This window comes from Lycium ferocissimum, chromosome 5, assembly GCF_029784015.1.
Source record: "Lycium ferocissimum isolate CSIRO_LF1 chromosome 5, AGI_CSIRO_Lferr_CH_V1, whole genome shotgun sequence".
NCBI lineage: Eukaryota > Viridiplantae > Streptophyta > Magnoliopsida > Solanales > Solanaceae > Lycium > Lycium ferocissimum.
In genome coordinates, this window is record NC_081346.1 from 6,697,409 (window position 1) to 6,820,345 (window position 122,937).

General features: G+C 34.4%; 6 protein-coding genes, 3 long non-coding RNA genes and 1 pseudogene across 13 annotated transcripts; 7 read left to right on the top strand and 3 right to left on the bottom strand.

The window, feature by feature from the left end:
• Positions 1-358: 358 nt before the first annotated feature.
• Positions 359-8,684, bottom strand: LOC132055679 (malate dehydrogenase, chloroplastic-like). The gene is made up of 2 exons (XM_059447630.1): positions 8,499-8,684; positions 359-1,835 (listed from the first exon to the last, which is right to left on the bottom strand). The coding sequence occupies exon 2, from the start codon at positions 1,825-1,827 to the stop codon at positions 589-591; it is 1,239 nt and encodes a 412-aa protein (XP_059303613.1). The 5' UTR covers positions 1,828-1,835; positions 8,499-8,684; the 3' UTR covers positions 359-588.
• A 22,555-nt stretch (positions 8,685-31,239) lies between these two features.
• LOC132055680 (geranylgeranyl diphosphate reductase, chloroplastic) lies at positions 31,240-32,796 on the bottom strand. Its single transcript, XM_059447631.1, has one exon. It carries the CDS (start codon positions 32,736-32,738, stop codon positions 31,344-31,346), a length of 1,395 nt encoding a protein of 464 aa, XP_059303614.1. The 5' UTR covers positions 32,739-32,796; the 3' UTR covers positions 31,240-31,343.
• An 873-nt stretch (positions 32,797-33,669) lies between these two features.
• LOC132058147 (uncharacterized) lies at positions 33,670-34,455 on the bottom strand. The gene is made up of 2 exons (XR_009415195.1): positions 34,328-34,455; positions 33,670-33,943 (listed from the first exon to the last, which is right to left on the bottom strand). It is a non-coding gene; the product is annotated as an uncharacterized LOC132058147 (long non-coding RNA).
• On the top strand, positions 33,776-34,738 carry LOC132058145 (uncharacterized). Its single transcript, XR_009415194.1, has 2 exons — positions 33,776-33,915; positions 34,320-34,738. It is a non-coding gene; the product is annotated as an uncharacterized LOC132058145 (long non-coding RNA).
• A 6,153-nt stretch (positions 34,739-40,891) lies between these two features.
• On the top strand, positions 40,892-42,829 carry LOC132058148 (GDSL esterase/lipase At1g74460). The gene is made up of 5 exons (XM_059450702.1): positions 40,892-41,183; positions 41,404-41,534; positions 41,645-41,884; positions 42,000-42,249; positions 42,565-42,829. Exons 1-5 carry the CDS (start codon positions 40,946-40,948, stop codon positions 42,816-42,818), a joined length of 1,113 nt encoding a protein of 370 aa, XP_059306685.1. The 5' UTR covers positions 40,892-40,945; the 3' UTR covers positions 42,819-42,829.
• Positions 42,830-66,123: 23,294 nt separating this feature from the next.
• Positions 66,124-82,186, top strand: LOC132055220 (uncharacterized; annotated as a pseudogene).
• On the top strand, positions 76,639-80,869 carry LOC132055681 (uncharacterized). Of its 5 annotated transcripts, none has more exons than XR_009414627.1 (5): positions 76,639-77,167; positions 77,968-78,106; positions 78,221-78,350; positions 79,416-80,354; positions 80,538-80,869. It is a non-coding gene; the product is annotated as an uncharacterized LOC132055681 (long non-coding RNA). The 5 variants fall into 5 exon arrangements; XR_009414626.1 differs by having other exon boundaries at positions 78,024-78,106; XR_009414624.1 differs by having other exon boundaries at positions 76,639-78,106.
• Positions 82,187-90,607: 8,421 nt separating the features above from the next.
• On the top strand, positions 90,608-94,420 carry LOC132055682 (cyclic dof factor 1). The gene is made up of 2 exons (XM_059447632.1): positions 90,608-90,983; positions 92,749-94,420. Exons 1-2 carry the CDS (start codon positions 90,738-90,740, stop codon positions 93,994-93,996), a joined length of 1,494 nt encoding a protein of 497 aa, XP_059303615.1. The 5' UTR covers positions 90,608-90,737; the 3' UTR covers positions 93,997-94,420.
• Positions 94,421-104,860: 10,440 nt separating this feature from the next.
• LOC132058149 (probable calcium-binding protein CML45) lies at positions 104,861-105,763 on the top strand. Its single transcript, XM_059450703.1, has one exon. It carries the CDS (start codon positions 104,954-104,956, stop codon positions 105,611-105,613), a length of 660 nt encoding a protein of 219 aa, XP_059306686.1. The 5' UTR covers positions 104,861-104,953; the 3' UTR covers positions 105,614-105,763.
• Positions 105,764-116,484: 10,721 nt separating this feature from the next.
• Positions 116,485-117,853, top strand: LOC132055684 (E3 ubiquitin-protein ligase RSL1-like). Its single transcript, XM_059447633.1, has 2 exons — positions 116,485-117,330; positions 117,414-117,853. The coding sequence occupies exons 1-2, from the start codon at positions 116,612-116,614 to the stop codon at positions 117,484-117,486; spliced, it is 792 nt and encodes a 263-aa protein (XP_059303616.1). The 5' UTR covers positions 116,485-116,611; the 3' UTR covers positions 117,487-117,853.
• Positions 117,854-122,937: the final 5,084 nt, after the last annotated feature.

Genomic DNA, 122,937 nt, shown 5'->3' on the forward strand with positions numbered 1-122,937 from the left:
GACACAGAGTATCTTGTTCTGGTTGGAAGATTCGTTCTTGAAGTTTTGAGAGAATTGGCTTCCTATTTAGAGAATTTTATTTTGTTCATGTTTTGTGCATCATGTTTATTTTGGACATCACCACAATCTAATCAATCAAATATGCCTCAATACCAATCAGTTATTTTCCAAAAAATACTCAAACTCTTACAAGTACAGACATTGAGATGAAGCTTCGCCATGAAATTCACTGTAAGAAGCCAAAAATGGGGGGAAGCAAAGTGAATAGAATACTCACTTTTAGCATAATTAAATTTCAGAATGAATCAAAGCACTTCCTGCATTTTCATCACACAAAAACCACAAAGACACGCTCAGATTATAGAAAGATAGAAAGACTTGATTTAACAAGAAAGAAGGAACATGACAAGAGGGCCTCAACGTCGTCACTTAGTTTTACATACCACAAAGGAGACAATTCTACAACACTATTGTTTTCTCCGTAACAGAAGCAATTTCAACTCAACTGCAAAACTGGAATTGTCGATCATTATGAATTTTGCAAAATTACTTTATTCCTGTCATCATTTCTTCAGCATGTATTATAATCTAAGCAGCTACAGGTTCCTTCTGAACAAAACCTACACCCTTCTCAATGCTAGCCTTCAATTCTGGCTTTAAAGCATCCAGAGCTTTCTGTTCGTACTCTGTCAATCCTTGAAGGTCAGATGAAATCAAAGCCTCAACCCCGTCTTTTCCTATTTTAATCCTTGAAGCAAAGAATGGAAGCTCTGATAGGTCAGACTGCACAAAAGCACACTCATAGACATCACTATCTCCATCAAGAGCACGGAGTGTGGACTCAACAAATCTTGCAGCTGCGTAAGCCATGGAAAGTGTAGCAGACCCTGCACCAGCCTTTGCCTCCACAACTTCTGTGCCAGCATTTTGAATCCTCACAGTTAGCTCCTGAACTTCTTCATCAGTGAAAGTAGTTGATGGTTTTGTCTTTGATAACAAAGGCAAGATGGTAATACCAGCATGGCCACCCACAACTGGGACATCTACGTCAATAAGCCTCAAATCTTTCTTCTGAGCAACAAATGTGTTTGCCCTGACTACATCAAGGGTGGTAACACCAAAAAGTTTTTTAGGATCATAAACACCCTTTTGCTTCAACACCTCTGCTGCAATTGGCACTGTGGAGTTGACTGGATTGCTAATGATGTGGATAAATGCATCAGGGCAGTGATCAGCAACAGCCTCAACCAATGTCTTCACAATGTTTGCATTAATGTTAAACAGGTCATCACGTGTCATACCTGGCTTTCTTGGAACGCCAGCAGGTATGACCACCACGTTTACACCTTTCAAGCAGTTTGCCAATTCAGCAGCACCAGTGAAATCTGAAACTTGGGAGGGAGTGTTGCAGTGACTGAGATCAGCCGCAACTCCTTTAACATTAGCTATATCATAAAGGTTCAGCTCTGAAACTAATGGTGACATCTTGACAAGAAGAGCCAAAGGCTGGCCAATACCACCACTGGCTCCAAGAATAGCCACTTTGTAAGATGCTTGAGGCTGAACACAGTTACCATATCCCTTGTTTTCTTTGTGGGCCTTTGGAGTAATAGATTGTTTAAGGACTGCAACACTTTCGTTCCCAAGAAAGGACGATTCTGATTCACAGCTTACAGTTGTTGCAGCCTTCAAGCCACTGAAACTCCTAAGGTTGTTTTTGGCGTTGAATTTCACACCAAAGGCTTTTGATTGTGATACTGAGCTCCCTTTGCAGCCAAGAGATTTGGTTGAGCCAACTGAGAAAGTAGTTGCTGATGTTGCTGCCATTTCAGACCCTGCAAAGCAGAAACTTGATATTAATTTTCTATCGAGAATTTTTGACATTATATACCACATCTGATGCATGAGGAATCTGCCCTATCTGATACATAAAAGCAAGCGACATTGCATGAATAAAGAATCAGTAATATGTACATGCCACTGGGTGCTTCATTCAGTTTCCCATAATAGATAAACTTAGCATCTAAAGGTGCACATCAAGTTAAATGAAACAGGCTTCTCTTTCCACCAGGAATCCAGGTTATAACCGTCTCCCTCTAGATTACCACTTGAGGGATCTTACTTCTAGTTTCCAAAATAATAATCAAGTACTAACATCTCTACCATTTTACTGTTTGTTAGCTGTATTAACCCTGAGTATCACTTTACCACTGTTCTCCTAACACTTCATATTAACATCATTACTAAAATAATGCAAGAATTTGGAAGTAGCATTTCTCAGAAAAATATAATGCACTAAAAAGGATAGCCTTGTAAAAGTAAAAGTAGGAAGGAGAAAATTCCTCTTTTTATAATCGAGAAATCACCGAGCGCCAGTAGCGCACAGTTTGAAACTATCTCCACTTACTTGACAAAGTTTGAAGCCATGAGGTACTGCACTCTTACCACTTAGCAATTAGGGGACCTTAAATTCTTAATAAAAATTATAAAGTTGATGTTTTCCTTCCTAAATGATAGGTATAGCACATGTCACTTGATTATGAAAACAAAACAAGTAAATATTTGTTTTGTGCTGTAGAAAAGAAAACAAATGAACTGGGGGATGCATTTTTGGGATTAAGGAATTGTAGGTTGTTACACCTCGAATATTTTTGCGTCGTAAGTAAACTGACGTAATAAGCCCGGAGAGGTTATGGAACCCTTATAAGGTTAAGGAAGATTTCTAATAAGTGTCTAAAGGTTTCGGGATCAAGCGAATTGAAGAAATTAAGTTTGTCGAAATTTTGAAAAAACTTGGCAGAAATTCTAATCCAACTTGAGAGAGATATATCTCCTAGAATATGCGGAGTTATGGAATGCAACAAACAGTTCGTCGATACGACATCAGAGCAGAAAGTTATGGGCGTTTCAAGATAGGCTGCCAGAGGCAAGTTATGGGCGTTTCAAGATAGGCTGCCAGAGGCTTCTCAGCGGGCCCCATTTGGAAGGCGGTGGAACCGACCTTCAAGGGGTATAAATACCCTATTCCCCTCATTTTATCATCATTCTACACTCCCTTGAGCTCTAGAAACCTCCACAAATATTTCTTAAACACTTACGTACCCCTTAGATCAAGAATTCAACAAGATTACACAAAACTAGTTCATGAAAAGTGATTGTTCGTGCTTCTACTTGATGTTGTGGTGAGTTTGGTCTTGAAGCAAGTTCTTCAAGTATAAGGTATGTTCTTCATCTTGACTTTGATATTGAGCTGTTTTTGGAGGATTTTAATGGTTTGAAGTGAAGGAAAACATAGTATAAAGGTCGTAGTTTGATAAGTTGATGTTGTTGGCTTATGGGCTGATTTTCGAAGGAAGTCTTGGACGGATTTGTATATGTTTGTCATGTAGTATCTTGATTATGTTATTGATGTTTGGGAGCTGTTTTGGAATTGGTTGGAGTGGATAATATAGGGGAAATGCCGTCCGAATTCTGTTAACTTATTAACCTAAGTTTGAGTGTGAAAGTGTTCCTATGGCCTAATTGTTGTATGAATCATCTTGGATGTAGATTTGCAGGCTTGGAAGGTAGACTTGAGTGGCTAAGTAAGCAGCGAGGCATGTTAAGGCTGTTTCTTTCTTTCTTAAGGCATGATCCTATTGTTATGAACTTTCACAAATGATGTCCATAATGATTCCTCTCATATAAATGCCAGAGCTTATATTCTCAATGTTCTCTTATGATATCATTGAGGTTGGTCTCATCTTATGATTATTGTTCCTTCAAGGTGAGATATGTTCATGACATTAGCTCCATAATGGTAATCGCAGGTATAACGACCTTACGTCACTCCGATGAATTCAGAAATGTGTTCTCAAGGAATGTTTTGTAAGACATGAATAGTATACTAGTTATAGGATTCTCTAATACGACCTTACGTCACTCCGATGAATTCAGAAATGTGTTCTCAAGGAATGTTTTGTAAGGCATGAATAGTATACTAGTTATAGGATTCTCTAATGAAGTACTTAATGTTAGAAGGAAGGCTTATGATGCAGCCAGGAATTGACTAAGGTTTAGGTAATCGGGAAGAAGTCCTGATGGCCCGAAAATGTGTTTATAAGTCTTATGTGATCATGTAGGCATCAACAGATAAGTAGTGACCATCACGGGTGTATAAGAGTTACTATGTTAGTTATATGATCCCTAACAGGGCATATGATATTAGAAAGTAAAGCTTATAACGTATTCGCGAGGTAGTCAAGGTGGGGTCAATTCAGAAGGTGTTCCAACAATTTAGAAGTACGTTTATAAGACTAAGGGTGACATAGAAGCTAATAGATAAAGAACGAACACTCAAAGTGTATAAAGGGTACCTATAGGGGATATTTGGATAGGGTTGCACGTTACGCAACACATGTATTCATATTTGGATCGGGTTGTACGTTCCGCAACACATGCATTCATATTTGGATCGGGTTACACGTTCCGCAAAGACATGCATTCATATTTACCACTAGTCTACGGCCAGTTGGGCAGATTATGTATATGTATTTACCACTATGCTACGGCTGGTTGGGCAGTTATTACCACTGAGCTATGGCCGGTTGGACAGTTACCATTGATCAGTTGGGCAGTGCGCTCTACCATCGGGCGATAACTAGATGGGCAGTTACCACTGATCAGTTGGGCAGATAGTACCAGGATGATAAGTAGGCCAGAGCCAAAGTATTGTACATAGATATAGCTAAGCACAGGAGAGTATAGAGAGACATAGATGCTAAATCCTCATTGATAAGTCAGAAGCGCCAGGTTGATTCTTATCCTTCCTCCTTTCAGTATATGTTTATAATGTTATAATGTTATATTTCCGCCTTACATACACGGTACATTATTCGTACTGACATCCCTTTGTTGGGGGGGTTGCGTTTCATGCCCGCAGGTCTTGAGATATAGGTTGACGGATCTCTCAGTAGGATACAGCTCAGCAGGCAGTGTCGTGGCACTCCACTTGCTAGGAGTTGCTCTGTGAGTCAGCATGGTTGCATATGCATTTGCATGGGTATGGCAAGGCCCTGTCCCAACCACATTATGTCATGTACTCCAGTAGAGGCTCGTAGACAGATATGCACAGTTAGATGTCCTAAGGCCATCTCGGTCTATATTTTGTTGTATCATTACTATGGATAGTCTTGCCAGCATATGTACTTGAGATTAGCTTGATGACATATGTATATTATGTTTTGGGGTTGTGTCCCATACAGCTGATGGTATCTACGAGTTAGCATTATGGCCCACTCAGGTATGACTAAGAGATGCATGTATGTGGTGCTCGGTAGGTTAGCTCCGGGTGCCCGTTATGGCCCTCCGGTTGGGTCGTGACAGAAGGAAGCTAACATCATTGGCATATCTCACCTTGAAGGAACAATAATCATAAGATGAGACCAACCTCAATGATATCATAAGAGAACATCGAGATTATAAGCTTCTAGCATTTCTATGAAAGGAATCATTATGGGCATCATTTGCGAAAGTTCATAACCATAGGATCCTGCCTTAAGAAAGAAAGGGACAGCCTTAACATGCCTTGCTGCTTACTTAGCCACTCAAAGTCTACCTTCCGAGCCTGCAAATCTACATCCAAGATGATTCATTCAACAATCAGGCCATAGGAACACTTTCAGACTCAAACTTAGCTACTTAATAAGTTAACGGAATTCAGACAGCATTTCCCTATTATCCACTCCAACCAATTCCAAAACAACTCCCAAACATCAATAACAACATCAACAATAACATAATCAAGACACTACATGACAAACATATACAAATCCGTCCAAGACTTCCTTCGAAAATCAGCCCATAAGCTAACAGCATCAACATATCAAACTACGACCTTTATACTATGTTTTCCTTCCCTTTAAACCATTAAAATCCTCCAAAAACAACTCAATATCAAAGTCAAGATGAAGAACATGCCTTATACTTGAAGAACTTCAACTCACACAACTTGCTTCAAGACCAAACTCACCACAACATCAAGTAGAAACAACGGGCTGTAAGTGTTTAAGAAATATATATGGGTTTCAAGAGTTCAAGGGAGTGTAGAATGATGATAAAATGAGGGGAATGGGGTATTTATACCCCTTGAAGGTCAGTTTCACCGCCTTCCAAATGAGGCCCGCAGAGAAGCCATCTGACAACCTATCTTGAAACGCCTATAACTTCCTATTCCGATGTCGTATCGACGAACGGTTTGTTGCACTGGAAACAAGACTCAATGAACTTCAATTTACAAAGGTTATGCATTCCATAACTCCTCATATTCTAGGAGATATACCTCTCTCAAGTTGGATCAGAATCCTGTCTAAAATTCTGCCAAGTTTTTCCAAAATTTCGACAAACTTAATTTCTTCGATTCGCTTGATCCGGAAACCTTTAGACACTTGCTTAGCACTTGTTAGAAGTCTTCCTTAACTTTATAAGGGTTCCATAACCTCTCCGGCTTACATTAGTTTACTTACGACGCAAACGACGCGAATATTTTTGAGGTGTAACATAGGTCAACATGCAGCTTGCTTAAAATAGGGGTGTGGATGCTTATATACAATAGAACAGTACAAGGTGGCTCGGAAAATTTATCTGAATATTAATTGGATGAAAAATGTTTCCGTGCTAAAGGATCAGATCACAACATGTGAAAGTGGGTTAAAAGAGTGTAGAACTGCAATAGTGCCAAATGTTTTCGACTTAGAATAAGATGCAAAGATGAACGGGGGGGCTATCTGTTTTGAAAAGAGTGCAATTGCATAGATGAAACCAAAATCTGAAAACCCCTATACCTAATCACAAGGAATCAACTGAAGAAGAAGCCCAAACTATTCCAAAAACAAGAGTGCAGATATTAACGAGTTGAGTATTCTCCGTTAAGAAAGTTGACAATGTATAGACACAGCCAAAAACTGAATTCCACAACATATATCTGGAACAGGGTTACTAACGGAAGAAACTAGGGGGTAGACTGAACGGTATCAAAAACAAAAGGGCAGGTATTGATATGAAGATTAGACAAGATAAATCGTGATCCACACTGCTATGGTGCTGCCAACAGCTAAAGTTGGTTTTCAGTACTAAAAAGAAGAAGAAAAAGAAGGGATTAATGGTAAAAGTATAGCACAGTGCTCCTAATAGAAAGTTTTGTATAGCAACAACAGTAAAGCACATCTGACCAGCTTCGAATGGCATTGAAAACACATTTGCTTGTCAGCTTAGCTAATCAGACAAATCAAACCAATTATTCTGCCACAGCAGTTTCTATAACAAACCTTTCCACAAAAAAGAAAAAAAACTAGCAACATGGACCAAATAATAACCATTTTATCCCAAAAGAGATACAGAATCCAGGATGTGGTCCACACCACTAATAAAATCTTCACTTAAGACACTCCAGAAAATTGTTTCAATTCTAATAGTAACTCATATTAATAACAATTGGTACAAAGCACAATAAAGGCGACCGCGGACATATCTTTGATGCCACCCTGTCACCACTAAAACGGAGGACTCGGTAGCTCCAACAAGATGACAGACGCATCTACGTTGTACACATGGGCACTACTCTAGTCTTCAGAGAATAAGGACTACGAACGGTGATATAGAAATAGATATTGGAGAAAGATGGACCCTGATTGCAAAAGATACAGAAGGACGAAGTAGTATAATGATACAGGGGCATTCCATCACAAAAAGGCACATAAACAGGACTTAAAACCAAAATATTTTCCTTCCAAAACTAGACATACTATTTTCAACCAAGGAATTTATCCACATTTGAATCTCAAATGTGAGAAAATTGGTGATGCTGATTGTGCAAAAATAGACAATATTTGGAATAGAAGAAATAAGAAAGTTAAAATCAGTATGTAAAAGTGTATTTCTAGAATATAACATGCATCAGGCACCTGTAACTACTAGATCAGATCCTTGTTTCACTCTCTGTTTCTGTGAGAGATAGCAAATGGATGGTAATAATCGATGAGCTAATTAAAATGGATAACTGGACGCACAGACATATAAAATTCGTCAAATAGAACTGATTAAGTACGAAATTGTATATGACAAGAATATCATAGTAGAAAACAGAAAAAGCACAATAGCTCCCTTAGAATTCACCTCACAAGTTTACATGACTTCAAACATGCATGTTCACATAATTATCCTTTCATCATAGCGATTTGCAAAATAGATAGAAGCAAGGTGGAGAGACCGGACATTCGGATTACTCCTACTTTGATTTCAAACTCATAATCATATCAAAGGAATAAATATAGCAAAGGTTTAACAGATCTAAAGCTGCAACAAACAAAACACACACGTAAAAAGGTTGATTCACATCACACATTTTATTAAATTCAACAGATCCAAAAAATCAAAAAGAAATAAAGGAATTTGGGGAAAAAGTAATACAAAATTGACGAAATTGAAGACGTAAATCTAAGAGCGGATACGGAATTAATTACCTTAGGGGGGAAATTCGGCGGAACTGGAAAGTGAAATGGAAGAAAGGAGAGAGGAAAGAGAAAATTTGGAGTTAGGCCTGAAAGAAATATATCAGTAGTAGGAGGGGTTAGGCAAGTGACTTAAAAAGGGTAGGTTTTTTCATGTAGAGACGCGCTGAGTTGGTGTACTAGTGGCACAAGTACTTTTCATACTATATGGCTTTCCGTCAAAAGGCCCCTCGATCACATCGACTGATGACGCTTGCAATACTTCTACATTTCATAATAAATGACTTTTTATTCGCATTCCTTAAAAAAATATTCACTTATAAAAAATTTAAAATATTTTTATTAATTTATCCCTAATTAAATATCTAAGAAAAAAAGTAAAAAAAAAATTAAATTTTTTTTAATGATTCTTAATTATGTAAATAAAAAAAATTTAAAAAAAATTATTTTTTTTATTACAAAAGGCTAGGGGAAGGCGAAATGGGGGAGAAAATTACAACGTAGGAATTCAAATCCCCACTAATAAGGTGAAAGTTCAGGTAGCCAACCAACTGAGTTATTAATAAGAATCATTTTAGAAGAAGAAAATTAATTTCTTCTTAAAATTCTGAAGCATCATTTATTTTTTTGAAATAAAATAAAAAATCTAAAAAGTCATTTATTATTATGAAATTAAGGGAGTAATATTCAACGGTGGGACGCTAAGCACAAACGGAATCTGCCCTTCTTTGATTCCTTTTCGTCTCGTTCTTTGCTTCATTTACATCCGTCCAATATAAAATCATTTTCTTTTTTCTTTTTTCTTTTTAATTTTACAACGCCAAACATTTCTCATGCTCTCTCCTTTTTAATACTAGACGGCCTATGCCCGTGCTGCGCACGGGCCCAACACTTTAGATTATAGTGCATCTATGTGTATGTAGTTGTATTTGGATAGTGATTTTATATATATATCTATGTGTATGTAGTTGTATTTGGATAGTGATTTATATATATATATATATATATATATATATATATATATATATATATATGTTCAAAACACTATTAATATAACATTGTAGTTTGTGTTCCGTATCTAAAACTTTATTATATTAATGTTTGCTACGAATACAAAATCGGCAAATTTATTAATAGTTTTTAAAAGAGAAGACTTGTTTAAAAAGAAACTATTTTTTCTCTTTGAGATAAAACAATAGCAATATTTAAGATCGATGATACTTTCAATTTTAATTCGATTAATTTAAAGGTGTAAAATACTTATTATTTTTTATCAAATTTTGATTTGGATAATTCTAATTCAAATTATTACATTAATTTTTCATGTTTAAAACGAAACAAAGTAGAAATTGATTTTCTATGTAAACGAAGAAATGCTATTTTTTAATTTTTGGTAAATATTCTCGGTTTAGCTCATTACTTGTCATGTTGTCTTTTGCATGGTTTTTTAAGAAAACGTCGATCAGAATTATAATTTGACATTTACCTTATTCATTATTTGATCTCCATTTGATATATATATTTTTTTACGACATTAATCTCTTTTCACATTTATTAGAGTAAGAATAAAAATAAAAAAGTAATTAAATTCTATCTTATTTTAAAATATAAATATTTTAAGAATATTTATTTTAATAAACATAACAAATATATGACATGGCGGAATAGCAAAAAAAAAAAAATTGTATGGTTTGACTACTTAACCTTTTGAAGAAAAACAATTTCATTTGCTCCCACTAATGGATTGATACACACGTGGCAATGAATCCATCATTATTGACTTAATGAGATACTTTGAAAATTATATGAATATTATTTGATTTTTTAATATGAGGTGCACTTTTTTTTTTTGGACATATATATATATATATATACTCTATGTTTAAAACACGATTAATATAACATTGTAGTTTGTGCTTCGCATCTAAAACTTTATTATATTAGTGTTTGCTACAAATACAAAGTCTGCACTTTTTTTTTTAACATTATATTTTTTCTAATATGGGGTTCACTTTTTTTTTTATATTACTTGATTTTGTTAATATGGGATCCACCTTTTTTTTCCCATGAGTTCGGAGATGGTGAGTTACTTTTTTTCTTCCTTTTTTTTTGTTTTTTTTTTTTTTTTTTTGTATTGCTCGGTGTTATTTAGTATGGGGCCCACACCTTTTTTTTTTTTAAGGGACAAAGGACGACGAAGCATGGGTCTAAACCCATGCTTTATATGGTTTCTTCTTTTTTTTTTTTTTTTTTTAATTTTTTATATTCTTGGTGTTGTTTAGTATGAGGCCCACCCTTTTGGACATTATTAGTTTGCACTATTTTTATGCATATAATAATATATATATATATATATATATATATATATATTCAAAACACGATTAATATAACATTGTAGTTTGTGCTCCGTCTCTAAAACTTTATTATATTAGTGTTTGCTACGAATATAAAGTTTACACTTTTTTTTACATTGTTTGTTTTTTTAATATGAGATTCACTTTTTTTTTATATTGCTTGATTTTGTTAATACGAGATCCACTTTTTTTTTCTGTGAGTTTGGAGATGGTGGGTTCCACTTTTTTTACTTTTTTTTTTTTTAATATTGGTTGGTGGTTATATATATATATATATATATATATATACCTTCAAAACACGATTAATATAACATTGTAGTTTGTGCTCCGTATCTAAAACTTTATTATATTAGTGTTTGCTACGAATACAAAGTTTACACTTTTCTTTTACATTGTTTGTTTTTTTAATATGAGATTCACTTTTTTTTATATTGCTTGATTTTGTTAATACGGGATTCACTTTTTTTTCCGTGAGTTTGGAGATGGTGGGTTCCACTTTTTTTACTTCTTCTTCTTCTTTTTTTTTTTTTTTTTAAATGCTGGACGACGAAGCATGGGTTTTAACCCATGCTTCTATATAGTAGTATTTTAAATGCTGGACGACGAAGCATGGGTTTTAACCCATGCTTCTATATAGTAGTATAGTATTTTAAATGCTATATAGTAGTAATGATTAAGGTAAGTGTGATAATTTAATTTATTTTCGAAGATAACTTATTCTTAAGCTTTTTACTACTCTTTATGATACATTTTTACAGTCACATAAGTATGATATTTTAAGACTATAACCTCCAATTATATGAGACACTTTTTTGAAAAAAAAAAATTGTCACAAAAACAATGTTACATTTTTATATATAAAAATAATTTAAAATTAAAATTTTATTTTATCTTTAATAAAATGATTTATAGTTATACAAATACCAAAAATTTGTTTTAGATCAAAAGTTTTAAAATATTATTTTATTTAAAATTTGTGCTCAGTGAACTATGACACAATGGGAACACATAAAATATTTTTTTCTAAGTTCGTGTTCAATCAAATAATCTTACAACAAATAAATGGAGGGAGTACTATTCTTCTGGTAATATTATTGTTAGAACGCTTAAGATTTCCGAAAATCAAATTTAGATTTTACCAATTGAAGTTATAAATTTAATAACTATAAATTCTCGTTTTAACTAAATAAAGTCAAAACTATATTTTAGAGTTCGTGCCTAATCAAGAGTGTTGGCATGTTTTACGATCTCACTTCACTTTGTATACGGTAAAAACAGGGTAAAGTTTGTCCGGTGAAACTCGGGATCGGTAAATGGAAGAGAACGAACGGTAGTGTCTGATCCGAAGAAGCTTTGCATGAATTCATTGTATCCGGAGATAACTCCTTATCGTGGTTGGTCCTGTCCGATCCTTATATGGTCGAGTTGATTGTGGTACATTTGCCCGGTTCGAATATAGTGAAATCAGTCGTGGCCGTTAGCCCGGTTTCTTCGTGACCATTCTGATCGTGGCCGTTGGTCCGGATAATCGGTTATTCGCCCGCCACGTGTGGGAATCGCCACCACTTGCTCGACAAATGGGTGTGGACCGTATGACCTAACCTTATCCATATTAGGTTTTCTTTATCCTAAAAGGGGCCCATGATGTATAGAAGGCCCATAGAGGAAAACTATAAATAAGAGGGCATTCTCTCATTTTGGAGGGTTGGCTTTTCAGATCCAAGAACTTTGTACTTTAAATATCTATATATAAAAATCTCCTCTCTTTAGTTTCCCGAGACTTTGGTCCAGTTTTACAGCTTGAACAATCCATCGAACCACTTCGTTCAAACATTGCTTGGAATATACATAAGATCTTAACATAAAACATATAATTCCCAATATCATTATCCAGTTTTTAGCATACGAACTCATATTTAGGCCATTTCATAAGCAAAATATACATATACATCTTTGTTTATCAAAAAATAGATTAAAGTGCCACATATCCTATACCTCATTTACAAATTCAACTTATTATCCGATTTCGGGGTAAAATAGTTTGGCGCCCACCGTGGGGCAGGGATTATTGTGGTCTTTGATCTCGCTCACACAAAGATTTCATTCTCTTTGTTCGTCGGCTGCGAAACGAACGAAATGGCTAACGACGGAGAATCCGGTCACGTCAACAACGAAATCAGGCCGAAAATGATAACATCGGGTCGCGGGGGTTGCCGGTGAATCCCGTTGTTCCGACTCGTCGATTCGAGGAGGGCCTCAACCGACAAAATACCGTGAACCAGGAGAACGCCGCTCGGCCGACCGAATCCTTTAAATACTTTTAATTTTCGTCATTTTTGACCCGGCACATGGCGAAAGCGCCAAATGCCCGGATGATATTAATTTGCGTCTTATTTTTGAAATGTTGCGGGAACAAAGAGCGCCTATTGCCGAGCAAGGAGTTGCGATAGCCCAATTGCAAAGCGAGGAAGGAAGATTCGGCTCGGGAAGGGGTGAGGTGCTTGCCGAACCCCGAGAAGAAGCTCAAATGGTTGAAAGTAATGGGTCCGCAGTCGGTTCGTCCACCGAGGTGTTGAGGATCTTTGGAGACGTTGGCAAAGCGGGTGGACTCAACCGAGAAAGGGTCGAGACCCACAACTCTCGAGTGGACCGATTCCGGGCTCCTCCCATTCTGAAGGGGCCGGATTCGAAGAGATATATTCAGAGGCCTTTTCCTCCGAGCGCGGCACCTAAGATGATCCCGAAGAGGTTCAAGATGCCGGACATCCAAAAATATGACGGCACGACGGATCCTCAGGAACACGTAACCTCATACACCTGTGCTATAAAGGGTAACGATCTCGAAGAAGACGAAATTGAGTCGGTGTTGCTGAAAAAGTTCGGAGAGACGTTGTCAAAGGGGGCATTAACATGGTATGACCATCTGCCCGAGCATTCGATCACTTCATTTGAAATGCTCGCGGATTCGTTCATAAAGGCTCATGCCGAGCCGAAAGGTCCGTGCCCGAAAGGCGGATATTTTTCGGATAGCCCGAAAGGGACGATGAGTTACTACGGGAGTTCGTCAATCGTTTCCCGGAGGGAACGGATGGAACTCCTCCGGTTCCGAGGAATGGCGGCACGCGTTCACTAAAGGGCTTAATCCCCGAAGTTCGACGACTTCATTCAAACTCAAGGAAAATTTGCTGGAATACGAGGCTGTGACCTGGGCAGATGTGCACAACCGATACGATTCCAAGATTCGGGTGGAGGATGATCGCCGAACTTCCTCGGTCCAGAAATCTAAGTAAGGGACCTGAGAGGTCTAGAAGAAACTTTGACCCGGAGATGCGACCATCAAGGGAAAGATATCGGCCGTATCCTCAGTTGGAGAAAATAAACTTTAGACCGAAAAAATCGAGGTCCGGTCCCGGTCAACACTCCGGCAGAGGAGATAGAAGAACCGAACGTCCGTCAAATAGCCGGGGGTTGTCGTTTAGAAGCGAAGCCGGAAGTTCGGCAACCAACAGGGATCCGCTGACAATATCAGAATATAACTTTAGTGTCAACACCTCGGATCTTGTATCGGCCATAGGGCGCATTCCGGAGGCAAGGTGGCCGAGGCCATTGAGATGGGTGTCACACCCTATTTTGACCCGGGCTAAAGTAAAGTATGACATTTTGGTGATTCCTATTTGTTTGTTTATTTTAAGGAGTCGCCACCTAATTATTTACGGTGAATTAGGACACCTAAAGTTTATTAAAGTTATTTTATAAAGTTAGCTTTGTTTAAGGTCTGCGAAACTTAAGATTCTAGGTAAGGGTTCAATTAGTCTAAAGGGAAGGTATTAGGCACCCTTTAAGACCCATTAACAATGGTTAACCGACCGGACTTATGATTAGTTAGGCTAAGTGTAAATATAGTATTTTAAATACTTAAGAAAATGTCTTGAAAGTATTGCTAAAATTTTAGATAGAAGTAGAATGTTGTTTAAAGTAAAACTTGTAGAAAAGTAGTGATTGCATGAAAAGAGTTTAGTATAAATAAACTAAAAGAAACGGAATGTTTAATGTTCATATGTATTTGGAAAGTGAGTTATGCCGATTGGCAAATTAAATTGTATTTGCAAGATTTATACTAATGTTTTAACAAATATTGTATTTCGAGTGTCCCAAGATAATAAGAGAAAATCTTGATTCTTTTAGCTTTAAAACATATAGTCATGCTAATATATAAAAAAAATCAATTGTTCTAGGAGTAAATATTGTAAGTATTATAAATGACTTGGATGTAAAAGAATAAAAAAAAAACTTATAGAGTTAATTAATGGTTCAACTAATAACCCATTACTAAAACTAAACCCCAATAACTTGCTAAGGTTCAACTAGGCATTGGAAAATCTACTAACTAAAAACAAACAAAAAAAGTGTTAGTTACATAAATACAAATTAAATGCACAAAAAAAGGAGCAAATGAAATCAAATGCACACAAACATTTTCCCGAAAATAGCTGTGGATAAGTTGTTGGGCTTTGGCCCACTTAATATATTGCTCGGATCTGGTTCACTGCCTATTGGTTTGGTCCAGTTTTCTCTTTGTACTGTTGCGGATAGAGCTGGACAGAGGGGGAAGTGATGTTTCGTTGGGCCTTGGCCCGACGCCACATGCGGGAGATGACGAGTCGCTTGGACTCGTGTGCGAGATATCATGCAAAAAATGAAAAGAAAAGGATTAGTATACGGTTGATGAATAAGACCAAACACGTAAAATATACACTCAAAACAAACCAGTAGATTATGTATATGTTGTGTATATCTAGGTATGTCTTACGTGTATACATTCGTAAGGATGTATGGACTAAAGTATATATGTCATATGCATACGTATACATAACAAGGAATATTTGCTCACACGATAACATACGAGACTCAAACAAAAAATGCATTCCATAACACCCAGCATAGGTAAAATTCAGGCAGATCATAAGATATGTATTGTTTGAGACCTCAAAGAAGTCGAGACTGAATAAAAATTCAGAAACCATGGCTTTAACAGAAAGTGATTCATCCCTTTAGCTGGAGAATAATAGAAGCACAGCTGGATTGATCCATATAAGACTTAAGCATATAAACATGGTCGATATATTTTATTTGTATTGCGCATACGACCAGCCACATAATCAAACAAGAACATATAAATAAGGTCTGCCACTAACTTAACATTGTATGGAGAAAAACAGTACGGATTAAGACAGAAACAGAAGCCACAGACCACATTATGAATCCGGCTAACTTCTTGACATGTTCCATTTATGTTGAAGTTAACAGATGGTATTCAGACATTTGAGCACAAACAGACAGCGCTGAGCTATCATACAAGTTAAAATCAGACTCAGAATCAACAATGCACTGAACCTATCAATAAGCATGCTTGACCCCTTTAATTTTGTGGGCTATAAATCCATCCTATATGATTTGCAACCAACATAAAAAAAAAACTAGTGCAAGACTGATCCGCAGCTCCCACAGTATTATTCAGATAAAATATGGATCCTAATTGGAATAAGACAAGACTGGGCTGTATGATCCCAATCATATCAGGCCAGATCAGATGCAAACTGAATCATATGAACAAAATGGCATGGACTGAGACAAACAGACAAAGAGGCACAAAAAGGTAAATATGCTTATGCTAAGATGATATGAAAGAGACATCAATCAAACTGAAACAACATTCAATTTTACATTAGATTACTAAATATCTGAATAGGCATAGTTGTATCTGTATGAGAAAAACAATAAGGACAAAAGAGATTAATAATAAACCTGAAACATATGATATCACACTAAAGGTAAATCTAAGACTTAAGAGTGCAGCATCTAGGCTAGGTTGGACATAAGCAAAGCAGGGGACAATATAGGGGTTCAAACCATAGTGTTTGGAATTAAACTAAATACATATGGTTGACTAGCTAAGACACAAAAAAAAACAATACAAAACAAACTAAAAAGTTAAGACCTTCTCATGGTTTTATGCAGCACAAACTAATACATAGAACTAATCAAATGAAGAATGAATAAACAATGACACTAGTTTATAGAGACTCACAGATGTTAGCAGGCACTCAACATAGTTCGCCAAGTCTTTTTACAACACACACTAGAATCTTAAATTTAAACTACCATACTCAAATGAAAACAAAATAGCTTTCTTGGACTTGAGGGTTGGGCAAACCTATCACACTGTAATATCTATTCTTTTTTTTTTTTTATGGGAAGAACCAGTAAGCAGCTAATCCTTCCTTCAAGGCATAGCATTTGTTTTATCAAAATAGGAACATTTCGTAGCACACAAACAGATAGCCACAATGCATAGTAGACTGACTGAAATCTTATCAAACATGACTGAATTAAGGTCCTAGACCTAACAAATTCCTGGCTAATTAGTTTTAATCACACAAATCACATTTTCAAGGCAAGGAAGATCACAACTTGACAAGACGATTCAAACACTGATAAAGATACAAATCTGCATAACTAGCAGGTTGCTGCTATAAAACTGGCTTATAACTTAATCAAAAATACACGAAAGGTTTAAAATCTACATAATCATTCATCCAAATGCACCTAAAGCTAAACAACTACAGAACTCAACAAGACAAGATTAAGTTAAACCAAATTAATACATGAACTTATAAATGTTACTAACTAACAAACCGAAAGTAAACTGATTAACAGGAACATACATAATATTATTCAACTATTGAACAGAAATTAAACCGAACTAAGACCCGAATATATAAACATCATTCATTACTAAACCGAAATTAGACTAACTAAAACTTGAACATACGTAATACTACTAAGCTGCTAAACTGAAATTCAACCAAACTGAAGCGACAACATAAACGAACATATCGCAGACTTTAGATTCGAAATGAAAAGAACACACTGACCTTTTGTGGGTGCAGTGAAGTGGGTGTCGACGTCTCGAATCTACTCGAACTCGAACGAACCTGATTAAAGTAGTCTAAAGTTTCAAACCAAAATGAAAAATAGAGTGATATGTTGGCTGTTATTTTTCGAGTAAGGCTATCTTTTATGATTAAAACTTGTGTTTTGTAAGGAATTTTGTGGTTTCAGATCCTTGTTCTTCTTTTTCATTCCCCCTTTTTCGATCTCCTCTCCTCTGTCTTTATAGAGTGGGGAGAGAGAGGAGCGGGGAAGCGGCGATGATGATGATGAAAGGGAGAAAGAGTAGGGTAGAGAGGGAGCGGCGGCGTTGAGTGGGGAGGAGCGGAGGAGTGGGGTAGAGTGGAGAAATGGAGGGGAGCGTGAGAGATGAAAGGAGAAGAGAAGAGAGAAAGAGAAAGGGGCGGGTGAGAGATGAAAGGAGAGGAGAAGAGATTAGGGTAAAAGAATGAGGGAGAAATAAGGTGGTTGGGCCGGACCGGGTCGGGTAAAAATGGGATTGGGCTGGTCTGATTTAAAGAAATGTGGGCTGGTCCAATTAATTAAAGTGTGGGCTGATAGAGTTGAAAAATATTGTGTTTGTATTTTGGGCCATTAATTTGGCTGAAAATTGTGGATTCTTCCTCCGCTATTTAATTATTCTTGGGCTTCTAATTTGATAAATAGTACAATATATGATATGTGAAGACAATTAATAATTAATATGTACAAAATAAGGATTTAGCAAAGTGTTGTCTTGTGATTAATTTGACGGGTTAGACCCCGAAAAATGAAACGATGACTAACATTTAAAATTTGTGATAAAGTAATGCTCATAATGTTGAAAATAACAAGTAGGGATATTAATAGTAGTAGAAATAAAAATATGAAAAATAAAGTATTTTGGGTGTCAACAATCCCGGTCAACGGGACCCGAACATGATTTGTGAATACCATGGTACTCATGGTCACGGAACGAAGATCGTTGCCGATTCTGAAGAGGTGGCTCGGTGCGAAAAACGGGCACCTTCGTGAATTCCTGAGTGAGCGAGCCAAAACCCATTACAAGGAAAGGGAGTCGAACAAGCGGGGTGAACCGGTAGAGCCATAGCATATAATCAAAATGATAATCGGGGGTACAGATGTCCCTAGAGGACCGGTAATGAAGCGCGCCAAATTTTTCATTGTTCGTGAAAAGCGCAACCGGGATCATACATCCGAAGGCTCCATCACTTTCAGCAACGAAGATGCGGAAGGCATCATTCAACCACACAATGATGCATTGGTAATTTCTATTCTTGTTTTTAAATCTCATATTAAACGTATTCTAATCGACTCAGGTAGCTCGACCAACATCATCCGGTGGAGAGTGGTTGAACAGTTAAGGCTACTCGACCAGATCGTACTGGTGGCTCGGGTGCTTAGTGGATTCAATATGGCGAGTGAAACTACGAAGGGTGAGATTTCCTTGTCGGTCAACATCGACGGTACCATCCAGCAGACTGTGTTCTATGTAATCGAAGGGGATATGAAATACAACGCATTGCTGGGTAGGCCGTGGATACATAGCATGAGCCGCGCTACGTCTACCTTACATCGGCCGAAGTTCCCGACTTCGGGAGGGGATAAAAACTATCCGGGGAGAACAACCTGCAGCAAGAGAGATGTTCGCAGTCGAAGAATCATCACCCCTACTCAAAAAGTCAGATCAAAAGGAAGGAGCATCCGGGGACAAGGATTCCAAATAGCAATTACCGTTAACGGGTCCAGCAATGGAGCAAAAAAGATTGGATCCGGGGCACGAAGAAGACGACTTCAACATACCTAGATCCCTTCGTCTTCTTGGGATGAGTCGACGCGATAAAATCTACAATAGAGGAGGTGGAGCAAGTCATCTTGTTTGAATATCTACCGGACGAAAAGGTATACCTGGGCACGGGTTAACCTCGGAGCTCGGGGAACAAGTTGATTAAATTTCTTCAAGATAATGCCGATTGTTTTGCTGGTCGCATATAGATATGACGGTGTGTGTCGGAAGTGAGAACTCGTAAGCTTAGTCTCGATGGGAGATTTCCCCCCGAGGCAAAAACGGAGGAGGTATGGCAGAGGCAAAGCATGCCTTCGTGAAGGATGAGGTAACAAAGCTTTTAAAAATAGGCTCCATTCGGGAAGTAAAATACCCGGATTGGCTGGCCAACGTAGTGGTGGTCCCGAAAAAAGGTAATAAATTTCGAATGTACGTTGATTATAAGGATCTAAACAAAGCACGCCCCGGATTCGTTTCAAGTTGCCCCACATCGATAGAATGATCGATGCGACGGCGGGCATGAGATGTTAAGCTTTCGATGCTTACTCCGGGTACAACCAAATTGGATGCACGTAAGATCAAGAGAAAACATCTTTCATTACCCGATACGAACTTATTGCTACAATGTAATGCCATTCGGATTAAAAAATGCCGGGGCAACCTACCAACGCCTAGTTAACGGAATGTTTGAAGAACAAATAGGAAAAACGATGGAAGTCTACATTGATGACATGGTTGTTAAGTCCCTGGAAACAGAGGACCATTTAAAACATTTGCAGGAAACCTTTGACGTACTCCGAAGATATAATATGAAGCTCAATCCGAGTGCGCTTTCGGTGTCCGGGTCGGACAAATTTCGGTTTCATGGTGTCAAATCGGGGAATCGAGATTAACCCGGACAAGATCAAGGCAATCGAGGATATCGAGGTGATGAACAACATCAAAGGAGCACGAGAGGCTTACCGGAGGATAAGCGCACCGAGCCGGTTTATATCAAGATCTTCGGACAGAGCCACCGTTGTTCTTCTCCTTGCTCGGGAAGAACGACTTCGTACGGACACCGGAATGCCGTAAAGCCTCGCAAGAACTAAAAGAGTACTTATCCAGCCCTCCCTTTTTGCATACGCCGAAAGCGGACGAACAGCTTTTTCTCTACCTTGCCGTATCCGAGGTAGCGGTAAGTGGAGTTTTGGTCCGAGAAGAATCAGGTACCCAATTTCCCATTTATTATGTGAGTAGGACCTTAGGGGATGCGGAGACCCGTTATCCCCACCTTGAAAAATTGGCATTAGCACCGGTAAGTCACTTCTAAAAGCTCAAGCCTTACTTTCAATGCCACCCGATATGTGTAGTGACCACTTATCCTTTGAAGAACATCTTCGCATAAAACCGGAATTATCGGGGCGGGCTAACTAAATGGGCCGTAGAGATAAAAAGGTATGACATTGAATATAGGCCTCGGACGGCCATCAAGTCATAAATCTTAGCCGACTTTGTGGCGATTTCACCCGACCATGATCCCCGAGGTTGAGAGAACTCATAGCGCTAACCCCGGGAACGCCTCGGGGTTTGGGTCATTACACACGGACGGAGCCTCGAACCTTGTAGGTTCCCGGTTTTGGGATCGATCCTTAAAACACCCGTCGGGACGCAATCCAGGCAATCCATTAGGACCGTTAAATTAACTAACAATGAAGCCGAGTATGAGGCTATGATTGTAGGGCTGGAATTAGCTCGGAGTATGAGGGCTGAAGTAATCGAAGCAAAATGCAATTCTCTCCACAGTTGTCAACCGTGCGAATGGCGTCTTCGAAGTCGGCGGATGAACGAATGCAAAGATATCTTGAAAGGTCCAGTCATACTTCATCGGTTCAAAGAATGGACCATGGCGGCATGTACCGAGGGGAGGAATTGCGAGGCCGACGTTAGTCGGTTTGGGATCTTCGGGTCAAATGGGAAGAAATTAACCCCGGAGCTCAGGCGCACTTAATGAACTCGGCAATAGATAAAGGACATGCTGAGATAAACACTATGGGTTTAACTTGGGATTAGCGCAACAAATACATCGACTATTTGCAAGATGGAAAGCTCCCCAATGACCCGAAGGAATCACGATCGCTAAGGACGAAAGGAAGACGATTTTGCACAGTAGGACGGCCGATTCATACGGGCGTCTTTCTTTGTCCTTTGGCCAAATGTTTAGGTCCCGTGGAAACCGAGTACGTGATGAGAGAGTACATGAGGGGACACGCGGTAATCACTCCGGCGCGGAAGCCTTAGTCCGAAAAATCATTGAGCGGTTATTATTGAAACCGGATGGAGGAAGATGCAAAGAATTTTGTCCCGGAAGTGCGACGGTGTCAAAGACATGCTCCGATGATTCATCGGCCGGCAGCCGCTCGTACTGGTTGTATCACACCCCGCCTTCATGAAATGGGGAATGGACATTGTCGTCCATTGCCATGGCACTAGTAAGGCCCGCTTTATTTTGTTTATGACCGGCTATTTCTCAAAATGGGTTGAAGCACGGGCCTTCGAGAAAATACGAGAGAAAGAAGTTATTGACTTCATTTGGGACCACATTATTTGCCGATTCGCATTCCGGCCGAGATCACCTGTGACAACGGCCCCCAGTTCGTTGGTGGCAAAGTTAATGATTTCCTCGAAGGTCTGAAGATCAAGAAAATTGTGTCGACTCCGTATCACCCATGTGCGAACGGACAAGTGGAATCCACGAACAAAACGATAATTCGGGAATCCGAGAAAGAGACTTGAAACGTCGAAGCACCACCGGAGGGAAATACACGAGGTACGCGGGCTTACGGAACCACATCAAAGTCGGCACGGGGGAAGCACCCTTCTCGTCGGTCTACGGACCGAAGCCCTCATACCTGTAGAAGTGGAGAGCCTGGGCTCCGGCTTAATTACACCACCAAGAATCAAACAAGGAGGCTACGGCCGTAAAACTCGATCTCACGGACGAGCTACGCGAGAACGCACTCATCCGTATCGCGGCTCGGTAAACAGAGAGGGGACGGAAAGGTACTATAACCGGAGAGCTAACTTCCGACATTTCCAAATCGGAGACTTGGTGCTTCGAAAAGTTACCTTGAATACCAAGAATCCCAACGAGGGAAAAACTTGGGCCCAAAGGGCCATACAAGGTGACCGAGATAACGGGTAAAGGGTCCTATCAGCTGGAATCCATGGACGGGCAACGGTTGCGCAACAACTGGAATGTGGCTCATTTGAAAATATACTACTGTTAAGGTATGAACCCTTTTATTTTTTATTCACTTACCTTTTCTTTTTGCAGGGAGCCGAGTGCCCGACGTAGCCAACTTGCTAGGTCTGAAAACACGTGTTGCACTCTTTTCCTTGGCTCGGTTTTGTCCCAAATGGGTTTTCCGACAAGGTTTTTAATGAGGCGACAAGTACAACGTGTTACTAAAGTAGAGTATGAATATCGGGCTTCGGGGTAACTCCCTACTGACCGGGCTCGATAGTAGCTTACCCGACTTCACGCTCAAATAAGCACTATGGCTATGAGAATACATTCCGATGTAAGGACCAAACGATCAAAGTGAGTCGTGTCCCCTAATATTCACTATGATCTAACCAATGTCGACCCTTCCGTATTAGGTTTTGATGTAAGGACCAAACGATCAAAGCGAATCGTGTCCACTTAGAATTTGCCACGACAAAAAAACAGAAGTAAACGGATAAAGTCCTCATATGATATACAAGTACTCGAAGTTTATTGAAAAATCAAATTATTACATTTCGGATTTATCTTTCTAAGTAAAGTACTTTGCCCCGAAAATCGGGCACCGCTTTATCCGTATATCCGATTCCGGACATTACAAACGAAATACTTCAGAAAGGCACAAGGTTATACCAAATCGAGCCTAAATCTCGAATACCCTCGAATGGGGACCGGTACACGAGAATTTGTTTAAGCAGATTCGTGTGTCCAAACCTAATCGAAATAAAAGAATACCACAAATATCACCTTAAAATGCCTAACGATTCGTAGACGTTCGAATTCACAAAGCATAAATAAGTCCCGCGGACAAACTTCTTTATTCGACTCCCGGATAAATCATGTCGGATGAGACTAAAACTCTAATCGTACAAGTCCGAAAGCGACTCCGATGTTCACTATCCCTGAAAGACCGACAGTTTGAACAAGAATTATAACGAACATGCAAACAGGAATGGTCAACAAAAAAGGTACGCTTTTTATATATACAAATTTTTTACACTTGAAATTTGGGAAAGTTCAAAGTGCTATAAAGATAAAACAAAAGTTTTAGTACAAGCCCTAGCTTATCCGGTGACCGGAACCGTAACGTCGACTTCCGTCCGTTCGTAATCATCGAGTCGAGTCAAGCAGCCCTCGCTTCTTCCTGCTCTTCTAGCCTCCCGAATAAGAGCCGGGAGATCGGTAAAGCCACGCTCGGCTTCTCCAGGTGATTCTCCGAAATCTCCACCGTTCATGTTCCACCGCAACCGTGGAGTAGGCTTCGACGGCCCACACTCTTTAAGGCTTCTCGCCAACCTTGCCACTCGGGCCGCCCTTAACCAACAACTCATTCCTCTCTACGTCGAGGACACTCGATATTGATCGGCCGAGTCAAGCTCGCCTTTGAGTATATCATTTGCCTCTTGGCCACCTCCCCGAGTTTGGTTCTTAGCTCATCGCACATTCGAGCCCGATCCTCAGCTTTTTGCTTAAAAACCTTAATTCTCTCTGCATAGTTAGCACTCTCGGATTCGAGCCGTCGGTGCCTCTCGGCCATGCTGACGGCATCCGATTTAACCGAATCGAGCCTCTCCCGGAGTCGAGATATCGAGGTTTCGAGCTCGCTAAGTCTGTAAGAAAACCGAGCATTATCTTGGTTAAGGCCGAGTTTTTTCTTCTCCGTGCCCTGTTCCAATCCACAAATCTGGCTAGCTCACCCTTTAATCGAAGGTTCTCAGCCTTCGTAGCATCCAGCTCGGGTCGAAGATTTGTGAGGGCCATTGCTCGGCTTAGCTCCTCCTCCTTTACTTGCAAAATATGCTGGAACTTCTCCGTTTCTCGACCTTGGGCATCCAGCTGGCCCTTAAGGTCGTCAACCTCTTGTCAGTCTTGATGAAGGCTTCGTTAACAAGCACCACACTCGCAAAGGAAGCAAAGATGCTAGACAAGAAACCAAAACTAACATCGAATTATACAAGACATGGGCCGAAAGGCTTACCCGTTGCCCGCATGCATGCTTCGTTAATCGGTGCTCGTGGGATTCCAGCCATTTTCCTTTTGTCCGACTCCGATACGAGGGGCCTTAAGTAGCTTGCTACTCCCACCGGACGAGATAGGAAACTGTAATCTTCAGGAATAGTAATTACTACCGACCTGGTTCTCCTAGGTTCCACGCTAGAAGCCGAAAAGATGCTCACCAGGATTTCCCTCGCACCAGTTTCGATAGATCGATTAGCTGCCCTCGTGACCCGAGGGATGGGAAGATGACCAAAACCAGCAGCCTCCCTGGTCGCAGGAGGAGTGTCCAAGAACATTTCATCCGTACTATCCGACCTAGGAGCGAGTGGGTGTAGTCCAACGGCACCGGCCAGCCTCGTGGAAGTAGAGGCTTCAAGCCCGATAGTCGAATCCTCGGCAGGCAATGAGCCGGTTCCCGGTCCCTCCGTGCCCGGTGCGGCCTCTGTTCTTATCCCGTTTCGAGCGGACTCGGACTGGACCGGATCTCCGTGGTCTTTGCAGGGGAATCTCCTCGGAAGAGGCTTCACCTGTAATATCAATAAACTCAATAGACCTAAGAGGTGTTGGATAAAGTATTTCTTCTCCACCTGGTAGCTGAGTCGAAGCAGAGGGTCCTTCCTCGGTTGAAGGGGTGAAACTGCAATTTTCTCCTCCGGGACCGACTCGAAGGTAGGGGCCACGCCGACCCTACGAATGATCACATCGGACTCTTCTTCATCTCTCAGAGACCGAACGACGTGCCTTGCCCTTTTTCTTGGTCTGTCTCCTTTATCGGAGGGTTTCCTTCGTTTTTGGGCGGCACAGCAATAATTGATGACCCGGCGAATCGAATGCCGGTATTAGCGCACAACTTGCTCGCTTGCTCGTCTCGGTCCGGTTGCACCGAACCTTTTGGCAAACCTAAAATCGAAGGGTTAGGAATGAGTTCAAAGTGAAAAAAGACAAGACATAATGCTCGAACTCAAGGTGGCGTTACCGTGATTTCGAGCTACCCATCCGCCCCGAGCCAAGATTCCCCATGTCAACTCTTCGTGTGTACGGTCAAGGAGCGCTCGACCCACTCGTTCATATGTGGGATGACCGGGTATCCATGCCATGGCTATTGAGAAGGAAAGGGGGAATGTAAGCGCAAAGGACTAAATGAAGGAATATAAGCATAAAATAATGAAGTTGGGATTGAGACACTTACGATTGTCATTCCATTTTTCCGGAAAAGTCATGTATTCCTCCGGGATAATATCCGAGGTCCTCACTCGAACGAAGCGTTCTAACCAGCCTCGGTCTCTATCTTCGTCCATTTTTTAAGATCGGATTCCGACCTCTCTTGGCTAATTTTATTACGCCTCCCCGAATCGTCTTGGGAATAAAGGCGGATCAAATGTTCCATCGTGAATGGTTTCTTGGCGTTGTTGGCCAACAACCGGAGGCAAGCTACCGTCATCCGGACATTATTGGTCCAATTTGCGCGAGGTCACATCAGTAGGTCCGCACATCTCCAAGCACGACCGGATCAATTGCGGTGTTCCGGCTTCGGCGTGAAAGGGTAAGTGTAAACATATAAGAAACCCTCTCGGTGGTCGATGATAGATTCATCCGGCCAGAGCAAATACTTGCACGGACGGTTATCCCATCCACACACCGGTCCGGTCAAGCTTATCCTCGGTGATGGAAGAGGGATATCGCCTTACGTCATATCCTCTATCCAAAACTAATGAAGGTTTCTCTGCTTCAAACTCTTTGTTGAAGTTAGGTTTGATCGGTACGATATCCAAAGCCGTAGGCTCGACCACATTCTTTCCCTTCGGCCGAGACACACCTGGCCTCCTCGGAGGAAAAACCGAGGGAATATCCCGGGAGGTGGTTTCCGCATTGGCGTACATTTGTGATGGGTGAGAGTTTGAAAATTTGATAAAGGGATGAAGGTAAGAGGATGAAAACTGTGAAGAAAAGAAAACGAAGCACAAATGGAAAAAACGATCAGCAAAGCAACACTAGAGTGGAACGGGTTCCTTGCAAGCAAATTTAAGTGGCAAATATGGGTGGTAAGATAACAGAATCAACGATGAAAAAGAAGATGGTAAAATGAAATGAAAAACAGAAGTGGAGTGAAGAAGTTTGAAGTGAAGATGGTGAAAATGGAGAAAGTAAAATGAAGAAGGAAGCACATAGAAGGTTATTTATACACGCATGGGACTGGGCGGTTAAAAATCCCAACCAATTGGCTAGCGCCACGTGTCCCGTAATAAATGAGGACGTGATTTGAAGGGACGTGCGTAACGGCGGTTGCAGAGCTTGGACCAGTCGGGGTACGACATGTGGCAGATGGTAGAAGAAGGTGACAATTGTTCCCGCCAAAACGAAACGATAAGAACGAGCCAATGTGATCCCCGGTTGCACGATTCATCCACTTCCCGTTACTCCGATATGATCTCGTCGGAAAGTGTGGGGACTATCTGTATACGGTAAAAATCGGGTAAAGTTTGTCCGGTGAAATTCGGGATCGGTAAATGGAAGAGAACGAACGGTAGTGTCTGATCCGAAGAAGCTTTGCATGAATTCGTTGTATCCGGAGATAACTCCTTATCGTGGTTGGTCGGGTGTCCGATCCTTATATGGCCGAGTTAATTGTGGCCGTTTGCCCGGTTCGAATATAGTGAAATCAGTCGTGGCCGTTAGCCCGGTTTCTTCGTGACCATTTTGATCGTGACCGTTGGTCCGGATAATCGGTTATTCGCCCGTCACGTGTGGGAATCTGCCACCTGCTTCTGACAGTCGTACGGATGTCAGATCGTACGACCTAACCTTATCCATATTAGGTTTTCTTTATCCTAAAAGGGGCCCATGATGTATAGAAGGCCCATAGAAGAAAACTATAAATAGGGGGCATTCTCTCATTTTGGAGGGTTGACTTTTCAGATCCAAGAACTTTGTACTTTAAATATCTATATATAAAAATCTCCTCTCTTTAGTTTCCTGAGACTTTGGTCCGGTTTTACAGCTTGAACAATCCATCGAACCACTTCGTTCAGACATTGCTTGGAATATACATAAGATCTTAACATAAAACATATAATTCCCAATATCATTATCCAGTTTTTAGCATACGAACTCATATTTAGGCCATTTCATAAGCAAAATATACATATACATCTTTGTTTATCAAAAAATAGATTAAAGTGCCACATATCCTATACCTCATTTACAAATTCAACTTATTATCCGATTTCGGGGTAAAACACACTTGGTCCACAAACCTAACATTGGAAACATGGACCGGATTGGGTTTCAGTTTTCTTCTCTAGACTCCAACCTAAGGCCTCATTTATTGGTCAGAGAGATTCAGAAAATGAATCTCAATATATATATATATATAAAAAAATATAATATGTGGCGGGATGAATTAGAAACAATAATATAAAAATAATTTATGTATGTCTAATATAACGTTTGATTATCGAGGCTAAACGTGTATCTGTGGCGTACATTAGGGTGATCAAGGACATGTATGAGGGAGCCAAGACCAGAGTAAGGATAGTAGGAGGAAACTCGCTCACTTAAGGATGGGGTTGCACCAAGGATCAGCTCTTAGTCCGTTTTTATTTGCCTTGGTGATGGATGGATTGACGCGGCAAATTCAAGGCGAGGTGCCATGGTGTATGCTTTTCGATGACATAGTCACGATCGACGAGACTCATAGCGGAGTTAACGCTAAGCCGAGGGTTGAGACGACTCTCTAAAGGGTTCAAGTCGAGTAGACCAAGACGAAGTACTTGGAGTGCAAGTTCATGAAGCACCTCGGGGAGGCCATGGAAGTGGGGCTTGGTACCCATCTGTCATCCAAGAAAAGTAGTTTCAAGTATCTTGGGTCTATTATACAAGGCAACGGAGAGATTGACGATGATGTCACACATCGTATTGGGGCAGGGTGGATGAAATAGAGGCTCGTTTCTGGAGTGCTATGCAATAAGAAGGTGCCACCACAACTTAAGGGCAAGTTCTACAAAGTGGTGGTTAGACCGACAATGTTGTATGGGGCGGAGTGTTAGCCAGTTAAGATCTCTCACGTTCAAAAGATGAAAGTTGTCGAGATGAGAATGTTGAGATGGATGTGTGGGCACACCAGGAGTGACAAGATTAGGAATGAGGCTATCCGGGATAAGGTGGGAGTGGCCTCGGTGGAAGACAAGATGCGGGAAGCGAGACTGAGATGGTTTGGGCATGTGAAGAGGAGAGACACAGATGCCCCCGCCGCGGAAGTGTGAGAGGTTGGCCATGGATGGTTTCGAAGAGGTAGGGGTAGGCGGGGGGAAGTATTGGGGAGAGGTGATTAGACAGACATGGCGCGATTCTGACTACCGAGGACATGACCTTAGATTAAGGGTATGGAGGACTCGATTAGGTTAGAAGGTTAGTAGATAGTACTGTTTTTTCCTTTCATATTAGTAGTCACATTATCACGATATAAGTTCTTGTGCTTTGATTTTATACTATCCGTTATTTCCCGTACTTTGATTATCTTATTTTATCTCGTGATAGCTACGCCTTTGCAAATCGTTTCATCATGGCTTAGTCGCTTTCATTATTTTCATTTCCATATCGCTTTGAATTTCTTGGCCTTATCCGACCTCTTTTTATGCTTTCTATTGAGTGGAGGTCTTTCGAAATGTACCGTCCTACCTTGGTAGTAAGTAAGGTCTGCGTACACTCTACCCTCCCTAGAACCCATGTTGTGGGATTTCACTGGGTTGTTGTTGTTGTACCGATATTAGGTAATACTCATATTAGATTATGTAGTAATCTATGTATCCTTTTATACCGGATAAATTGTGAAGTATAAAATGAGTATAATATAGAGATTAAAGTATTTATAGAAAAAATATTTTTAAAATGATAAGCTCTAGATAGCATTTCCAGCATAAGAATTCCCTCTACATTATCATTATTGGTATATCAATCTCCATTATTCACATTATAAATAATTATTGTTCCATAGTAGGTCTGTGCACAAATCGGTTCAACCCGAATTTCTAAACCGATTCGAAACAATTCGGATAATTTAATTTGGATAATACAATTCGATTTCGATTTACAAATGCAATTTTAAAATATTACGGTTTAACGATTTGAATACGGTTGGCTTCAATTATCAACCAAACTGAACCGAACAAACCGAATTTATATGCCACTAATGACTGGTATGACTAATACTCTAATGGTCTAAATATATATAGCTTAATACTTAATGGTAAAGTAATATCTATTTAACTTCAGAAGTGGTGCAAATGAATGTCTGCATGCACACCTTACACTGGATATTCATGGCCTTCTTGTTGGCCTCAAGCCGACTTCCCTTTTGGTCTTTCATCCTTTCAGTGTTCTTCTCATGAGCCATCTTTGCCTCCACCCATGACTTTGTTTGTTCTTTGATCTTAGCCTGTACGAATTAGAGTTTTTTTTTTTTTTTAGGATGCAAACTGAGTTATTATGCTTGTCTGGTTGCAGTTGCAAGATGCTGGATTATTAATTTGATATATGTAATGTGGTGTTGGCGGATTTGTATGCTTGCACAAGTTGTCAAGCTCTTGTTTTGCAATTTATAAGCTATTATGCTTGCAAGTTTATGATTTTTTCTTAGTTAATGTCTTGGTTATAAGGCTGCAAATTCAGAATCTCATTATTTTTGGTCATGTTTACTCTAAAACTGAAATGAAAATAGTTGCTTGTTTAAATTTCAAACAAACCGAACAAATCGATTTGTGTAACCGAACCAAAATAATAAAAAACGAATCGAATTGAACCTAGAATGGACCGAGTTTGATTGAGAATTTTAGAAAGTCGAAATTCAAAATTTCAACTCGATGATAGCTAAAACCGAACCAAACTGATTCGTGCACAGGCCTATTCCATAGTCTCGCATAGCGCATAAGAGCCAAAGGTCATTTGCTTTGAAGTATAAGAAAATAATCTTGTAGCTTTTGGTTTTAAAATTCTGTATTTAATATACTTTTTTTGGCAAAGTAAAGGTCCATATACTTTGAATTATGCTAAAGGTCATTTGGTATTAAATAAATATGTGAAATCATGCATAACTAATATCTCCATACAACTAATACTCCTATAATGTTTCTTTTCTGTATTAAGCTATGCACAAGTCACAGCCCTTTGTTTGAAATTAAAAAAATTAATCTCTTTACAAAGTGTCACATAAGTACAATCTCATTATTTACTTATTCTAGCTTAACACAGTTTAGTTATTATACTAACATAGCCCATAAGTCCAAATTCAAAGTTTAAACTAACTTCGATATTGCTTTAACTCAAGCCTGTTTCCTTCAAAGTTCAAATTGACAGTAATGCTTAATTAGTACATAAGGTTTAGGAAAAAGTTTCTAGACCATATTAAAAACTTAAGAAGTAACATAAAATCCGATTAAAGGCATAAATACTTCAATTACAAAATCAAGTTTACAAAATATAATTAGTGTGACATTCATTTCATCCTCTTAAACACTGAGCTTGTCCATTTCCCTTCTCAGTGCGTTAGCCCTCACCAAACTACCAATGGTATTCACAGCAAGCTTCAAATCTTCAATGGGGTTCCCTGGTGCCACCTTCTTGTACAAATAGCTATCAAAAGTCATCTTCTGCACATACTCATCAGCACACATCTCCACAAAAGCCTCCCTAGCTGGATTCGACCTGTAAAATACCTTCTGCAATATATCAAGAACCTTATATGTTGGCCAATAAGTCTTATCCCATTTCTCCAAATACTTCCTCAAATCACTCTCATCCACCATTCTCTTCCCATTTTCTGACCCTTCAACAATTGCCTCAGCACACATACGTCCACTCTTTGCTGCAAAATAAATCCCTTCACCTGAACATTTGGTCACGTAACCTGCTGCATCACCAACTAATGCAACTCTGTCTTGTAACCTTCTTGGTCTAGGATGTTCTGGAATCGGATGAGCTTCAACTCGAATAATTTTTCCACCAGTAATTTTTGAATCAGCTCTCAATCTCGTTGCTAGCTGGAATTTCTTGATATCAGCTTTGTGTGTAACTGTGCCAGTACCAACAGCAACATGGTCACTTTTAGGGAAAACCCACCCATAAAAATCAGGAGACACGTCATCACCAACATACATCTCAGCTAAATTCTCATAATACTTCATTTTATCATCAGAAATCTTAATACGTTCTTGAAACGCAATAGCATACTCATAATCACCAGCATTTATGGATTTAGCCACACGTGAATTTGCACCGTCAGCACCAATAACAGCGTCAACTTCAAGTGTACGTTTCTCACCAGCACCGTTAGTTTTAGAATCATAAGCAGTGTAGTGTAACACGTAAGGTGAATTTGCCTCTTTTGGCATGTCCATTTTTAGAAACAACCCGTTAAGAACTGAAGCTCCAGCTTCAGCTGCACGTTCACGGAGATAAGCATCAAGTACTTCGCGGCGCACCATACCAATATACTCGTGAGGCTTTAACGTCTGTCCGATGTCAACAGCAACGTTGGATGGTGAAATCATTTTCATTTTTGTGACTTTACGGTCAATGATATCTAAAGGGAGGTCAAATTCACCAACCATACAAAGTGGAATGGCCCCACCACATGGTTTGCAATTGTCCATCTTACGTTCGATTAAGAATGTTTCAATGCCTCCCTTAGCGAGTGTCTCAGCGGCGGCGCCACCAGCAGGACCACCACCAACCACCGCAACACGGAGGTTACGTCCGGTAACTCTTGGGCTGGATTTGGAAGCATTGATACGGAGTTTACGGTGTGTTTGGGTTAAAGGAAGGGATTTAGAGAGAGTAACGGAGTTGTTTTCAGGGGAGGTTTGACGGAGGCCTGTGAAAGTTTTGAGAGCAATGGAAGCCATGGTTTAGTTTAATGTGTGTGTGGACAGTGAAAGTGTGGAGTTTTTATGAAATTTTTTGTACATTTTGATGGATATGGTTGGAGATATTGAAGGGGATGAGTGCCGTTGATGAGAAGGGATGGAGGGTTAAGATTGGATTTGGATAATGGGGATAGATTCTTGATTTGTTCCTTGTTTTCATCGTATGGGTTTTTTAATTTTGCATGATGTCCAAGTGGCTCATATTTTGCCACGTTGGTACTTTTTGAGATTGTGGCTCGCCTTGCTCGGATGTACCGTCGTAGTCAGTTACTCATCTAAATATCTCTTTGGAGAAACGTACTTGGGCAAATTTGTTGAAGAAATAATGGCGCCATTGTGTGCTACAGATTTATTCATATATTATGATGAGAATTTGGCATATTATAATGACAATTTTGATGCAGACTATCAATTCTGACAGTCAAGTATTAATAAATTAGCTATTGCATATAAGTTTTCTTCATACATTCTCGAACATTATATTCTGAGGTACTAATTATGTCCTAATTGACATCAAGGAAACTTGGATTAACTAAAGAACGTATATGATTTTCAGGAAGAGAAAAGTATGAAATTGAACTTCTATTAGCTTGCCCTTGGTGGGAAAAACAAATTGTTTAGCAACTACATTTGCAATTTCTGTTGACAGTGTCAATTGTCTAACAGTTTGTTTAAAGGAGCAAGCTGGGCCTGACGTTAATATTGTTTGGATCAGCCCTATCCGCCAAAATTTGTTGCAACGCTTGGCCAATTTTAAGATCTTTGGTTTGCACCTTCACTGAACTTTTGACTGGATTGAGAACTCTTGAGCCTCATTTCGAATAAGGGAAAATAACCTAATAATACTTACTTAAAACTATATATTACAAAATATAAGGATACTTTTTCTTATTTACAAAACATACCAAACTATTTACAAAACATAACGGATTTAAAAAAATAAAAGCTTACCCTTCCATTCCCCTTTTCTCAGCCACCCACCTTCCCCTTCCCCTTTCCTTCCCCTTAGATGCAGCCCCCACCCTTCCCTTAGGGTTTTCTCCCTAGAATAATATCCTGTACTGTTTTGTAATCTCGTTCGAATATCCACACCACATACAGACCCACCATAGCCGATCCCCAGAGAAGAAGAGACACACCATAAGTGTTTCAATGGGTAAACTTCTCACCATGTCGAAAACTTACTTCCCTTTGTGGGTCTTTGTATTTCAATGGGTGAATTTCTAATTATTGGATAATGCGTCGTTCTTTAATAGTTATGTAAAACATCTGGTGGTTTTCCTTAAAGAAATGATTTTTTTCGTTTAGAACTTGTTTAATTGTGTATGTTTCATGTGGGTTTCTGCTTTATTTACATAAATGTTTATCTTTATGAGTGAATGAGGCATTTTATGGGTATATGATTATTTGTTTAGTGTTTGAGGAGACTGAAAGTTGTCAATTAATGGGTATTGGTACTATTGTGAAAATGCTTATTTTTTAGGGTATGCTTATTTGTTTTGTGTGTTGTGGAGAGTGGAATGTTTGATTAATGGGTATGTATTGTTTTCAATGGTGCAGGTGCTTACACTTATGTGTAATCTCGTTCGAATATAACTTCAAATGAAAATGATTGCCAGAGAAGATGAACGGAAAATATATATTTCGTGCGAAAATGTGTCATCTCAAAATTCTAACTTCAAGCTGATTTGCACAAATAACCAATTTTGCGACGATGATGATGACTGCAACGATGACGACGACCACAAATTCTTTCCCTTTTGCCCTTATTTTAATTTCCTGTTTTACCTCATGTATAACAAAAGAAAATCTATATTTTCTTATTTTGTTAGAAAATGAAGAGATTTGTATTAATATTGTATGAAAGTTGTATACAATGTTATTGTAGTTGTATTAAATTTCAGCCGAATTTTGAAGCGAGATTAGAAATTGCATTAAATTTCTATGAATATTGTATGAAAGTTGTACACAATGTTGTTGTAGTTGTATTAAATTTCCAAAAACCTAACATGAACTTTTTTTTTCAAATTTTATACAGTTATATACATATTTCATATCGTTTCTATACAGTTTTCAAACACGAAAAATATGAGAATTCTAAGCCTTGCCCGAGATATACATATTTCATACAAGTCTCATACACAAAAAATTGAGTGAAATTTAAGCCTGGAACGAGAGATATACATATTTCATACGGTTTTCATACACAAAATTTTGGGCGAAAATTTTAAGCTTTGAGTGAGATATACACATTTCATACACAAATTTTCGAACATATTTTGTAAGAAATTGTTATATCCCGTATTTTAAGTAACGGGACAACTTGAGTGAATTATGAGAAGTTAGGGACAAGGCTATCCCAAGAGACTTTCGTTTGTTTTAACGGCTTAAATTGTGTATGATTTTAATGTCTTGAAAAGGGTAAGGAAACACTTGGAGGAATTTTCCATTTTTAGTAAGTATGCTATTTTGGGAAAGTTGAAAATTCAAAAAAAAAAAAAAATGAGGGGCAAGGTGGCCGGCCACTTGGTAGTGGGCCATGGCCACATGGACTTAAGTTGTGGGTTTATAAAAGATGACTTAGTCATCTTCCACACTTAGCCAAATTCTAGAGAAATCAAGAAACCAAAGAGAAGAGAGAAGAGAGGGCCTATTCGGCCAAGAAGAAGAAAAAGGAAGACCAAGATTTTGCCCTCAAAAAAATTATTTCTTCAAGCAAACTTGCTAATTCAAGGGTGCTAAGTAACGTGGTGTTGTTGTTTCGGCGATAGTTTACTCGTTTTCTCTAACCACCAACTTTGGGCAAGTTGAGAAGTGGAAGAAGAAAGGTGAGCTTAATCTTGTTTTCTTGTGTTATAGATGGTTTATATGTGTTGTTGTATGCTAAAAAGGAAGAAATTCATGGTAGGAATGATGTTGAAGTTGGCCGTGCATAGTAGGTTTGGCGTGTATGTGTGTTGAAGTATAAGCCATGTATTAATGTTAGTTAGCATGTTTTAATTGTTGTGGTGTGAAGAAAAGAATGAAAATCGTCCCTAGGTGTGGAAATGGGGTTGGCCGAATGGCCTTCTTTGTGTGTTGAAAAATGAACAAATTGTCGTTAGTGTTTTCGTTATCGTCGTTATGGATTTTATGAGGAAAAATGTAAGTTTGATGACTTAAAGACATGTTATGTTAGTTATGGGAGGATTTGGAAGTTTATGTGAATTTTATGTGATTTTTGTATTTATAAGAATTGCCTTGTTAATGTGTGGATTATTAGTGTAATTCATGAATTTGGAAGAAAAGAATGTGTTTAGTGTTGTTCTCGGGTTGGAGACAATTTCGGGTAAGTTGGGACATTATTTGGGTTGGTTGAAATATTGTATGATTTGTTTAAAGTGGACTTGTATATGGTTTGAATGGGTTTGGATTGGTAGTTGAATGTATAAACGTTAATATTGGTTTGAATGTAAGCGGTTGAGGTAGTAACATGGAAATAATGAATGTTGTTGAAGTCATGTAAAAAGAACTATTTATGTTGAAATGTGATTGCAGTGCTTGTTGATGTTGTTGGAATTGTCATTGGGTTGGTTGTTGATATTCTGAGCCGAGTCATATTCTCGGGGGGCAAACTTATAGGAGATCTTTTTCGAATTTCGTAGCCAATATTGAGTTAAGATTGCATTCCAAAAAGGCCTATAGTAATGTTTGGTAACTAGACCATTTGTAGATTTTGAGCAAATCGGGACTTGAGTTTGGACGAGCGAGGAAGGCGAATAAGGTATGTAAGGCTTACCTCTTCTTTCTTTGGCATGTCTTAGATATAATAGGCTTGAATACGTGTCTCGGGATCACTCTAATTTTAGAAATCCGAGCTTGAATTTGACTACTATTCATTCAAAGAGAATTGAATCAAATGCTTATGAATGGTTGAAAGAATTGTCTCGAACACCTAGAACTTGCATGAATAGGATCCGATTACCCTAAAACTCTCATAGGTAATGTCATGAAACGTATTATACGTAAATGGTGTATGCCGCCTCATTTGACCGAGGTGGGCCCCTAGTTTCCGAGATTTCTCCACGTTGGCTTAATTGACTTATTTTAAGCGATATGCAAGTACGATTTTTGACTAAGTTTCGACTATTAAAAAGTGATCGTTTTGACTATTCCATTGAGTCCTAGGATATACTTTGCCATGTACTAGCGATCCCAAAGGTTTTGTCTTTGATATAATTCGTTGCAACTCTGAAAGGTATGATCTATGGCTATTGTCTGATTTCTTTTAAATGATCTATCACCCGAATTGTTCTTTCGAGTCTTGCAAACATGTGTATGTTTTATATTGCATATGGTTTTCTCACTACTCGCTCGTGCGAACCGTTATGACATCTTTCACCGCGTCCCGGCCAGTGTACGTATTCGTGCAACTTCACTGCATTGTTCACCGCATCCCTCACTAGTAGGGCGGGCATGTATATATATATATATATATATATATATATGTACATGATGATGATGTGATGACGGGGAGGTGGCCGATGGCATATGATGATTCCTTTTTTACCGCGCCCTCACTAGAGGGCCGGCATGTTACATGTATAGGCATGATGATTTTACTTACCGCGTCCCTCATTGGAGGGCCGGGGCATGTTATGTAAGCACATGTTCATGATGATTTCTTTAATTATAACACTCAGTCCATTAGTGATTTTGAAAAACCTGATTTACGTTCAAGGTAAGTTTTATGAGGTCCGGTTACTGTGCTACTTTTCTGTCCTCTTTATTTCCGTATGATTCAGTTATTGTGTTTACTGCTTTACATACTCGCACATATTTCGCATCGACCCCCCGTCTTCCGGGGCCGCGTTTCATGCCGCGTGTACGTACACACGTTTGAGCGAGCCGCCACCTTAGGGTCCCCGTTCATCTATCTTGAAGAGCTCCCTTGTCCCGAGCCCGCATTTTGCGCGCCTTTTTGTTACATTCGTGTATATTTGTTCGGGGCACGGCGGGGCCCGTCCCGTCATATGACTTTGTTACTCGTATGGAGGTCCGTAGATATGTCCGTGCGGGCGTGGCGATACCTCGTACGCCTATATGCACGTATTGTATGTTTGGGCGGTTTATTCACCGCGCGCGCCCCCGCCCCGCCGCCTATATATGTATATATGGATATGTTGGCCGGTGTGGCCTTTGTTGGTATCTTCCGTGTGCAGTAAATTTTGGCTAGTACGAAAAACGAAACTCGCCCAAATTTTTCTAAATGCCCGAGTTACTATTTTTTTGGCTTTTTGTACGTACGGTGCCCGGCCGGCGCTAGTCATGCGTACGGGTCGGGTTTTGACGTAAATCTATTGGTATGTTTTGTAAACTGAAAAGTAGGTATGTTTTGTAAACTGAAAAGTATGTTTTGTAAATATACTATGTTCTTATGTATATAGGTTATTCTCCCTGAATAAAAGGATTATATCACAACTAGGGGTGTACATGGACGGGTAATTCACAGTAATGCCCTTATTTTGGGGTGATCTTTAATTTTGCCCATCAAAATAAAAGTATTTAACTTTTGCCCTTCGCCTAAAATCTCATGGTTCCGGATTCGAACCCCTGCTCAGCAAAAATTAAAAAAAAAAAATCAGTAGGCAAATTATGCCTGAGGGGGCAGAGTTTGCCTGCAAACCATGCCTTAAGGTAGAGTTTTGCGGGCAAACTTATTTTTTTTTGGTAATTGAACTTTCCATTAATCACCAAAAGTGTAATATTTACAAAACAATAGCTTAGCTAATCTCAGCTTCGCTACTCTCAAACAGAAAAACTCCAGTAGCCTAGCTATCCTAAATGAGCTATAAGTAGAAATGTTAGCGTACATCGAAAAATTAGCCTTTGCAGCCTCTTCAAATCACCCTCCCTCTTGTGTTGCAAACACAAGCTACTTCTCTTGCAATGCTATTCAAGTCTCTAGCCTTGCCTTCAAATATCCTGCAATTTCTCTCTCTCCAGGTTGCATGGATGAATTCTGCATACACTATTTTCACCAGCCTTAGCAAACTCTATCTTAAGATAGAGTTTTGGGCTTCAAGATTATGCCTTAAGGCAGAATTTTACCTTCAGGCAGAACTCTGCCTTGCGAATCCAAATTCTACCTAGCGAATTTTTTTAAAATTTTTGACTGAGCGGGGGTTCAAACCCGGAACCTAGGAGTTTTAGGCGAAGGGCAAAAATTAAAGACCAGTGCATTTGAAGGGCGCTCCGCAGAAAAAAATTTACAAAGACCGGGTTGGTTCGGGTTTTTCAAATACCAAACCAAATCAATTTTATCGGGTTTTTAAATCTATAAACCAAACCAAACCAACAAAAGTCGCATTTTTCAACATCGGGTTTTCTCGGTTTTTTTCGGATTGCTAGGGTTTTTTGGATTTCTCGAATTTTTTGTGGTTCGATGTGACTCATCTTACAATAAACCTAACAAAATCTGAGTTATACACATCAGTTCCTTGGAATAAGGTTTTTGAGAGAATACTTCCAAAGGAAATACTATAACAACTCTTAAAAAATAGCTATTGTTAAAAGATAATCATGTATTATGCGAATTCTTCGGCAACTTTTGAATAACACTTTCTCAGGAATGTATAACTAACCCCTTTTGAAACTTACTGATTAACGCAAAACCACATTCATATCACTGGACATAAAAGAAACCACGGGATCAAGTTGGTAAGCTTCTCCATTTGAAAAAAAAATTTGGTATGATTCACCACTTAAATCCAAGGGTAATTGCTAAAAGATATGGCAAGGGTAATTGCTAAAAAATAACCTCAACAAGGAAACGATCGCCAAAGAAATTCAACACTTAAACCCAACCGCTTCCAATAGCATTAGAGACAAAACGGAATATAACAAAACTACAAACTACATTAGAGTTGATGGAGTAATACTGTAAGATCATTTAGACTATTACTTACATGAGCTTCATAACTTCTGGACCATTTCACAAATTAAGTCCAAACCTGAATGTAAAAATATAGAAATCGTGAAAAATTTAAGAAAATATTTATAAAATACATTCTAATAAATATTTTTATTTATAAAATAATTTAAAAGTTGTATACATATAATCGGGTCAGTTTGGTTTCGGTTTGACGTTTTTTAGTTAAAACCAAACCAAACCTATTATGGTCGGGTTTGATTACAATTTGTCGATTTGGTGCGGTTTATCGGTTCCTTTGTACAACCCTAATCACAACTCTCTATTTCTCGGTGGAAATTTGTACAAGTTCAACAATAAGGCATGACAAATATTTGTACTTTTGAACATTTTCTTTAAGTGGAGTACTAACATTGTCATCCAAGTATGCTTACCTATATATGGATTTGACTTCTAATAACCCTGTGAAAATGGTAGCACAGGCGAAGAAGTTAAAACTCAAATTGGTGTTAGAATTTCATGCACTTATATATATGTTCGCCTAGATGAAAAGGTTAGATTTCACCACCTCTATCTACCCAACTAGTACTATTTGATCTAAAAAAATCCAATCTGGAAGCTTTCTCTCCCCCAGAAAACCCTCTATCCCCAAGCCCCTTTACTAGGTTGGGCAAGCTTTGATGCCAACGTAGGAAGAGTTTTAACTTTTATACACCTAAATTGTAAAGAAAATATACACTAACAGGTCATCTTATAGATAACTATATGTAACTATCAATTGCAAGTGAAATTAGTTACATTGAAAATAAAACAAGTTATCTGTTATAAAATGTTAAGTTACATTAATAGTGTGAAAATTATTTGCAAATTCAAACTCACGTAAGTTAACCAGAATGGTGGGTCAACTCACCGCTTTACTCCCCCCACAGCCCTTGTACGTATGATGCACATATGAGAAAAGTAAATCTAATTACTATATATATAATACGCAACTTATATGTTTGTTAGAGTTGAATCGTTGTAACAGAACTGAAGGTAGATATAGTAGGTTTGAATTTCTTAGACAGTTGGTTTATCAAACTCTTGCTACCATCTTTATCTCCATATTTCTCTCCAAAAATCCCAACTCCCCCAGCTGATGCTTTGGATTGTCCCCACAGATCTTGTACTTTCCTTTTCTTTGTGGACATTTAAAAGGTAAGAATTAAGGTCTCATTATTCCTAGGATAAAATTTCAAAGACTTCTTAAAACAGAGTACCTACAAGTACTTTTAACATGAAGTTGACTCTGACCTTACCAATTTTTGTAACAATTTTATTAGGTGTAGTAATTGGAGGTTGCAATTGCAAGATTGTGCAATTCATCTTCGGAGACTCTCTTTCAGATGTTGGGAACAACAACTTCCTCTCCAAAAGCCTTGCTCGTGCAAACTTGCCATGGTATGGTATTGATTTTGGGAGTGGATTGCCTAATGGAAGATTTTGCAATGGCCGCACAGTTGCCGATATAATAGGTGACATTTTCAACCTAGTATTGTGGATTTATCAAAGTTTAGTATCCTAAGCTAAAGAAATTCTTAACATGGTGCATGTGATATATTAGTTGGGGTCAAGCCTGCACGGTTTCCCCAAAGGTCTCACAAAATTAAGTATTCATACAACTTATATGTAGATTTGCGATCTTTTCAACTATTATAGTGAAACTTTGTTCGGTTAACTATACCTATTGTGCAGGTGATGAAATGGGGCTTCCAAGGCCACCAGCGTATCTGGATCAATCGTTAACAGAAGATGTTATACTGAATAATGGAGTTAATTTTGCCTCTGGAGGTGGTGGCATTCTAAACGAGACAGGCGGTTTGTTCGTAAGTAATTCTCCTGTCAATTTGTCTAATGTTATTCCTGCAATTTCCTTTTAACTATATGTATTTTATGTCTAGATGTTGAAGTTTAATTTGATGAATTGTAAGTACAGATACAGAGGTTTTCCTTATACAAGCAAATAGAGTTGTTTCAAGGGACACAAGAATTAATTAGAGAGAAAATAGGAAGCAAAGAAGCTGAGAATTTCTTCCAACAAGCACAATACGTGGTAGCTCTGGGAAGCAATGATTTCATCAACAATTACTTAATGCCAGTTTACAAAGATTCATGGACATACAATGATAAATCTTTCATCCAGTACTTAATGGACACTCAGAGAGCACAACTTACAGTAAGCCATATCCTTTTCTCCATACCAATTTGCTTAATAAATTTAAGTAATTTTTTAACCAATAACGTTATTTCTTTCTTCTTCTTCTTCTTTTTTCAATTTTTTTTTTTATTAGTTGTTGCATAGTTTGGGGGCAAGGCAGTTGATGGTGTTTGGGCTAGGTCCAATGGGGTGTATTCCACTTCAAAGGGTTCTAAGTACAGATGGTAAGTGTCAAGACAAGACTAACCAGCTGGCACTTGCCTTCAACAAAGCAACAAACGAACTTGTCGTGGAATTGTCTAACACCCTTCCAAATGCTAGCTACAAGTTTGGAGATGCTTATGATGTTGTCAACGATGTCATTACCAATCCCGGCAATTACGGTACAAACATGCTCTGAACAACAATGATTGTATTAGCTTGATACCGACAATGTGAACAAGTTCACACATGCGGAGTTTCAAGAGCTAATGAAGCTAAAAATTATTTCAAGAGTTACATACACCAATGTTAGGCTAAGACACACATATTTGGTATTTGATAAAAGTTTAAATTTTACGTATTGACAGTGCACTTAATTAGATTAATTATAAGATAATTATCGATAAAATTTGTATCATAAACATTAATCAGTAACCAGATAAATTTGATCTTTCTTACCGTGTAAAAAACTTAAATCCATCTAATAAATATTGCAGGTTTTAGTAACTCAGATTCACCATGCTGCTCGTTCGGAAGAATTAGGCCAGCGTTGACGTGTATTCCAGCATCAACATTATGCAGCGACAGAAGCAAATATGTGTTTTGGGATGAATACCACCCTTCTGATAGTGCTAACCAGTTAATTGCTAAAGAGCTCATTAAAAAACTCGGTTTTTTGAAGGCTAATCGGACCGATGCTTCTCCCCCTACACCAGCCTTGGGTCCTTCATCAGATGATGATGGGCAGTAGATTTTCTTGTAATTTCTGTAATTCATTACAGTATTCTACTGGCAAAACAGAAACTATTTGTTGCTGCTTATAGACAGAACACACCGGCGTTATTTGTGTTGTTTAAATTTTTTTTCTATTTTACCCATAGTATTACTTACTCACTTCAAATTATTTTTTAAATCCAATAAAAATATGCACTAATTAATATGAATACATTGATAAATTATGCACTTCATTTATTATTTCTTAAACAGCGTGAAAAATGAACGGAGGGAGTAGTAAAGTACACCATACATTCAGAACAAGCCAAAAAGAATAAATATTGTTGTCCCGTCTTGTCGATATGTGTCTATGCACTCAAGATTTCAACTCCGTAATTGGTAGAATATTCTATTTTCTAAAACTAAGGCATGCTTCCGGCAAGCCTTTAAAATACGGGATAATCTGATCATTTACCAATTTTCGTGGGACCAGGCATGGAAGTGAATGGTTACCACCTCAAAACCCACCTCTCCATCTAACATATGTACTGTAATGTTGATGTGACTAATTGCTCAAAGATATTTAAATGTTGCATGAGATTAGTTTACCTAATAGCCATATTTTAACATCGTTAAATCTTTGGTTGTCTAGCACCAGCCCTTTTGAAAGGGATATATATATATATATATATATATATATATACACACACTAGACGGGGGTATGCCGCGCGCGCGGGCTCAACACTGCGCTTATAGTGTATCACTGTGTATGTAGTTGTGATAGCCATATTTTAACATCGTTAAATCTTTGGTTGTCTAGCACCAGCCCTTTTGAAAGGGATATATATATATATATATATACACACACTAGACGGGGTATGCCCGCGCGCGCACGGGCTCAACACTGCGTGAAACTTATATAGTGTATCAATGTGTATGTAGTTGTGTTTGGATTGTGATAATATATATATATATATATATATATATATATATATATATATATATATGCTAATAAACATACATAAGTTTGTGATGTTTATATATATATATATATATATATATATATATGCTCAAAACACGATTAATATAACATTTTAGTTTGTGCTCCGTATCTAAAACTTTATTATATTAGTGTTTGATGTGAATACAAAGTCAGCAAAAAATTATTAATACTTTTTAAAAGAGAAGACTTATTTAAAAGGAAACTATTTTTCCCTCTTTGAGATAAAAATATAGCAATATTTAAGCATCAGTTGATACTTTAAATTTTAATTCGATTAATTTAAAGGTGTAAAATACTTATTATTTTTTATCAAATTTTGATTTGGATAATTCTAATTCAAATTATTAAATTAATTTTACATATTTAAAACGAAATAAAGTAGAAATTTAAATGAAATAAAGTAGAAATTTGATTTTCTATGTAACCGAAGAAGTATTATTTTTTTATTTTTGGTAAATATTCTCGGTTTAGCTCATTTTACTTGTCATGTTGTCTTTTGCATGATTTTTTAAGAAAACGTCAATTAAAATTAAAATTTGACTAATTTACCTTATTCATTATTTGATCTTCATTTGATATTATTTTTTCTTTGACGACATTAATCTCTTTTCACATTTATTAGAGTAAGAATAAAAATGAAAAAGTAATTAAATTCTATCTTATTTTAAAATATAAATATTTTAAGTATATTTATTTTAGTAAAAATAACAAATAAATGACATGGCGGAATAGTAAATACAACAGTTCAATATCTAGATTAGATCTCAGGCTAATATAAAAAAAGAAAGAAAATTGTATTGTTTGGCTACTTAACGTTTTGAAGAAAAGCAATAATATGGGATCCATGTGGCAATGAATTCATCATTATTGACTTAATGGGATACTTTAGAAATTACACGAATATTATTTGATTTTTTAATATGGGGTACACTTTTTTTTTTTGACATTATTAGTTTGCATTGTTTTTATGCATATATATATATATATATATATATATATATATATATATGTTCAAAACACGATTAATATAACATTGTAGTTTGTGCTCCGTATCCAAAACTTTATTATATTAGTGTTTGCTACGAATACAAAGTCTGCAAAAATTTATTAATACTTTTTAAAAGAGAAGACTTGTTTAAAAGGAAACTATTTTCCTCTCTTTAAGATAAAACAATAGTAATATTTAAGTATCAATTGATACTTTCAATTTTAACTCGATTAATTTAAAGGTGTAAAATATTGATTATTTTTTATCAAATTTTGATTTGGATAATTCTAATTCAAATTGTTAAATTAATTTTACATGTTTAAAACGAAATAAAGTAGAAATTTGATTTTCTATTTAACCGAAGAAGTACTATTTTTTTATTTTTGGTAAATATTCTCGGTTTAGCTCATTTTACTTGTCATGTTGTCTTTTGCATGATTTTTTAAGGAAACGTCAATTAGAATTAGAATTTGACTAATTTACCTTATTCATTATTTGATCTCCATTTGATATTATTTTTTCTTTTACGACATTAATCTCTTTTCACATTTATTAGAGTAAGAATAAACATGAAAAATTAATTAAATTCTATCTTATTTTAAAATATAAATATTTTAAAACAATAATATGGGGTCCATGTTTTTTGTTGTACAATAATTTCATTTGCTCCCATTAATGGGTTGATAAGCATGTGGCAATGAATCCATCATTATTGACTTAATGGGATACTTGGGAAATTACATGAATATTTTGATTTTTTAATATGGGGTGCACTTTTTTTTTTTTAATTGCTTGGTGTTTAGTATGGGGCCCACCTTTTTTTTTTTTTTTGAACGGACGACGATCCAATTTTACTACTGTATAGAAACTCACGTTTCTATATATTAGTAATATATATATAAGGGCGGAGCTAGCCGCCGGGTGTGGGTTCGGCCGAACCCAGTAGCTTTTCTCCGAACCATATATTTGTATTAAATTTTTTGTCAAATATGTACAAATTATTAATTAAGAACCCAGTAACTTTAAAGAATTAAAACCCCGAACTCACGAGCTTCGAATCCTGATTCCGCCTCTATAATAATAATATATATATATCGTTAATTTGCTGCTTGCACCACATTCATAGAAGTTGCATAAAGGGTGACATTAGCAGAAAGTGCCATGCACTAGAAAAAGATAGGTAATTTTAAGGGCTGTCAAGCTTTAACTTTTGCTCCTGAAACATCCTCCCACCAATCTCCTTCACACATGTATTAAAACTGAAATTTAATAGTGGTAATTAAAATTCATTAATAATTTTATACCATAAATTGATTATTTTTATATTACATAGTAGTACTATGAAAGTAGCAAATCTTAATTGAAAAATAAAATATAATAGAATAATGTTTGACTTAACATATCTGAAAAGAAGTTCAAGCTTCAGATTTGTTCTTCCTCTTTTTTTTCTTCCCAATAAAACCGCAACATCATATCTTGGCATGTGCATGGAAACTTCCATAGAGACAGATCTAGCAGATAAACATATTTAAATTCATCTGCTTGGCATTTTTATTTCATAGAATTCATGAGCACCAGTTAAAAGATCTCTATATGGATATAAATTCATATGATTAATGATTTATTATTCGTCTTTGAAGAAAAATACATAATCAGGAACACACGGTTCTTCCGAGATCCCTTTATATTTATCTCACTAATCGTCAACATAATCACATGTTAAATAAACATGAACCACATTGAAAAGACCACAATCTAAGCCGTACATGATGAGTTATGCAGAAGATTGTTCCAATTTCGCTTAAGATCACTTTGTTCTTCACATGAATCTTCCACCTAAATTCTTAGTCACAAGAATTAGAGAGTTTTACGGAGAGAAGGAAAGAGAATTTTTGTTCTACATCTCAAAAGAACGCACACTTAGAAAAGTGAAAAGTTGTTAATATTAAGACTTCTTTTAATGGCAACAGAAAATTTAATATTTAGCAACAACTTGATTTTATTGTTGGCAAATAAACTTTTTTGTTGCCAAACAATTTAATTTTGTTGCTATAGTATTGATTATTGTTGCAAAAAGTACTTTTGGTAACAACAAAAAAAAAAAAAGTTGTTGCACGTCGTTGCAATAACAGCCGTTGGGAAAAATTTATGCAACAATTTTTTCTTTTTTGTTGCCAAAAGTACTTTTTGCAACAATAATCAATCTATGACAAAAAAAAAAAATTGTTGCCAAATATCTTTTTTCTTGTATTGTTAGTTTCATCAACATGAATCTGGATTGTCCACATGAGTGATCCAAATTCAATTTCTAATCATCTCACAATCAGTAGATTTAGGATGATACATGATTTTTAACTAGTGATGCCCGTATATACAATTTAATTTAACCAAACAAAGTTCATATACTCCCTCCGTCACAATTTATGTGATGTTGTTTGACTAAGCAAGTAATAAAAGAAGATTTTGAATCTTGTGGTCTAAAATAAGTCAAAAATATTTATGTGGTTATAGATCATCTCATTAAACGTAAAAGATAAAGTTTAAAGTTAACTTGCTGCCAAATAAGGAAATGTCTCATTTTTTTGGGAATGACTAAAAAGAAAGTATTTCATATAAATTGGGACGGAGGAGTAATATATAACTTCATAAGTAAGGTATCAAATTAACTTAATTTTATACCTTACTTATGAACTAGCCTTGGTGAATTTTGCAAAGTAGGGAAATAACTTTGCCCCTTCCGTATTTTTTCTTTCTCTTCCTTCTTTCTGATGTGGTCGATCGTGAGTATACATCAATGCAGTTGATCGAGTTTTCTGATTGGCATCGGAAAGCAATGAAAGCGACCATTAATTACAAAAAAGAGAGCAAATTTGAATTGTACATGCACCACTGGCCACAACTCATCTTCTAACATAGATAAGGTCCATAAATTAATATTCCATAGAACATACTGCTAATTAGTCCTCAACAATTCAGCTACTCCTCTCTCAGTCTCAGAGATATACATCACCATGCAGATCATTAACTCTCTTAATTAGCTAATCAAAATATATATGAGCCAATAAGGATTAAAATGATGCTTCGATACTTAACACATGTACTATGTGACTCCTAATTATCTTAGACATATATAAGCATGATATATCTAGCATTGGAGACAGCCTCTCCCTAGTTGAGGCCTTGGAGTGTGGCGATTATTGGCCCCAGAACCTGGATAATCGTTGATCTCTTCAGCCTCCAGTACTCTTCTTATTGTTGTTTCTTCTACTTCCAAGCTCTGATCCATATATTTAGCCTAACAAATCCAAATTAAAAATTTCCATCAGACTAATTCATAAAATCTGAAAGGCAAAAATATAAGCTTAATAGGCAAAAGAAGAAGTACCGTATGAGTATTCTCTAACACCTTATGCTCTTGAGACATGTCCATTACCAGACTTATGCTTCCTGTACGTGTCAATAAAAATCACGGTAAGTGTACATACATAACATTGATCAATAAACCCCCTACTAAATAAATATACTAATTTCAATTATCCCCTCTTACTTTAGCAAATCATCTCGTATTTGAGTATGTAGCATTCATATTCAAAATATGTTGAAGGGTAAAATTAAGATATTTAACATAAAAGAGGGTGTTTTTGATCCTTTTCCTGCGCAAGAAAGAAGTTATGTTAAGCAACAAGAGTTGAAAGATAAACTTACTTGTACTTGGGACGGCATTAATCAAGCACATAGTATGAGAAAACCAAAGAAAAACTAGAAATAAACGAAAGGAAGTGTTAGCCATGGCCACAAGAAGTTTCCCAATTCTAATTAATAACCTGCTCTTTTCTGCAACAAGACTCTTGTTACAAGAGAGCTGGCTAGTGCTCCATTTTATACATGCTTATTACGGACATGTGGGCCACAAACACATTATGGCAATAAAAGGCAGTTAATTCTGTGAGCTTCTTTTGGTTGCGGCAATCAAATTACACAAAGTCAAAAAGTATAACAAAATGAATTTCATGGAAGACATGCAACACTACTTAATTAGCTAAATAGTACACATAACGCGGTTGGAAACTTTACCCAAATCTTCCTTCCAATTTCCTTTTTGCATGTGAACCGCTGATATGAAACCAAAAAGCCAAAAAACGAGGGCACTTGACTTTTGGGGTATGAGTGGAAAGTATAAAGAGGGAAATTTATTAAGTCAATATGGAAAACAAAATATTATTAGCACACTCCGTGCTAGTGGAAGGTGACAAATTAAAATAATGATGTTTCTCAACAAGTCCTCTTGCTTCTATATGGAGTACTCGAATATTTAGTGCGTGAGGTAGGGCTGCGTATCGGGTGGTTCGGTTCGGATTTGAAAGTTATCATTGAAACTTATCTGTTATCGGTTTATAGACATGTTAAACCGTTAAAGAACCATTGAGATATCGGTTAATGGGTTATTGGTTAATCGGTTTTTTATCGTTATCGGTTCGGTTGTCAGTTTAAACGTTAAGATATCACACGAAATTTTTTCAAGAACAAAGAAGCCATCTTCAAAGAAGAATCAGAAACGAATTAACGAGATGCAAAATGAATAAAGTAGCTACAAAAGAAAGTGCCTGCAACAGTTATCTATAAATGGAGTTTGAAAGCTGGAAGGTACATGTGGCATCTTGAAGACGTTAAAAACTTCAAACCTTTTCTTCATATTTACATGAATCCTAGTTCCCGGACACAGCTCGTGTGACTTTCCAATTTGACAATGTTATCTTTTTTATGCTTCTTCAACGAGTCCTCAACAACTCTCCTCATTTTTGCTCTCTTTACCCGTTATCGTGGCACAAAATTGTAGAGAGGAGGCATTGTTACCGCCCGCAAGTTATTTCCACAAGCATTTGGTACTTGATGCTTGGTAAAGTTTGTTTCACACCTTTGGAAGCAATTAGAAGCTTTGACATTCGGGCTAAGTTCTTGTAAAACCTTACTGACTAACTTCGCTGAACAGAAATAAATTGACTTAGGATTTACTAAGGAATTATATATGGAAGGGTAATAATGGAATGAATTCACTGGGCTGGACTCCACAAATTATATATGAAAGGTTATATATGGAAGGATATAATTGTAATTAAATAAATGGTTATCGGGTTATCGGTTCACCCGTTAACAAAAGTGGTGAACCCGAGACCCGAACCGATACCCCTATAACTATAGAACACCACCCGATACCCGAACCATTAACCCACTAACCCGAACCATTAACCCAATAACCCAATTATCGATCGGTTTGGGTTATTGATTTAACCGTTAACATGCACAGCCCTAGCTTGAGGTCTTTGTGGAACATGTCATGAGGAGTTTCATGGATATAGGCGTGTGGATTAATAGTGAATGATATATGTTTGAAAATTATGAGATCTCATGTTTAAATTTTGGCCAAACCTATCGGGGGTCTTTTGTTGTCGCCAAAATTTTTCACTTAAACATCTCAACTAAGCTTGTTTTATTTAAACACATATGGTAGGGCTCGATTGTGTCATTTAGATACTTTTTGTTGACTTGGCATGGTGAGTGTGATACACTCATTAATAGCGCGTGAACGGCTTTATATAGTCAATTTTTATTTTATTTTTGCTCTTCTTCTTCCCCTTTTTTTCCCACCCATTTCCCCAAGCTTAAACTCCTTCAATGGAGGTTCTAAAATCATATGTTTTATCTTCTTTCCTTACCTTCGTTGTTGCCACTATTCTTAATTTTTGATATGATCTTTACCATAAACAAACCCAATTTCTTGATCTTTCCTAATAAAAAGAAAAAGAAAATCAAAGGAGCTCACCGAAACACTGTTAATGGGTTCTTTGGAAAGCTTAGAGATTTAAAATGGGTTACTTTATTTGATGAAAATTTTGAGAAATTAATGTTGGGGTTGTCTTCGAGTTTTCGGGGGAAATCTTTAGATGAAGTTATAACAAATTTGGAGAAATATTTCCTGAAATTTTGGATTGGAATCATGGTTGGAACAAGAACACACATGAAGATGGTGAAGAACACCAAGAACATGATTTTCAGATTTTTCTTTTCTTAGTAAATGCATTTTTTGTGTTAATAATGTGTAGGTTTTAGAAAATAGATTTTTCTTTCTTTTTTGAAAGTTTTTTCTCAAAATTTATTTTTTATATTAAATTGTTTTTTCTTTTCGTTTTTCATATAATTTATTTTAAAATTATTATTTTGCACTAAATGCCACATGTCCTCTTTTAGTTAGTCATTATGCCACGTCAGCTGCTAGTGTATTACACACATTTTGTAATTTTAACTAATTGTCAAAAAAGTGTCTAATCGGAAATAAATTCAAGGTAGTCTGAGTGCTCAATAGGTACAAAGCTTAGTTGAGGTGTTTAAGTAAAAGATTTTGGCGACCACAAGCTAAGGGGTCCCCAATGAGTTTGGCCTTAAATTTTAGTGAAGGTAAAAATATTAGGTGATTTCTTCTGTTTATTTAAATCTTCATGGATAGAGTTATTTTGTACATGTGCTCTCGTAAAACTAATCAAGATGCCCACAAACTGACTTAAATACCACGGTTATTAAAAAAAATTCATGGATATATTGAATATGATCCTTGTGATATACAGAATCGAAAGAAAAGATTCACACCATCAGCAAAAATGTACACAAGTTTTAGTACTGTATTATTTATGAATATTTGGGACTTTCACTACAGAGCGCATGCATCATGCACGAACATTATATACCATCTAACAATAGGTACAACTTTCCAGGCTTTCATTATTTTATTCATTCCTTGTTAAAAAATGCAGTATTTGTTATAACTCCACTAGCCAGATGTTAGGCTTATAAATTGACCAAATATTATGTACTTTGATGGTTTGTCAATATATTGCTGGTAAGAATCCACTATTCCTGATAACGCTAACTTTCTAAAAATTGTCCTTTTACTTTTATAGACATTACCTCCTTCATGGTTAACAAGCATATTCGAACTGATTTAGTTTTAGCTTATAAAGACTGAGCTTTTGGGAAACAAAATCATATTTTATCCGAGGTCCTTACCTGGTAAAAACTAAAAAGTTACTCAACTAGTTATTTATGCCTTTACGTCTTTTCATATATTTGAGGGGTCAAAATCCTCTCCAAATTCTGAACCTTTTGAGTTTGCAAAGTCAAAATTCAAACTCACACGGACTAACATTTTGTAAACCTTTCAAACGAAGGACTGAATTTGGGCTGTTGAAGTCTATACCGAGTCATTCACACAAATGCCCTTATTCGGGAGTGGTCTTTAATATCTGCCCCTGAAATTGCTGGTCTTTAATTTTTACCCTTCGACAATTTAAGTAGCCGAAAATACCCACAGATTCTGGGTTCGAACCCCAGTAGAGTATAAAAATAAATCGCAAGGCAAAATTTCGTAGCAAATTAGGCTTACTCAGACAAAAGTTAGGTCTTCAAGCCTAACTTTTGTAAAATCCCTAAAAAAAAAACAAAAAAAAATAAATAAATAAAAAAAAACCTTAAGGCATAACTTTTGCCTTAGGAATAACTTAAAACTACAGAAGTTAGGGAAAACATCATTAATTGCCCCCCCAACCCAAACTAATTACCCGCCCATGCCCCCTCCCAAACTATTTTCGCTTCTGTCCAGCCCAACCCAAAACTAATTACCCGACATCCCCCTCGCCCAAACCCTTTCTCTATGATATCATCGCAGTATATTTATATATCATGATGGTATCATGCAGGACTAAGAGAATAACTGAAGCAGTCCTCCATGATACCATCTCAATATATTTATATGTCACGATGGTACCGTGATCCTAAGGAGCATCTCATTGAAGGACTGAAGTAGTCCTCCATGATACCATCACAGTATATGTATATAAGAGGATGGTATCATAGAGATTTTTTTTTCGAGAAAAGTGGGTCTTTTTAAATAAATGAACATGATCATCCATAATACCATCTTAGTATATTTATATACCATGATGGTATCATGGCAGACTAAGAGAAGGACCGAAGCAGCTTTCGATGATACCATCTCAGTATATTTATACCATGATGGTATCATGGAGGACTAAGAGAAGGACTGAAGCAGTCTTCGATGATACCATCTCAGTATATTTATATACCATGTTGGTATCATAATTTGGAGGCATCTCGGGTAAATAGTTTTAACTTTTTTGGGGGTACGAAAGTAATAAGGGTATGGACGGATAATTATTTTTGTTTGAGGGGGCACACACATTCTTTTCCCTGGAAGTTATGCCTTATAAGGCCTAATTTGGAACTACAACATAACTAAGTTAGACCTCATAACTCATAAGGCCTAACTTTCGCGAAACATTTTCCTTTGCGAAATTCATGAATTAGCTTGCTAGTAAATTGTGCTTGAGCTTTTTTAGGTAAGCAATTATTGTGTTTTTATATGCATTTAATTATGTTATCACTAATATTGGAAATCTCCTTATTTTTAGCTTTTATTGATAACAATAATCTCCTTGTTTTTAGCTTTAAGTTGCACAACTTGTAATATCAAAATTAGTTGTAGATTATATAATTAACTCTTATATGTTTTGTATTTATGAAAGTTCCCAAAAATTTTACTAACAAATCTTATACTTTTGGGTCCACAAATTATGATTTTATTTTTTGTCGGGCATATAATTAGTACTCCATTAGTTATGTGAGACACATAATAATTTATCATTTATAACAATGTGTTTGAAATATACAGATAATACTCCTTCCATTTACTTTATGTTACACATTTGTTTTCATGATTCATTTAAAAAAGAATGACGTAGTTTTAAAATTTAGAAATAATTAACATTATATTTCTTATTTTATCTTTAATTAGAAACCTTTATAATAATACAATTGTTATGGCAATGATTAGTGCCACAAGTTTCAAAAGTTTTATAACAACACATAAATGATCTCTTTTTATCCAAATTTATATATTATACTTTTTTTATTATTTCTTTAAAAAAGAATCTCATCTTTCTATTTTAAAAATAACTTTATTTTATCCTTAATGGGATCAATAACCACACGAATATTTAAAATTTGTATTAAACCAAAAAAAATTATTTTTTTTTTGAAAATTTTGTATTCATTCAAATGCCGTCTCATAAATTGAGATTAAACGAATATTGTCCAAATAGAAATCCTTTGATCGAATAACCATTGTACAACTTGTTTGGAATGGATGTCGGACAGGTAGAATTTCGGCAATGAACAGATCTAATCTTGAAAGCTTCATTAAAAAAATATGAGCTTGTATAGTACTCCGTACTACTTAGTATTCGTTTGTCTCATGTTACTTGTCCACTTTCTTTTTTTAAAACTCAAAATATATAAATTTTGATTAATATTTTGAGATATATTTTTTGATCATATTAATATGAAAAAAATTGCAATATGTAGTATTTTTTGTGTAGTATTTGAATAACTAAATTGTAATTTTAAATCATTAAATTAATTTAATCAAATTTAATTTTAAAAATTAATTAACTTAACTCTCGAAAAGCGAAATAGCACAACTAAATTAGAAGGAGTATATAGTTCTCGTATAATGGCGGGTCGTCAAAGAGAAAAAGGGCCTGCCTTTGATGCAATTATACAATAGCACCAGACTAAAAGGCTGCAGCATATATAAAGTAATCCTATGCTTATTTTAAGTAATACTCCCTCCGTCCTATAATAAGTATCATCTTAGTTAAAAATATGCATATTAAAAAATCAATAATGTAATATGAAGTTTACTAAATTACCCTTATATAATAAAAATAAATTATTTTTTTCTCTTGATTAGAGCATATACAAGTAGTAATCCTTTTGATATTGTGAATCCAACAATACCAACTTACTATGTGATTTTTCCAATTATCATTTAGATGTTACTTTAACTTGTCATTTTTTGTTTTAAGGATAGAGTTGGAAAAAACGAATTAATTTATGTCTTGATTTTCTAAAGTGATACTTATTATTGGATAATTTTTTTTGGCGAGAATGACATTTATTATGGAATGGAGGGAGTATATACTAGTACTATTGTTAGTCTATATATTACCGTAACTTTTAATTCTTATGTTAAACTTAATGATGTAATTTTATGTTCACATAAACATCATTACTTTAAGCTCTGTGTGGAGCTAAGACCTAAGTTAATGCAGTCAAATATAAGTCTTTCTTTAGGGATTAAGTTGGAAATTTGGAATTAATGTTCATGTCTTATCTGCTGAGAAAATGATCAAAATGATCCTTAATGTATGGGGGTTTGACCACTTTAGTCATTCACATATATCACATAGCCAAATGGTCCTTAACGTATGAAAAAAGTGATCATTTTAGTCCTTCATATATATCACGTAGCCAAAATGGTCCTTAACGTATTAAAAAAGTGATCATTTTAGTTATTCATATATACCACATAATCGAAATAGTCCTTAATGTATAAAAAAATGAATTTTAGTCCTAAATCTTAAAAAATGGGGGTGAAACCTTTCGACCATAACCAAATCTTATATGATGAGAAGAAATGTCAATTTTTGTTACCTTTAATGGAAACTCTTGTACCAATAATCAACGTATGTTTTTACCTTTGAAATCATAACTCAACTGTGTCTCTTTCTGCAAGAACGAAAACTATGTTATAAGGAAAACAAGAAAAATATATACTCTATTGCGATGGTAGCGGGAGGAAAAAGATAGTTTTGCTTCCCTCACGTAAGTACCTAGTTAAACTTAGCATATTTTTTTTATTTGTACAGTCACTTTTAAGGTTTAGGACTAAAATGAACTATGTTTCATATATTAAAGACTATTTCAGTTATGTTATATGTATAACGAATTAAAATGATCACTTTTTTTAAAAATTAAGGATTGTTTTGATTACGTGATGTATATGAAGGGCCAAAATATTTTTTCTAAGGATCATTTCGACTACATGATGTATATGAAGAATTAAAGTGGTCTAAACAATAAGAATCATTTTGATCATTTTCTCCCTAGGAGAACTCGTAGTGGTAAAATAATTAAAATGATAGAAGAAGATTGAGAATGATAGAAGAAGATTGAGAAGTCAGTAATTGCAGGAGACCGTACCATAATGATAGCTAAACAACAATATGTGCACCTAACAGATGCACAGTTCAGTTTACAGCAAAATCGCAGACCTCTGTATCTCTGACATTAATGCTTCTGCTTTTCTTGTATGGTACGCTAGGCTTGGCGTTCTTTTTACCATTCCTCACGTGCCTTCTTTAATTTTTCTGAATATTGATCCATCTCTTTTTTTTTTTCTTCTCAATAAAATATAAGGAAAATTTCAAAGAACTCTCTTCACGTTTTGCTTCGTTTCATTGATCTTTCCTAACATTTGTAGCATTACGGCTACCTCCCCTATTTTAACTTTTTTGTAGCGACTATTTTATTCTATTTATTTATTAATGAAAAAATAATATATATCGCCTGATTTGCGTTCGCTAAGATCATGCTCTTTTGATTAAATTTCATTGTATCATTAATATCTCCTTAAAAGTTATTACCTAGGAATATTAAAATGGAATAGCATGGGTTATTCACCGTTTCCCAATATTTTACCTTCTTTTTTTTTCTCTTCAGTAACCATGTTTTAACTTTTTGAAACTAAATTTTGTATATTAAAAATGTAAATGACTTATCGCAGTCAATTTATGTCATTCTTCATCCCTTGTTCATCCGCTTCATTTTTTATCCAAAAAAAGAAAAGAAGGTAAAGCTCCATTATGATTCTCTTTCTCCATTGTGATAGCTCAACTATTTGTTTGAGAAAATAAGACAAATTAAAGTGCAAAAATCTAAAAGACTTTATCATCATAGATTTGTGTAATTAACGATATGAGCATGAATTAGTTTTCAGCTAGCTTGTGTACTAGTTGTTGTGTCAAGAAATAGCTTTAAATATAGTTCACGCAAATCGAGTTCCTTATCGATTAATGGCGCAACTGAAAATTCACATTTGTTAGTATTGAAAGGATTCCTTGTTGCTCTCTCCTTCTTGCACATCGTTATCAGAGGCGGATTCAGAATTTGAAACTTATGGGTTTCCAATAGGGGTGGGCACAATTTGGGCCAACCCGTAAACCAAACCGAAATCCGAACTTTTTTAATATTTGGATTATGGATTGGACTTCGGATTTTATTTTTAAAATTTATGAATTTCGGATTGGATATAGATTTAGTACTATGGATTTTTGGATATTAGAAAATCCGAATTTTTTATACCTTTTATCTAGCCCTAACTATATCATATATGCCCAGTACTAATAAGTCTAGTTTCCAAAGGTCCAATAGATTATTACCTAAGGCCCTACCCATTAAAATATTAAGTCCAATATACAATTCTCTACTAAATCAAATATAATATAGGGTTTTCTTACTTCTCAAGTCTCAAAGTCTCACGTTAGTGTCACCCACGGCAGAGTTCTTTGTTATTTTTCCAAATGACTACTTAGATTTTATTTTGTTCATTTTCACTTTTCTAGAATGCTTTTATTTGGTATGGATTTACTATGTTGGACATGACTTCGATTTTTTAATCCTAATTTGAACTGGAAGGCTTTTTTTACTGAGCAATTAAGTTTTAGATTTACCTCTGTGGAACTAACACATAAATTTCGTTCCTAATAAGTTTGCCTTAAGTCTCAAGAGTCAAATCCGAAAATTCAAAATATCCAAACCGAATAATCCGAAACCGAACTTAAAATATCCAATCCAATACGAACTTATTTGGATTGTATTTGGATTGTAATTTCTTCAATCCGAAAATCGAATATCCAAACCGAAAATTTCATATCCAATCCGATGGCCCGAACGCCCACCCCTAGTTCCCAACAATCTCAAACTAATAATAATAATAACCAATTTTTTTGAGAAATTATATTACAATATAAGAGGAAAACAAAAAGAAGAAAAATGAGGCAAAAGAATGAAGGAGAAATTATATTACAGAGAACTCTTTTTAGTTTGACTTACCATGGGGTTTTTAGAAGGAAAAAGTAGAAACAAGTATATTATAAAAATGTAAACAAAGGGAATCGATCCCACAGCCAATGCGGTAACTGGATTTCGTTGTTTAGTTTCTCACCGGGAACCAACATCAAGTTTTTGTATTGGTTCCCAGCTCAAAAAATTTATATTTTCACCGGGTTTTACAGTGTGAATATAAGATTCGAGCAAAGGTTATGGGTTCCCGGAAACCCCCACATAGTACTGTGGACCCGCCCCTAATCGTTACATAGTCGTCTATTGTAATGTGATTGTAGAAGTTGAATTTGATTTTAGCGTTTGCGGAATCTGATTACTCTCCAATGCAGATTTTTTATTGTAGAAGTAGGATTTGATTTTAATGCGGGGAACGGGTGAATAACCCATGGTATTCCATTTTAATACCTAGCAAATAACTTTTTAAAGGAGATATTGATAAAATAAAATTTAATCAAAGGTGTATGATCGCAGGGAGGGCAAATCAGTCCAGACATATTATTTTTTTATTAGTAATAAATAGAATAAATTAGTTGTTACAAAAAAAGTTAAAATAGGGGAGGTAGTCGTAATATTGCAAATGTGAGAGGAAGTCAGTGAAACGAAGCAAAACATAAGGGGAGGTCTCTGAAATTTTACTCCCCCGTTTATTTTTACTTATCATGTATTGACTTGACATGCTTATTAAAGACCGAAAAATAGAATGATAATTTTATTATATTATCCCTAATTGTTGCTAAGTAACCTATTGATTGAAATCAATAAAACATACTTTAAAATTGTGCAGCCACTAAGAAATTTTTAAACTTTCGAACTCAATAATTAATAATAAGGGTAAAATAGGTATGAAATGGTAAATTATCTCTTGATTTTTCAAACTGAACAAGTAAAAGTGGACATTTATTTTTAGTATACATGACAAGTAAAAATGAACGACGGAGGAAGTATTACACAATGGTAGGATGGAGTTATATTCGGCAAAAGGTGATTAATTGGTTGAACATTTTTATCCATAGACTAAATATAAGTTAAATTAATATTAGTTGCTTTTGATTATATATATTCATTAAAATTTAAGTATTTTTAATTCCTAATTTTAATGAGAAAATAAATTTGAACAAAAATTCCTTAATTGAAACACGGAAAAATTCCACCATAATGTACTGAAAGTGTGAACTTTTACAAATGAGGCACTATGCTGGAGTTTTGCAATTTTTCCAACTTCTCTTCTGTACATATCTCAGTACAGTACCTAGTGAATTAATAGATACCAAATCAATTGGCCTTTTCACCAATACATATCTCACTACTGCACCTTTCCCAAACCATGCCCATTATCAAAAACGAAAAAAGAAGTATTTTAGACTGGAACTGATTATGAGCAGGGGCGGAGCCACATACGGCTAAGTGGGCCGAACCCCTTTCGGCTGAAAATTACGCTATTTATACATGGTTAAAATTATTTTTTATGTATAGATAGTATATATTGAACTCCCTTGAACTTTTTTATGTGTTTACTTCATATTTTGAACCCCCTTTCACAAATTCTGGATCTGTCACTGATTATGAGCTCTCAGATCGTATTGGTATGAACAAATTGATGGCAAGCAATAAAGAAAAGAAAAGTGTGAAGTGAAATAGGTGTATTCCATTAGAAGTAGATATGTAGCTTCTGACATGGATAATTCGACACAAGAATAATACTAAACCAAATTTCAAGTAGATGACAAAAGCGATAGAAGAAGTAAAGCTTTTTTTTTTTTTTTTGGCAGGAAAAATTAACATTATATTAAGATTCAAGTCAAAAGTACATGGGAGGCATTAGTTGCCACATTCGAGTACATATAAGAGTTCGAAATTTCGTCGCAATTTGTTGCAGCTGCACATAAATAAAAGGAGATTTTCGAACTCTAGCACAATGTATTGGAGTTTCACTCATAAAAGTTCGAAATTTCATCACAGTATTTTGTAGCTGCACATAAAATGAAGTTTCCGAACTCCAGTGATTTTACTTCAGAAAAGTTTCGAACTTCAAAACACCATTTTGGAGTTTTTTCGCATTTTAGCTCTGAGCATTTTAATCCAAATTTTATTTTTTGCATTCAAACTCAATTACATTTTAAACACCGAATAAACTTTCAATACCGGTCCGAAAAATGATTAAACCATCCAATATTTACACTAATGTCTCTTCTTGGGCCTTTTTATGACAGTTCCCCTACGTCACTTTTAGAAGTTGATGGTCAATTTGCACGAAAGCCCTATCTTTCGGTAGTCTTTAATTTTTGTCCCCTAGATTGTTGATGTTTAATTTTGTCCGACATTTTTAGTAGCAAAAAAATGATCGAAAATATTCCTGACATTGAAAAACAAAAAAAAACAAAATTGGTCTCCCCACCTAATTTCGCAAGGCGTAATTTTCTAGAAACTTTGCCTTGTCCAGCGTAGTTTCTATAGGAATTAAATTTTCCGGCATAAGTTGTGTAGTAACTAATTCGCTCGGCACTACACAATTTATGTCGAAAAATTTAATTCCTACAGAAATTATGCCGGACAAGGCGAAGTTTCTATTAACCATGCCTTGCGAATTAGTTATTATACAACTTATGTCGATAATTTAATTCCTACATAAACTATACCGGAAAGGGGAATTTTTTTTATAAAACTTTGTCTTCCAAAATTTTTTTTTGCTAAGAAAATAGCGAATTCATCGCCTCTATTGGGTATCGAATCTAGAATCTCTATTTTCTAGACCAGCGAATAAAAATACTTTGGCCAACAAATTTTTATTGAATGAGAAACCGAAGCAAAAATTATAGACAGGCAATTTGAGGGACAAAATTAAAGACCAATCCGTAAGCAACAAATTGAAATTTGATAGACATCAAATCCAAATGGACAATTTGCACGACTTTCCTTATTCGGGGGTGGTCTTAAGGGTCAAATATACCCCTGAACTTTGCGAAAATATCTAGATATACCCTCCGTTAAAAGTTTGGCTCACCAGTGCCCCTACCGTCCAACTTTTGGCACATATATACCCTTATGGACGTTAGTCGCATATCTGGATTTTCCCAGCCTTTTAATTTTATTTTATTTTAAATCTGAAATTGCCACATGGCATTTTAATTGCCACATGGCATTTAAATTTAAAAGACCCCTCTCATTTAACCCACCCCTCCAATACCCGACCCACAAAATAACCCGACATCGCCGGGTGATCCACCGTTTCTCCGCTTCTCCACCACATTACCGGCCATCTCACCTTCCTCGATCAAGTTTCAGCCATAGAATCAGCATAACAACCACAAACAGAGCAAAACCACCACCAGAAACAACCATCAATGACAACTGATTCTCCATCACCACCTAAAACCTCCATTGGCACAGTCATCAATTTTCTTCTCCGGTTTAAGTAGACTGTAGGCCTGTGCACGAATCGGTTCGGTTCGATTTTGGCCGTCATCGAGTTGAAATTTCGAATTTCGACTTCGTAAAATCCTCAACCAAACTCGATCCATTCTAGGTTCAATTCGATTCGTTTTTTATTATTTCGGTTCGATTGCACAAATCGATTTATTCGGTTTGTTTGAAATTTAAACAAGCAATTATTTTCATTTCAACTTAGGGCACCATGAATATCCAATGCAAGGTGTGCATTTAAGACATTCATTTGCACCACTTCTCAAGTTAAGTGCAGAACACGCTAAAGTAAATGTAGATAAATAGGAACTAAGTTCAACCATTAAAATCCGGCGAAGAAGATAGGTGACTAAGAAAGTAGCCAAAGCCCAAATGTAATGCAATCCTAAATTTAGTACATCCCCGATCCCACAATAGTTCAATAGTAAACAAGAATAACTAAAGTAGTGGCAAAGAAAAAAGCAAAGAAGAAACGGCCTAGAAGCCGGCAAATAAGAACCATCTCCTTTCCAACCAAGCTAGTAATCATCTCACCAAGCAAGCATGGTCCGAAACTTGAAAGAATAAGCAATATTAGTGCTATAAATTTCAAAAAACAAGTGTTGAATTGAACAAACGGATACCACCTTGAAAACCCACTGAGAAGAGAAGACGGTGTATTTTGATTTTACTTGAGAAAGTGAGTTTGAGAAGACGTAATACCGAAAGTCTAAAAGAATATTATAATATTAGGTCTAGGAATTTTAGGATTTGGGCCCGTGCCGTGGGCCCCGTGGTATAAATTATAAAATATAAAATGAATATTACTTCACCATTATTAGCATATATATAGTAATTAGTGGCATATAAATTCGATTTGTTCGGTTCGGTTCGGTTGATAATTAAAGTCAATCGCATTCGAACCGTTAAATCGTAATATTTTACAATTCCATTCGTAATCGAAATCGAATTGTATTATCCAAATTGAATTATCCAAATTATTTCGAATCGGTTCGAAAATTCGAGTTGAACCGATTTGTGCACAGGCCTAAAGTAGAGGTATTTCTAGTCGAGCAAAGTAACAAGCTACTTAATATTTTGAGGTCCATCTAGACTCTTCTCACTATTTCAAGTCATGCTTCAATTGATTTCTATGGACAATTGATTGTTGTGATTTGTTGTTTGATTGAAATGGATTAGTGTAGTTTTCTACGTAATCATTTTGAAAAATCCGATTCTAATTTCTTTAGTGATAAACTCAACAAGGTAAGTCTTCTTTTTAGGTTTGAGACCCGAATTCATCTTTTTTTTTTTTTTTTAGTGTGATTTGATATAAAATATTGAAAAGTTTAAATCTTTCAGCTAAAACTACAAGTAAGAGATATATCTTCTATTAGTAGTGGAGGTTCAAAGGTTCAAATCCATACTTCAATGAATACCCATTTGTTTACAAAGAAAATTTGGTGTTGTTGATGATGAATATGATGTATTAATGGTCTATTTTGCTAGATTTGGTGGTCTTTGCCCATGGGAGTGGGGTATCGGCATGGTGGTTTTGCTGGTTTTGACCATGGGAGATGGAGATGGAGATACATCCATCATGAGTGTTGGAAGAGGGAAGGTAAATGGATTAGATGGGTTAAAAGGAAGGGTGGGTCGGGTTATTGGAGGGGTGGATTAGATGGCAGGGGTATTTTAAATTTAAATGCCATGTGGCAATTTAAATGCCACGTGGAAATTTCTAATGTTAAAAAATATATATTTAATGGTAATGGAAATTCCAGATATGCAACTAACGTCCATAAGGGTATATATGTGCCAAAAGTTGGACGGCAGGGGCACTGGTGAGCCAAACTTTTAACGGAGGGCATATCTAGACATTTTAGCAAATTGCTGGTCTTTAATTGTTGTCCTTTGCAAAAACTCTTGGGTTTTTGGTTCGAACCCCCGCTCAGTTAAAAACTCTTAAAAAAAAATCACAAGATAGTGTTTGATCAAGTAGACTCTCTCTATCAAAGGCAGTTTGACAAAACTCTTCCTTATCAGGTAGAATTTTACGTTCAAGCATAAGAAAAGCTCTACCTTGCATTAAGACAATTTTTTTTTACTCAATTGAAATTTTGCAAAACTCTGCCTTAAGGACTAATTTTTACCCGAATAGGTCTAATTTTGCTACGAAACTGTATGTTGTGATTTTTTTTTTAAACTGAGCCGAGATTCAAACCCCAAACCTCCGTATATTAGGTGAAAGATAAAAATTAAAGATCAACAATTTGAGGAGCAAAAATTAAAGATCAGTGCCTTTGAAGGACAATCGGTGCAAAAAAATGAATCCAAATAAGGTTTTCAAGCCCAACAAACTCTCGTGGTGCTTCCTTTACAAATCTGACGAGCGGTGGTCGCTAATTTTGTCTGCTCTGCACAAATTGCAACTTTTGTGACTTCATATATTAAAGTAAGCCCTTTCGGGAAAATTAGACCAGTAAACCAAAATTCGAAAGTAGTAGTAGTACTAGTACATCATCAGAAATATAAATTGAAGACTACGTAGGCTCTTGATCATGCGATTTGGAATCATAATTTTATATTTTAATTTCAAATTAGCGTTTGTTTAAGAAATTTACACAAAATTTTAATTTCAACTTTATATTATGATTTCAAATTTCAAATTCCAAATTCTTAAAAAAAGTAGGATTTGGATTCCAAATCATGATTTCAATGAGCCATAAGTTATATTTCGTAAAAAAAAAAAAAAAGATTCATAAGTTGACAAATATATTTTTTAAATTTAAAAATTGACTCAAAGTAACAATATCGGTTCGCCTTCTCGATCATCTAATCGAAAATGCATGCTTGACGTGAAGAGATTGTCCGTTCCATGTGGGAGGATTATATTAAAGAGTAGTTACACTACAATTCATATTCAATTTTCTTTTTTATTGAACTAATGTTCGATCAATAAATATTATATTTTTTTATTATTGTCTTTTTGATAGCGTCTTAACTTTGTTATGAATTGTGGTTTGCTCATTTGTTAAGATTGTATAAGAGTTGGGAAAGTTTTTATAGTTTTGACAACTTGTAGGTTTTCAGGTTTACGAGAACTTAAGATATCTAAATTGTGCACAATTCCAAATAAAATTTTAACTTTAAATCAACCTGATTTTAAATTACTGGTTTTTATAGCATAATTTCAAATCATATACAAACGGCTTAATATTAGACCATATGTTTGGTTTTGAAAAAATGACCAACATCAAAATACATGGCCACAAAAGTGGCCAGCCGGGATAAATAACACGCAAATTCTCAAGTAAAATATAGAATTAAAATCATATATAAGATGTCTTTAATAGTATATATCCTATTTAATGATATTGCACATAGTGTCCAGAAAGTAAATGAAGTTGCGAATATGAATTCAGTGAAAATTGTGAAAACAGATGAGAGAGAAAAGTTACTCCTACCTACTAGCGGTAAATATTTGGCCTAAAACGTAATACGCGTGTGTTTACATCACCGCCACGCGCACGGTTCAGATACTCAACTGTCTATGACCCCACTCGCTATTCATATTACTAAGCTCTCCCTTCAGTGTTTTAAAAGGGAATTTCAGAACTCGTCCTAAGGTGATGCACTGGCAAAACATTCCGAGGCTCACGTTTAGGGCTTAGTTTACGCTACGCCTACGTCTTAAGCGTTTGTGATCAGACAGTCGTAAAAACGTCCTAACGCTTTCGAGTGCGTTGCTTAACGCTCTTACACAAATTATATGTTAAATTTCTTAATTAAAATATCTGATCCTCATAATTCTTTAACAAATGAATGATACTTAATAGATTTTCATCTATATAAATAAGAAGATTGGGTGTAACTCAAATAACAAGTCGTAGTATTGCATATTTACTATTTGAGAAAACTGTGAGGGTGAATATCACTTAATATTTCTTTTAAAAATATCATAACTGATTTGTACATTTTCACTTGTCACTGTCTTTTGTCCTACGTATCAAATTTATCATATTTTATTATTAAGCTATTTGAAAGTAATTTTAATTTTATTCATGAAGGAGTTACGTTTTAATTATAAGACTAATAAAGTTTATTGATATAATTATAAAATGAACATAGATAACGGTAATATTGTTTTAAGAAATTATGATTTTTTGTTTGAAAGTTAAGATGTTAGAGTTGATATGTATTTCATAATAGCTTTTATTTCATTGTATTGTTTATGCTTTTATTTCATTGTATTATCTATACTTGTAAAATTATGTTATATATTTACAAGTTGTAAGCAGGGTGGCTAGAGTGTGCGGCTAGTAAAACTTTTGCTTTAGGCCCCAAAAAATTTTACCGATGAATTTTTTTGTTTAAATTTCTCTTAGATAATATTGAAGATTGTAAAAAGAAGTACAAAAGATATATAACAAAAGAAAGAAAGATACAAAATATATATAACAAAAGAAAGAAAAAACACTATCTATGTATGAAGAGCAATATTTTAAAACTTTGAACTAAACTACTCAAATCTTCATATTATTAAATAAAGTTTTTACAATAACATCCTAGGTAATGTCTTTAAAACACATGGCTAATATCTTATTGACTTGAATTGATCCTCACTAATATAAATACTAATGTTACGATATGAAGTAAAAGACAACAAGTATGAAAAATAAAAAAGGCAACACTAATTTTTTTTAATGTAATTTTACCTATTTAAAAATATTTATTATAATTTTATTATTTTATGAAATATAAAAGTTAAATACCCATGGGGCTTACGCCTCGCGCCTCGGGACTTACGCCTCACCGAGACAAATGTAAAACGTTCTGCCTTACACCCCCGTCTTTTAAAACATCCCGCTCTCATTCACTTGCTCTTTCCCAACCATTTTTCCTTTCTATAAAAAAATGGGAAAAGCCATTTCGAGTTGCTGCTTGCTTTTACTTTCCCTCTTTGCAATTTCTGTCTCCTTCCCCCAATCTGAACTTCAATGCGATGCCCAAATACTTTCCGGCGATGGATCCGACTCGGATACAACACTCTGTGTAAATTTGTGGACTTATGTCAATTTAGAATCATCTCCTTCATCCTTCGCTGCTACAATACCGTATGCATTTTCTCTTCAAAGCCATTTTAGACCTGTTAATCAAAATGTTAGTGCTAAGGCACTTCCCGCTGCTAACACCACCGACGGCGGACGGTGCCATCAAGGGCGGCCGAGGAAGATTACCATTTCTGACTCAAGCTGGTCGGCGGTTTGTCTGAAATTTTTCCTATTCTCCACTCGTCAATAACCCAGGACAAGACACATTTTACTATACTTCAATGCCCTACTTGATTCTGGTAGACAGGGGTGGAGCATTCTGCTTTGCATTCACAGGTACAATAGGTGTATTATTGTCAATTATCATAAACATGCAATATAACTTGTTTGATTTTTATAATCCGTCACTTAACGTATCTTATACTTTAGGAGGAGATATTGATGGACAAGAAGTGCTTCATATTTGTGAGAGACTTCAAGGTCAGAGGCTTATACGTGATATGCAAGAACAAGATGACGTCGTGACTCATTTGTTTGTGAGAAAATCTCCAAAAATTAGGGCAAGACCAGTGGAGAAGAATGACAAGGTTACAAAGAATCAGGCAAGTATTTTGTTTTGATTATGATGAAAGTTTGCCTCCAGCGACAAACTTTGTTCTTTTGTAAGCTGATGTTTTGCTCTTTCCGGTAAAGATAAACACCAAACTTGCTCAAAACTCTGTATGATCTGCCTTTTCAGATATAAACTAATCAAATCAGATATAAGTAGTAGATTTGATCAATTCTACTCAATAAGCATTGTATAGTAATCCAAAGATATGTATAAACTAATCAAAATCAGAAAACTTTTAACATTTTATGTATTTCTTGTTTTGGTTATGAAAAATGTAATTTTGCCTCTCACGGCATAGTTTTTACTTTTGTAAACTGAAGTTCTTCCCCTTCCTGCAGACTTGAGTAAAATTATCATCCGCAATGTTGAATCTCAACTGTTTAGTTCATAGAAGATGATTTGTTGTTATTTTCAAATATTAACAAATCTAAACTTAATAAAAGCGTTAAATTGAGTTGAATTGCATTCAATTCAAATGCTAATAAAAGCGATAAATTGAGTTGAATTGCATTCAATTCAAATGCTATATATTATGTATTTACTTTTTTCGTAGCAAAGAAAATCAATGAAGATTTTTCTGGTGAAACGTTGGAACGATTGATAGGTTTGCTGTTGGAACGATGAATAGGTTTAATTGGAGGTTTGAGGTCTATTTCAGGCTTTTATATGTTCTAGGTAGAGGTAGTAAGATCGATCTTTTAGCTCGGAAGGGAAAATATTAAAGACCACGCATTACAGGATCAAAAATGAAAGACCAGCGCGTTTGAAGGACATATTGCCCCAAAGAACTTAAGATGAGCCCATCTAGCTAGTGCGGCCCATCTTCTAGCCCACGAGTCGTCATTTATGACGTTTACATAGATTCATACTTGTATAAAGAAGCTAGGGCTGCGTATCGGGTGGTTCAGTTCGGGTTTGAAAGTTATCAGTTAAACTTATCGGTAATCGGTTTGTAGACATGTTAAACCGTTAAAGAACCATTAAGGCATCAGTTACTGATTTATTGGTTAATCAGTTTTTTATCGTTATCGGTTCGGTTATCGGTTTAACCATTAAGATATCACACGAAATTTTTTCAAGAACAAAGAACCCATCTCCAAAGTAGAATCAAAACGAATTAACGAGATGCAAAATGAATAAAGTAGCTACAAAAGAAAGTGCCTGCAGCAGTTAGCTATAAAAATGAACCATTCAAAGAAATCAATTGCAGCTTTGCTCCATCACAACTCACAAGGCACTATTAGCCTACTGGTAAGCAAGTGTTAACTTGGTGGCAAGACTAGGGATCAATTTCGATCAATTGGAGCCATGCCAAAAAGATTAGTTCTATTTCTTAGTCTCGGTGTTCATGATTAGAACTTTATCAGACTATTGAGGCATCGTAGTCCTTAGACTCATTGTGCAAGCACTCTTTGCACCTACATTCACACTTACAAGCGATGGTGATTATACAATATATCAAGTTCCTCTTTTAGGTAACATAAATCATCCACAAAGTTAAATCGAAAAGCATATCTAGCTATAATAGGCATAGTAATTATCTATGGAAGTGGTTATATGAACGCCGGGACGTTGGACTCCACAAATTATATATGAAAGGTTATATATGGAAGGGTATAATTATAATTAAATAAATGGTTATCGGGTTATTGGTTCACCCGTTAATAAAAGTGGTGAACCCGAGACCCGAACCGATACTTCAATAACTAGAGAACACCACCCGATACCCGAACCAATAACCCATTAACCCGAACCATTAATCCAATAATCTAATAATCGGTTCGAGTTATTGGTTTAACCGTTAACATGGCATTGTACATATATACTCCCTCCCCTCACTTTTGTTTGTCCGCTTTGAACTTTTCATGCTATTTAACAATTAATATATGAAGTGTATAATTTATTAATATATTCATATTAACTGGTGTATATTTTTATTAAATTTTAAAAATAACTTGAAGTAAGTAATTAATGCTATAGGTAAAATAATAAAAAATTTATGTTTAGAATACTGCTAAAAATCAACCGAGGGAGTATATGAATGAAGATTAGTTCCTATCTAGAGCTGCAATTTTATTCGTTTTCCATTAGAAACCAACCGACTTGCAAAACATTGAACAAGTTCCAAAGTATGACTTGCTGTCATTCAAATCAATTTACCGTTTCATTTACAGGCCTTTTCTTCTTTCAGGTCCTCAAGTACCAGTTCTTCCTGATCAACAAAATATATATATATATTTTGCATTTACTTTTCGAGATTTTGCAAGGTGCAACAGTGATCTGTTGATCGTTATCTCGTGTTATGTCTATGTTATTGATATTCTAATTTCGACAAGTATTGCTTGTGAATTTCAATATTCATGATTGTATCATACAGTTCGTCAATTATTTGATCAACTTGAAAAAAAAAAAATTTGCTAGTGAGATGAATGTATCCCATATGATCTGTGTTTGCATGAATATGTTAGCGCATTTGAGTGTTTGCTTTGTTAAAAATGAAACCCATTTTGAATTTTGAGCATTTGATTTGTTAAAATTGAATTGATGAGAAGATATTGGGAAGAGATGATCCAGTTGAAGAGGAAATAGCAGCTGAGGAGAAAGAAAAAGGGGCAATGTCAGATAAAGACTTCTTCAGGTTCTGCATTGAATTTTGTCAAACATTTGTGTTATTTGATTTTCTTCAACTGTCAATGTGATTGCAATAGGCCTAGTGTTGAGCTATGTGTTTCACTTTGAATAAATATACTCCCAATTTAAGCGTCTTAGATTAACTTGGCACGGAGTTTAAGAACAAAGGGAGACTTTTGAATCTCCAGGTCTTAAATTAAATATGAAATGTAGTTTAAATCTTGCGGTCTTTTAAAGTCATTTAACGTTAAATTAAAAACTTACTAAATATAGAAAGAGACCAAAAAGGAAAGCAAGACACTTAAATTGTGAGGGAGGGAGTAACAAAAATGGAAGTGATGATGGTAATGGGACGCTCGAGGTAAGCAAAATAGACGTCAGCTAGAGCGTAAAGTTGGCATTAATTTCCTTGCAACAACTAAGATTTGGACTTCCGGTCTTGATTTACTAACCTTAATCTATGGGTAAATCTTACTGTCTTGAATCCTTTAATTTATAAAATTACAATGAGAATCCCAACTTTTGAAGAACTTCATAGTGAGCAGTTTGAAAGGATTAAAATTAAGCAAGGTATCGAGTTCTTCTTTTGTTATTTCAAGATGAGATTTTCTTGAACATAGTAAACAAAACTTATTTCTAGCTAGGAATAAAAGGAACCTAAAGAATTTACATTCCTTTTCATTTATATGATTATTTTTTCCTTAAATTAGGTTAATTTTTATTTTCTATAGTGATATTTATCTAGCATGCCTTATCAATGCCAATTAGGAAACAAATGTACAACTGACCCTTCATTTTCTCCACCTTAGACTAATTTTAGTTGTATGACGACTTTAGTTGGAGTTAAAGAAAACCTTTATTTTGCATTTGCTTTACCATTAAACTACAAGCGCTAACTTGTTATTATCATCTTATGCTGATAACACTCATTTATTATCATGTGATGTGCATCTAGGCAGAAGAAGATGCTCTTATGATGCAGCATTTTGTTGCTACTGAAAATAAGGAGCAAGTTGAACAGCGGATACGGCCATATGTTAATCAAGTTCAAATGGTATATCTTGTTGTATCTGGCTTTCTGTTGTCCATCTTAACTTGTGTTCCGTAGTTGTTTCTCCCTTTTCAGTAGATGAGTAGGAGATTTCTTTAGGTATTTTACTTCAAAAGCCCAACAAAGTTTTATAAATAATATTTTCTTTAAAGTTTGGATATATACCATAAATACTAATTACTCTTAGCAGTTTTTTCATGTTTCAAGAATTCAAGATTCTTTTATGATTCTACTTTTATGTGCCTTTTGATTCCTTTTACAATACCAGCTGTGCGCACAAAATCCTATAATCAATTTGATATTTTCTTTTATCCCAATAATATTAAAGTGCGTAAATTATGCCATATCCTTAGTCTCACTTTTTCTCTTAATACTGTGCATGGGATGGGATGGGATGGATAGAGTAATTCATCATTGACTTTTAGTTTGAAAAGGTGAAACGCAATAAAATCATTTCCGTTGATACATAATAAACATCTTTCCTCATGTTGTAGTATGAAGATCCACGAGCAAGAAATGGCTCAAAAGACGGTGCCTGTGGATAAGCTTGAGGAGAAAGCATTGATTTCCTTGGCAAGGATTAGTACTATCATCTTGTTGTTTATTTGTTGTGCATAAATTGGTAACTGTGTTCAACAAATATGTATATTTAACTTTGAACAATTCAAGAATGAGATGGTGTTTTTTAAGAAATAGGTTGGGATGTTGAGTATCTATTCATCATGTAATAAGATTTACTTTCCTTTGTTGCTTTCAGTTAATGAAACCTTCTCAAGAGTGGCAAACATAGATATTACTATCTCTTCTGGTGTTCAAGAGATAAAAAAATTTAAGAAATCAATGCTGCTTGATCTGTTGTCTCTGATAAACTTTGATGAACTTATTCATTTGTATCTTTTAATAGTTTGGCTTCGTTTCCCTTTTCCCGTTTCCTGAATAATATTGAGTTTATGTTCTTACTTACCTTTCCCAAAAAAAAAAAGGGTTATCATTGGCAGTTTTTCCCTTTGAATCTGAATTTTGTTACTGCTAAGAAGATGATTGTGAAATCAATTTGAATGTGTTATTATGGGCCTCAGAGTAGATTTTTAAAATGAAATGAAAAAAAAAAAAAAAGTTATAGTAGCTTTAGCAACAAGAAGAACAAGTTTTTCTGTACAAATTTTAAATCGATACAGAAGGTTCTATAGTCCATACTTGGCGCCGCTTGTTACATTGGTTGTGAGTGGGAGCTTAGTTTGGGTCTGAATATGAGAATTTGTGGGTTGACATCAGCCAGAATTTCTGGCATCTGTACTATATATGCTCAGGAAGGAAACTACAAACCAATAAAAGTTGAAGTGTTGAACAAGATAATCCTTTCCAATTACAGCTGCTATTCTGGTTTAAGCAATCATTTCGGTAATTTCTTGCCTCCACTGCTACTTCAAATTTTCGTCATTAAGGACTCAATAAATTTTCACTTCATTCTACTTCCATGCAGTGACGTTGTTATGTGTATCTATAATGCTGAAAATGCAGTATTGAAACTACTATGGGTCTAAATCATTTAAATCTTATGTTTCAATCGAAGTATTCTTCCGACACATCTGATTTGCATGTGGTTTTCTGCTATCCTTTTTAGTTTTTGCCGAAGACAAAGCCTATGATGAACCTCTAAGTGGAACCTTGACTTCAATTTAGTGTATAACTAAATGGTTTTACTTCATCTGAAAAGTTCATAGTTGTTTAAGAGGGAAGCTATGTAGATATTTTTCTTTTATAATATCTTCACTCTGTTGCTTGATTACTTAGCTGGCGGAAGATCATGACCCTATTTATGGCTGCAGTCAATGACATCATATACCCTTGCTGACTGGCTGTTTTGAACCTCACCCAATAACTTGACTAAAATTGTCTGTAATCACTTGACTGTCAATATTTTTCACTTGATGGTTCCTAGGGATTTGGACTAGTGGTAAGAGCGCAACACGGGTTAGGCACAAGTCACGGGTTCGAACCGCGTTGCAGACAAAGTTGTGGATTTCTCGGTTTTCAGAAAAAAAAAAAAAAAAGACAAGCACCTGATTTGAGAGACTATTTCTTTCCTTGCGAACATTGCTTTTAGAGAAATCAGTTAATTAAGCCCGACTATTTCTTGCAAATCACAGTTTATGCAGCACATAACTTCCCTTAAATTTCTATAGCTGTCTCCTTCTCTCTCCCTGCCTAAAAAATGAATTGCTTTTATTAAAAAGACTTTTGATACATAGCAGTTGTGCATTTGTAACTAATGGGGTCTTCTTAAAATAAGAATCAACCAATTAATTACGTGTCAATCTCAAACTAGTTGTGGTCAACTATATGAATTCGCTATATCAGTTCCACTCTTTAAAGCCAACTTTATTGCAGTATTAATGACTGTCCTTTAGGGTAAATTTGGGGTTCTGTAAATCAAGAGCTTATCCTCACATGGGCATATAAGTCTCCAACCCCGACAAACCATTGTACTAATTTAAGTGTAACAACACCTAAACCTAACTTACAAGTTACAACTAGTTGGTGTCACCTTAACGGACCCTTTGCATATATTACGATCTACTCTTAGTAAAGTTTGCGTTGATTCAAAGATCTTGTAAATCCTTTTTAGACTACTTTCCTCCACGTGATTTTGGGTTACCTTGCCCCCTTTTATAACCTCAAATTGTCATGGTACTGCACCTACATGCTGGTGCATATGGAGGTTTATGTAAGATCTTGTCAAACCATCTCAGACAACCTCTCACTGTATCCTTGCATGTGCTATTTGCACCCTTTGTTGGATGCTATCATTTTCAATCTTGTCCAAACTATATATGATGGCACATCGATTATAGCATCCGCATTTCGATGACATTCAATCTCAGGATATAATGACACTATGCTCATTTTCTTTTTCGATGTCATTGTAGGTGGGTAAATGCTCCCCCTTGTGATAGTTGTGGTAATGAAACCAGAAGTCAAGGCATGGGAGTTGCAAATTTTTCTGAAACACTTTATGGTGCTTCTCGAGTTGAACTTTATTGGTATGTTCTGAAAAGATGTTACCTTCATTTTATGTGGTGTTAGATAGGTTCTAAGGGAGATCATCAATCATTTCGGTTTCTAATAACTAACCGGTAGGTTCTAAACAGGAAAGTATACTTTTGTAACAAGCTTCCACATTAATGCCAGTGGGTTTCTCCCAGGAATCCTTATTAACTACTGAAAGCGTGCTCTTTTGATAAGTTATTGCTCAAAGTGCATTTCCTGTGATATAGCATAGTCTCTCAGTGTTCTATGCTGGGTTTTTCTCGGTTGAAATCTTTTGAGACCGCTGCTATTGGGAAAGCAAAAAATCCCGTCTCTTAGGGTACCCAAAATTATACCAAGAGGTCCACAACTAGTACTCTGTTTTGCAATTTTTTTTTAATCAACTGTCAGATGTTAGTGTCGTTTAATCGAGGCATCATTTGGTTTGTCAACTGTAAGCAAAGAAGCATTACTAGCTTGGCTTTAGTGTACTTTTTTTTTTTGGTCACCCCATCATTTTGCACATGCAAGAAATCATTTGGAGCTGCTTTTCTATTCTGACATTTTTTAAGCGTTAAAATTCTCTCTCTGTAAGGATATGGGCTTCCCTCTTCTCTCTATATCTTTTTAACAGGAAAATAATATGGTTGTCGTATAACATTTATGTCTAATGTCCACAGATGCAATCTGTGTTCAAATATCACCCGTTTCCCAAGATACAACGACCCATTGAAGGTGTTGGATACATCTGCTACTGGAAGAGTTCATGTCACAGTTTCTGACCGACATTTATGCAGCTTCTAGAGACGAGAAAGGGGCGGTGTGGGGAGTGCGCCAATTGCTTCCCACTCTATTGTAGGGCTTTTGGTTATGATTCTCGTTTGGTAAGTTTCTTCTCCAAGAAAAAATATTTTGATGCCAACCATGTTTAGATAATTGCCATTGCGCTCTATTGCACTGTATGGTGAATTGAATGTTCATAAATCCTTTGTAATTGTTCTTCGTTTTGGCCTGGAAGCTTTAGTGACTGGTGAATTTCTCCATGTACATATGATAAAAATTAGATTGACAAATATGCAAATAAAAACATTTAAGAGCCTGCAGCCACAAAGTGCCATTTTGAATTGATTGACTGGAGACCAAACTTCTATAAATTGAAGAAATATTCACAAATAGCTGAATATTTGTGTGAAGAGCTCTAGAGAATCCCAGAGCTGTTTCCACCCGTTGAGTACTGGTCCTTTAAAACAGAATTCACAAAAGACTTGCATCAATTATCTTTTCACCAACTTCCTCAGAAAATACACGCCAGGACTTTTTTTGTTTTTGATCTTTTTGTACTGGTATGAGAAGTTTTACGAAGAGATACTAGCTCGAGAATGAGATAGGAGTGCTATATCTTCTAATAGGGGTCTAGGTGAATTTAATCTTTCCCTTTTTTCTGTTTAGAAATCCAAATAAGAAGAAGAAAATAGAAGGGAAAGATGGAATAAATTTTACCAGCTGGAAAGATAAACAAATAAAATGTGTAACAACCCCCCCATAGAGAATCTAGAAGAGTAGTGCAAGGAGTGACTATCCTGGACACTGACCTAAACCTGAAACGTTGAAGATGTGTGCTTGCCTGAAAAACAATGCAACATGCTTCAGACTCAATTGCTTTGCATTATGCTGCTTTTAGCGAGAAAACATATGTCTTCCCTTATGGTGCTTTTTCTGTAAAAAAAAAAATCTAAGTGCTAATATTGAACTTCTGATGCCGAACACGACTTTAAGGAACCTCTACCTTTGAGCTCCCCCCCCCCCACACACACACACACACACACACCAAACCAACCCCCCCCCCCCCCCCCCCAAAAAAAAAAAAGAGAGTTTTGGAAGGAAATCAGCTGTTTTAGAGATTCATGTTTGGCTTATCTTCTACTTCTGCTGTTTCACCTTCCAGATTTTAGACTTCACAGATCATGTCTGGACAAAGTGCTTTTCGCCCTCTCTAGGAAGGTAATATCTTTTCACAAGGCTAGCTCAATAAATTTGTTGCACTGATCTAGAACATGAAGTGATTGGGCCAAATAATGCAGATGGATGCATCTTGATCCTTGTGAAGGAATATATGACAATCCTCTATTATATGAGAACGGCTATTTTCTCTTTGCCAATTTGACCTCTTAGTAGATGTGATTTATTATGTAACTATTATAGCAAATAGCAATCGCATAATTCTAATTGTGCTGTATTGCCATTAAATTTGCTCTGCCTTTCTTAACATATATAATGTCATGCCTGTAAATCCAGAACCTAGGAGTTTCGCAGGCATGCGTATATCTGTTACAACTGTAACGATCAGGAAGTCATTGAAGATTTAAAAGAAGCATGTTTCGAAACCGTGAAAGGGTGTCAAACTTAGTGACAACAGAACCAAAGCTCAATTTAACAATGGAAACTTTCAGTATATCATGCATATATTTAAGTACTAGGAATCTTTTTATTATGGCAAGTACTGCACATGTTCATGAAATATTTTAGAGAACTATAGCTAGTACCTCACATGTTTCATTAAATATTTTAAAGAGCAAATTTGCACTGGTACTAAGATCCCATAATGTGTCTATTGTTGCCAAGTTACCATTCATATACACTAATTTTGTAACTGCCTTCTTAGTTTTGGTGTTTCAACCTTAGCCGACCTGCCTTCTTATTTTTATGTTTCAACCTTTCTATGAAGATGGCGAAAGAGTTTAAACTATGTGTTTGCTATTGGAAAAGATGGCGTGCATGATGTCACTAAGCGTTACGCCAGGAAGTGGCCTGAGGTTAATTGTTAGTTGAGTGTCCCTTTATTGGTACTTGTATGTGTTCATGAGTTTGTGCAAGTGAGATATATGTTTTTGATTATGAAGGTTCTTTCTAGACGTAATATCAGTTCAGAGCCTGCTCTCGCAGCTGTCCTCTCTGATATTACTACTATATAGAAGCATGGGTTAAACCCATGCTTCATCGTCAGTATCAAGGGCAAATCCGTCAATAGCTCAAGGGCAAAAGAGATATTCAGCTTTTCTCAACATATAATTCCAGAAGAATCTTTCCAGTTCTTTCATCTTTTTGTTCCAACTATGGACAAACATGGGTTGGACTTCAGAATTCTCTTTTCTCCAAACCGTCAAGGACTGCTCTTCGACTTCAGCTCTCAACTGGATATGCAATTTTAGGTCAGTTTTTGTCTCAATCTTTAGCCTAATCAGATTTTTCAATTTCATAGCTAATGTTTAAAAATGGGCTCAATTTTCTGTCAGAAAGAAGTAGATGTTTCTTCGTTGTGCTTCATCGGATTATGCTCCCGCTCGGTACAGAAAAAACCTCTTATTAGCTTCAAATTTCTTGCTTACCAAACCAGTCACCGGTACCTATTTCAGTAGTGAATGTAATTTCTAGAAAAAATATAGGGTTATCTTTGTTTCATACTCACTGTAACGAAGAATTAATGGTTATGCTGTATCCACCTCTATTTATTTGCAGGCAAGAGGTGTCATTATGTGTTGGAACTTGGAACCTACCTAATTCCACATTCTAACAAGGCAAGTGGTAATTCATATTGTCCTCTGACTTGATCTCTTTCTCTATCGTTTTCATTGAACTTTACAGCAATCTGGTGATTATTTTGTGTTTTACAATAGCCTATCTAGAGGGGGTATGCCTCGATCAATAAGCTTGCAGAAAAGGTCTACTGACCATGCTAGGATAAGAGCATAAGCACATTGAGTTGCCATGTTAACCAAAAAATCTAATTAAAATGGAATAACTTTGTGCAGTTAAGGTGTTTGACGATATGCCTAAAACAACCAAATAGTTTTATTTTCCCATAAGTGTTTTAACATAAATATCTTTCCTTTTGCAAGGCCAGAACTTTTGATAACACAAATATAATTTATTTGAAACATGTTATGCAGCGTATTCTTTAATGGGAACCTATTTGGAAATTTATTTGTATCTAAAAAGGGAAGTTTTTCGTGAAGAAAGTGAATATGGATAACTCTTTCATGGTGCCCTATACTCTGGTCGTGCTAGAATTACTAATGTTATTTGGTCAAGAATTATCATTAGCAAAAATATTTCTTTCTATCTCTTTGTCTAGACAATCTATTTGAACACTAAGGTATACATGATTAATATCATCGATTATTTCTTCTTTTTATTTGATATTTAGGTCAGTAGAAATGTGTATCTGTACAATCCTTCTAATGTGTTTCTCAATCTAATGATGATTAAATACATTACTTTGATATCTGAACTCCATGCTAGCCTCTCTATTTTCATTGTATAAGTGAATTTTTTTTTTTTTTTTTTTTTTTGTTTTTCCCGGTGGTATGTGTGCCTATAATTAGGTTATTATACGTTAATGAATAAGATGGACCCATCACTCGGCCCATGATTTATGCAGCACCAAGGTGATAGTATATGTTTTGTTGTTGTCCAGACACATGTTCTGCTTGATAGTGAGCTGCAGACAGCTCATATTAAGAGGTAAGAGAATGGACCTTTTGCTTCCCCATTAAGTTAGAAGTGTTTTTTCAAGTTGCTTTAATTTTAATATTAATGGTCGCGATATTTCATTTGTTGAAATGTTGACATTTATAGCATATGAAAGGAGTGGAAGGCTCCTACTGGTCCAGGGCACATTGGCATGTTATTTACGAGGAAATGGTTGCAAGATGACAACAACATAACGTGAGAAAACTGTCAACAAAGTAACTCTTTTTATGTTGAGGTAAAATAATATGCTCTTTTCTTTTCTATTTTTCAATGTAATGATTTCTTCTATGTTAATTGTGTTTTACATATACTATTGGCAACAGAGACACCAATTGGCATTTTCAAGAAAATGAATATTTAAAAACTTGAACCTAATAGATACCTGGGTAATTCTGCTATTATTTGCACTTCTTAACTTTTGAAATTCTATTCAATATAAGTATCTTTCTGTACCTCATTATTTTTGGTCTTTGCCATCAGTTGGAGTTACCTTTTCTATGTTAGATTATATTTACATCTTGCAAGTAATAACATGTTTGCCCTATAGCCTGCCAGGATAGCAGACACTTTACTTGATCTAACTGATCATTTACCTAATGTAGGCATGGAATTTATGTGCTATCTTTTATCTGCTAACTGCTCATTGGAGGACGTTAAATAGTCTTATGAGGTGAGTATATACCAACTATGGACAGATAATGAAGAAATATTCTGGGATAAAACCTTCGAGTGATATGGTAATTGAATTTTTCATTTTTTTTTTTTAGCTCTTTATCTTTTCCGAGTAATATTTGTCTTGCGTAGTAAGTTGTCTACCTACCTAATATGATTCAAATAGATGTGTACTTACGAATATAGTTTATGATAGCCATCTGTAGATACTTAGGAACTTTACACAAAAGGCGACTTTTTTTGATTAAACCATGTAAGAGTTAAATCTGCTGGATAGCCATATGATATATATCTGTAGATACTTAGAAATTACACAAAAGGCGACTTTTTCTATGAAACCGTGTAAGAGTATTATCCATTTATTTTTCATCTTTCTTCTCCATATCAAAGTGTTCTACCAGTAAGAGCTGGTGCTTTTTAGTGCCACTTTCTAATTATGTCCTCCACTCAAATATCACTGAATAATGTTTTTCTTGATTTCTTCCTAACTGGTTTTGCAACTTAAAAGAAGACAAAGATGCCTCCTCTTCCTTGCATACTTCTTGGAGAATTCCTTAGTTTTCCTCTTGAAATTAACTTACACTACGACGCTCTCCATTATTTGCAAGCTAAATGTTCATAAATGCAGGAGTATATTTCTTTAACAAGAAAATCCCCTAAGGCTGTTGATACTATTTTTCCAGAGTCAGTATATCTCCAAATATGAGGATATCTCCTGTACACGAGAATCTAACGTGCCTTTCTTTTTGAACTTCATAGTAGTAACTAATTCAGTTTTGTTTCTAACTGAACCATTGTTGCGACAATTTATGTATTATTACTTGCGGAGAAGTTGTACGACATCAACAACAACATACCCAGTGAAATCTCACAACTGGGGTTTAGGGAGGGTATTGTGTACGCAAACCTTACCCCTACCTTTGGGAGGTAGAGAGGCTGTTTCCGTGCAGAATTTGTTATTAGGATTGAATAATAAGATATAACAACTTAAAACTAATTATGAGGGTAACGAAAACGAGATATAACTGGTAAGAATTTCAGAAGTAGAATCTTTTGGTCAGCTGTGAATAGAAGGCTGGGAAGGGAGGTGCGCAAAAGCCTTGCCTGAGAAGACTAAAGTATGAAAAATGATGGAAGTGGAAGTAAGAAATGATTATGGAACTTTTAGTTTCTAGATATACATCTCTAGATGCTACTATATATCCTAAAAAGTCCAGAAGGAGGGCCTAAAATTTGTTTCTGCTGGTGCTTGTAATTTTCTACTTTACTGTCTCATTTAAATGATACATTGATTTAGGCAGAAAACTTAAACATTGCATGACAGAGAACATTTAGAGTCCTGTTGCATGATTCAAATTTCTTTCACTTATATGGTCTCTTGGCACATGATTTGAGAAGTTAATTATCGAACCTAAAGTCTATCTACAGCTGATAGAATCGGAACACGAGAAGCAGACAAACTTATCCAAACGTCATGTCGCCACCGCACAAGCCAGACAACCACCTTGCATTGTAGCTATCTGAAATTTTCTCTGTTCGTTGGTTCATCCATCTATTTTATAATCCCGTGAGCATCTGGTGTTTTGGCTTTTTCTCCTTTCAGTTTTTGCTTCTCAGATCTTTGCCACTAATTCATTAATTTGTTCTTGACTTTGTTCAGTTTTATTTTCCGTCTCTAACTTAGTTTATTGATTAAGCTATCCAAGCTGTCCGATCCAAACATGGTAGCTTATTGTTTGAACCATTTCAGACTGCTGGAAAAGGTTGGGTTGCGGAGATGTTGGAAGTGGCTACTTGGCTGAACTGAGTCGAACCAAATGTTACTTTGCTACGGAAGTCACAGATAAAGTATCTTTAGCCAGCCGCCACGAGGCTTCTTCGTGCTCAGACCAAAAGACAAATTTGACAATCCCTTGATCATCTTTTTCTTCCATCACTCTACAAACACTTCGAGACTGATAAGTTCTCATGTTTGGTCATGGATTCTACCCTGGCGGGAATCTCCACACTCTTACGCAGAGACAGCATAGGAAACATTTTTCTGAACAAGCGGTGAAGTATAACCTCCTTTCAGTCTTTGGAGTATGATTTTCCTATTGATACTTTCTGAGTTCCACGTTGAAAAACCAAAAAGAAGTTTTCCGTAGATGTCTTCTCAGACGATGAATTTGAACTAATTCTGGAGCTAACAAGGCGTATTTACTAACAATGGAGCAATGTGGCATACCAAAGTGCAATCCCTCTTATAGTTATAGCAGGTTGAATTATAGCAAGCATACAATGACTTCTTTGCAATGCTCAAATTCTTATGTAAATGACATTTAATTTTGCAGTGTCGAGACTTATTACTGTTCAACGACTAACCCCGGAGGATGATGTCTGAGGAGTAGTCACATGGAGTTTAGAATGGTGAATTGACTATGAAATCAAGAACCACAGACATTGACACGGAAGCGAAGCTGTATGCTGGTGCCATTTGTATAGAAAATGACATTCCTGCTAGAAACGCGGACTTCTTTTTATTTTTTCTAAATCTATATAAAACAAACTCAGACACTTCAATATGAAAGTTGCGGAAAAGACATGCCCTTTTTGTTGTTTGTTTGATAGAGTTGATGGTATTCCTTTAACTAAAATTGTCTACTATTCTTCCTATAACTTGAACTCCTATCATTAGGCTCAAAGTCTTCATCTATGTTATTGGGCCCGGGCCCTAACGCCATCTAGTAACTAGAGAATTGCGGTCAAAGTTATCTGCTGAAGTGATTTCAGCACTGGAAGAACGGGACAGGACCGATATTGATGTCATTGATCGAGAATTGTATTGTGAAGATGATACCTGGAAGAAGACTGAGCGGAGGCAAGGAATGGCGCATAGCGAGATCGGAATTTGTCTCTGATGAAAAGAACTCTCCAAGCTCTTCATCTTATCCAGTTCTAAGATGCATAGATGATCATGTCACAAAGGTCTACAGTGCCTTTTCCCCTGTCCATTCAACGTTAATAGATTGCTCGCCCTCTAAAAACGCAGCTGCTGAAGTTCTTGTGATTTTCAGAAAGAATTCCATATTTAGATCATTCTAATAATGTCATGCCTGGTACTATTAACTGACAAAAATTAGATTTTCACTCATTAATCAAACATGAGTGGTTTGGACGGAACGTCAGTAGAAACCAAATATTAAAGTAATTCATGAATAATATTAAGTTAGTTAGGGTTAGTAGGATATTTTTGCAAGGGTAGTACCAGTCCTTCTTGATGTTTATTAACTGGCTCATTTTATCTTTCCGTAAGTTTTGTACGTGTCCATTATCAATAGTATTATATTAATACTTATTTAATCTTTCCTTATATAACAATGTAAGAAATCCAATATTTAGCACTTCTAAATCAATTAAAATTTTACCATGTAATTTTTTTCCTATTTTAAATTATGTAGTAAATAAACATTTCATTATTAAACTACAATTCTGTTTAAATAAAATTTAGAATTCCCTTTCTATCTTTTTAAGAAAAATCAACCTTTGATGCTTATAAAATTGAGACTCTTGCCCGAATAAGTATAGTTTGCTATGAAATCTTACCTTAGCGATTGTTTTTACTCTGTTGAGATTTGAATTCAGAATCTCAGGATATTTTCGGTCATTTTTTTAGACGAAGGACAATAATTAAAGACCATTAATTTGAGGGGGGAAAATTAAAGGGAAAACTACGTATATATACATGTTAAGGAGAAATATTTACGAAACGTGACGATAGTTTTTCTTATTTACAAAACATAACAATATTTTACCAAACATGATGAATTTTCATATATTTTTCGTTTTTTAATTTTATTTTAAACTTTAAAAAAACAATTTTATATTTTTTTAATTTTTTTTGTTTTTTTGTTGCTCGAAGGCTTAAAAAATTACCTCAAATTTTTGTGTATGAAAGTTGTATGAAAAATGTAAGAAATGTGTATGTGTAAGCGAAATTTTTAATATAGTTTTTCATACACAAAATGTGAATGAAATTCTAAGTCTTGAGCGAGATATACACATTTCATACCATTCTCATACATAAAATTTTGAGCGTAATGTTTAAGCCTTGATCGAGATATACACATTTCATGCGTTTTTCATTCACAAAATTTGAGCAAATTTTTTAAGCCTTGAGCAAGATACACACATTCCATACACAAAAATTTAAGCGATTATTTTAAATCTTGAATGTTGTATCAAAGTTGTATACAATGTTGTTGTAGTTGTATTAATTTTAGAGAAATCTAACATGAACTTTATACACGAAAATGTGAGCGAAATTTAAACCTTGAGCGAGATATAAATTTCATACCGTTTTCATACATATAATTTTGAGGTGATTTTTAAGCCTTGAACGAGATATACACATTTCATACAATTTTCATACACTAAATTTTGAGAGTACTTTTTAAGCCTTGAGCCAGATATACACATTTCATAAATAAATTTTTGAGCGAAAAATAAAAAATAAAAAATATTTTTTTAAAAAAATATGTTTGTTATAGGGTTTGTAATGTTATATTTTGTAAATAGAAAATTATCGTCAGGTTTTGTAAATATTTCTCCTTAATATATATACACGTAATTTACCCAAAATTAAAGACCACCCCAAAATAGGGACAATCGTGCGAATTGTCCTTAAAAATACAGCCTTTCTTGTTACAAATGTAACCTAAAGTATTGACAATAACCAAATTGAATTCAATTTAAAATCGATTCTCTTTCACTTAAAACCATTCTTTGAAAAGTAATCCAATTAAGATGAAATAATAAATAATTAATAAACTAAACTTCTTGTCTTAACAAAGTGGAATATCTATTTGCAAATACAGACAAATTACAGTAATTAAGTCGTAAATGACTTTAATTGACAATTTAGAATTTGAATTCGGTTAAAACACTTGGGTTTGACATGAATTGATTTTCAATATATATAAAGATTGGATTTTTATTTTTTTTTGGGGGAGGGGGTGGGGTTGGGGGAGGGGGGTTGCTATAGAATCTGCTATTGTACGACATTTTTATAGTGCTGCTATAAATTTGTAATAACTTTTTAAATCCTGTATAGTTATGAAAAAGAGAAGGTAATCATAATTGGACCACAAAGCTTAACAATTTAACGTCTTGCCTTTTAAAACTCGCAAACAGCGAGAACCTTTTTTATTATGTTTATTTTTAAGATCTGGTTGATCCCTTAAGCATTTTTATGTAATTAATAGAATAAGATTCCATAATTCTCTGAAAATTATCTAATTTATTTACCATTGATGCTTTCAATCTTTCATTAGTCACAACTCACAAATATTATATTAAAATGGCCAAAAGTATCATCCATTTCATGATATGTATTTGAGACTCTTTTCATTAAAAAGTTGGCTATAAATTTATAACCATGCATCAAAGTAGCTGCCACTTCCCTTTTATAGAGATTTAGATATTACAAATTATGTCAAACAACTTAAAGGGCTTTTGGACACAAAAATGTGATAATGAAAAAAAATGTATTTGAGAAAAAAAAATTAAAAGGTATTTGGAAGTTAAAGTCATGTTTGGACATCATTTTAACCTGAAAATAATAGAAATTCTGCGAATATAAAAAAAATTACTTGAAAATTGATCAAAATCATTTTTTAAAACTTGAAACTCATCTTCAAAAGTATTTTAAAAAAGGGGCAATCAGAAATTACTCTTTCACATTTTTGATGAAATAAATTTTGTAACTTATATTTGATCCTCTCAAAACTTAAATACTAGTAATTCATTTGGTTCAATTAAACATCAACGATTTGTCGGATTACCGTGGTACCAAAAGACAGATGGAACACAACAGTGCTGTAATATTTTTATTATATTAGAGATAAATCTCAAATTAAAGCAAAACACGAGGGAGAAAGATGACTAGTGAGTAGTGACTACTCCCTAATTTTTATTGGTCCAGTGGTCACTTGGTTCCAACATGTCTAATCACAATTTGTCTTTTTAAAGTAATGACCAATTTATTAATCCCACATGTACAGGCCCCACATGGCCGACCTTTTTTTTTTATTTTATTTTATTAAAGGAAAAGTGAATAATTAAAATAAAAGGTCCCTTTCCGAGAAGACTTATATTACAATAAATCATCATTTTATCAATCTCCCCCAATTTAAAATTCCATACTTTTGGGTCTAAGCTACACTTAATTATAAAAATCTGATTTATTTGTTTAAAAGACAAATCAGCAAGGCTTTATACCGAAAGAGCAAAAGATATGGCAGCTACTTTATTATCTTTACGCGTGGAAGTTGCCTTTTCGTGTTTTTTGGAATTTTTTAAAAAGAGAGCCAAACAGGACACATATTGGTCTCTTGAATGTTCCATTAGATAAGTATAAAAAATGTTGGATTAGTAAAGTCAGGTTTAGTTTAACAGGATGATTAACACATGTCATCCACTTAAACGAGAGACTTCTGCTTAATTACGTAGATTAACACACTAATGTCAAAATGGCTCCATGTGTAACAACCTTTTCTTTGTTCCAAATATGAGGAAATTGCTTAAGAATAATGCTGGACTTTTAGCTTCCTAATGTGGAGATGTCCAGCTGACGTGGCTGAAACAGACATTAATCGTTTAACAAGGATTAAACAAAACTGACCAAAGTTAAAGACCGCACTTAACAGAACTATTCGTGGAAAATTTTGATTGGTAGATTTTGAAATCAACTTCCTTAAACTAATATTCAAAATCTTAATTGGTTGATGAGTAAATTACAAATATAATATTCGACTTGATATCTTGACTATTACTAAAGTAGTTTGGCCAGATTAATCTTAAACTCCTTCTCGTTCAGAAAAAGTGTCCATTTAGTCTTTATTCTTTTGTTAAAAATGAGTGTTCACTTACCAAATCAAAAAAGATTTAAATTTATTTTTTCAGATTTGTCTTTATCAAGTGTTAAGTGACCAAATTTCAATTACTATTTAATTAGAGGTAATTTAATTAAATTATCTATTTTTGCCTAGAAATTACTAATATTTTCTTGTACGACCAATGATCAATGACACTCATATTAAACCGGAGTAGTAATGATTTCATATGATAGTATGTCTCATTCACCCAACAAGTATAGACTCCTCTTTGTTGGCAAAATTGACATACTCCCACTTCACACAGTTTCCTCTGTGTTACCTTCTGCTTCTTCTTTTCCTTTTTCTGGACAAACAATTCATCCAATTTCCATTGCCATGCCTAGATGAGTCGAGTAAGATATGTGGATGACAGTAAAGTAACCAAACTTCTGTTTTGAGCTTCAACTTTTTGCAATAAATAAAGAGGTACACTTTTCACTTCTTGATTGGTTTATTTATGGTAGTATAATTTATGTATGAGTCAGCGTCAGCAAAATCTCAATCTGCAATCATCCAATCAGATCAGGTAACCTTATCAGACGGATGATATTTTCTGACCTTTTTGCCTTTTTGGTTAGGTAGCCATACGGTCCATAGAATAATACAGATCATATTGTCTTACGTATTTATTTATTTATTTAAAGATTTGAAAGCTATGAGTCTGCAAGCTGGGACAACGAGAAAAAGATTTTTAACTACCTGTCCGGCGGATTGTAGCTTAAAGGTGGGATAAATGAGAATAGAAAACAAAAAACAAACAGACATTTTTGATTGGCCAGTAGTTTCTGTTATTTTATTAAATAATTCTATCTTTATGTCAATTAGATTTGCAAGTGATTATATACATCCCTTAAAATTAGATTTGCAAGTTATATCACAGCCATAATATTTATATAAATTATTCATGAACTTCATGTAAATAAATTTATAACCACCCAGGAATTATTGAGTAGATTAAAAATATCATAAACTCAAAGATATATAAAACACATACCTTTAAATTGGTTGTTTTATTCGTTAATGTAAAAACACGTTGCAGAGGTATGGAACGTTTGACTACGTTTGTCTCTCATTGCTTCTCCTATGATCGGCAGTCTAATGAGATGGTTGGGTAGGTTTGAGGAGATGAGAGGCCAAGCCATCAAACTTGATCTAATTGGCTTCCTATAATATGTTTATTATGTCTATGATAAGGCCTATTCTACTAAAAGCCTACACGAATACATGAAGTGATACAAACCCAATATCGAATCCAACAAGCTAAGTGGGTTGGTCATGTCCACCAACTATTATTGGGAATTTGGCACAGTGTGAAGTGTTAGACTAATTTAAGCGTATATTAGTTATCTTTAATAAGTTGGCGTAAAAGTGATATATATTTTTGGGTCAAATATTTTAAGACAACATGACCTATAACCTTTTGAGAAAAATAGGCCCACCTTCTCATTTTCTCTCTACTTTGTTCTCTTTATACGTTGGTTTCTCCATTTCATTGTCCAATTTATTTTCTTAGCTTCTCATTCTCTCTCCAAAATTTCCCCCACCACTTTCTTCTCCTAAACCCACCACTTGCTTCTCCTAAAATCATTCAATTAGAACTCCAATTACAATTAGAACTTCCACTACAAGAATCTTGTTTTGAAAAAAAAAAAATGGATTTAGTGGAGTTCAAAATGGGTATACACCTTCGAATCAAAATTTGGAGCTTGTTGTTAATTTATACTACAAATATGGGGAAGAAAAGTCTTTCAAAGAACTTTAGGAAAAATCATGCTTCTGATACTGATTTTGAAAAGGCAAAAAAAAAAAAAAAAAATTGTTGGAATTTTGCAAACCTTTTACGGAGATTTGACCCGAAAGCCTATTTTTGAGTAAAAGTTTGTCTTAAGGCATAAATGTATACATCACTAAATATATACATCAAATGAAGGACTCTTTCACACTTTGATGTATACTTTTATCAATAAATGTATACATTTTGGGTTAAAAGATTTAGTATCCATGTTAAATGTATACATCAAATATTATATGCAGTCGGCCTAATGTATACATAAACTGTTTATATCAACTAAATTTATACATCAACTAAATGTATTCATCAAATGAAAGACTCTTCCACAGTTGATGTATAGTTTTCAATAAATGTTTACATTTTGGATTAAATGATTTAGTATCCAAATTAAATGTATATATCAAATATTATGATGTTAAAGACAACTTTTATTAATATGATTTTTTTTTTTAATGATGCTGCGAAAACTTGAAATAAGGGAAACAAAATAATTGCTCCCTAATTTTTAGGGATATCTAACATGAAATAAGGGAATAATTAGAGTATTTTAACTAATACTTCAAATAAAAAGGAACAACATGAATAACTAGATCCCTAATTTTATGGATATGCAGTAACCAAATAAAAAAAATAAAAAAAATTGAATCCTTAGTGTTAAGAATTCAATAACTGAAATAGGGAAAGAGAAAGATATTCTCCCTATTTTTGCTCAAACAAAATATGCGGATGAAACATTTGGCTACATAGTGCCAATTTTTATAGGCTTAAGTTTTGCTAAACACCTCTAGGTTAAAAGCATGCCAATACTATGTAAGGAGCCGTTTGGACATAATTTCATCTCATGAGATGAAATCACGTTTGGACATGCAATTTGGATTTCTCAAGTTGCAATTTTTTTTATAAACATTAAAATCCCACAAGTTGTGAAAACCATCAAAATTTTCCCAATTCTCATGCAATCTTACCAAATGAGTAAATCATAGTTTATAATAAAATTAATACGCTACCAGAAGACTTTTCTAAAGAATACAATATCAATTGATCAAACTTTAGTTCAATAAAAGGGAAAATTTAACATGAATAGTAATGGAACTACTCTTTAATATAATCCTCCACATGGTAAACATGATTGGTAAATATATTTTACCAACTTGCAGATTAATATTTAATACAAATGGTTGATAAACATGATTGGTAAATATATCTACCAAACATGGACGTCTTTTTTTACAAAATATAAACGTATGAGTCAAATTTTACATTTATATTTTTTGAAATCATGATTTCAAATCCCAAATCATGCCTTTTTGGATGATTTGGAATTTCATCTCATGAGATGAAATCGCATGTCCAAACGCCTACTAAGACTTGCACCTAAATGTCAATTTCCCATAATATAGACCACAATACTTACTAAAAATTTCTAACACTTCAACACAAAAAAAGTTATTGCTTTCGTTAAACAATTACCTAAATTAACAGAATAACCAAATGTTGTTTTATATTATATATTTAATTTAATTTGATTGCTAAAAAAAGCCATATAAAATATCATTTGTTTGTCAACGGTATTTATGAAAATAATATGGTACCATTAGTACTTCATTGTTTGACTAAGTGATGAGTGGTTAACCAGAACGAATCTTAAGATCATGTCCGTCTGATTTATATTTGGAAAAGAGAAGAAAAGGAAAAGAAAATAACTTTTAAAAAGGTCTGAGAAAATATCTTTTAATTATGGAGGAAAAAGAAACTTCAAGTAATTATTCAGAACCAATCAGAATTAGGCAACACAATTTTAAAAGTGCACTTTCCAGAATTTAAGGGATATTCAAATAATATCAAAGAAAAGGCCATTAGTTTTAGTTCCAAAGATTATTGACCAGCCTCCACTGCTTCAGTGTCTTTCAGCCGTCAAAGTTGTCATCAAAGGTCGTTCTATCCTCCACGTCATTGACAGTTGGGGGTTCGTTTTGTTAATAATTTGGAATAATATGCGTCCACTTAGTTTTTTTCATATCCTTAAGAAAACTCTAATTCTTAGAAAATGGGTAATTTGAATAAATTATCTTTAATTAATAAGACTCTTGCTTATTTATTAACTCGAGTAAATAGAAACAAATCTGAAAAAATAAGTTATTTCATTCTTAATTTTGTAAGTGAACGCATATTTTGAACCAAAATAAAAAAGTTAAGTGAATAGGAACAAATCTAAAAAAATAAGTTATTTCATTCTTAATTTTGTAAGTGAACGCATATTTTGAACCAAAATAAAAAAGTTAAGTGAACACTTATTTTGAATCGGAAGGAAGAAGTAGTTGGTTGAATGCCTTAAATAATACATGTGTCGAGTTTTATGAATTTTATGCAAGATAGTATATTAAATAAGACTATGTGTATTAGCAATATAAAAATCAAAACATTTGAAGACAAAATTCTATGTTTAAAATAATTCATGTATAACAGTTTTTTTATACACAACCCCTATAAATTAATTCATGCATGACTGATATGTGAACCAAATGATCCCTTAAATTTTAGCCCAACGATTTGGTTCACCCAAAGACTCACAGAGGTGCACGCAACTTCTATGCAACTCATGAATCTAATTACCAATTAGGTAAATTAAGCTTTTCGAAATTTGTTTATAGTACTTTTCGTAACATATATTTTTTGCAAAGTAGAAAATTGTGTTTGAGTAAATAATTTAAAAAAATACATTTGTTAATATTAAAGCAACAATCTGCATTTGACCAGAGTTCTAAAAGTAATTCTAAAAAAATCAGCTTTTAAGATATGTATAACTGCTACTACTGTTTAAAAATATTTATTTATCTCTAAAAAAGTTAACCAAAAACCTTAAATTTCTAAATAAGCATATTTTTAAAATTAAATAAGCACTACCTTTTTAACTTCATAAAACTAGTTCCAAACAATTAATAATCAATAATGAATATGAATAAATCTAGAGAAAGAAGGAAGTAAAGCATGGAAAGATACAAATAGTAAATGAAGGACCACAATAAAACTTGTGGCTGAGAAAATTAATGGGAGGTGACGTGTCATCCACATTCGAGCATCCTGTCGTTAAATTAAGCGCGATCAAAATCATACTCCTCAACATTGCCAACTAGGCCTTAACTATCCCTTACTCCTAATAATAATATCTCAGCAATAAAAAAAAAAAAAACGAAAAACCGTTCACTTTTGTAACGCCGCCGGCTACTTAACGGAGAGTTCTAAAATGAGGGAAGTGAAGGACCCAGAGATTAAGTTATTTGGCAAGAAGATTGCCTTGCCTGAGAACGCGAAAATATTACCGGTATTTTTTTCCGGCGAAGATTCCGGTGTCGGAGAATATGTGAGTGTTACTGCTAATAAAGAAAGTAGTATCGGGTCGGGTCGTGATCCATGTTTAGTGGATAAGGATGGAAGTAGTGTTGATGAATCAGACGATGGAAGTGAATATGAAAAGGAAGAGGCTCATAAGGTACTAATTTTAATCAACTATTACTCCCTTCGTCCCGTCTCACTTTCTTTGTTGTTTTTCTATATTTGGTAAGTTGACAGTTCAAATATTATACTCCCGGTTCACTTTTACTTGTCTTAGTATACTAAAAATTGATTTTATTTGTCATTTTTAGCATATCAAAAAAAGACAACTTATTTTTTCATGTTTTCAAATTATTTTTCAAATGCAATATAAATATGCACCAATTAATATAGATACATTGATAAATTATGCACTTAATTTATTAGTTTTTAAATAGCATGAAAAGTCTAAAGTGGACACTTAAAAATGAACGGAGGGAGTATATGTCAAGTTTATAAGCATAAGATTTAAATGAGTACATACTTTAAGATCATTAGTTTTAAGGGTCTGGTTTTGTGTTGAACTCGTACCCAGATTTAAAAATCTGGTTTTGAGTTGAACTTCGTGCCCAGTGAAGCTAAGACAATTAAATTGGGACAGAGGGTTTAGTTTTTGATATTATGGTATTGATTTATGGGATTTTTAAATGGAAATAAAGTGTCAGATTTGGTAATTTGCTGTTTATGGGATTAGCTTATATTCAATCGTTTCATTGGGTTATAAATTTTAATTTCTTAAAATACATCTTGAATTTCAATTGCTCATTTGCTATGTACTTATATGCCTTTTTTTGGGGTCACTTTTCATACTGTTCTATTATTTCAGATAATGTTCTGTAGGTCAAATTGAGAAATTAGGAAAAACAACTTATAATTTCCATACTCCATACTCTTTATTTTGGAGCTCTACTTTCCTAATTACAGATTGGTTATTTCGGAATCTTATGTTATTACTCCCTCCGGATCAAAAAAGAGTCCACTTAGTCATTTATGACATCCCTTAAGAAAATACTAACTCCTAGACAAAAATAGATAATTTGACTAAACTATCTCTAATTAAATAGGCATTAGGATTTGATCATATAACACTTAATAGGCACAAATATGGAAAAACAAGGTTAATTCTTTCTTGATTTACTAAATGGACTCTTTTTTTGATCAAGAAAAAAAAGGCTAAGTGGATTCTTTTTTTGATCCGGAGGGAGTAGCTATTAAGAAGTTCCATTGCCCCCAAATTGTTTTTTAAGTTATCACCCATACCGTTTCTTCTGACAAACAGTATTGATTCTGCCAAAACCTTTTTTATAACCAAAAAATGGGATTCTTTCTGGAAGTTTCCACTTTTGGTAGAGTGCATAATTTACTACTAAAGTAGTAGTTTATGGATGTAGATAACTAGATTGCTAATACTTACATTTAGCATCATTCAGAATATCAGCTTTACCATGCTTATTCTGTTGTGTTACTAACTTTATTCTACGTTTGGCTTTTTTTACATTGTTTTTGGTTTTACAAATGTGCATTTTGTACTGGTGCTAAGTCTAAGCATTTGTTTGGAATAATCATATTAGCAATTGGACGCTCTTTTGCCCTTCCAGAAGTTTCTAACAAGTCCTGTGTAATTTATGCTCAATATCTTTTTCTATGATGGACCCCCTTTACTAGATGTAGTTGTAACTAAAGACATTGGAGAAAGAATCGGCTCCTCTATCTTTTGTCCTGTTTTCCAACTTAAGGGGGAATCCTGTAGGAAAGTCGAATCCGTGCCAAGGACTTTGAGATTCTTTCCATTGTGCAAACTGAATTTTAGCTCACATCATTGACTGTAGCTTTTTTAAGGGAATCTTACAGGCAACTCACAAAGTTTTTGTTTTCAATTTTAGGATCAAATGACGAGAGAGCTCAGTGAAGCCAAATTAGAGGAGAAAGACCAAAATCAAATGATGGAGGAATTGGAAAATCCCAAGTCTCTATCGAACTCAGAAAACAAGTCTAAATCTCCTAGTAATGATGATGACTCTACCACAGTAAAATCTTCCAAGACTGAGGATGATCAGAATGATGCAAAGCAGAAAACTCTGAAGAAGCCAGACAAGATTCTCCCATGCCCTCGTTGCAATAGTATGGATACGAAATTCTGTTACTACAATAATTACAATGTCAATCAGCCTCGTCATTTCTGCAAGAGCTGCCAGAGATATTGGACTGCTGGGGGTACCATGAGGAATGTGCCTGTGGGAGCTGGTCGCCGCAAGAATAAGAACAATGCGTCGCATTGTCGTCACATCATGATTTCTGAAGCCCTTGAAGCTGCAAGAATTGATCCTCCGAACGGATTTCATCATTCAGCGTTCAAACCCAATGGCACTGTCCTATCTTTTGGTCCTGATTCGCCACTGTGTGACTCTATGGCCTCTGTTTTGAATCTTGCTGACAATAAGACACCAAATGGGATCCGAAATGGTTTTTACAGACCAGAACACAAGAATCCGTCTTGCATAGGTGGAGAAAATGGGGATGACTGCTCTAGTGGATCTACAGTCACCACTTCAAATTCAATGGCGGAAGGAGTTAAAAATCGACCTCCTGAGGCAGTTATGCAAACTATAAACGGCTTTCCATCTCCTGTTCCTTGCCTCCCCGGAGTACCTTGGCCTTTACCATATGCTGCTGTTCCTTTCCCTGCCATTAGCCCCACTGGATATCCTATGCCGTTCTGCCCTCCACCTTATTGGAATTGCAATATGCCTGGTCCATGGAGTCTTCCTTGGTTAACTCCACCTTCGCCAACAGCAAACCAAAACAGATCAGGCTCTGCTCCTACTTCACCTTTAGGGAAGCATTCAAGAGACGGTGAATTAATTAAGCCAAACAATCCCGAGGGTCAAAAGAACTCAGAGGGGTCTGTTTTAGTACCAAAAACGTTACGGATTGATGATCCTGATGAAGCTGCAAAGAGTTCTATATGGTCAACACTGGGGATCAAGTACGACTCTGTTAGCAGGGGAGGGCTTTTCAAGGCGTTGCAACCGAAAAGCAGTGAGAAGGATCACCCTGCCAATACGTCCCCAGCTTTGCAGGCTAACCCTGCAGCCTGTTCTAGGTCCCTCAGCTTCCAGGAGAGAGTCTAAAGTGAGCAATTGTCTCCTTCAGCTCTGGGGTACATAGTTGTTAACCAACTTACCTTCCGGAAGATGGTTTGGTGGTCTTCCAGCCTGATGAATATTCCATTACGCGTAATTACAGCATTCAATTATGCTTAATTTCAGCGGCGATGTATGTACCAGGGCTGAGAATCTTAAGATTCCTCAAGTACTCCAACTAAAACTGGGAAGCTATATTGTTCAAAGCAGTGTTTATCCTTCCCTTGTAACATATTTTTGCTTGGTCAGTGTGTTTTTTCCTTGTACATAAACTGTATACAACTGACAGTAGAAAGTGGGAAGAGAGAAACGTTTAGATGTATATCATGTACCCGCCAAAGTTTAGTCCGGAAGGCGGTGTTTTTTCCATTTTTCCGGGTGGTTTGAATAATAGTTGAGCCTTCTTTTCAGATTTTATGTTCAAATTTTGAGATCTTCTTGATCATTACATAAATGTGCCTCTTCTTCATTGCGTCAAACATGACTTAAATATCAGTTGGAATGGCTCTCTAAAGTTTAATCCTAAAAAGATTATGCTCATAGCTGTAGAAATGTATTAAAATAATCCCAAAAGCAGAATTTTAGCTAACACAAAGTCTTGGAGTGTAAGGGAGTTCCATTGTGCCTAAAGTTTTCACTTCTATGCAGATAATTATGAGCCTCTGAGGATTCTAGAAAAAGCCAAGTAGTAATAGTACCTTTCATTTTCAAACCAAGCAAGTCGCAAAATGTAAGTGGAAGTATATGATATTAAAGTTCATTTTCTTTTCTTTTCTTCACTTTCCCAACCCCCAAAAGCCAGTTGGAAGTGGCCACTAATAATAAAGTCATCTAATATTAAACTGCTTTTCAACCTCAGATATCAATACCTCTAGCTGTTTCAAGAATGAGTTTAAGTTATATACAAATTCGATCAAGTCATTTTTATATGTTGGAATAGGTAACCTGTTCTTTTTTCAAGATTATAAAGTCACATTTAAGGAGATTTACTTGTAGTTATCCTTAGAGTGGTTTAATTCTTTACACTATTTGTGTATATAACTTCAAACTCTTCAATAATTAATTACCTGATACTACTTAAGCTCTTTAATAATTAATTACCTGATAGTTAGGCAAGATTCAAGAGGAGAGTTCAGCTAAATGAGTTGACAGTCAAATTAAACTGTTGTGGTGATGTGGACATTCGAATAGGGCACTTAGAAAATCAGAGCAATTTATGTGCAGGGGGGACTCTAGCAATTTGCTGAATATAAAAACAAAGTAGATATTTTTGAAGGCCTGAGCAAATCTAAGCCACATCTTATACTAGATATATTAGCAATTAGTTGGGTCTGGGACCCAAAATCCCCATATGCTATTTAATCGCATAAATGCCTTTTGGCATTTTCACTTTGCTTTTGCCTTTCTCTTTCTTTCTTTCTTTTGGCTTTTGCCCTTTCCCTTTTAGAAGCATTTATATATGACAATATTTTTTTTCCATATGAATGCATGTGCTGTCTCTTGTGTTTCTTGGGACAACTAATAATTCAAAGTCGTTGTTCAATGTAGGGTTCTTCTATTTCTAGCCATTCCTTTTTCTAAAAAAATCTGCCCTTGGATATTACAGGTTACAACTCCCACGGGATTGAGAGTAACTCTTAGCAAATGCTTTTTTTTTTTTTTTAGAGTATTTGCAACATAAGAGATTTTCCAGTTTCCGCCTTATTTCTTTGCTTTAGAAAAATAGTACGTAATAATAGTAGTAAATAGATAATGATAACTGATGTACATTTACATCTGTTAATTTTTTTTAGCTTATATGTACTAATAATATAGAAGTTTTTATTCCATCAGTGAATTATAACCTATAATAACAGATTACCTGTTATAACCTATTATAACTATTAAGTTAAGCAAATATTTAATTTTCTAACAAATCAAAACCGAATGAACAGAACTTTTCAGAAGTACTTTTTTTCTTGGATGGCAATGCTCTTCATCTATAAGACAGAATTAGGAGGAGATTGAAAGTAGAGTCCCATGAGTGGCATACAAAAATCGATTATATTCTAACCAATAGGAATACTTCATCCTCATTCTTTGCAATAGAAACTAAGCCACAACTTCCAATTTCCACTGCTCGTTATACTGCATTCAGAGTAATAACAAATTTACTGAAGTCTTCAAAATTCATCAAAAATATGGAAGGAGAAAACAAACTAACTAACGATCTCCTTTGTTTTCTTTTTCAAAAGTAAAGTCTTGAGATCGATGTTACGATTTGAAGGATGGAATTTGTTCAGCCTTAATCAAATAAGTTAGGATCAGTTAATATGAATCTTTAGTGACCATGTTTCTCCATTTAAACTGATCTCAAGTTATTCTCTATATTCTTACTAGCATATAAATCTATGATAAGACAAAAATACTCCTTAAAATGCATTGGACCTAAATAAATTTACTAACATTAAGGAGTAATTAATATCACCTATTTTTTTCATCATCCATTTTTGCCCCTTTAGCTGCGTTAGCCCGTGGTTATGATCATCAAAAGTTCAAAACCATAGAAACCCATTGTATAAGTTTCTCCCACAGTACCACTTGTATCACTTCAAAGTTCAACCTCCACAGTCAATCTCACCACTTGAAATTTTCAGATATAAGGCTACTCTCCTTGTTTGTGTTAGTGCATTTCGTGTCATGTTAACAATAAAATGGATGAGAAGATAAAAAACATTAATTAAGCAAAGAGTCAGCCCTAAGTGCATATAGTGACCCACCATTCACTCTCAGATGAAGCTACTTTAGAAGCCGTGTTAGTAGCATCATCTTTACTAATTTCAATCAAACACTTCAATACATCTTAGTGCATTAAAAGATTGATCTTCTGTATAACCAACACGGTAAATATTTATTTGCATCGAGTATTTACATTAACCATATAAATTTACCATAATTAAGTTGTTGATTAATGAGGTAAGTACGCATGTTATTTAACGGGGATTAAGTTCTCAAAATTAATATGCAAACACATATCATACGTATAATGATTTGTTATAACTAAACATATATGAAAACACATGTATATATAACTTAATCTTTTTCCTTTTATTTTAGGGCAATCCATAAAGCATGCTGTTAAGTAGTAGCATTAGAGGTGGTAAAATTAATCCAATTTTAATTAACCTGACCAAAGTTAAAGCGAGATTTCTTATAACTTGTTTATTGAGAGTCCGGAGCCAAAATGGCTTCTTTTTGCAGCCATTACACAAAAATGGTATGCTTTTTTTTTTTAAGATCAAAATGGGTATTTCGTTGGTTATCCAACGAAATACCCACACAGGTTACTGTTCATGGCGAATTATTTCAATCAAATTTTTTTTTTTTTTTTTTTTTTTTTTTTGCATTTCGTGCATGTTGCACGAAATAAAATTTTTTTTTGTTTTATTTCGTTTTTCATATAACAAGCGAAATAAAACAAAAAAAAAAAAAAATTTGTTGCATTTCGTGCAATGTCCAACGAAATGCAACAAATTTTTTTTTTTTTTTTAATTTCGTTTTTCACATAAAAAACGAAATAAAACAAAAAAAAATAAAATTGTTGCATTTCGTGAAATGTCCAACGAAATGCAACAATTTTTTTTTTTTTTTTTAATTTCGTTTTTCACATAAAAAACGAAATAAAACAAAAAAAAAATTGTTGCATTTCGTGCAATGTTGCACGAAATGCAACAAAATTTCTTTTTTTTTTAATTTCGTTTTTTATGTACTATAATGTAGGCTCAATACATCAAGGATACGTAAACGTTCGGATCGTCGTTTTAGGGGTTGAAAAGGTAGCCGAAGTAAATTTTGTTTAAGGTTTAAGTGTTTTATTTTTAAGGTTTTGATTTAAGCGTGTTATTTTTAATCAAGACATAACGTTATTTTGAATATAAATCTAATTCTAATTCTAAAAAATATAAGGTGAAAAACTAGTTGTAAAGTGGTCAAACTTTAGATGGTCATAACTTTGCGCTCGGACGTCCGATTTACGCATTTTTTTTTTTTGAACTTGCGTATTTTTTCGAGATCTATGCGGGAAAACCGCCACAAGGCGGTTTGGCCGAGCCGATTTTTAAAAAAACACCTTTTATCCCATTCAATTTCAATTTTCCCCCAAATTGGCGAGAAATTTTCAGTTTTATTCACTTATAAGATGATGATACGCAATAGATTTCAACGTAAAAATCCTGGGGTAATGTAGCTGTGAATGTCAATTTCACTTGCGGTTTCAATTTTGAAAATAAAGCGACTAATTTTCTCGACATATAAAGTTGACTAAAATAACACTTACAGTCAAACAAAACTTACTTCGGGCACCTTTTCAACCCCTAAAATGACTATCCGAACGTCTATGTATCCTTGATGTATTGAGCCTACATTATTGTCCTCAGAAAAAAATATCAGGTTCTATATAAAATTATATTTTCCTATTTCGTTTTTATATAAACGAAATAAAAAAAAAATTAATGCTATTTCTTTAAGCATTTCACGAAATGCAACCAAATTTTAAAAAATTATTATATTTTCCTATTTCATTTTTGTATAAAAGAAATAAAAAAAAATTATTTCGTTTACACAAAAAACGAAATAAAAAAAAAATTGTTTCGTTTATACAAAAATGAAATAGGGAAATATAATAATTTTTTTTTATTTGGTTGCATTTCGTAGAATGCTTAACGAAATAGCATTAAATTTTTTTTTTTATTTGGCTCATAACAAAAACGAAATTAAAAAAATAAATATTTTTGTCCTATTTCGTTGGACTACCAACGAAATAGGATAAAAAATATTTATATAAACGAAATACAAAAAAAATAAATTTTGTTGCATTTCGTGCAACATTGCACGAAATGCAACAATTTTTTTTTTTGTTTTATTTCGTTTTTTATGTGAAAAACGAAATTAAAAAAAAAATAAAATTTGTTGCATTTCGTTGGACATTTCACGAAATGCAACAAATTTTATTTTTTTTTATTTCGCTTGTTATATGAAAAACGAAATAAAACAAAAAAAGAAATTTTGTTGCATTTCGTGCAACATTGCACGAAATGCAAAAAAAAAAAAATATTTGATTGAAATAATTCGCCATGAACAGTAACCTGTGTGGGTATTTCGTTGGATAACCAACGAAATACCCATTTTGATCTTAAAAAAAAAAAAGCATACCATTTTTGTGTAATGGCTGCAAAAAGAAGCCATTTTGGCTCCGGACTCTGTTTATTGAACTGACCCAACAAATTTAACTCGAAATGACTTATCAAGTTTTGGGTCAAAATAGTGCTATCCGTCGAGTCAAAATGTAACAGAAATGCAAACATACAAAATCAAATTTTGAGATTGAAAATATGCAATTTGTTGAAGAACTTATGGTAATATAATTTAAGAAAAATACACTAGTTTTCAATTTCTTTTTAAAAAGATGTGAGGTTGGTTTCTGACCTATTATTTGACCCACATAAATTTTAGACGAATGGATCATGATCCGTGTATTAATATGGCCTGTTCTAACATGTTAAATTTGGCCTTACCGGTCTATTTGCCATCCCATAAATTCATTCAAGAATTGCGTACTAGTGTCGGTGTCTCAACCACAATAACTCTGCTGACTTTAGTAGGCACAAAACACTTCCCGCCTAGTATTTTAATTTGGGTAAGTATAGACTAGAAGTATTTGAAACAACAATTATAGTAGTAAATTAAGAGCGGAAAAGGCTCAAATATGTCACTTGTGGGTTAAAAGGTCGCCGATTGCTACTAAGAACCTAACAGAACTTTTCCAAATGTGGGTTAAAAAACCACTTGTGTAGGTCGGGGTTGAGAATTGGGGGCCGCGCCTGCCCGTCGGCCTAAGCCTCGCTATGAGAACTGACGCTTTCTAACTCTGCAAGGGTGAAAGCCACGGACTCCGGGAGGGCTCCGCCCCTTCGATTAAAGCTCGCCCCCCGCTTTTTCCTGCTAAGCCCTCGCTCCGCTCGTTTTGAACTTCAGCATCCATTATCGGAAATGGGTTTCGATTTATCTGCATCGTCGATAGTTTGGCTCGTTTATGCCATTGACTAGGGAAATGACTCGTTATGCCATTGTTATGGGAAATGACTCGTTTATGCCATTTTATCGAATAGTTTGACTTATTCATCTTGTGAATTCTCAAAATACTCGTAAAGTATCCATTTTTATTAACGCGGGTTTTATAATACCGAGATATGACACGCGGCCTCCGATTAGAGGTCTACGTTGTTTAATTAAACCGACTGATTTTAAATACCAAATTAATAAAAATCCGACCCCTTTTGCACCTTACTTTCGCCTCATAATCTGGTTGAAGGCCACGTATCATATATGGTATTGTAAAATCGAACTTTAATGAAATATGGCATGGATGAGTCATTTTGGTAACGGGCGATGGCGTAAATGAGTCAGTTATTGATAAATGGCGTAAATGGTCGTTCACTATAGTTCGATGGCGTAAATGAGCAATTTCTATAGTTCGACGGCGTAAATGGCCCGTATTGACGAGTGACGTAAATGGCTAATTTTAGATAGTTGAATGGCGTATTTGGCGTATTTTTCCGAATTAAGAGTGTAGATATAGATATTTTCCTTCCTTTTTTGTTTGGTCATGAATGACTCATGAGAAGAGGAGTAGATATTGTAATGAAAAAGGTAACATTGCGAATTAAGGCAAGTGTGGATGTGATGCCTTTCATCAATTTCTAACAAAAAGTAAGAAAAAAGATTCATCACTTGGATGTCCAACTTTCAACTTTATTTTGATTTCAATTCAAAGTGGGGACAGAGACGACAAAGACTAAAAAGATTAATTTAAAAGAGTTAAGGTGGTTAGTAGACCAAATGTTATCACTGATCACCACCAATCCAAAAGTCAAATACTCCCATTTAACCCGCAGCCAGAAGCACCAGAACAAGATAACTTAAACAAAACTCCCGTACTACTTTTGATTTAATTTGTGTGAACTTATTTAACTAAGTACATAATTCATGAAAAAAATAAGATTTTTTTTTTAAAAAATTTATAGTTTAAGCATGTTATAATATTTGTATAGCTATAATTCTATAAAACTTAGGGCCCTTTTGGTACAAGAGATAAGGATAAATGATCCAAGATTATATTTGAGATGGATTTATCCCATATTTGGTTGAGATAAAATGGTGGTATAACTAATTCCGAGATTAATTATTCCGGGATTGTAGTGCTATTTTATCCCTGTGAGAAGATTAAATAACTAATCTCAGAATAAGTTATCTTGGAATAGCTTGTTTCCAACCAAACGGCCGCTTATAGTTTTAAATATGCATAAGAGATATATTTTCATTCAGATAAAATGAAAAGTTTAAATTAAATTATTTTCAAATTTAAAAAGAGATTATTAAATAAATTAAAAAGAAAATGTGTTCACGTAAAGTGAAAGGGAAAGAGTATCATTGAAGGATTTTTACTTAGGGAAGGCTGACAGGAAATTAGTCGTGAAGATACAGGGAATGAAAAATTGTAAAAAAAGATCTTTTATTTCCAATTTCTTCTTTGTCAATTATATGTGATAACAGTTCACAAACAAGAAAGTGAGGTTCCTTTATTAGGTTTTATGTATTCTCTTTTCTATGACTTTGGCATGCATTAAAAATTTCAACAGAGAATTCTTTCTTTAGCCCGATGGCCAAGTGTCACTGATGGAATTAATAAAGAGTTCATTAAACGTGGGTGATAAAAGAATATCAAATACTATATACTTTTCCAAGCTTTTAGAACGTAGTCACTGAATGATAGCGGTATTCCTTTTTCCCTTGGCCGGATCAATTAGGAATTCTATAATTCATATTTTTCATATGGTACTATTATTTGGAGAATAAAGCTTTTTAATTATGATCCTTAAAACATATCTCTATTTTAATAGAAAACTTTACAGACTCTATGTCCTAATTTACATAAAAGGCAGATGCAAGCACAGGATTCATCAAAAGAATTTGCCCTTTCAGTGTGCACACCAAATATCCATCAATGTGAAGTGTCAACTTTCCAAAAGTGTCAAATGTGATACCCAAGTCCCAACATGAACCTTGCATATTTCCAAGACAGATTCTAATGAACGCCAAAACATAAAAAAACTCGAATCATGTTTGTACTGAAATATAGAGTTAATTTCTCAAATAGTCATTCATATTAAATTTAGTATCGAGTAAAGTCTTTTTTTTGTGACATGATAAAATAATTCAACTCAATCTAACCTTTTCAGAAAATTATACCAACAGGAAAATCAATTTTTTGGTGCTACGTCGCGCATTAAACTTTCGAATTTATGCAAAGTCTTTTCTTTTGTTTTTTAAATAAACTCAGTGCAAAGATTGGCTGATGGGTCGGCCTTTTGTTTCAGGGGAAATGTTCGCAGATTGGGCCTCAAAACTCCAAAATTGTTCACCTTTAGGTGCTTTACTGTGTTAGCAACCAGCAGAAAACAGTGCATAAGAGTTGCTAATTGGTCTTAAGATCAGCCCAATGTAAGTCCAGTCAGATTTGCCTACTTTGTGGCGGTCTTTAATTTTTGTCCTTCAAATGGACTGGTGTTTAATTTTTGTCCTTCAATGTCGAATTTATGCATCATAATATTCATAAGTTATGACAGCGCCCTTAAAGAACTTATGTCCCGCTAGATATAAGTTCGATTGTGAAAGAAAAGAAAAAAAAAATTAAAGACCAGACCTTTTGAAGGACCAAAATTAAAGACCAGTCCATTTGAAGGAAAACCGTCCAATTACTTCATTTTATTCACTTTCACAGCCTCACAAGATATGGCTTCCAAAAATTTTGGGCTATGGCCCATTATATCATTTGAAAATCATCATTATCCTTGAAAGCTTCACCCCAGAAAGAAATAGGATTTCACAAGTATTAATATGTATTTCTGTACCAGTAATTATGGAAACAATAAAGGGACTTCGCAATCTAAGAAAATTAATACTACGTGAAATTTATGGCTTTTTTAAAAAAAAAAAATCAGGGCTGAAAATTACAAATACAATGATTTTTTATTCATATTGGTGATAAGCTCAAAAGACCCTTGCTCAGGTCTCAGTACTAAAATCAATTATATATGTGTAACCATACATAGTCTCCTAAGTCCTAATTATATAATTCATGCTTTGTTACTAGTCTTGCACACCTTATGACTTTAGAAATCAACTTACGTGTATCACTGAGTGAGAAATACATTAATGTGAGACTAATAAGTGATATAGAAGAAAATACAGTAGGATGCTCTAGAACTATATATAACCCGTGAGATGGGGCATGTATCGTGAGGTGACTTAACAACTTCAGTATTCAGCTTTAAGGACTCAAAATAGGAAATGAAGTGTTTGGCTGACGTTATTACAGGGGCGGATCTAGAGAATCGGTTACGGGTTCACGTGAATTCAATAACTTTTACTCAAATCGATCTTGTATATATATTAAAAGATGTTCATTAAACATCCAAAAATATTTGACTGCGAACCCAGTTACTATTATGATATTAACTTTAGATTGTTGTAACACATAAATTTTCAAATTTTAAATCCGTCGTCAAGACGTCAATAGAACTATCATGAGTTTCGTTGAATGGTACAGGCTACTTAAAAGTTTACCTTGCACTAAGGGGTACGTAACGTAGCGTTTCCAAGAACTTAGACACCAACGTTTAATTTGGGGCTTGGGAAATGGGAATGAGTCTTGTTCTAGTTATATTCCAAAGTTCTAATTCTGGAATACTTCTTTCGTCCATTTATATGCTTAGAAGGGAACATATGCCTACTAAAGTAAAAACTGTAAATTGCATAGTGTTGCTGAAATTAAAAAATTAACACACTTTTGTTTTGGCATAATTATCTCGTATTCGGAAGACTGACTCAACTAATTCATACTTGACGCCGCGCTATTTTAGGAAAACGCTCGTTACTAGGAATATTTTTTATTCCCAAAGCTAAAACATGAGACTTCTAATAAAAAAGTTGATGGATCTCATCTATCCCACCACATCCCTTGATGGTGCCACACAATTGTTTCATATACAACTCAAAGACTACTTAATCTAAATCCACCTACATACTGGGGAGCCTATGCTATCTCTTTTTCTGTCCTCCAGTTGAGCAAATTAACGTAGTATAGTTATTTTATTCACAAAGATGAAGAAACATTCATGTGTGTTTGCATTTCTGTGAAATTTCATAAAATTTGGAAACAAATAGGACTTTGGTTGGTTGTTGTACAATATCAGAAGGTGGAAGGATTATTTTTCTCGTTGATTGATATTGTTGTTGGGTCCCTACTCCGAAAGTTATTAATTAATTATTGACATCATCTTCTATTATGTCACAATAACTATTAATTAGAGTCAGAATGATCAAGCATAGTAGTTAATTAATAGCTCACTCTCATATTTTCTGCACCCGTCACTAATGTATATGACGTTAATTTCTGGGGAGAAAAAGTACTACAACTAACTTTAGATAGAATATGGCATCCACAATCCTAATTCAATTTTGCCGACCATTTCTACAACCTAAGATGTGTAAACACACTTTTTATTATTCTCTTAAACGTGTATTATATTGCTGCTGCCACACGCATTATTGGATACAATTATTATTACTGAATTACCAGGAAATCACCATGACGGACTTTAGCTACAGCATCCAATAAAGATGGAACCAATAATGATGACTTTTTTATGTATTGTATGAATTACGAAACTTGATTTCCTTTTCACCATTCTTTCCTACAAATTTTCCACAAAGACTGAACTTGTTTAAATTGTCTCTCTATATATAGACACGAAATTCGTCTCTATAACCATCCCATAAGTTAATACTAATTCCACAATAGTTAATAGCTTCAAAGAAAAAAAAAATTAATCCATACAAGTTTGAAATGGACAACATTTTTTCAATATCAGGAATTAGTCCTTCATTAATGGGCAAGAAGATAGCTGATGATCTCAATCAATTTTTTTGTATTTTTCTAATGTGTACCATTCTCAGCATCCTAAGCACATTTCAAGATTTATATTCTTGTTTTTCTTTTCCATTCCGAGCAATTCTTTTGTTCTTCATCACTGTCAGAAATGCGTTGACTCGAGGTAAGCATGATAGTAACGCTAATGCTGATGCTAAAAATTCATCAAACACCTCGAAAAGTTGTGTCCATGATCAAAATCGCGATAACGAGGAATTACTAAAGGAAGATGTTGAGGTAGTACTTATGGATAAGCTAATGAGCTTTTGCAATCCAAATGGGGATAAAATAAAGGATAAGACAGAGTTGGCAGAGGTTTCGGGTTTATTTGAGGAAGTAGAACCTAGTTTTGGAGAAATTAAGGAAGCTTTTGATGTGTTTGATGAAAATGGAGATGGATATATTGACGCAAGTGAGTTGATGAAACTTATGTGGAGAATGGGTTTCACTGAATTTTCAGTGGATGATTGCAACAAGATGATTATGGCATTTGATGAAAACAGAGATGGAAGAATTGAATTTCGTGAATTTTTGGAGCTCATGGAACAGAGCTTTCGGGATTCTGAGGAGAGTTAAGACTGATTTTTTTTTTCTCTTTTGGATTACTACTCATAAAGCATTCAGAGCAAAAGGTGTAAATCCATTAATAATGTTGTCATTTACCCAATTTATCTAGATAACATTGGGTAAAATTACGAGTTTCCTCCTTTTTTTGGCCCATGTGAATCACATTGTGTGCTGCTATGTTGTCGTTGCGAATTTACAATAAAACTTACGGGATACAATAAAACCTTCAAAAGATGAAGTTAACATGTTAAAAAACATTGCACTTCCCGGTTCCCTAAGTAAATAACTTAAAACGTCACTCAATTATAGCAAATTCACTATCAAAGTCACTTATATTTGTTTGATGTCAATAAAGTCAGTCAAGTTAGAGTAGAATATCAACAAAGTCATTATAGCCGAAAAGCTAAAAGCATAATTACTTAAATCTCTCCTCAAGTTTGATTTTGTTCAACTTACCCCTTTTGTGACTATGCTTACTTCTTTTATTTTAATTTTCTTCGTAAAATTTCATAACCTAATTATTCTTAATATAGGAAAATATAATTTAACTAATTTTTCCTTTATGATATATTCTTTTGTTTATTTAATTTTGTAAATAAATTTCTAAGAAAAACTATTTCCAACTGCATTGTTATTCAGGTGATATAAATATCCAAATTAATTTTTTTTGTTTTGATTTATCTAGATTAAAACAATTATTTAACAATGAGAGTCTTTTTTCAATTTCTAAATTTAGGATCTCACTTATGTAACAATTATTTGTCAGCTTATGACACTTTTCTGTTCGAGATACTTATCTTTTCTACATACATATAAGTACCTTCAATGAGGATCTTACCGTTAGTAGCTACCATTTTTCAAATTACAATTCGTAGCTTACATTTAAGCAAGAGATGTGTATTTCGCGTGTATTCGCATGTATTTGGGCGAGATTCTCCCCTTGCCCGCCCAGGTTCGAACCCAGCCAACAACATTACTTTTCTTACATATTTTTCCTAGCTTCTTCTCCTTATATTTTGAGTGTATCTCCTTGGATTTGAGTGTATTTCGCCATATGTATTTGGCTCATATTTGTATCTATATGTATTTGGCCTGAGTGTATTTGTTATCAAATACATATGACATACATTCAAATAAAGTTCAGATATATATAAAAGAAATATTGTTGGCCGGGTTTGAACCTGGGCGGGTAGGAAAGAGCTCGCCTAATAACCATTTCAAAATTTCAACTTTATGTAATTTGGTGTAGCTACGAATGGTAATTTACAAAATCATTATAGCTACTAAATATCAATAAATTAAAAGGTAGTTATTATCAATAATTAAAAATTCCTTAAGTTTAATGTTGTCACGGTGTGTGGTACCTTCATTAGCTCTCTGCCTATTATTTTCAACTCTCCTCTGAACATTTATTATTTCAAAAATTTAAAAATTAACAAGTGTATGCGTATGGATGAGATCTCCTCTAGTAAGTTTTCCTCTCCGTTTTTCTAAATAGGGTGTTGGAAGATAGACACGTGTACAGTAGAAATCTTTATGGTGCTAGATTTATTTTACCCTACACAAGAACTAATTGTAGTTTAGACATGAGTTTAGATTTCATCCCTGTATAACCCTTACCATGGCTTGGGTACCAAATTAAGGACCGATTATTGCAAAAAGAAATGGGTTAGCAGTTGAAAGAAGAATAATAATGAATGGGTTTATTCAAAAGAGTATATCATAAAAGACAAATTAGTTAGATTATAGTTTTTTTTTTATATATATTAATAATAATTCGGTTAAAAATAATTACAATTTTTTAACATAATAGAGGTAAGCAATAGCCGCAAAGAAGGTAAATTAAACAAAATCAAACTTGAGGGGAGATTTATTTAATTCTTCCTTTAGCTTTTTGGTGATAATAATGATTTTGTTGTAATACTATTCCAAGTTGAGTGACTTTATCTATATCTATATTACATTAAAAGCACGAGGGACTTTAGAAATTATTGATTGAACTTTTTGCCCTTCATTAAAAGACTCTACAATAGACAAAATTGTCATTTATCATTTTCATAAACACTAATAATATATATATTTTGGAAAAGTAAAAAACTCACTGTTATTTTTAGTATATTTAGGTTAAATGAATTTGTTCCTTATTTGATTTTGGTAAAGAAATAGCTTCTTTCTATTAGTTAAAAAAGGTGCATATAACGTAACGTCCGTTAGATTTTTACTAATAACTACTTTAGCGTACGCGCTTTGCGCGTGATCAAAGCGCGTACTTTTGACAGCAAACACTACAGAAAAAATTGGACTTAGTTATGAACTTCTTCGTTAAGCTATCACTAAATTGCTTGTAACTAAGAATTTTTTTTGGTAATTTGTTGTTAATCCGTCGCTAAATAGGATTGGCGATGAATTTTAGTGTTTAACTTTTCGCCGATAATTCATGTTTATTCTGTAGTGAAATCTTGAGAGTTTTTATTTGTCTAAATAAGTGTAATAAAATAAAAGAAATGACAGTTCATTTAGAATATATTTTACTTTTACTATTTCATCCGATCCTTGTTACTTTAAATTTGTACTTTTCCAATTGGTCATTTAACATCATACCATAATCGATTTTGCTTTATGTCTAATTTCTTCACCGCTAATATTTTTTTTATTTAACAAATTTATATACTTAAGAGTTTTGTCAAATATTAAAAAAATAATTATATGACTACTTCTAAATATTAGGAAAATAATTAAATAATTATTTCAAAATATTAGAGAAATTATTAAATTATTACTGAAATATTACTAATTACCTAACAGATAAATTATCACAAAAGTTATTTTCACTACTGAAAAATCGATGTGTAGAGATGTAACAACAAAATTTAACATGAAAGATTGCTACCAATTGATCGACCACCATGTACCCTAAATACAACAAAATATCTGACCATTGCAAAATTGACATGGCTCCTAAAAGTATTCTCTTGTAATTCTTTCATTAGTAAATAATTTTTTAATTATATTTTAACGTCTTGTCCTCCAGTATTTCACCCATTTCTCTTCTTTATTGTCTTTAGTATAGTTTTTATTTTCATCTTCCTTGCCACTTTTACTATTTCACCTCATATATATGTATCTTTGAAACACCAAGAAACAAAAACTTCACCCGAAATGAATTATTTGCTTCAAAGATATAAAAAGATATCAATTTCGATTATATTTTTTCTCGTATTTCTTAGAATTTGTGTCTTTTTTGTTGTATGTTACTTTAGAGTGATAAACCATAAATATAGATATCGACATTAAAGTCTAAAGTCTCTACTTTCACATATATAATTTGAAAAATTACATTGTAAATATAAAAAATGATATTTATGCCAACATAATCACCAATAAGTAGATAAAATGACGCAATACAATACTACAAAAATATGGATAATTTATGGAGGTTAAAAGTTGCTATTTTACTTCTATCATCTAAAGAATTTATCCTTTAGGAATCCAAACCCATATGCAATATTGCAGATATCGAAAGTAAAAGATACATCAAAGAAATTAGACCGGTTAAAAGAACTTACTGCACTATAATTCTTCCTGCTATCCATAATAGTCTTGACCTATCAATCCTATAAAAACATACATGAAGAATAGATTAGAGATCTTAAATTTCATATTGATGAGCCGAATAAAGTTTCCACGAAAGAAAAAGTAAAATTATTCTATCTACTTTAATAAATGGAAGACATAAAAGAATAAGCATTAGATGTTTAGCTTAGTTGCAAGATTCTTCACGTATAGATTACATAGGTAATGTTAACCTAGTCTGTTTCTATCATCTAAAGAATTTATCTTGTAGTAATACAAACCCATATGAAAGAGATATACTTTGTATAGACACACACATGCTGCTTAGACTTAGGGATTGACAGCAACTCTTGTAGATTCCTCCTCCATATGATGTTGCCTAAAAAATAAGGGATTTTTTATAAACCTAAAAGGTATGAAAAAAAGTCCTCTATTTTAGGATAAAATTAAACGCTTAATATAAAGATAATTAAATAATAACTTGACAAAAATAGTAAATGATAATTTTATTTATTGTAGAGTCTTTCAATGAGCAAAAAGTTTAACCAAACATGATACATTTTTTGGGCATATTATCTCTCATTTTTAAATCTGTATTTCAATTTTCTTAAAAAGATCAATTATTTGATGCTAATTACTAAGGAGAATGGTTATTTTGTTTTGAAATATGGCGTTCATTGAGATGTTCCTTTTTTTGTTATTATTAAACACCTGCATACTTTATGGTTCATATAATCGGGAGAACATATAAATGCTATATATTTAATTGATCATAATAAATAGACAATCAATCAGAAAATCAATTCCACCAATACTTTGTAGTCACAAAGGTCACATATATGATAGATTCACATGAGCTTTAGAAGAAAAAAAATCAACTCTTAAATCATAACAAAGGGAAACAAAAGGTACAAAACAAACAAGGATAAAATAAATTACAATAAAAAATTTAAACAAACCCAACCACAAACGCATAAGCACTGATGATTTGGTACTAAGTGATTGAACAAGACACGAGCATATCGAAAGATTGAGCTAATTAAAAATATCAGAATGAAATTGAATACCTGAATTTATCTGTAATATTCTTTAAACTTTCGGATTAGCGTCAGGCCTTGTCGGATTTCTCATTCATGGCACAAGGAATACTTAAAATCCCTACAATCAAGAACCTTTGAGTTATAATTATCAATTTCAGTAAGCGAAAAACTGAAAAATTTAATGAAAACGCTTCAATATAATGTAACCAATAAAAAAATTAATCAAAAAAAAAAAATTCAGTCGTAACTCCAAATCAACACATGCATTAAAGAAAAGCACGAAAAAAGAGAGATCACAACATAAGCTAGGAAAAGGCTTGAACCAGGAATTAGAAGTAGAAACACGGTACTTAAGACTCCTATGGCAACATAAATAGTTAGGTCTTCCTTTTCTTTTGTATCATAAAGTAATTTTGATAAAAATAAATTCTAAACCTAAATGAGATTAATTGTCAACAATAATTCCTATACCAAAAAGGGATGTAAATTTATTGACTTTTTTGAAGAAGAATTCCTATTTTGAAAAGACTCCAATGTGAAGGGATATGGATATTTTAATAGACGCAAACGTAATTAGGGTAGAATTTAGTGTATTTCGTTATCCAACATGGAAACCTATTTTGCATGGAAGTTTTTGAAAAAAGGACACTAAGAAAAATATAAGGACTTCTAATTTAATTAGTTTCTAAGTCCTAAATGTTAGGAAGTAATTAAGTGTCATGTTCGGAAGTAATTAAGTCTCTATTTCAATAATTTATAATATTTTGAGGAAAATAGTAAATGATAATTTTATCTATTGTAGAGTCTTTTAATGAAGGGCAAAAGGTTCAATCAACATTTTTAAGATCATTCGTGCTTTTAATATAGTATAGACTAATAAGAATTCGGATCTAATTATAAGTCTTTTAATAATGAAGTTTACCATACCATGGAAACCAAATTTATACACACATTTGCACGAGTAAGAAAACATTTTAAAATATTCTATAATAATTATGCTTAGTTTTATTAAAGAAAGTCCTTATTCCCTTTCATTTCATTACAAATTTGGAGATTTGAAGAAGTCCTATATAAGCGTATTCTAAGTAAATTTGGAGACCTGAAGAAGAAGCCGGCTATATAAGCGTACCCAGAGAAATTTATGTTTGTCCGATTTATTTTATAGTTTGTTTTGGTGTGATTTAGGTTTAACTTTTTATTTTTGCTTTATTCATTGCAGGACTTTCAATTATAAAACTTCGCTTCGTTAAATTTCTTGCTTATGCTCTCCTTGCTTTTACTACCAATCTAAAGGGTCAGGTATGCCTTTAATCATTCAAAGTTTTGAGAATTTTTTACTTATGAGTGGTGTCTCATTTATAATAAATGGAGTACAATTGGTCTTTCAGAGGAGGAATGAAAAGACACTCTTCAATGGTTAATATCTTTAAGTATCACAAACTAATAAAGCCGTGTACTTTTGAGTTATTAAGATGGGGTCGAATCGTAGAACGTTCAGATTCTAATAGATATATAGACGAATAGAGTTTGAGATAATTAAATATATCAAAATAGAATTATAATTTAATTATTTTCTTTTTATTTATTTCGGAATAAATATTTAATTACTTTTCTAATATTTAGAACTTCAAAACCGCTATTTTTAGAGGTGATTCTTCTTCGGTCTTTGACTTGTAATAATCAAAGTAAATTGGAGCTTTATATTGAAATTGAATAGATGTTTCTTAATTTTGTTTAGTTGATGAAATAGACAAAAGAATTTAATTTCATCGTGACTTTTCGATGCAAAGAACAAATCATGTTATTTGTTGTATGTACATGAATTGTTATTTTTCCCAAATCATTCTGTAGATTTGAGGACGAAAAAAGTCAGAAGTACTCATTTAACATGGTGACTTTCTTCTTCTTTGTCTAATGCACTATGTGCCTGAATGAACAACAATATTGGTATGTTTTAGATTCTAAATTGTTTTTACAAGATTTCCGGTTATAGATATTTTTCTTTTGTTATATTATATTAACACGTACAATACCAATTTTTGTTGTCCCAACTTTTTTATGTTATAGGTAAGATGATAAGTGAGTTCAAACCACTCTAATAGCATGTTTGGCCAAGCTTTTGGGAGGTCAAAAGTGCTTATTTTTAACCAAAAAGTACTTATTTTTAAAAAGTGAAGTATTTGATTAAGATTTTGGGAGAAAATAAATTATTTTTCAGGGGCTAAAAAGGTAAGTTTTTCCCAAATTTGCATCAACATAATAATATTTATTCATCATTTAAATAGATTATGCATTTATTTTAATGTCAATTTTTGTTTTCCAATAATTTATGTATAATTTTTTGACGCGATACAGTTGCACGTACACTAAACTAGACAAAATTCTCATTTACTATTTTCCTTAAATTATTAAGTGTTTAATTATGAGTACTCATAATTGTTCGAGGAGTTTTTCTCTTCAAGAAGTCTATTTTCGTTACAAAGGGAAAATAAGTTCGATCCTATTCGCTTGTTGCATATTTGTAGGTAATTTTATTAACTCGATTGCTGCATGTTAAGATCTTTCCACTTAGAGCTTCCATTAATTTAATGCTTAATAAAACAAAAAGGTAAATTATAGAAGAATTCTAGAACTCCTACTAATACTTATTATTTTAGTGTTTTTAAAAAAAGTATTTCCCCTTAGAACCTCTATTAATGCTTAATAATTTGGAATAAAATAAAGATTCCTACTAAAACTTATTATTTTAGAATTTAAGAAAAAGATATGCAAGAAAACACTGGGACAATAATTTTTTGGAGACATAAAATAGTACTTTAATGTTGAAAGTGCGTAGAATGGAATTAAAATTTTATCCACTTTGAATTTACGTAACCGTCACCACAAGCATATACATGCCAAGTTAATATACAATAATTGAGTTCAACTTAAAATTTCATGTTAAAATAAAAACTTCATTAAAAATCTGTCGTTACTTTTGGTAAAATGCCTTAATTTTTGGCAAAAGAAAGCTGCCTTATTTTTTTATGAAAGAAAATCTGCTTTCGGGATCCGAATTACTTTCCAACTCAAATTGAACGTGTGTAGTTGTGTACCATGATAAACTGATTGTGTGTTTTTGTTTGCAATTTTATGTAGGACAAGTGAAACTAAATCAGATTGGTGCAGAGCCAACTGTGAGGTGAATGATGATGTTTCTTTCGTAGAAAACCCAATTCATGGAAGGTTGGACAAATTTGTTTTTTTGTTTGTTTTTTTTTTTTTTTTTTTTAATATATGAAATAGTTTTGGCTAGGATTTTAGGTTCAAGGTATATATCGTCGTTTTATTTTTTGTTATGCATATTGACCTTACACTTTTTATGTTGATACCATTATTATATATTAGCGTGTATGTTTAGAGTTATGATGTTTCTTTTCTTCATTTATATTGTTGTTATACATGAATTTAGTCTTGAAAATTATATATTTGTTGCTTCATGATTTTCTAATTATTATCATGCCGCGATCTAATTAACTACGTCAATTTTTGTTTTCCAATAATCTATATATGTATATGTTTATTGTTTGACACAATATACACGTCTTGACACACGTACACTAAACTAGTTGATATCAAACAAACATAAGTGACTTTGATAGTGAATTTGCTATAGTTGAATGACATTTTAAGTTTTCAGTCTAGTTCCCTTCCCATTATTCTTGTACATAATTTGACATATTCCTCATTATTGTTGGGATTGAAATAACAGGGCGTCATGCGAAAGCTAATAATTTGCAAACATTGAACGACGATAAATCAGACAACAAAGAAAATCATACTAAAAGAGATATATTATTCTAATATGGTTTAATCAATTGATCTACATATGAAAAACTAATATAAAAGCATAAAACCTATTGAGAGAAAAAATCTAGCTTCCCCTAAATAAAACTTTGTAAAGGACTACATTGTGGATGCTATTGGGTTCTAATTGTGGTAAGAATGTCTTCAATTTATACATGTCCAAAACTTTTCATTCAAGAAAAAGAGTTACTCAAATATGGAATATTTTCCTTTTGGAAAAAGTAAAATCAATTATGGTAAACTCTTTGCCTTCCTTAAAAAAAAGTAAAATTCAAACATGGTAAAAAAATCAGGGCAAAACGCTACAATTATAAGACCCTTGTATAGTATCAATGTGAATAAAGAACTTTCTCAACCTTCGTAGTATTAACAAGCTATTACAACAAGTCAACATTTAACAAATGGAAAGCCAGAGAATCAGAGGTAAATTGTCTTACTATCTCTTTCAACTTTGTATCTGTTTCTTAGTTTATAAGCTAAATAAATTGAACTAAGATAAATTAGGATGCGGCAAAGCTTAGAAAACCATAGAGAAACGATTGTATACTTTTAAAGAAGCATTTTATATTAACGTTTGATGACGATCTTGAAACGTGTATAGTTTTTCAAATTAACTACCATTTAATAAAATTTCAGAAAAGAAAGACATGTCTGAATTATGATGGTAATACAAGTGGAGTTTATTACTCCCTCCGGATAAAAAAAAGAGTCCACTTAGCCTTTTTTTCTTGGATAAAAAAAAGAGTTCACTTATCAAATCAAGAAAGAATTAATCTTATTTTTAAATATTTGCTTTAAAGTGTTATATGATCAGATCCCAACTTTATTTAATTAGGAGTAATTTAGTCAAATTACTATTTTTATCTAGAAGTTAGTATTTTGTTAAGAAGTGTGCAAATGGCTAAGTGGACTTTTTTTTTTTATTCGGAGGGAGTATTTTACGAAAGAAAGTAGTGTGACCTCGTTCACCAATTTTCAATAGTTGAGTGACATCCATGAACTTAATAAAAGTGATATTGCTGGAAATAGGAGGGGCTAGCAACCATAATAATCAGTAAAACAGGTGTATCCGGATTCTGGGTTCAATGTTATTACCAACTAAATGCCACCTAAGTCTTTTTCAGTACTGTAGCAACTTGAGATCCTCAAGTAAGATTTTTGTCTGTATACCAACTTTTTTCTTTATCGTGTTTAGGCGGTGGAATTAAATGACTAGTTTATACACGGAGCCTTATTTTACTGCTATTCGAAAGACCTTAAGTTGACTCAGACTTTGTCAAAGTGTGGAGGTTCCTTCACATCCCACGTAATCTTTTTAAACCACAATTTCTTGGTCCCTGCTTGAAACGTGTCATTAGCTTAAATCATAAGCAGTTAACAGGAAAAGGATAAAATTGCAAACGTCAACTGCTTAGCATTTTGCTTGTGTCACATAAGATTGTACCAAGTCTTCCTTTCCAAGCATTTTGTTGGTACTAGGGGTGTACAAAGTAAATCGATAAATCGCACCAAATCGATAAATCGAATCAAATCGAGAAAAAAACTCGACTAGTGGTTTGGTTTGACTTAGTTTGGTGTTGGAAAAAAAAACCCGATCATAATTGGTTTGGTTTGATTTTAACTAAAAAAAAGTCAAATCGAACCAAACCAACCCGACATTACATATATTCAAATTTTAAACTATTTTATACATAAAAATATTTATTTGTAATGTAATTTATAAATATTTCTTAAATTTTTTCTTAGTTCTTTAACTATTATCATATTATTCAAGCTTGAACGTCGAATTTTAAATGTCAATAAGTTTTATATCCTATGGATGTTAGTAACTCAAATAAAGTCAAACTCAAATAAAGTCCAAGCCAAAACTAACTCAACACTAATGCTAACAAAAGAAATTAAATTTACCACTAGGAATGACAATAATGTTGGATATCTATTCTTCAGTTTTGCATAATTTATTTAGAGAGTGAAAAAACATAATTTAAGTTTTATTTCTTTGTCATATAATTAATACTTATTAGCCGTACTTATTTTAGCATGGCTTGTTAATTAGCAATATTTATTTTGAGCGAATTTATTAGCTTTTGTTGAATATTTTAATACAATGTCATCACTCTTACTCACATTTTGTGTTATTTTATTAAAAACACCTTAATTATATAGTTGTATCTTACTAGAACTAAAGAAATATTTGAAGTAAAAGTTATATGTTTTGTATCAAGACTATTCCGAAAAAAAATCCGAAAAACCCGAGAAAATCGAATAACCTGAGAAAACCTGAGGTTGAAAAACCCAAATTTTATTGGTTTGATTTGGTGTATAAATTTAAAAATCCGACGCAATTGGTTTGATTTGGCATTTAAAAAATCCGAACCAACCCGGTTCATGTACACCCTAGTTGGTACTCTCTAATGAAGACGACTTATTTGTCTTTTATTTTATACGCGTTGTTATCCAATAATAGAAGGACAATATAAAGCCCTTCTCAATAGTCTCATAAAGACATCCAAGAAATCTTCTAATTAACCAACCAGTGATCAATTCCATGGCAGATATAATTTCCAAAGTGTGTGCTGACTACGAAGATTTTCGCGCTCTCATGTTATCAGATGACGAGTGTGCAGAGGAACTGCAGTTCCAAGAAGTTCTTGCAGAATCCTTCAGTAGCTTCCATCTGCACATGTCATCAACAAAAATCCAAGAATCCCCTGAATCATCTCAAGGTTACTGTGAAATTTGCCTGGATACAAAAGTTACAAATGAAATGTTCAAACTCGAGAATTGCTCTGATCACTCTTTCTGTTCTGATTGCATAAGCCAATATGTCCAATCCAAGATTCAAGAACACATTTTCCCTGTCACTTGTCCAGGTTTGAAGTGTCGCGCGATAATTGAACCTGTTTCTTGTAAATCCATCATTCCAGAAAATGTATTTGAAAAATGGGAAGGTGGATTGAGCGAGTCGACTCTTCTTGCTTGTGAGAAATTTTATTGTCCTTACAAAGACTGTTCAGAGTTGCTTATTTATGATCAAGATCAGGACATAATTGAGTGTGTATGTCCTTCGTGCCAAAGGCTGCTCTGCGCGCCGTGTGGTGTCCCTTGGCATACTGGGGTTGATTGTGACAAGTTCCAAAAGGAAGAAAAAAACAGAGAAGATGATTTAAAGGTTGAGGAACTTGCTAAGAAGTCTAAGTGGATGACATGCCCTCATTGCAAAAACCTTGTGCAGAAGGCTGATGGCTGTATACACATAACCTGCTGGTTAGTTAATTTCTTGTTTAATCCTATGTTTTTAACTAATCAATGTGTTTACATATGACTTATGCTAAATATTGTGGATTCAGGTGTGGATCTGAATTTTGTTATGTATGTGGAGAAACATGGAGTGAAAGCCATTGGAGTTGTCAGACTAAGTGAATGATAATGGATTGCCTCTAAATACCAATTTACATGCTGGATGTTTTTTGTCCATTAGCCACAAGGGGCTCAGATTTTGAAAGAAAGAATAACAAAGTAGATTTTTATGTTTGTTTAGTTGGTTTTGTGCTGTAAGTAGGTAATTTGGTGTTGAGTACAAATTTGGACCTTGCATAGTGTTCGCACAAAGTGGTTAATTTGGTGTTGGGTCCAAAACTGGACCTTGCATAGTGTTCACCTTTTGTTTATAAGATGCTTGAATTGGAGACCAAAGACCTAAAAGACCGGAGGAAATGATTCAACATGAACCTTTATAATTTGTATAGACGAAATTGATCCTATTAAATTTTCGTGTTTTATTTTTAAATCTCATATGTTTCAAATAAGTTTTTTTTTTTTTTAGGAGATCCTACGCAAAACAAAAAAATTGTAATGAGCCACAAAATCAATTGACCCTTTTGTTTCCATTTGTTGGGTCAAAACCTAAACACTTAAAAGTGCATATTAAAAGGCCATGAATTTATTAGCTACACCATACTGTCAAACTAACAGAATCGATCACATGTGATATGAATCATCTAACAGACTCAACTCTATACATATTTTATTTAAGTGAGCACGTCTTAAAGAGTATACAAAAAAGGTTATCATAATTAGGATATGTTATCTTAGCAGTGTATGACTGTATGGTAGTGTTGCTGTTTTGTTTAAGCTTGAGATTGATTATGTTTTGAGAATTTCAAAATCAGCGAAGTTTAAGCCACATAACAAGAAGAAATACTGCATTAAGTTTCAGAAACTCCGTCTTTAAGCAATTCATTAGCAAAATCTATTAAAGAAGTACAAAAAAAAAAAAAAAAAAAAAAGCCACTTGTTGGTTGAATCGTCAGTTCGTCACAGATTAAACAACATTAATACGTTTGTTCGAATCACATCAATCAAGTTTCTAATTTTTTTAGTACAGACACAGTCAACCTATTTTTTCTGACACAAGGTTAAAGAGAATACTTCAATACTCATACTTGTCCCAAAAATTATCAGTTGCACACATCAACTTTGCAAAGCTCCTATTACTCTTTTGGAGATAATATTAAAATATGAACTACAATTATCCCACAACTAGACGACTAAGTGCCAATTGTCATTGAAGACTTTCAATACAGTTTTAGCAAATTTAATTTTCCTCTAAAAAGTTCCTCAAATTATTCTTGTACATTATTTGATCCCCTTTGATCTATTCCCACACTATAAGGCCTTTGAAGCCTTTGTGATACCAACTGGGAGAGAGAGCTCTTCCCAACTTGCCTAATCTTAATAAGCTATTACTCCTTACTACATTTTGCGCGGTTGCAGATTATGTTTTTGGGCAACCGCAAGTTTGGATCAAATGCTCAATCGATTACTAAAGGGCATTTGGTTCATCGTACTTCCTTCTATGTTGTACATGGACAGGCTTGGTTAAGGTTTTTTAAATACTAAATTAAATCAATTGTGTCAGGTTTTTAAATCTACAAATCAAACCAAACCAACATAAGACGGATTTTTTAACCTCGGGTTTTACGGGTTTTTCGGGTTTTTTTTCCGGAATACTCTTCATACAAAACATATAACTTTTATTTCAAATATTTCTTTACTCCTAGTAAGATACAATTATATAATTAAGGTGTTTCTTAAGAAAATAACGCAAAATGAGAGACGAGTAATGACATTATAATAAAATACTCAACAAAAAAAGATAATGAAATCGCATAAAATAAATATTGCTAATTAATAAGCCATAATGAAAATAATCTTAATCTAAAAATACTAAGTCATGCTAAAATAAGTACGACTAATAAGTACATTAATTATATGACAAAGAAAAAATAAAATTAAGTTAAGTATTTTCACTGTCTAAACCAATACAAAACTAAAGAATAGATATCGAACGTTATTGTCATTCCTAGTATTAGAATTAATTTTTTTTTGTTATAATTAGTATTGATTTAGTTTTGTTTTGGACTTTATTTGAGTTACGAACATATATGGGCTATAAAACTTATTAGATCATTCAAAATTAACTATGTCCAAGCTTGAAATAATATGTTAAAAAACAAAAACTACGAAAAAACTTAAGAAATATTTATAACTTATATTACAAATAAATATTTGTGTGTATAAAATATTTTTAAAAATTGTACTACATATGTAATGTCGGGTTGGTTTGGTTGGGTTTGACATTTTTAGTTAAAACCAAACAAAATCAATTATGGTTGAATTTTTTTTCTCAAAACCAAACTAAGTCAAACCAAACCACAAGTCAAATTTTTTTCTCGATTTGATTTATCGATTTTCTTTGTACACCCCTACTTTCTTCCTATTGGATTATCAGATGGGAAACATTGTGCTAGATTAGATTGATATTTTTCTTTTCTTTTTTGGATTAAGCATTAATTTGATGACTCCTCTATACCTAGTTTTGCAGATTTTGAGTATATATTTGTATAAGTTTTCACGAGTAAATTTCCTAGAAGGTCACCCATGAATTGAGAATTGCCTAAAAATATCATTTTTGTTTCTTTTAGGACTAGAATATCACCCAACTATCACTATTTTCCTCAAAATATACTAAACAAACAAAACTCTCATTCTCTCCTAGTTGACATATTATATCACATAAAATTATATTTTTTTAATAATAAATCCATTTAACTCATCTAATCCATTTAACTCAACACAACTCAAAATCCATTTAACATCTACATATTACACCACTTCCCCCGTAATCATTTTTTTCAGTTCAGACCACTGAGAACATAATAAAAATTCCATTTTCTTCGTTTTCTACATAAAGTATTCCATTAACCTCCTCAATTAGCTGGGCTCCGTCGATTGTGAGAGCAGGAAAATTAACAATTCCATTTTCCTCGTTTTTGCTCTATAGAGGAAATAATTAGACTAGTTCCTTACGACTGATCAAGAAGGAAAAATAGATTAAGCTAGTAACAAATTTTCACCATATGCCTTAACAAAATATATTCATAATCAAATTGTAGCAGCAACACTTCAAGAAGCATGTCAAGTAAATTGTCACTGCTGTTATTCGTTACCCTTACTGATGGATACTGTAATTAGTAATTACAAATATGATCTTTTAAAGAGGTGGTTAAATTAGAGAAGATTAAATAGATTTCCGGAGCAGCCAAATTTGAAGAACAACTTTTTGATTTAAATCCAATCATTCCAAAGCTAAATTTAGATCATGCACAGGACAATATTTTCTCAAAATTAAAGATATTGGATAATGGAATTGTAAATTTTGTCTCATTGCCTGAATTTAAAAAAATGGTTAAGGGGAAAGTGGTGTAATATGTAGAGGTTAAATGGGTTTGGGTTGAGCGGATTTGATGAGTTAAATAAATTTATTATTAAAAAAATAAAATTTTATGTGACATGGCATGCCAACTAAAAGAGAAGGAGTGTTTTATGTGTTTAGTATATTTTGAGAAAAATAGTGATATTTTTCTGAAATTTTCACTTAATGCTTATTTCAGTTTGCAGGAAGCTAAGTTTTATAAATATTGAAGCTAAGTTTTATAAATATTGAGTCTCAAAAGGAGAGAAGGCCCAAGCGCTTGAGTGAAGCTAAGTGGAATGAAGATGACGTCTTCTTTTTCCGTCCTAGTTCTTTTTCCTTTTTTAACATTACATGTTACAACGGTATTACAATTACAGATAATGATATACTCCCCCGTCTCAAAATTATTTGTCATGATTACTATAAATAATTATTTTAAATTATTTGTTGTTTTAAAAATGCTAAGCACAATTAATTATTTTGTCATTAATGGAGATGACATATAAATAGAGGAAACATTTAATAGAGAAACATTATAACTTAAAATAAATAAGAATAAAATTGGTCAAATACCCTATTAACTAATATTTCTTAAGGTACCTGTAAAACAAACAAAAAAACGATAAATAATTTGAGACGGAGGGAGTACTTAATTGCTACCTAGTAGTATTTTTTGGGAGCTCAAATATTTGACCTTTGTTGAATATACTTATAATAGGACAACAGTAACTCCTATCTTCTACCTCGTTACTTGTGAGGCACCAAACGCATCTTTAAATAGTTAATGTGCAGCTGGTTTGAGATGTCCGCTTCTCTGAAAGCATACAAACGCTTCCTCCTCGGAATCAGAGTCTATTATAATCAGGGGCCGGAAGTCGGAACCACCTTATGTAGTTACGGATTCTGCCTCAGGGCGGAGCCACCAAATTCGGCATATTCGATAATTTTAGTGTTGATAGGAGTATATGAGAGAATGAACTACGAGAGAAAAAGAAAGTTACTCTTTTCAGAGAGAAGAAAGTTACTTCAGATATTAAAACTTCGTGGTTAAGTCTAAAATTAATTAAAATATTTTTTTGTTTATCGCTGTAGTGCATATTCCTAAAGGATGTGTCTGTTATGAAAAGTCATCTTTCAATAGCTGTGAACAGATTCCTAAGATATTATAAATACCTTGTACTGCTTCAAAACAAAGCATGTACAATTACAGATTCCTCCTCTTTTTCTCTAAATACTGATTACAAAATACAATTCTGTTCTTGTGGAAAATTTTAAATGACTTGCTGAAACTTAAGTTTCATAGTCTTTGTAAAATCCTGGAGGAACTCTGCCACCATTCCTGCAGCAACGAAGTGGGAGATTTAAATTTCTTAAGAACAGAGATTACTCTATCAAAGCCAGATTATTTCTTTTCCACTTCTCAAACCTATTTTTCTATCGAACTTTGTACTTGTATTTTTAAAATTCATTTAATATGTATCATCAAAACCTAATTAGCAAACAATTTTGATGCTAGTTGTTCCCTGGTTGTCGTTCTGCATGGCTTATTTACTTTGTATACATTCTTCTTTTGGACCGATCAATTTGAAATAACGTGTGAATCGAATCAGATTAGGTTAAGATCATGATGAAGAAGAAGAGAGAAAGGGGAAAGAAGAAGTAGCCGTTAGTTCATAGAATCAAAGTTGTGTTCCCAATACAATGTAATGTCCTATTTATAGTTAATCAACTAAATTACTTAACTAACTAACTATAAAGTTGAAATGAATAATCTACCCTTTTAGTTTATTTACAACATTCTTCAACACTCCTCCTCAAGCTAGGTACCATAAAAATATTAAGTAATCCTAGCATGGAAACCAAATATTCATGTTGAACTCTGTTCAACCCTTTTGTAAAGATGTCTACAGGCTGTTCAGTAGTATGTATGTGCTCAGTCTTGATTAATCTTTGCTGAAAATTTTCTCTTATGAAGTGGCAGTCAATCTCTATACATTTTGTTCTTTCATAGAACACAGGATTGGCTGCTATTTGAATGACCGCTTTGATGTCACTGTGAATGCATACATGTAGTTATATTTGTACTCCTAAGTCCTTGATTAATCTAGTTGACC

Excerpts from the sequence above, each read along its gene's own strand:
- LOC132055679 (XM_059447630.1), bottom strand. The coding sequence starts at position 1,827 with ATGGCAGCAACATCAGCAACTACTTTCTCAGTTGGCTCAACCAAATCT.
- LOC132055680 (XM_059447631.1), bottom strand. The coding sequence starts at position 32,738 with ATGGCTTCCATTGCTCTCAAAACTTTCACAGGCCTCCGTCAAACCTCC.
- LOC132058148 (XM_059450702.1), top strand. The coding sequence starts at position 40,946 with ATGAAGTTGACTCTGACCTTACCAATTTTTGTAACAATTTTATTAGGT. Across the intron at positions 41,535-41,644 it reads ACGAGACAGGCGGTTTGTTC|ATACAGAGGTTTTCCTTATA; the intron begins GTAAGTAATTCT and ends TTGTAAGTACAG. Across the intron at positions 41,885-41,999 it reads CTCAGAGAGCACAACTTACA|TTGTTGCATAGTTTGGGGGC; the intron begins GTAAGCCATATC and ends TTTTTTTATTAG.
- LOC132055682 (XM_059447632.1), top strand. The coding sequence starts at position 90,738 with ATGAGGGAAGTGAAGGACCCAGAGATTAAGTTATTTGGCAAGAAGATT. Across the intron at positions 90,984-92,748 it reads AAAAGGAAGAGGCTCATAAG|GATCAAATGACGAGAGAGCT; the intron begins GTACTAATTTTA and ends TTTCAATTTTAG.
- LOC132058149 (XM_059450703.1), top strand. The coding sequence starts at position 104,954 with ATGGACAACATTTTTTCAATATCAGGAATTAGTCCTTCATTAATGGGC.
- LOC132055684 (XM_059447633.1), top strand. The coding sequence starts at position 116,612 with ATGGCAGATATAATTTCCAAAGTGTGTGCTGACTACGAAGATTTTCGC. Across the intron at positions 117,331-117,413 it reads TGTATACACATAACCTGCTG|GTGTGGATCTGAATTTTGTT; the intron begins GTTAGTTAATTT and ends TTGTGGATTCAG.